Raw genomic sequence first — 128,004 nt, forward strand, 5'->3', positions numbered from 1 at the left:
CAGTGCGCTCCGCAGACCCTCTCCTTCCCCGTCTGAGGGTCTGCCCTCTTCAGTAGGTGCACCACTTCAGTGTAATTGGCTATGGCAGCCCCATACCTGGCAGCAGTGAGGGCGATGGCGAGGTTCATTCGAGCATCGTTGTGTTGTCCTGCAGCGGGGGGACAGGACCAGAGCAGGGGGATGTGAGTCACCCCGAGCCTGTGACTGGTGGTATGGAAGTGTGTCGGAACCGATATGTCACATCTGTCCCTGTCACTTTGCATCAGCGCGATGGCTGCTCTGGCCACACAAGGAGCACACTTAAAGCCACAGTGGCCCTTTGGCCTGAGTGTGGGCCCCCCGACCGCCCCTCCCCGCCCTTCTCCTGCGCTGGGAAGGGGAGCTGCTCCTCGGGAAAAAGGCAGGGAATGCGGGGATAAGGAGCAGACGCATCAAAGCTTTAAAATGTACCCAGAGTGCAGAGGTAGGAGCTGACGAACCGGTTTTTTGACAGTGTGTTTTTTTTTTTGTGTGTGTGTCTTCTGTGTAACACGTGATAGTGTGTTATTACAGCCTTTAGAGCATGCCCAGTTCTTATTATATTATTGTTTATTGCTTCCCCCTTAACACTCATTTTGTGTACCCAATTTTTTACTAAGTTAAAGCAAAATAAAAACTACACACACAACCTACATTTTAAACAGAAGGTTTTCTGTCAAAATTCATTGTATGATCACTGAAAACAATCACTATCCCTTCCTGATAATCACATTTCTCAACTTGTCAATATGACAGTAAACAGCTCTTGACAGCGGCTGATCTGCTTCTCTAGCCGAAGATCCTGTGGCAGAATCCTCTTAATGACGGGGAGGCCTAATATCAAGATTTATGGATTAATCCCTCTTCAGCTCTAAAATACCAGAGATCTATATTCAGAGTCACAAGGTCACAAGTTTTGTAATTTAAATGAAAGGGTGACTAAAAGGTGACAAATGAACAAAGCCCGGTTTCATTAGGAAGTGATTCTTATGTACATCTTTGAAGATTTATTGCCGGACAATCCTTTGGTTCAAAAGTAAAGAGAGAATAGAGATGATTAATCACTTTTAATGTTGGTGTCTCGGGTGACTTTCTTTCTATTTGTTATTGCCAAGGAAGTTCAAGTCCTCATTGTTGGCCGGGGAAAATGTTGCTACTTTGCAGGAATGAGTGGGGTCCTTTGTGCCCTGATTTATTTTACGTTTGAGCGACTTGAGGCTAGCTAGCTGGTGGGCTCGGCTTAATGCTACGGCATGCTGGAAGCCATTCCCCCCACTACAGGAAATAAATAAATAAATTGAAGCAAAAAGTAAAAAAACAAGAAAACAACAGATTTAAAGGCCACATTTTAGAATGAATTACATACAAGAGTATGCACCCTGCCATGATGTATTAGGAAGACCATGGAATCTACTTCTTCATCTCTGTAGGGTGAATGTGACCATTATAGTATGTGGTTAGCAAACTTATGCCACCGGTGGTGTGCGTGTGTGCACATGCATACACAAGCAGACACACACACACACACACACACACACACACACACACACACACACACACACACACACACACACACACGTGCAAGTAGCCCAGGCTCGTGAAGGGCTCAGCACCGGTAGGCAGTGTCTGATCCTTGGTGATTGCTGAGCCTCGTCATGACCTTTGACCCAGTGATTCACAGCTCTCTGTTGTAAGCCTGTCACCGATTGGCACCGGGCAAAGAACAGGAGCATTAATACTACATTAAATGTCAGGAATTCAAGGATTAGTCAGATCGCGGTAGCAGGATTTATGAATGAACGGCATAGCGTGGCTGTAACAGCCCTGACACGCTGATGAAGATAACAATAATGATGATGATAATTATCAGCAGCAATTAAAAGCCAAAATGGCCGAATGACAGAGGCAAAGCTAAATGAGCATCAAAGCTCCCTGGAGGAACACGAGCCCCCTCCTCCCTCCCGTCCCGCCCCTACCTCATTCTCCGCTCGGCTCGGCTCACACCGCCACCCGTTCCAGCCTCCTGGAGGTACAAAACTCAGTGGAGTGAGAGGAACTCTGCGGCTGGACAAAATGCAGCAAAATGACAGGGACAATAATGACAATGAATTTCATGTCTCCCAGTCATAGAGCCAGAGATGCTTGGCTGGGCTGACTTGTCCAATTAAATTGTTACAGGTACAGTGGGAGATTAACTTATTATCCCACTCCTCTACAGCACAAAGAAGAAGAGCAGAGTCTAATGCAATGCAAATCATAACAGGAGGCAATGTGTCCTTTAAAGAACAGAAGTTTAAATATGGTATTTTATAACACGTGTAATGCAGCTGTGAGTTTATCAGCTCCCTTCACGAGAACATTTGTGTTATTTGGAGGCGATCATGGTTGTCATTTCTTTCTGAATTTTATCTTTGCAAAGACTGCGTTTTCTAAGGCTAAAGCATGTCTACATGTTGAAACTATCTGACCATGATGGCTTGAAAAATCCTGAGGAGATGAACCCGAGCAGTCAAAGCCCGATCCCCAGTAAAGAAGGTCAGGACAGAAAATGTCACTGCCATAATGTACCCAGTTGCGTATGGGGAAAAAGGGTGGAAAAGACAGCTTGAGGAGGAATTAAATACATGTAAGTGTTCTTGTGTTTTTAATTTTTCTTATTGCTTTGTCTCCCTTCAGCTGTAATTGTAATATAATTCAACCTTGTATTCACAATATAAAACTCTGCAAATTGTGTTTTCAGATTTTGCTGCTCTCTAGAAGCACAAAAAGGAAAAAAAAACTGCTTTTATAAAACTGAGCAAATATAAATAGCCCATGTAAAATACCCCCCTCTCCTACTTACTTCTGCTAAATGAATAAGGTTGACAGATCACTGCTCAGATAGTGGCCGTATTCCCTCAGAAGTATGTTGCCTTTTTGCAGTACATGGGAATCCACGTATCCTCAAATGCTAAATGAAGTCTGACAGATAGCCTAGAGAAATAAAGTTGGGAGTTTGCAGCTACAAGGGAGACCTTGAGTAAACAGGACATGCTATGTACACCCTGGCTAACAATCAACATATGCTTTGTTTTTCTGATGCCAACACGAGGCACACATAGCCCCGAGAAAGATGGATCCTGGGACTGGTTGGAACGCGATGCCTACTGGCTATTTTCTGTTTTAAAAAATGCTCTTTCTAATTTGTTTACGCTCGCATGGACAGCAATTACACGGCTGTGTGAGACACAAGATATTTTACTAAGAAGGTATGATCTCATATTACTGACAAATAATAATTAAAACGCCTGATTTAATTGTGTTTTTGCTCTTCCTGGTGCCACACTCTGTGATGTAGACACCTTCTCTGGGCTGCTCTCATTTTAATTACACGTAATTTATCTAAAATTCACAAGGCTTTATGTTTATTTTTGGATCACAAACAGGACTTAAAATGTGGACACAGCTCCCAACGTGTTATATATTTGGTGAGACAATCTGAGAAATCCTTTATCACCATGAACCAAATATCTATTGCCAAATCATCAAAGGGCAATAATTCATTTTCACCATAATTAAGTAACCATGACAGAATGTACGACTGTTTTGGTTATGGATTTCACACACTTCTTGCAATAAAACATCTAAAAGAAAAAAATTCTGATCCGATCAGGCACCCTGAGACAAAAATCTTATAAAATAGGGATCTGTAATTTGTGTCAGTTTAGGGGTCCTTGACGTGAAAAAGTTATAAAAGTCGCATCACTTAAGATGTGTTCATCACACTCACACACAAGTTTTGCAATCACAGGAAATGCATAACAGGCCAAAACGAGATTTCTACAATTTGCAGTCAGATTGCTGCAACCAGCGTCTCCAGCTGTGATAAGTGCTATAATTTTTAACATTGCGCAAAGTGATTCATACACTTTCCTGGTGCATAGTAATGTGTACAGCACACTATACCACACATCACAATAAACAACGCCTTCATGAGCATGGAACACTGCGAGAATCACCATCAGGAGAAATACGATGTCTGCAGGGTTGGTCGTATGTGCCGTGGATCACACGTGATCACGGAGTCACCGTCTTTTATTCCCTCCCTGTGATCCTGTCTGCAGCTTCCTTCTCCATGACAGTGTTTGCAGCACTGAAATGGACTTTATTTTATGAAAGGCTTGAACTCTGGTTTGACTGATGATCGTTGGGTCAGATATGGCTTCCCGCGAGCAGGGGAGGGGGGTTCTGGGATGGTGACAGGCAGCGTGATGAGTTAAGACGCTGCCAGGGCCCGGCAATGAGAGAGAAATCAGAAAATCTCCTATCCCCCTCTCAGTAATGAGCCACACCTGTACACTGCTTTAAATACCAGAGAGAAGCTTTAAATGTCAGGTGCAATTAAAGCTTATGATTCAAGGCTGCACAAATCAAATCAAGGCCCCCGAGTTCACCCAAGTCTGAGAGAGCAAAGGCGAGATGGTGCTGAGATGCCGTGGACCACTCTTCCCTTCGCCTCACACTTCAACGGGCCTCTCAGCCCAAAGGTGACTGTAAAGTTTACTACCATCTCCTGAACTTCTCCATCTTCCCAACTCCATGCCTCTTACAAGGGAAAGGTTTACTGCTTTTTTTTCTGGTATATGAGGTGAAAAATGATCAGAGAACAGGTGAAATGAGGTTTTACTTGTACACCTGAGGTGTTATGGATGGGAGTGATAGTCAACCATCTGGACTAGGCTCATTTCACTATAGTGACTGGAGGAGGAGAGAGTCAAAACGGACCATTTGTGAGAGATAAATTATATTTTGATCAGGGCTGAACCTCTGATTTTCATCGCTGAATGATTGTGCCTTTAATCATTCACTTATTTGCATAATACTACAGGAAACTGTGAGTCCAAGGGGATGTCTACAAATGCTTTTATGGCCAATCAATAGCCTGAAAAATGCCAGATAATCAATTTACAATGGCAGATGACAAAGAGAAACACCAATCATTTCAGTCCAATCACCAATATAAATATTGTGTGTGTTTCTGTAAACTAAAGATATGTTGAAATTTTAGGTTGCACAATGCTGTTATGGTCTGGTCAGGTTGAGGCAAGAGAACTACTTGGTTCGGCTTAGAAACTAAAACTAATTGGTTTGTGTTAAAATCACTACTTTCTGTTACAAATGTATATTTGTACCTATGTAACCTATGTTATGTTATGTACATAATGTTAATTTATGTTTGTCAAAAACAATTACCGATGACTTCTGGTTTCATACTGGACACGAACAGTGGTCTCCTGATTAAAGGTCCAGTGCTTGTTCATCCTTGTCATCGTCCCTGCACACCTTTCACTGTTGAAACCAATTCTCCTGACTTCCTTCTTTGCAGCTGTAATAATTTCTACAGCAACTAGAGGTCGCCCCTTAGCAACAAACATACACATGCGTCTTATAATACATGACTTACAGTATATAATTGTTTTTCTGATGAGGATTTTCATTAAACAAACATAAAACATGTCTGGGAATCGTCTGGGAAATCTAATGAAAATTATCCAGTGATTATGTTGAAGCACCATCTCAAACACTGGTCTTTTGCTGGGCAGCCATTGCACATAGCTGTCACGTCACCACCATCCTCCTAGAATGAAATTCAGGTCATATACAAGTAATCTGAGCGTGATATGACATGTATTGTAGAAATGTTGACTTGGTAGGTATGGAACATACAGATTATTGTAAGCGTGGTTTGCAGAAACTCACATTGCCAACATTTCATTCTGCTGCCAGGTTAAATAAATCCCATTTGGGAGTGTGGTGCAGGTGATTTTTTCAAATGCTTTTTTAACAGGCAACTCAGTGTTTTTGCTGTAATTTCAAGTCAATACAATTTGAATTCAGCCTTTATTTAGGTTCTATAAGTAATACATTTAAAAAATCTATGTGCATATTTGAATATCAGTAGTGACCCCTTACAGTTGACCTTGTCCTGCTTGTATCAGAACATTTTATTTCTCTAATAAAGACCCAAAATCATGTTTCCTGCACCTTTATTTGACATTAGCTGATTTTGAGACCAGAATTAGGTTTCAGGTTTTGGGGTAAAAGTCTTCATAGGCCCATAAACTGCTGCTTTAATTTGCCCTCTGTTTCATCCAAGACATGTAGTTCAGTCTACATTTTACTGTTGAGCTGCTGACTAGGCAGTTGTGTTTCCTGCAATCACACTAATTGGCCTCTTCTGCTGCTCACCTCCAGGACCCTCGTATGTTCATACAGATAGAAAAATAAGGCACCTAAAGAAAACACAACCTGGGAATAATGAGATTTCTCATATACTGTGAAATGTAACAGAAAATGGTGACATTTCAGTTTGAACCCGGGTGACTCGTCTTATACAATTCAGAGACAAAAGGAGGACACATACGCTTCATTCTGCCTATTACTGAGAGATCATTTTATGAATTAATCCACAATGTGATAACAACAGAGGTCTGCCAAGTTGTAAGATTTCTTTAAAACAACTTCAGAAAATTCCAGGCAGGCAGTCGTTCAAGGCAAACATGTCACTGCTTCCCGTGAATGAAAAATGAACATGGGAGGGTAAATAAAGCAATATGACCAGAGGGACCAGGAATTCTGCGGATAAGTGTCAGCTGCGGAGAAAAAATGAAGCATTTACCTGTTTGTAATCCAATTTCATGATGGCTTTCTGTAGATATCGGACTCCTCCGTGAATGAGCTTGGTGCTCCGGCTGCTGGTGCCTGATGAGAAATCGTCTCCCTGCACAAGGGCAGTTTTGAGATCTGACAATAGAGGAGCCAAGGAAACACATCAACATTTGGATACTTATTGTCCCAAATCTTTAGAGTGGATCAAGATGCTACTCACATATGCACAACTTTCCACTGTAATATTCATGACGAGAACAATATTGTGAGGCCATACATATTCCATTGGTTAAAAACAACAATCATTTCCACCAGTGTGACAGCATGAATCTCAAAAAGGAACTGCAGGTTTTGAGCATACAGTTAAAAAAAACAAACATCACAAAAAAAAATCTAGGAAACAGCCAGTTTTCTTTTTAACATTTATGTTAACATATTTGCGGGAAATGATATGACTTTCACAACATTTTTAACACTGAAATCGCTCTTTACTTTGCCTATTAGAAGCTTCTTTGCTGTCCCAGATGGCCTGTAAATCCTAGTTTTGAAAAGAAGAAAGGAAGAATAACTGAGGATTAGCAGACAGGGTTTGAAGCCCCCTCCTACACAACCATAAGACAACCCGAGCAAATAAAGAGGCAAAACACATTTAAGAACCCTCCGACCAGCAGCATAGATAATTGATTTGGTATGTAATGGTAACCACAAGAGGATGCTCTCCCTCACTGGAAGAGAACAAAAGAGTTAGCGTTTATTTTTTTGATGATTGGACTAAATACTTGTTAAGGGGAGAAATCCTCACAGTTTGAACATGCTGCTGCTGCTCGAGACTTCACAGCAGAAGTGTGAAGCGCCTTACAGATGGAGCCCCAGAGAGACGGCTCGGAAGCAGCTCCATCACAATGGCAAGGAGGTTATGCAACATCAGGATGGAGAATGCCCATTTGTGGTAGCAAGCAGGGGCTGAACGAGAGTTTGTCATATAAAAAATCCTCTCAGAAAGCTGCTAACCGAAAACCACGGCACTGGTGCTTCAGAAAAAGAAAAAAAATCAGTTTGAAATCTGAATACATTCACAGTACAGGAGATGAGATTGTTTTCAGTCCTTGTGGGGTATAAAAACATGTGAAGCACATTGATATCATATCATTGGTAGTGGCTCAAGGTTAATGGTCCAGTGTGTAGGATTTAGGATGATCTGTTACCTGAAGGAATGTTACATTCATAACTATGTTTTCATGAGTGTATAATCACTAGAAACTAGGAACTGTCGTGTTTTTGCTACCTTAGAAGGAGTCTTTAATAATTACGGAGGGAGCAGGTCCTGCTTCACGGAGTCCGCCATGTTGCAGCACCATCTACAGTCATGCAGGATGGACAAACCAATCACATGCTTTAAAGAGGGCTTGTTAAGTTTGTTACGCGTTTAGTGGCCACTGTAAGGGAAGGGGGAGGCGAGGGGTATTCAGTTGGTTGCAATCTTCAACCACATTGCCAGATGCCACCAAATCCAAACCCAGCTGCCAGGATAAAATGTTGGCAGTCTGCAAACCACAGATACATTCACATTAGTACGTGTCATAGGCTACGTACTATATTGACATTTCTACAAAACGTGTCATACCACATTCACATCACATGTTTATGACCTGACTTTCATATTGGGAGGTCGAGGGGATGGAGGTGGAGCTACACGTGACAAGGCTGCCAAGCCAGTGGTTGCAGTTTGAGTGTTAAACTAGACGATATTGTTGGTCAAGGACCACAGCATTCTAACATTTGTAAGCCTGACACCACTGGATATTTTTGTTTTGTTGGATGTCTTCGTGGTAACAAGAAAAAAAAAACTGTTGTTTCTGACAATAAGTTGCCACATCTCCATCTTTGTTTGAGGAGACCAAAACAGGTTTGTAAAGTCAAAAAATGATCTTTTCCTAACCCTAACCAAGTGTTTTTTGTGCCTAAACCTAACCAGACTTTAAGCACAGCTTTTGCACGACATAAATTTGAATATAAACCAAAAGACAGATGTAAAAAGTACATAAAGACATACACAAAAGAAATGTATGTTGGGCGACTGGGTTGCTAAATCCTACGCACCAGACTTTTAATGGATAGCATTATTCTAAATAAAAGAGCAAAACCGACAAAGTGTTAGTTTGTGAATGTGTGTTGCTTCTCAGTTTTTTTCAGGTGTTTGGGACTCAGCCCAGTGAGCCAAAGATTGTTTCTAGATGTTCAATTTTAATTTTTCCTTCTCAGCTAAATGTGATGCTGATTATCTGTCAAATCATGGGATTTGCTGAGAATAAGAAAAATTAAGAATATCACTAGACTTATCCTTTAAGGGGTTGGAGAAACATGTTCACTTCTATATTCTATCAATCTCTATACTAGCTGGTAAAATGCACCATGTAAATCAAAATGAGCCTCTAGTTTTTTCTAGCTGTACAAGCAGTAGTGTTAGTAGTGCAGTGCCTCAATAGCTCAAACTAAACGGCCTGATGCTTGAATGAACTACATCGTCTTTTTTCTAAACTTTGGAGGACAGGAGCAACTCACTCCCAGTGAGTGCATCTGACCAGAGTCAGCGGTTCCTCCTCCAATGTGGAATTTATTAATCTCCTTGGAGACCTCCGTATGGCTAAAATCTGAGTTCCTCTGGGTGGGAACTCATCCGCGTACCTGTTCAACTGCCTCCACATGCTACACACAGGCCCACAGCATCCACGCCAAAGAAAAACCAGTCATCCATTTCATTGTCATGTGACTCCAGGGGACAGTACATATTAATAAATGTGTTTCATTATTATGCATATGTCTTTATATTCCTCATGATGGATTTAGGAAAAAAGACGCCATGCATTTTCTGTGACAGAGCTGTCAGACACCATCAAGCGATAAAAAACAATACATCACACGCTTATTTATATTCCACTCCCAATAACATTTCAAAATATTGTCTTTCGAGATTAATCACAAAATCTGCATGTGGCACACAGACGGGCCGCACCGAGACATGTTAACAAGCAAACTTGACTAATTGCGCGCTGTGTACTTAGTAAAGAAGATGATGGCGCAGGATTATCTAAAATAAGCAAAACACAAGAAGACAAATGACAGCCATTCTCAAGTTCACTGCAGTTGTTAGTCATGTGCACATTACAGAGGCACCATATGATCTACCATCTGTGAGACAGAGCAGACAGCAGAATACGAAGAAACTACAATTAGTAGCGGAGTGGCTTATTATCTATCCCATTCATGGTCTGTGACACATAGAAAAAAGAATCTTACAAGTACAATCTAGATCTAATGTACTTAAAAAACATAATCTGAAGCCTTCTCGTTATATTAATGAGACTCTGTTAACAACACAGCCCACCAAGTATCGCTCTGCAACACTTGATAGAATCTCACCTGTTTTTCTCTTGTACACTGCCGGCTGAGCGAGGCTATAAAATGCAAACAAGCCTCCTCTCCTAGTGACAGCGCTTCCCATTACCGCCTTGTGGAACGCTATGCCTCCTCCTGCAATGCACAGATACAGATGCAGCTCAGTTGGTGATCAGCAGAAAAAAAAGGGAAGAAAAGAACAGCAAAGATAGCAGTAGTAGCAGTAATCCATTTATGAAACAAGCTGCAGTGTGGCATTCTGGATTTATACATTTCATCTTCTCTTAGTCTTCCAAAGGTTTGCAGGCCTTTATCAAGGAAAAATGCAGTATCAAGTATTGTACTGTACACAAATTTAAGATACTTGCACTTTACTTGAGTATTTCCATTTCATGACTTTATACTTACTTATTATTTCTATGTAAAACAACATATGATAAGATCATAAAATATGTTCTGTTTGTTATCTCTGTGTTGGTGTCAGCTTTGTGACCACTGTTGATGTTTGTTCATGGAACACATTAATCTTGCTCAAGAACCATCATTTCTACTCAGTAGAAAGCAACAAAGTTAATATTTTAAGCATGCCGTTGTGGCTTAATAAGTTGTGTATAAGACTATCCTGATTGGACTATATTACTATACTATACACTTTTATTTATGTTTTACACTAAGTTTACTTATTATTTATGTTTTCTTTTCAGTTGTCTGTCACAGTTGGGTTATGTTTAGGCATTTTTTTTTCTTTAAATGTTCAGGTTTAGGAAAACATGATATTTGGTTAAAATTCACCCTTTCATGGCATAAACATGTGTTACAAAGAACAACTTCATCGATGTATGCATTTATCCAGTCTTTTTCCCAGTGATGATCCTGGAGCAACATAAATTCTAAAGAAAAACACCAACGTGGGGATATCAGATTGTGCTATAAAATAAAACACTCTGTAACCAGCGTTTTTTCAACTCTTTAAGCTTCACTTGTAATGGAATATTTATACACTGTTGTATCGGCCCTTTCACTTCAGTATCTGAACACTTCTTCCACCACTGGAAGCATGGGCAGTGCAGTGCCTAAATTCACTCTGTTGTTAAAAAACATTACCATCTCAATATGGCCTCTTCTCCTGGTCTAGAACCAGTCTGCCTCCTTCCACCACAGTTTGAATGGTGCACTGCACTAAACTGGAGCCACAAGGAGAAAAAAAAATCCTCCCATCCAGCTGCTTAGAGGAGAAAGCCTTGCAGCTTAGGCAAAGCTTTACCCCAATTCCCTCATCATCCATTCTAGGACACTTTAGTGGGGCCGAAAACAGAGCCGATGAAAATTCCTGCACAGAACGGAATGTGTGCCGACTATCAGAGTGCAACCTCGATGAGCAGGCCGCTAAATCTACTCACACCTCGAGACATAAGCCGTATGTAACATCATTCTTTGTGTCGCCAAAATAATTGAATAATTTGGTCTCTTGATTTTTAGGCAAATGTCTTCATTCAATACATAACCATAGATTTCTTTAAAAGCCTGATAGCTTGTGGCAACGACATGGTATATAGGAGTCCTTAAGGCCTGCATTCATAACTATTACAAAGAGATTCACTTTACACTATTTAGCGTCCCTCCAACCTTTTATAATTCAGATATATTATTATTAATCAAAGAGATTGACAAAGAAACTAGCGGTTTGTCTGATTTTCACCAGGGCACAATCCAGCCAGCAATTGATTGTGGCACCAGGGACACCTGCAGCTTCAGAATACATTTTCACTTTCAGGAGGAGAGAGAGAGAGAGAGAAAAAAAAAACAGCACCACGAGGAAATATTGCCCCACCACATGAATATGCAGGGACTTGATACCAGCAGTGTCATTACTAATGTTGCTGCCAATTACAGAGCATGTCATGACACTGTGATTCATGAATATTCATCGTTGACTGATATAGACAGCAGCAGTATGCAGAGGCCTCTATTCCCATTTTACTGTCTCATTGTGAATGGTGAACAGGTACCTCCATCATGCCATGGAGGCGCCTCCCAGCTGCAAGACAAGCTGTTCCATAAGGCATTGCTAGTTAACAGTGTGTTATATAAAGGTGTATAAAAGTGATGAAGTGCTCCCCGGCTCTAAAGAGCAGGCATTAAAGCATATTAAGTAGACATTTAAGCTTGTAAAGAGGGAATCTAGAAATGGAAAGAAGACACTGAGCAAAGGGATGCCTTCAGGGTCGGGCTGTTCAATTCTCAGAAAGTTTGATACCTGCTGGTGCTTGGAAAATGAGATGAGGTTTGTGTGAGGGACCAGCAAATTTTGCAAACTAGCCAGGCTTCGATTAAAGGAGAGTCTAACAACTTCTATCTAGTTTTTATTCATGGTTTAACTAATGTGAAGTATCAAGTGGATCAATCAACGATTAAGGAAATAAAACGAGTGGAAGTTTCTCAGTTTTCTCAAGTAATTTCACATTTTTGTAAAGTAATGTGCTTAAAGACGTTTTGTTAAAAGTGGTTCTTCCCAGAATATTTCCATTTTCAAACATGATTCATCCCCTCCTCCACACGTCACAGAGTATATCTGTTCGTCTTTCTCTAAACGTCACTTAACAAGTAAGATGCATGATGTGATGAGCTGAAGTATATGACGAAACACCTACAAGTTCAACTGACAGTATATAACCAGTCTGACTTATTGTACAATCAGGTCCAGCTGCAACATTAAAGGATACGTTCACCCAAAAATTAAATATGACAGTCAGGTGATGTTTCATAATCGACAAAACATTCCTGGAGTTTCACAGCAAAACGGCGTTGCAGCATTCTACAGAACAACTGAAGCAGATGGGGACTTTCTTTTAAAACGTAAGAAAAACAACTGACTTTTGAAGAAGGTGAAGAAAAAAGTCAGAGCATGTCTGGTGCAATCCAAGTCGCTGGAAGCCCTGAGATCCCAAACGGATTTGAAAATCCTATGCTATTACAACCTGAATCTTTATCTAAATGCCTACATGGTCTCTGTTTGATGAATGTGTTTGAACATCAGGACTATTAAATCACCTGCAAAGACATATGTGTACCTAAATAGTACTGTTAATTTATTTTTATACCTAGATTGAACTTGCATCTCAAAATCAGTCCCTGAGTAAGTATACTTTGTTACACTCCATCTTTTCACATACTGTTGTTCCATACTGGTACCTACCATACTGCTGCAGTGATCGTTTAAGATGGTGTCGTAAAACCTCAACAGTCATACTTAAGTAAAAGAAAAGATAATGTGTAAAAATATTACTTTGGCAAAAAGAAATTCAGAAGAAGTTGAGTAAGAGTCTTAAAGTAAAACATTAATTCTACATATATTTACGTGAACGTATATATTGTGTACTGGGTTGACTGAATATTTGATTATTTGGTCAGATATTTGGATCTTTTCTGATTATCTGAATCTGTGTTTATGTTTTGTCTTGATAAAATGAATCACTTTAAGTTTAAATGCACTACTTTGGTTTTGATGCAGCATGCAATCTAACTAGCAACTGGTGCAAAGTAACGAGTAACTAAACACTAAACGCACCTGAGTAAATGTACTTAGTTACATTCCATCACTGGTTTTAGAAAAATAATTTCCAATGTGGCATCACTTTGAGGTATCTGAACACTGACATCATAAGTACTGCTCCTCTGTTGAAGTACATTTCTGTCAAACTTTCATAAATTAGGTGAGCTCAATGCAGCTGTGCCACATCTGCATAAAAAAGCAAGAGCTCTGATGTAATCTTGGGATTGGCATCATCTATATCTATTTGTTTTGAGGTGAAACGTACAAATAAATGGTGCCCCAGTGCATGAGGGGCACAAACTGGACGCCTGTGACGTCAAGTTGAGCGACTAACCTGCAGCTGGGAGAGAAAGTAGTTCTCTTGTGACGTCTGTTCACTGTGTTGCTCTCTCGCCCTTCACGCAGCTGCTGGTCTGACTGTATCTGAGGATCCTATGAGCACCATGCAGCCTTAAGAGCAGGACAGTGTCTTACCCGCTATGAAAGGGCATTTCCTGCACATTTCCGGGTGGTACTTGCAGAAAAATGCATAACAAGAGAGCTGTGACGGTCTGTGCGTGCGTCTCTCTCTCTCTCTCTCTCTCTCTCTCTCACACACACACACACACACACACACACATGCGCGCGCTCAAACATGCCTGATCGCGCGCCCACACACTCAGAAGAAGACATTTCTTCAAACAAAGTCAAAAATATGATCCGGCGGAAATAACTTCTGTGTGATTAAAAACCCTAGCTCCTCACTTTAGAAAAAAAAAAAAAGACTGTCGATTAATTGGGCATATAAACGGGACGTTAATTATTCCTCGGTAAAATGGCCAATTAAACTGCTAATTGTGTTTTCATTCCAAATTTCTAAATGGTAACTGGATGACGGGAACACAGTGTGACCGTGCAGCGTCCTGTCACCCATGTTTACATACAGAAACAGTCTGAATCTGTGGCACACTGTGTGTAAAAAAAACCAAACTGTAATAATTCCAACTTATCAAAAATCTGAACTTTTACTACATTATTCAGGAGGTGGTGTGTGAGCAGTGTGTGAGCTACAAACCCTGCCTTACAACCCACCTGAAAAACGCCTGGGCGGGACCACACAGCCTTAATGGGGGTTAGGTTCATTAAGGAGGTTAATTGTAAGAAACAGGGGCTGCTTGATGTATGGCTGGTGAACAATAGTGTCCTCTAGAGGTGAGTGTAACCATGATATACAGTTCCTTTGCCCCCCACCACCCTCCACGCACTCTCTGTCCTTGTGTGCACTGAGACCGATGGCTGCTCCTCGGCTCCTATAATAAAGCATCAGTCCACTAGAAATAACGCGCACGCCGCGTGCATGTGGCGCTCCCTTCCTCACCTTGGCTCGCTTCCCAGGGCCCCGTGTGCGCGCTGGAGAAATCCAGGCCAACTTGATTGGCTACAAGGTGCCGCCGTAAGATTACGCTCAGATCAGTTATTCCATCGCTGCGGAACAATAAGGCCAGAAAAAGATTATTTTGGCGACTGCGTCAACTTGAGCGTTTTCTGCGTCACTCTCCATTCTGCCCGCTCCTATCACGTTTCCCTCTCTGGGGACTAAACTGGTCCCCGACCCAATGACAACTGGCTACAGGCCCACTAATTACCCTCCTCCTCCTCCTCCTCCTCCTCCTCCTCCTCCTCCCTCCTTCCTTCTCCACCACTATACCAGCTCTATGAATAGGCAGCCCCCCCCCCCCCACACACACCCCACACCCCATTTGAGGTCTAAATTTGGAACACAATTGAAATAGAGAAAATCCTGTCAGGAGATAACGAAGAATAATATTGACCCCCTTGCTTCATTAGGCCTGTTTCGTACGACTGGAGTGAGTCTGGCGTGTCAGCTTCATTGTGACATAACCGTGTGCTAGATGTGCCAATGTGCACTCATCTCAATTTTACACAAAAATAACAACTACAAGGCATGGATGCAGGAGCGGGGGGCCCAAAAACGAGGCTGTAACACATGCCGAATTTTCAAAGAGGCCCAAATATTTAAGGATTTGACAGAAATAGCGCCTCTTAAAGTTTATAAAGTTCTTCCAGAGTCAACAACTCACACAATGGAGAGGTTTTTATAAGGGAGTCTGGTGATTTTCTCCCCATTTTCATCTCCTTGGAGTGATTGTTTCCAACTTTTTTTTCCACCATATCAAATTAATTGTCAAAAACAGTCATGTGTGCTGATGTGGAGCAGGAAACGCAAAGGTGATGACCTAAAGAAAACTACACATCGGCATGAGCAAAAGCTCATTAAAAAAAAATTTTAAAAAATGCAGAAAATACCAGACAATTTCCTCAACACAAAGAAACCACAGCACAGGTCCCCGAAAACACGCGTGACTTTAAGTCCTCTGCAAACACAGAAGGTGTCTGAACCGAGCAACAGAAGGCTTTTCACCCTCCACTACATCCCTGCTAATGTCCATGTGGGAAGCAACATAGAACGCATACCACAAGACAAACATACTCGCCAGAAAAATTGGGGCTTGAGAAAGATCCCGAGCGGATTGGTCCGCGCCGGTGCCGACGCCGATGACGTCGCGCTGTGAAACACGTGGGCCACGGTATCCAGAGCTCACATAAACAAAGCCACATTGGCCAGACTGGGTAGTCGAAGCTCGTGTCGCTGTCAGTGCGCCGGAGGAGTCACACGGTTTGTCTTGCCAGCCTTGCCCCGCCGTCCCGCCTGCCTTCCTCTCTGGCATCGTTGAGGAGCGACGCTCATGATTTGGAGCTTTTACAGCAATTGATGAATACCCCCTGCGTGCTTATCGCATGGATTGAAAGCCACGATCCTGATGTGAAAGAGGTAAGAACCAGTCGGCTCTTTCTTTTTTCTTTTCTTTATTTTGCAGCATAATCTGTGTGTGCGCTTCACTCGCAGCCATTTAAATCAGATTCTTTTAGTTTTAGCTGTTTGTCCAGCTGATATTATACAAAACTGAGTCCAACTCAGACTGCTCGGCTCTGTGGCTGTGGTTACTTATTTACGAGGATTTTCTGCGTTTCTGCTTTCCTGCCAAGTTAATGTCAAGTGCGCGAAGTTGGTCTCTTCATCACCAACAACCCAACGGTTTATAATACAAATTAAAAGAAAGAAGAAGACAACAAGGCTGTATTTTGTCAGCATCCCTTCAATTTTTTTATGACATTTTTATTCCCATATTTCTGTGCACGGATCCAAATTTGGTTACAGTTTGCGCGTAATCGTCTGGGTCGAATCCGTCTTTTATGAGGGATCCCGCACTCATTTCTGGATATTGTTTTTATTTTGTTATATCTAGTAAATGTCAAAGTGTTTTTTTTTTTTTTTTATAGGGGAAGAACCGGAACAGAGCCGCCTTCTTGAATCCTGACAGCCAAACAACTCCTGACATTACCCATTTCAAGTGTCACCGAAACACTGTCAGAAGACTTGAGGTATGATGTGGAACATTATTTACACGTTTCAGAAATAACACAGGTGCATTCAGGTTGCATGTTATTTTATTTAGAAATTACTCTATAATGTAAAGCATCATTTTTTATATGGCTTGGAGTTAAATTTGTGTAAACTGTGCAACTTTTGCCTACAACATTTATGTGAGCGTCTCCGATGTGTCTCTCGGTTTTGCAGCCATGCCCTGCGTTCAGGCTCAGTATGGATCATCACCTCAAGGAGCTAGTCCTGCTTCCCAGAGCTACAGCTACCACACCGCAGGAGAGTACAGCTGCGACTTCTTAACACCCGAGTTTGTGAAGTTTAGCATGGACTTGACCAACACTGAGATCACAGCCACTACTTCTCTCCCGAGTTTCAGTACATTCATGGACAACTATAACACCAGTTACGACGTTAAACCGCCCTGTCTGTATCAGATGCCCCACTCTGGAGACCAGTCCTCTATCAAGGTGGAGGACGTCCAGATGCACAGCTACCATCAGCAGGGCCACCTGCCTCCCCAGTCGGAAGAGATGATGGCTCACTCTGGGCCTATGTACTTCAAACCCTCCTCTCCTCACGCCCCGAGCACGCCAAACTTCCAGGTTCAGCCTAATCACATGTGGGAGGACCCTGGCTCCCTCCACAGTTTCCACCAGAACTATGTCGCGGCCACGTCTCACATGATGGACCAGCGCAAGAATCCGGTGTCGAGGCTTTCGCTCTTCTCCTTCAAGCAGTCCCCGCCCGGCACCCCCGTCTCCAGCTGTCAGATGCGGTTCGACGGGCCGCTGCACGTCTCCATGAACCACGACAACCCGGGCGTGCACCGCGGCCTGGACGGCCAGAGCTTTGCGGTGCCCAGCGCCATACGGAAACAGGCTGGCCTGGCCTTCCCTCACTCCCTGCAGCTCGGCCACGGGCACCAGCTGGTGGACAGCCAAGTGCCATCGCCCCCGTCCCGAGGATCTCCGTCAAACGAGGGTCTGTGCGCGGTGTGTGGGGACAACGCAGCCTGCCAGCATTATGGAGTGAGGACCTGCGAGGGCTGCAAAGGATTTTTCAAGGTGGGCTGACACGACAGGAGCTATGAGTCAGTGAAACTGTTATTACATGAAAGATACGGTGTATGTTTCTGAGTTGTTGTTGTTTTTTCTCTCTCTCGGCGCAGGAGAGTTCAGATCTGCCTTATTTCTTGTTTTTTTATTAAATATATATATAAACAACACAGCCTGAACATTTAATGGAATCACATTTTTTATGATGATGATGATGAAGCCACACTTAAAAGTGCGCGCGTAATATAACTTTATGTCACGGCATCATCATATCTACCCACGACAGAGGAGCTAAAATGATGACAGTCTATTCCCTCTCCATGCAGCGCAGCGCCAGACACGATATGACAGATGTTATGTCGCTTTCATTTTTACATTCTTTTTATTTATTATTATTGTGGTGTCACTTCACGATCCACAGTCCGTGTTCTGTGTGTTGAGTTATAAACAGGCCTGCAGAGTGACAGTGTTGTTTTCTTTTCTTTGCAGCGCACCGTTCAGAAAAACGCAAAATACGTGTGTTTAGCAAATAAAAACTGTCCTGTTGACAAACGCCGAAGAAATCGTTGCCAGTTCTGCCGCTTCCAGAAGTGCCTTGTCGTCGGAATGGTGAGAGAAGGTATGTCCAGGCCGTGTTTTGTTTGTTTGTTTGTTTGTTTGTTTTTTTGCAGTTTTTTAAACAATTCTTTCAGACCAAAGGTTTGCATTTCCACACCTTGACACTGTGCGTAAAATGAGTATGCAGCCAGTATTTTACGCACAGCGGGCAGGAGCGCATATCGTGTGACTTATATCTCATGTTTTTCTTCCAATCGAGTTGTCCGGACGGATAATCTGAAAGGTCGGAGAGGACGGCTGCCATCCAAACCCAAAAGTCCCCAGGAGCCCTCCCCACCCTCGCCGCCGGTGAGCCTCATAAGCGCACTCGTTCGGGCCCATGTGGACTCCAACCCCTCCATGTCTGCTTTGGACTACTCCAGAGTAAGTAAGGTATCACGGAATTTAAAACGCACTCAACATATAGACAGGAGAAAAAAAAAAAAAAAAAAGAGTAAAAAGAGAAGGATGAAGATTGACGCCCCCCCCCCCCCTTTTTTTGTTTAATTCCCCTCCTGCTTTTAAGGAACAATTTACTGCCTTGAAACTTTTCTGTAACACATCTCTGGATTCTTAACTCTGTCAGGGCTTTTTTTTTCTTCTTAATGTGGCATATTTTCCCTCTAAGTAAATCGCGTTGAAATAGAGAAGTTAATAAAAAAGAAGACATGAATTTAATAGAAAGAAAGCACCTCTCTCCCTCTTGGAAATGGGCATTTGCAATTTCACGGATTATATATTTTAAAGGACCTCATTAAGGCGCTGTTTAAATTAAATTCCAGTTCCAGGCTAACCCTGACTACCAAATGGCTGGAGACAACACTCAGCACATCCAGCAGTTCTACGATCTCCTGACGGGCTCCATGGAGATCATCCGGGGCTGGGCGGAGAAGATCCCGGGCTTCTCTGATCTACCGAAGCAAGATCAAGATCTCCTCTTTGAATCCGCCTTCCTGGAGCTGTTCGTCCTGCGGCTGTCGTACAGGTAACGCCGCGCAATTATTAAACAAAACAATCTGGGGCTTTGGATAATTATCAGCTCCTCCTTCAAGCTTCATTGCCTTGAGTTTTATTAGCCGCCCAATAATAAGAAGCCTCTTAAATCCCCATTTACTGCCGAGCGTAATTAATGCCTTTTCTTCCCCCCCTCCCTTCTTATTAATTGCAGGTCCAACCCGGTGGAAGGCAAACTTATATTTTGTAATGGAGTGGTGTTACACAGGCTACAGTGCGTCCGTGGATTTGGCGAGTGGGTGGACGCGATCGTGGAGTTTTCTTCCAACTTGCAGAGCATGAACATAGACATCTCAGCTTTCTCCTGCATCGCAGCTCTGGCCATGGTGACAGGTGCGTAAAAGAGGCGGATGCGCCTTTTGGAAATGCATGCAAAGAAAAGGAAAAAAAGAAAAGGGAAAACAATGAAAGTGAAAGCATCGGAAGTAATTTATCTTTTCCTTCTACGTTTCAGAGCGACACGGGCTCAAGGAACCCAAGAGGGTCGAGGATCTCCAAAACAAGATCGTCAACTGCCTCAAAGATCAAGTGACATTCAATGGCGGTGGATTGAATCGTCCCAACTACTTGTCAAAACTCTTGGGAAAGCTCCCAGAACTGCGCACACTATGTACTCAAGGTCTGCAGCGTATCTTTTACCTAAAACTAGAAGATCTAGTCCCTCCGCCAGCAATAATTGACAAACTTTTCCTCGACACCCTACCTTTCTGAGTCGTGACTCCACGGGAGAGACCTCAAAGAACTTCCAAAAAGAAAAAAAAAAGGAAAAAAAAAGACAGAGAGAGAGGCAGAGAGAGGCAGAGAGACTGTTGTGAGTCAGACTTGACGAGATTTTTTTTTTTTATTATTATTATTTCTGAATATCTGCAAGCTCCGTAGGCGATAATAGAACAACAGTACCCTATTATGAGTCATGAGAAGAAAACAAAACAAAACAAACAAACAAACAAAAAAGAATAACAAGAGAAAGAGAGAGTTTGATGGTTGTGTAGGCCTTTTAATTCATTCAAGTTGGGTTATTATGATTGTTTTTCTTTTCTTTTCTTGAGTGCCAAATGAGTGAATCATCCTCTCCGAACTGTCAGCAGAGTTTAATCCGGTCTTTGCAATCACTTACTGTTTTATTTAACATCGGCTCTACTGATTCACTATACTCAGATGTAATATATTCCATTTATATATATGAACACACACACACACGCTCGCACGCACACACACATACACACACTCTGTATATTATGATAGATTATGTGATGCCACCAGTGCATCGGTTTATAACATGTGTACAAAGTTTGTTATAATGAAAAAAAAAAAAGATTTAATTTTTTTTCTTTCTTTTCTTTTTCTGACTCGTGCCTCTATGTGTTTCTGACAGGATCCCCAAAAAGTATCCAGAAAAGACAACGCATGTTCTAGGTTTTTCTTTTCTTCTTCTTCTTCTTCACTTTTCTCTTTATAGGCACTTGCTGAGGTGATGTCTATATATAATATATACCGGACACTATGTAGTCTGCTAGATTTGATACAGATTCGTAGTTATGGCACTCCTTTTATGTATGACGCATATGTGGCAAAAATATCTCATCTGTATAGAAAAATGAGGGACCCCATGGTGTTTGTAAAACTGTCAGACATTCCTTGTTTGTATGTGCTGTAAGTATTGTTGCTGTTGAATATAAACGTTTCTATATATTTATTATTTCTATTTGCCAAGAGCTACACTAAGCATGGTGCAATTTAAACGATTTCAAGAAAACCCATCCAAGTTCATGCTGAGCACGTTGTCTATGTTTTTATGTCTTATGAACGTCTAGGTAGTTTTGATTTAACAGGTTTTTTTGTTTTTTTTTCGGGGGGGAAAAAGTGGAGAAGCTCCATCTTATATCAGGAGGTTTTTCATGAGTGTGTGATGTAGGCCCCACTTCTTTGACATCATGATGTACTTACAAAAAAAAAAAAAAAAAATTCTGTAACGCATTTTGGTGCCGGATTCAAAAACTTTAGAGAGAAAGAAATATTTAATGTTTACAAATAAAACTTTTAAATCAAATGCCCCCACCGTCATCCCCCCCCCCTTTTTTTTGCTAAACAATTTCTCTGAAATTAATTTGATTCTTTAGATGCAGCTGATCGGACCGAGCTCCAAACTTCCAGGCCTGCTCTGCGCAAAATCAAACAAGTTAACTCTGTTTAATGCTTTTTCATTGAGCATCTTACTTTCACTAAATGTTGAAATTGTGTGGACGTATTTAATTCACCGAGGAGGACAGCCCATTGACTATGATTATATCGGAAATAACTGGCGGCCCTTTTGTTTTATTTTGAAATTTACACAACAGTACGTTTTTATTTTAACCATTGATTTATCGCACATTTCCGACTTCAAAATAACTTTTTAATACACCCCTAATATCGACAACGCCTTAAAAGTTCCCCCCTGCATGCGTGTCTATATTTCTAATATTCGAGCTGTTTAAAAAAAGACGCTTTTATTAACACACCGCAGCCTCCTCTCATCTTCTAATGTCTATTTGTATTTGACAAAGAAAAGGCAACAGCGGATTAAATATAGGAGGCTTCATTCTTTCGTTTGAATCCCGAATAAAGTAAAAAAAAAAAAAAAAGAAAAGAAAAGAAAAAAAATTGAGCGCACGTTAAAAAGAACAAAATCATCTTTTAACAATTCAGCCTGTGGATGTTCACTGACGCAAAGATCGTCTTTGTGGACAGACTCTCCTTGTTGCCTCACAGGCAGAGGATTAACTAAAGAAGACCTCCACCTTTAAGATTATTTCAGATTGTATATTTGTACATCCCCTTTTGCCTCACTTTAAAACCAGATCGTTTTACACCTGCCGACACGGACCAGAGCTTAAACTTAAATAAAAGGCTGCAACCTGCTGTTACAAATAAGAAGCGCGCGCACTTATTGTGAAATCCTCGTTGCGCACAGGTGCGCCAAAGCGCTGGCACGCATGTGAAAGATACGATGCACACAGGCACATGTTCTATTTTCTTTACTGTTACAGTTTTAAGGTTTTTCAACCGGAGGCGTCTGCTGATGTAAAGACAAAGTAACCTGGTTGTTTTATTGTTACTTTATTCACCCTCCCTCAAACCCCCGGAGAGTCCTCTTCTTTAAATCCACTGTATTGATTGCCTTCATGCAATTCGAGTCGCTTTGAGAAGTTCCCGCGCACCAAAATCTGCATATGGCAGAAATGAAAGCACGTTCAGAAAACGTTTATAAAGCGGCAGTGATCGGTCTGCGCGCAGTGCAGCAGCGCCGCTGTCACAAAGCCTTTCCTTCAGGTCTGTCAGAGCAGAGAAGTGACGCCAGGCTCTGAGGCATGTCTGGGACTTATCCTCAGCGATTCCACATTTATCACATGATCAAGATGAAGGGAACAGCTTATTTTGAGAGATATTAGCAGCAGGCAATAAATTGTCTAAATAATTAGATCGTCAGTGTGAAGTGCTAATTCCAAGGCAAATTGGGATTACACTCAGAACCAGTTTGCTGACATTTAGCAGATCTGTTGAAAGGCTGCATTACAATGTCACAAGTTCTCTCTATTGACTCAAAGTACAGTTGAGGCTCTCTTTTTTTTTTAACATGTCTATCTCCACACAATAAAACATGACACAAGTAGCTACTTGTGTCAGTGTTTGTGCATGATTATATATGCTGGAGGACTTTGAGTCGAAATTCATTAACAGCCTGCGTGTGTGTTCATTTCCTCGCCACACTTGACATCGGGGGGGGGAAGGTTCTAGAAAAGAAATCCTCCAGTCGCTCAGCCTCGCCCTCGGCTCCAGACCAAATCCAGGCAGGTGAAGGTGGCCGTCTTTTTCGAGGACGGAGCCAGTCCTCTGCTGTGTCCGCTCGTGCACACAGTATGGGGGGAAGGAGTCAGATTATGAAGAGAGCGAGAGGCTGCCTCACAATTCACACCATTAGACGCTACCACACACTGTGACGATCAGGGATTATGTTGCACGCACAGCTGCACATTGCCGCACCTTTGTCTCATTCTGTGATGCAATCTGACAGGTAGACATGCGTGTGGAGCTCGGTGGGTTTGAGGTGCTGTAGCCCTGCTATAGGTGTGTTTAGCCGGACGACCATTAACACGCCCCCCCCCCCAAAAAAAAACAAAAAACAAAAAAAAAACCCACACCCGGACAAGACCACACTTTGTTTTTGCTCTAATATGTAAATTTACTAAAGGGTCCGACTTTGATTCACTCTGAGAATGAGGCCAAGATAAGCCAGACCTTTTGCTTCATTTGATCCCAGTGGTGGGAGAGCACTTGACCTTTAACCTCTGCACTACATGAGAACTCGGTAGACAGACATACGGAGGAAAAATGCTCGAGCTGCTGCTGGAATTACATTTAGATTAAATTACATTTCCAATATGCACATGTAACGCTACAAACTTCGAGCCGATCCGTCTTCTCGCTATCCGGCATTTGAGTTTCAGACACAACCTGTAATTTTCTCTGACTTCAACAAAGCCAAGAGTAAATTACAGCTAAGTATCATCTTTCTTTACATTTTATGTGAGTGGCATTAAAAGTTATTTTGAGCCGCACAGTGAAAATCTTATTGGAAAGCGTGTGAGCAAGACCTGAAATAGATCAGCGCGGCGTTATGCCGAGTACAACACCATAACATGCTCTTTATTACTTGCCGTTTATTCTGAGTTTTTCGGTATGTCACTGCACTCTGATTTCCATGTTGCCGCTTCTCGAAGAGGTTCCCGAGTTTCACTGGAAAGTCCTTGGTTACCACTTTTCATTAATTCTGCTACTTTTCATTCATCCGGAGCGAGCAGTGTGCACACTCCTCGCTCTGGATCACTTCCTGTCATGTTACTTTTCCTTCTGTTCAGGCAGGCCCGGCCGTGCGAGCTCGCAGTAAAACATGTTGATTACACAAATTATGAATCTCACGAGTCCTGCCGACTCTAGCTCTAAACAAAATGAATGAATAATGAGCTGAATGATGGCCCTTTTGATGCCTATAGTTATATTACTGTGACTATTTGATTTACCATATTGAAATGCTGATGATTGTCCAATAAATAATGCAAAAAGCAGATTTCTGTGTGGCGAGGCAGCAGGAGAAATCCACCTTGCATATAGATGGAAGCGAACCGTGTCTGTCCCTCTCAGCCTGTGGCCCAGAGCGGCTTTATCATTCATAGGACTAAACAGACAATCAATTCAGCAGCCATGTATGAAGGATGAAGGGATGCGACAAGCTGTGAATGATGAGGAGCCAAAAATCAAAGGCCCCACTCCTTCTTAGCTCTAATGGCCATTACCAGCCCAGACAGCACCAGTAAAATGAGGTTAATCATTTGCACAGATCCTTTCAAAGAAGATTGACTGGACTTGATGCCTAGTCAGATCACTCATAAATATTTACTTGATATTAAACAGCTGTGTATGCTCTGTTATTGCGCATTGATTTCTGACGGACGCCATCAAATTATTGTTTCAAGTGTGGTCAGTGGAAACCATTAATGCAATGAATGTACCAAGACTCAATTATGCTAACCGCAAAGAAATTAATAATGCAATGAAACTGACAGGACATAATGTTAGGGAGGAGATTCTTCAGGTTTCGGCAGATTTGGAGGGAAAAAAAAAGGTGATGAGGTGATTTTAACAAATTGTTCTATGATCACCGGAAACCACAAGAGTTTTGATCCCCGTGTGGCTGCATTATACAGTTTAAGTTTATGGCCACAGAATGTATCAGTATTGAACACACGGCCTCAGTCCTTTGACCTTATTGACAGAATGAAATCGGAAATTTCCTTAATAGAAAGAGTTAATGTTTCCTCAGGCAGACATGTTTCCGATTCAATTAGTTTTAATGAAGCCGGTGCTCAGTGGTTACTGAAGGAGAAAAAACAGGCATAAATGCCTGATGGTAATAGAGGACATATTAAGGAGGAAGGGATCGGACACACCGTGCGTGTTTCTAAGTGGCGAAAAAATGCCTCTATCAGGCTGGTAGGAGCCGGTGGCTTGGGAAGCAGTGAATTGTATGAGCCTCAAATGATGCATTAGGTCTCTGGGGCGAGGCTGGAGGAGACTTGAGGAGCAAACTGTAAAAACACACAGGAGAAGAGCCTGGTTTTGATGACGCATGTGCGGTGTCACCGACTGGACAGTAACATCGTATCTCGCGCGAAAAACACACTCACATAATTTTATCAATTTACCATATTCTTAGATTGACACGATTCTGTAAAATTAGTACTTTGAGTTTTTAAAAATGCTGTCCCTTTCATTTACACCTTCCACTGTGGCGATGTGACCGAAAGCGGGGCTGCAAACTCTCCCCCTCCTCCCCTCATCTGATGTCAGTGTGTAAAATGTCAACATGGTCAGATGCACTGGCTCAGTTCCCGCCAGAATATGCCCTCATCCTGTGTTATGGTTTGTGCCGCTGCTCCATGTGAAGTGAAACATATTAAACACACCCATGCACATGTAATCTGTTCATGTCTTTGAGTCAAATTGTGTGTGTGTGTGTGTGCGTGCATGTGTGTGTGTGTGTCTCTTCTTCTGTCATCTGCAAAGTGTAACAATTTCTTTCAGTCCTTCGAAGCCTCCTTCATGTGTATTTGTGATATAACGTCTTCGATTTGTGGGTATGTGTGCATAAGTATTGTCTTCTGGTCTTAAAGGCTGCATTTACAGTAAAGTGATGTAATTTTCTGAACTTCCCTGCCTGTTCTACTTGTTCTAACACTTGCCTTGACTCACTGAGTCATTATATCCACATCATTGAGGCTTATAATCTCACTGTTTTAACATTTCTTAAAACCATCAGTAGTCATCCCTACAATATTGATATCGAGGTATTTGGTAAGAAGTATTGTGAAATTTAAGTTTCTTGTCCTCTTGAAGTAATTTCTTGACCCTGCATAATTGAGATATATAATCCTGTGTCACAATATTTTAAGGCCATATACCTGCAAGCATAGGGGCTTAAGGTGTTGATGGTAAAACTTCACTGGTTTGATTCTAGCAGAGCAACTGTGCAGCATGCCATTCACTCATGTCTCTCTGCCCTGATTTCACATTTGTATCAACTGTCTGTTCTCTATTTTTTTTTTTTTTTTTTTTTGAGGGAGACCTGGCCAAGATAGCACACCATTACAGAGTTACAGAAACTATGCAACAGACCGAGTGAAACAGGAGCATATTTGAATATTGAAATGGGACAACAGATACATAATACCAAATCCAGATTACGAACAGCAATTGCACTCTTTGGTAAAAGAGGTTTTTTATATCAAGGCTATGAACTATCTTAGGGAGACAAAATTATTTAGCTGTAGTGTGTTTGCTGATAAAACGCTTAAAATTGCCTCCCAAAATACCTCAAATAGCAGGTAAATATTCTCTTTTTTACTCTCCCCAAATAAGAGTTGTAGCTTTATTAATTTAAGACAAATGTAAATCTATATAAACATTGTTTTGTTGCCTATTCAAGGATTTTTAACAGCTCTACCAGAAAATTCCCTCTCATGACTACTGAGCTTAAGACCTGCAGTTGTGACGCTCCCTCAATTTAAGTTCCCCTCTGGTAAGAAAATGTGGCCAATAATGTACGCAGAATGCACATCTATTGATGAAAATCAGATTTTGGGGCATAAACAGTCTGAGACGCCAATCCTGGTCCAGTATTCAGCATACACAACATTTAAGTGGAAATCTGAAGCATCCTCTGCACAAATACTAAGAAGGGACTTCTCGATGAAGTGGGAGAAGTCTTGTGTCCAGCAGTGAAACTTGTGAAATGAAAAAATTATCATATTCTTGAAGAGTGGGTGGTATTTTAATGATCTAATCTTCTAATTATACCTTTCTTCCCCACAAAAAAACACATCAGACACTGATTTGTAAAATGTTTGCCTTAATACACATGTGGAGAGGATCTTTAAACACTTGGAAAAACGTTGCTAAGCTACAAATTAATTGCTTCGATGTATCTTTTGCTTCTAATTTGAAGCCCAATGGAGATCAAATCAAATTTCTTTAATGTTTATGCATTGTGTTGCAAAGACATTTAGCATGCTAACCAGCATAACCCGGCCTGTCTATGTCCAATGCTCCTGGGCTAGTGATGTAAACACCAACATTACCCATGCTCTCCAACTGTTAGCTGCATAGCTAACCACACTAACTAGCTAATGGCAGCTATTGTTAGCAGCGGTTACTCGAGTAATATACTATTTGTTTTGACTATAAATTAGACAGGTGGACAATTCTTACATTTAGCACCTTTAAGTATTCTTTACCTTTGTCTTTGGCTAAACATTTTCATTATCATAGCCACATATGGATCATATGCGATGGCTTTTATGCGTCAGCGGTACAATGACCAAGTTGCTCGGCAGTCTGTTCATTAATTCACAAACTGGGATCAACCGGATCACAAATATCCACGAATCAAAATATGCAGGAAATCACAACAATATTGTCTATATTTCTCAAAATTACAATAAAATACACTTTGCAGTGTAGAAAATCATATTATACAACTAAATAAATATATACTTGCCAGTTGTAAATGGCGCTTACAACACCTTATTTTTCCTTAATTTCCCCTGGTCTGACTAACATGAGGTAAACAAGCCAGAAATTCCCTCACACTTGTTTGCTGCTAGTGTATTCATTAATATCTGTGTGTACCCACAGAGTGACAAAGATGCTGACAAAAAGTGCCAATAGATAGTAGAGTGGCGGCTTCTTGAGGGGTCAAGAGGGGAGTATGGTGTGTGTGTGTGTGTGTGTGTGTGTGTGTGTGTGTGTGTGTGTGTTGGACAAAAGGAAAGAGGAGAGGGGGTTGTGGTGTGTGTGTGTGTGTGTGTGTGTGTGTGTGTGTGTGTGTGTGTGTGTGTGTGTGTGTGTGTGCGTGCGTGCGTGACAACAGTCAGAAGAAAACCAGCCCAGGCTCCCACACAGCTTTGTCATATCACTAGGAGATTAGGAACACACACATGTCAAGCTAGGCCGAGCCTGCTGCAATAATGCACCTGCCAGCTCTCAAGATCCACTCAACCCCTGTTCAACCCCTCGCCCCTACATGCGAACACAAAGGCACGCACACACACATAAATGTGCCAATTCTTTAAAATATTGATCCCCTTCCTTAATGCATGTGTAGAAACTGCAGGATATGATTTTAGATCAGTGGAAAACCTACTGAAAACAGAATTAGGCGTACCAACTTGACACTATAAAGAAGAATAAATCTAATGAAACGTGAGTATTTATTTGAGCCTGTTACAGGAAATTCTTACTCAACAGCGAACACCACAAAATATCAGGGACGTGAAAAGGTTGGGATGTGGGAAAAGTGGTTATTTTACATGAAAAGTCTTGAAGGGAGAAGGTCGTTGTCTTTCTTCATGACAGAATTCCCCAAGAAAAGAAGAGAGAGGGGCGGCTCAAAGAGATTCATCTCCACCAAGAGTCAAGGTCATCCAACCTAGTCATCTTAGAAGCACTTGAAAAATATGGAGTGAAGACTGGAGATATTCTTCCCCCCCAAAAAGCAGTGCTGAAGGAAGACTCTGACTGAAGAGAATCACTGACCTTCAAACAAGCTCTCTATCCATATAGAGTAGGGGAAGACATGCACAATCCATCAAAAATGCACATGAACTTTCCCTCTTCAAATAGTTCCCGCTTGAATAGCAGTCAATGGATCAACTATGAATATTGCATGCAGTGAATTGCGGGGGATCAGATTGAATTCACTGTGAAATAAAAAAAACAAAACAAAAACAAATGGGTGATATTAGAATATTGTATTTTGAGTTCAAGTCTCAAACAACGTGTTTTAAACCCTGTTTTTGTGTGTAAACATTAAAGACGCAAAGAAAAGATATCAGTACAAAGAATTCAGATTCTGCACTGTGGTCATGAAATTGCCTTTTGCCACAGTCCTTCCTCAGGAATGGAAAGATCAGTGTTAATTTTCAGCCACTCTTTGATTGGATGAACCTGCCTCCCTCTTGCACGACATGGCTACCACAGGTCAGTGGCTGGTGCAGTGTAGCATGAAACAAACAAATAGAAAAAGGCACCTTGTGGCACTTGACTCTCGCCAGAATGCAGCTGACGGCGAGCCTGCCAGCATCCTGCAATAACGACCGGTGACTCCTAACCAAAAAAATGGGAGCGGAAGAGAGAAGGGGGTGGAGAGGAGGGGCTGGATGGGGAGAGAGTGGAGAGAAAGAGAGCTGGTAAAAGGGGGAAATGATGGATTTAGAGCTGGAGATGTGGAGGGAATGGTTGGGAGAGAGGTGGTACAGGACCAGCTGCAGTGAAAAATACATTTGATATCAGAAAAGGTATGCAACAGTATGATGAGAGGAGAAATATAAATAAAAAATTGTTGAGCTCATGGTTAAATAAAATATAGTGATAGTTCAGCACAGTTGAAGGTTAAGAGTTTGATGACACACCGGATGCTTTAAAACACCAGGTGAAATACACTTGAAACAGGTACTTTAAAATTTTTTTTGTGTTTTCAGTGTGTTGTCTTTCCCTAAGGTGCAACTTTATTATGTTGGTTTGAACTGAACTGAAAATGGAAATCACTGAATCACAGACTACCAATTTCTGGTCAAATCCCACAACTCAACACACAGTGATTTATTTGATATTTGTACTTTTGACCGAAACAACAAACAAACATGTTGCCAACAATGTGTCTTCTTTGTTTCATAAAATACTAACTCTGTTGCCTGGAGTGATCTTTAAACAAGCATCTGTCCCGAGTTCTGTCATAACTGTCCCGAAAATTAGACTAAACCAGAGTGATGATTAGTTATAACCTAAGAAAACATTCAATTCAGATCATTTGGTGTCACAGAACAGCAGACTCTGAGTTGGCAACAGCAATTCATATTCTACATGAATTACGGCTGTTGTTTTTAATCCATAAACATAGTATATTCATGAATGAATATAATTTTAGGGCTGAGTTTTGACTCTTATGGGTGCGTTTTACCATTCATTGTCATTATGACCAGGTGACCACGCCCACCCCCAGCTCCTCTATGCTGAATGTCATCCATTCTCTCATCACCCTACTATTTTGTCCTAAATAAATAGGAAAAGAATGGAAAAAGCTATTGTTCGTATTTGGTAGAACTTAAATGCCAGTACAGCAAGTTGTAAAAATGCAAAGAATATTGTCGATTCATCAGTAACAAGGTCAAATAGAGACAAACATAATAGTGTCCATTCACTTGAAAGATGTGAAAGTAAAGACCAAGCAAAATCAAGGCGTGATGTAAGTGGTTTTCCTGCTGGTTATGTAGTGCTATTGCAGTTTGGGAGGCCTGGCCTCAATCGTCTCAACCATTGCTGTGACCTTACCTTCCAATAAGTCTGATTTTGTGTTTTGGTCCATGGATTTTCTTGACTAAACCCTTATTTGTGCTGGCATCATATCAGTGGAAATCACAAGGTAGGTTAGGTAACTTAAGTAGACATTATAGATCACAGGTCTGTAAGTTAGTAAGTAATGGGATTCTCAGAATCTGATCAAGCAGTTTTTTTATGCTCAGCAACTGTTATGCATCAAACATAAGCACATCACTGGAAATGATTACAAGACTTAACTTAAGTATAAACTGAATGATTTTTTTATAGGCCCCTGTATCCCCAACCAAATTGTCAGTGGTGGAGTTGCATTGTGGGTAGTGTCGTCGCCAGGTTTTTAACAAGGATTTCACAGGATGAAAAGGACGGTCCTACTGAATCGATTTTTATCCTTTCCTTAACTGTTCATTATGAGTCCGCCAATGCTCTAGAAGTGCAATAGACTTTCTTTAAAAGGACATGTTCTTTATGTAAATACAACATACATGCAGAATTGCACAGAAATAAGGACAAAGCACTGCTTTTTACTGTGCTCTTACACTAAATCCAATCACAACTGGGCTTCAAGACAGCCTTCTCTAACAGGCTATGTTATGAATTGATACAAATTAATATACACAAGCTGGATGGACAAGTCAAAGAGGATTGGAGGAGGGTAGGAGAAGACGGGACAAGACAAGGGAGAATGGAATGGAGAACAGGAAGGCCAGGCCGATCATCCTGTGATATACGGGGAAAATAAGTCTGATTATCACAGAAGCCGAGAGCATTAGACAGACAGTTGGGAGTCATCTCAAAACTCAGGAGGGAAGAGGCAAGACAAGAGGTCACAATTATGCCCCGCTCGCTGCACTCCCCTCCTCCTCATGAAGTCCTCTAATATATTCGGTTAGTTCCTGTATGGCGCGAAGGGGAAATTCTAATTAAAGGGTGGGGGGAATTTTGACACATGTGAGGCAGGGATCAATATTTAGCACCATAATCAGCCATTCCTGATGGCTTGACGGTGTCACTGCGAGCAGACTGCAGCTCTCCATTAGAGGGGCTCGGGAAGGAGCAGACGGGCAGGCGAGCAGGCAGTCGGCCAAGCAGGCAGGCTGCAGAGAAGCACCAAACTCCCAGCCATCATGAATCAAAGCAAGTGATGCCTCTCGTGCTCCATGTTGCTTTGCTTTTTATCTTCATTCATCCTCTTAAAGGAGAAAAGTGAACTCTGTCAGACTGGTGTGTGATGGGGTTCAGGGGAAGTGGAAAAGAAAGGAAGAGAAATGTCGTGGAGGGGACACAGTAGATCAGGAGGAAGTGCAGCTGTCAGGACTTTGGACTGGGAGATGATTGTGAGGTACACAGATGGTCCTGTCCATTGAGCGATTTCTCTTCTTGGTTTGACAAATATTTCACTTAAATTCAAATCGGTGTGTATTTTTGGGAAAATGTGCCGACATTATCTAAAGTTACAGTACTAATAAAGCAGGTACATGCCCCGTTAAGTGTTATATAATTTTTGTTTTACTGATGCATTTTCCTGTTGTAGAGGGTGGAGGTGGAACTTATCATTACCTCAGCCAGAGAGGTTATGTTTCTGGTTCGCTTAGTTTGTCTGTCTACAGGATTTAGGGAAAAAGGAATTGCCCGATTTTCTTGAAAAATGGTGGAAGAGTACAGCATGGACAGGGGAATAACCCATTCAATTTTGCATCTGATCCAGAGCAGATACACAAACACTGTGAGATAAGGTGTTAAGCGTTGGAATAACTGCCATACAAATTAAAATCCTGTAAATGCTTAACCCAGAATATGAATGCCAGAATATTTGATGGCAATTTACGTTTATCCCAACCTCAGTTATGTTGAAACTTGTATTTTCTTTACGTTGCAACTTTTCATATCTTTAGGTTTAATTATCAGTTTCATCTTGTTACAATATTGTACTGATGGTGTGTTTAGGTTTTGGCATAAAAAGCCCCCAGTAAGCACTAGGAAGACGTTGTGTTTTGGCTTGAAATAGCTGTTTCGGGGGTGCTGTTTAGCGTCCCATGTGCAGAGGCTTTGTCCTCACTGCAATGGCCCTGGTTTTGAGTCCCAGCCTGGGGCTCTTTGTTGTGTGTCACTCCCCCTCTCTGTTTCCTATCTATCTAGAGCTGTTCTATCAATAAAAGGCCAAAATTTTTTTTTTCAAAAATTAGCTGTTATGGTCGGCACAAACATGGCTGGAGATGCCCTGAGGTCTCCCAAGAAAAAAATAACCAGTGGAGTCACACTTACAAATGCTGAACACAGTCTTGAACTGTGGTCATTGGCTTGACAGCATTTGTGCCTATAACTCCATGACCGTCCCCTCCACCTCATGATATGAAAGTCAGGTCATAAACAAGTAGTGTGAATGTGATTTTTGTAGAAATGTTTGTAGCCCATGAAATGTACAAATGTCAACATGTCTGTGATTTGCAAAAATGTTGCCAACCGCTGACATATTATCCTGGCAACCGGGCTGAGATGGTAGGGAAGTGAAGGTACCATCCTCTAGTAACCATGGGAGAACGGGTACAACTGTAGCATCACCATCATTTTAACACTTTTTGCGTAAAATAAGATGTGGCTATGGAAACATGAATACACACATTTGATGCAACTAACTTTATTAATAAGTGTTTTCCTTCTATATACAAATTAAAATTTGAGCCAAGTAAAAACGCTTACCTTGTAAAAATTAATTTTTTTCTTGATGACTGTTTTTGACAATAAGCTGCCATGGTCACGATGTAATTTCAGTCTAAGTGTTTTCACAAATGTATGCAAAGTGTGTTGAATATTTCTATTTTAACATAATTCCAATAGTTTAGTAGTTAAGCTTGCAGATTTCATATTGTAGAACAGTGCACTACTGACCTTGGTGGAGGTCTGCGTCCTTCGTTAGTTTTCCACTATTTGAGACAGCTTTACGTACTTTAATTTAATAGATTGTATCATTTTTATAAGCTCATTGTCTTTTTTGTGTCAAAAATCTTCCCATACCTATTCATTGCTAACTAAACTATAGCATAGCACAAGTACCTCAAATTTGTGTTAAAGTGCAGAACTTGATTAAATGTACCAATTTCTTTAAAAAGTAAAAACAGCTGTATCAATTTTCTAAACAGATACACACACTCTCATTCACACAAGCACACACAACATCTGTGTGAACACGGCTGCTCAGCTGACATGGATAGTGATAGTGACCACTGACTCAGTATCAGGAACATGGTGTTGTTTCCAGAGGGCAAGAAGAGAGGGTGAGGGGCATGTGGAGGTGTGTGTGTGTGTGTGTGTATGCGTGTGTGTGTGTATGTGGGGGGGGGTTAGCCAAGCCCAGGGTGTCCCCTGTCTCCATGTGTCAGCCCATCTCCTTGTTCTTGCATGTCAGTGACACACACGTGGGTACTTACCAACCCAAGTTGCTCCAATTAACGGCTGTCCCACTGCGCTGTCCGTTGTGCGGTGTGCTAGCCTGGGTGACAAGATATGGTCTGGGATCTGTCTCTCCAGTGACATAAGGAAGGAATTTTAAGAGGGAAAAGTGATGCAAACACACACCGCCTCATGCTGCGCCCAGATAGGTAGATAACAAAGACTCTTGCAAATGAGTGGCAGCGAGGAAGGCATTGAGGATTCTCTAATTACTTGCTGCAATCTATCTAAGTCACTGGCTTTCTAATTTGATTTATCAGAATGCATGAAATCCCCTGGAATAATGCCCTTATTAGAAGGACAGAATTGACGGGGGGACAAGAGGTCTGCCGAGAGGAGGAGGAGAGCGCAGATTTAAGCATCAATTACAGTCAAAAGGAGAATTAATAGTTATTAATCCACAAACAGCCTCCGTTCTCACCGCTCCCTCTCTGCCACTTGGAGACAAACCTCTTCCTTCACACCGGTGCATGCACATGGTCACACACATGCAAGAATATATATACATACACACAGATATTTTTTTTTTCGCCACACATGCATGCCTAAATACCTACAGGTGCAAACAAACACACACCCACACACATATATTCATGAGTCCAAATAAGCAAATACAGGAACAGAAATGCATCCTGCAGAACTGAGAGAAAATGAGCATCTTTAAAAAAAAAAATGCATTTGTAAGAGCAAGACAACAGTAACAACGACAAGAGGCCATAAATATCTCTTACTCTGGAGGCTTCGTATCATTTTGCTCACCGGTGGATCAAAGGTCTTTAACTCTTTAACTAAATTCTTGACTGACAAATTCAATTGCTGTCAGTCTTCCAGGGCCCTCAATGTAATATGTGCATTTTGATTCAATTTGCCTCTGCAAATACATACATATACATATTGTTTATCTGGTTATGGGCACAAAAAAAATCAATACTTATATCTGTGCTTTGTCATTCCTAAGTGCATCATGAAATAGCAAGATATCCCTCTAATTGAATCCAACAAAACCACATAGATTGTTAATTTTGTGCTATTAAGCTTTTGCAACATTTACAATGTCTTCTCTTTAGCCTGTTGATGACTCTTGTTTGTCCCTTGTACGGCAAAAGAACATTTTTATATCTAAAAATTGAATTTAGAAAGGTCAATCTCTAAACAAATAACAATAAATCAAAGATGGAGCTAAACCACGGAGAGGAATTCAAAGTACACAGGAGCAGTTGTCATAAGCTCCTATCATTAGAGACAGAAAAATATTTTTATCTATTTTATTTTTTGTAATGCAAGGATAACTATTTTGTAAACTAAAATCAAATGTATAATTCAAATCATGCTAACTAATTCATATGTGACAACATTACGTTTTTGTAACCCCACGTGGTCATATCACCTGCACAAGTATAACAACAAAAGGACAGCTTGTCATGTTAAACACTTTAAAGAGCTTTGAAGGCAGCAATGCTGCATTAGGTGACACTCTGCTCTGAGTTTTATGTTAAATCCTGTGGTTTTTGTTAAAGGGTTGCTGAGTGGCTGAAAGGAGAATGCCAGTGTGCTGTTGCCTTGCTGTCACTCACGCAGAAGCAGTATTTAGACAGGGAGCTGAGAGGTCCGCTCTGCTGCCAGCTCCTGCCTTTTAAACAGCCCTTTCCTCAGAGAGACAGCTTAGCACTGAGTGCCAGTCAACCTCGCCTGCCCAGCCATGCACCCCCCTCAAACACACACACACACACCCCCACTTTGATAGCCTCTTTGCTAAAGAACAATTTGGCAGAAGGGGAGAAATGATCATGTATGGTCAGACCAAAAGGTACATTGTAATGGGTCTATCCCCCCGTTTCAACAAAGTGGAGCGAATGGCGTCTGGACAGCAGATTCATCAGCATTACTTGAATGGAGGAACAAGCTCATACAGCATTACATGGCTGACAGGAAAGATGAATCTAGGCAACTCGGCGGCGCATCGGGGATCCTCGCAGACCTTCAGTCATGGCCCGCGGTAAAGACTGAGGGATGGGAGAGAGGTTGTGGAGATAACACATCACGCCCTGTCTACGTCCCATATTATGATGCTGTCCTGTAGAGTGTCTGGGACAATACTGTGTTAGCTGCCAGAGTGCCGTTGACATCATTGACAAACCTCTATGGTGTCAGGCAGTCACTCACACTTCTACTGGGTGTCTGTCATCATGCTCAAACGGTCAGGAACTGACACCTTTTCACGTGAATGAAGATTCTCCAGTGACTGACAAAAAATAGTGGATGGCCTTTAAGGAGGGGAAAAAGACACAGCAAGAATAGCACCTCTCTGCAAAAGGAGAGACTTATAATTTGCAATAATGGCACACCAGTAGCTCTCAGAGAGAAAATTACAGGAAAAAAGCCGATCTGAAATATCCTTTTAACTGGCAGAAACACATCCATTGTAGACAGAAGTCTTGTTTACTTGGTAAAATGGCATCAATTAGGAGCGGATGGCAAAATTAGCATATTCTCTTAATGGACTGGCCTTTCTTGTGCAGCGCTCTCACACTGATTGTATGGAAGGGACATGTTAAGGGAGACTGAGAAAAGGTCAGGTGTCTGCACCGTTCAGGTGATCATATTTTTCACCAAACAGTTGTGCATTCTCCATGGCTATTGTCATGTTATCCTGCAGTTGAGAGCAACATTCCTGTATGCGGGGAAATTTTTATTTCAAACCGCTGCAGAAAACAAGTCACTCATTCTGACACTTCTAAGATACTGGACGCGTAGCCCTTGAAAATATCTGATGTGTTTAAAATATTCAATACGCCTGTGTTTTCTATAAGAAAAAAGATCACAGTGAGCATCTTATGCATACACACACACACACACACACACACTAATAAATGTAGCTACCAAATAAAAAAAAATCATTCTAGTGGAAATGCAATAAAATCAAACAAAAGAGAACAACATCTCAACAATACTAATCTGTGTTTTCTTTAGTAACTGATTTACATCAGCACACTGTTGGAAATTAATCAAACTCATAAAAAAAATAAAGCTTAAAATTAGAGAAATTAACAAACAATTCAAAGTAGTGGTCAATATCCTATCACTGAGCTAATCAGATTATCTATCATTACCAACAGCCCTCCGTCAATTTGTAAGCTAATTAATTCTTAAAATGATATTTCCTCATCAGTGCTGCAGTAGGTATCTCTGGAAAGGCTCAGCTCCTCCCAGCCAGACCAAAGCCGCAGACTGCAAATTCTCTTCCCCCCTCCTCCCCTCTTCCCTTGTGCCTCTGCTCCCACCACCCCAAATTGACTGGTCTTGCACAGTTGCAGCTGAGCAAGAAAGGAATTGCTAGTGTCAAGACACAGTTTACAAATATGACATCTCCTCTGCCATGGCTGGAAATATGAAATATTGATTTATGTGCAGTAAAAGGTCTTATAAAAATGATCACATACACATGAGGGATTAATGCGCAGAAGATCAATAGAAATTTCATTCTTGACACTGGACTGTCACCTATGGTGAAATGCTAAAATAAAGAAATCAATATTATCTATGAAATGTCAAATTTATTATAATTATGTGGATGAAAGCTGGCCAAGTGGCTCCCAGGGGGCTGAGAGGGATAGGGTACCGCTCTCAAGCATCCCTCATGGCCCTCCTTCTCAGGCTGCCAATTTTGAGAGCAATATTGGTGTAAAGGGTTTTCACCCGTTATGTATGGCCTTGTTGTAACAAATTCCTCATGGAATATTTAACTGTGGAGAGACTGACAATGGACAGAGCCGCAGTTCATAGCCTGCAGGTTGCGTAGTTAACAGCTGTTAGCTTTGGCACATATTCTATGACTCTGCCCTCTCGATTGAAACCTATTTGGCAGCTGCTGCTGACACCGACGAGTCACAGGCCACTAAAGTACGACATCTCAGCATGCATCCAGGTTCAAAGATGACACATTCAGTCAGGCTGGTTATTGATCTTGAATGTAGTCAGTAATCTTGCTGATATGCTTTATTGTGGACGACATGATACACAGCCATACAATAATTCCAATTAAGAAAAACAATGCAGTTTTAATACGAAATTATTTTATGGCAAGTCCGACTAGTTTGTCAAGTTTGTAAACGAGCATCTCCATATTCAAATGATAATAAGAGACTTCTGCTCTTTATTGGGCTTTCTCAAATCCCCCTCAATGTTTTATTTGCTATTGCATTTAAACTAAGAGCTATTTGTGTTCATTCACTTGTTTTCCATGTCTAATTAATATCCTTTGAATGTGTGGGGATCAATTTATTTAATCAATGTTGGGTAGTGCCTCTGGCCTTCTAAAGGTCACTTAGATATGGAATGGGAAATCATCAGCGTCAGATCACAAAGGGGCGAGCAGGTAATTTGAATGTGGCAGGCAAACTCTGCATGTATGATCACACATTTCTGAAAAACTACAGAAAATGATTTTTCCTTTCCGGCTTCTCATTTCAGGCAATAGCTTTTTTTTCCCCACCAGAGGCCCACTGTACACACTAGAGTGTGGCAGCTGTGTAATCCCTTTAACAACCGACGGGGCTATTAAATGAACCGGTGGTGCAGCTGCAAATAGCCAATAAAGCCAGCACAATATCATCCCTATTAAACAGTAATCTCGGCAGGCTTAAGAAGTTCTCTGAAAAATGGGAGGAAAACCATAACAAAATGTAATCAAGCACAACATTGGGATTTTCCTCAACAAAAAAAAAAAGAAAAGCCAAACAATTTTCACAGCAGCTTACATGAAAGGTGTTGAGCAACATCGCTCGAGCCTCAGAGAACTTCTCGGCCCCTTCAGGTGACCACGGTTCGCTGCCTTATCACAAATACAGACGCACACAACAAATAAAATGAGCCTGTCAATCGAAGCAATTTATCGCCACAGATATTAACAGAGAAAGGGAAACAGGGGAAAATAACAAATTGTGCAGTTACATTTTAAAAGTGGCCAAATCGAATTCATAAGATCACAATTTGAGAGATAGAACCCAGTTTATTTTTCCTCCCTTTCACCGGCTTATGTGCTCTGTCAGATGAAAGTCGAGCAGAGAGCCGCTGTTGATGGAGCCTTTGAGCCTGGGAGAGGAGGCAACGCAGCCTCTTGAAGGGGTGCCGGGGACAGCGATAACCAGGGAGGCCGCGGGAGCTCCCTCCGCTGCCGGGGGAAGGTGTTCCAACTTATCAGAGTCCGCACGCGGGGAATGATTACCCCTCTGCCGGACCGATTACTGCTGGCTCTCCGGGTCAAAAGCAGGCCAGGATGAAAGAGAGAACTGAAGCCTCCTATCCTGCCTCCAATCATCCATTAGCACTCAGAGCGAGGGGCTTGTCTTTGCCCCCCCTTCACACCCCCTCTCCGACACGGGCTTGTCAGTCTGGTGCATAAGAAGAAGAGGGACGTAATCATAGGCGGGACTCTCACTCGCACCAATGTCATGGGGGATAGCGTGGGGCCTTGCAGAGGTAATTTATGGATCTGAGTATAAGCAGCACTTCCTTGACATATTATTTATTCATTTGAGTTTGTTTAAGAACAATCCTCGTCATCTGCGGTGGTGAGGTAAAGTGTTGAGTGGTGTTTACACTATTGATGTATGGTATATATGCTGATCCACTCACATGAATAACAATGTGAAGCAGGGCAGGAAAGCACAAAACAACAGACACATCAAACAACAATAACTGACTGCAACACACACCACTCGAGATTTCCGTCCTTTTTGTTTGCAGTATTATAATAATGTAGGAAAAGGCATGAGAAATGTACACATGCTGGTCTTTCAGTACCCTGGCTGCCTGTGTAAGATCCTTTGTGTATATTTTTGCACCGATTCAATGCGTTTTCTGAAAGAACGTTTTCTTCTCTGTGAAATATCACAAAGTTCTTGAACAAACCACATCATCCTGAAACTGAAACATAAAAATAGGGGGCGCTACAACTCAAGAGAGTTACAACTAACTGCTGCTCACTATATACTTAGCTGTAGCTATCAATAGCATGGATCCAGTACAGGAATCTGGATACAGCATTGGAGGCGAAGCCCTGTTTATTCCTATTAGCTTTTGTATTGTGCGGCCCACAGAGTGTGCACAATGGAAACATCTGCCAGCTGAGGAGCCAACATCTGGTTTTGCCCTCTGCTAACTTGAATGTAAATAAAACAATTTATCAGTGTGGTTCTTCTAGAGTTTCCAAATGTTGTCAGACTGAATGGCTCACATTCTGATACTGAATTGCAAAAATGATCAAGCATTTTACTGCGGCTTCTTCTGAGTTCAAGGGGAAAAGTCTTTTAGGGCAAGAGTGCATTAACATGTGCATGTTGTAATGACATGGTGTGGCCACTATGTCAAAGTGGTTTCAAAGCCCGGCACTGTTCCTGGATGCTTGATTTATAGCAGTAGCTACTAGCTGCCATTGACGGGTTAGTTGAGTTGACCGTGTAGTTAGTGGCTTAAAGCTGACTCAAGTCTCTGGAGTGAGCTATGGGGGAGAACTGGTGTCGAAACGTGGACAGCGGTAGCCATGAAGAATAGTTCTGAGGTGATTAAAAGTGGCTCTGACTAGGACTCCAGGAACAACAAGAGAGAGCAGGTGTGTGGACAGGAGAGGCATGAAGTGAGAGATGAGTGGGAGAGAGATCGGTCATCGCCGGCGTGGAAAAGCAGCATTAAGAGCCTTGCATTAAGGATTTATCCTGACTAGACCAGAATTTTTGTTAATTTTTCAATTAGTCTGAATGTTTTATGATTGGTTAATTAAAGGACAATTAAAAATTCAGAATGTGTATGGTTTTATTGTCAGGTTAATATGGAAAATTGTTATCAGAATAACTCCATAATTGACATTTTGTGAGCTTATTTGTCATATTCATTAAGCTATAAATCAAGCATACAATCAGAGTATGGCTTGAGGAGCAAAGTGGTATTAGATGACAGGATGGGCTAGCTGGCCTAATTCTCACTTCAATAGATAACTAGTAGGTAAAAAGACAACACACAGACTTTGACATAGTGTCGAAACTCTTAATACTTAATCATTTGTTGATAATATTAGGTGTTTTTAATGTCTTAAACTAGAATTCTGACCGTATGTTACACATTGCACCTTTAAGAGTATCTACATTTAATGCGTCACTCTGTATGCATTCCCCAGCTGCCATCATGATATGGATGGACAATGGGGTGGTGTAGCACGGCTGACCAGACTCACCTCTGCCTATAACAGCACAACCCTTCAGATTAAGGTCAGTGCTTCAGTCAGCTACCTCTCACTCTGCTCTCTTTAATACCAGGAAAAACTCCAGCCAATTGCTCGTAGTATCTCTGATGAACACAGTGTAAAAATTTGTCTCCCTATGCTTCCATGCACAGGTCAGTGTAGGGGTCTGTACAATACAACAGAGTGATGCCTTGCTCAGAAACCTCAATCGTGTAATTCCAGTGACCCATCTATTTGGTGATATGGAGAGCTGGGTCTCAGGGGAGCAGAGCTGGCGGTGTGAATTTGGGACAGATGTGCATGAAAGCTGTGCTGTCTCTCCCACAGGTAAGCCAAAAGAAAGGCTGCAGGTCAGTCCTGAGCAAGGAAGAGTGAACGCTGCCATTTACAGGCTGCAGTCATATGAAGACGGCGCTGCCACACACAACATCTGGACTACTGCTCAATTTTAAGTTTAAGGAAAACAGAGGACTAAATGTGCAAAGAAAAATTTAAATGAGAATTTTTACATTTCCCTTGACAACTAGGCAAAGTTCACCTGTAGAGGAAGACAGTGTGGTGCAGCTCCAGAATGGCTGTATATTATAGTAAGACTGTTATCAGACATGCTAGTCGGTTTAACCACTTTGTTCAAGTCTCAACTATCACATTAACTATTTGATGGATTGACAAGAAATTTTGAGTACCCATGACATTCATATTCCTCAGATAATGAATCCCACTGACTTTAGGGGTCCCTTGACTTTTCCCTCTTGTGCCACCATGAGGTTGATATGTGTTTTAATTTTTTTTTTTTGTAAAATGATTTGAAAACTAATGGATAGACTGCTGAGATACTTAGGCTGTTCTATGACTTTTCATAGAGGCATCATCAGGTCTGATATATTCATGACTATATACCCTAAAAACATTCCCATTGGATTCACCTTTATCTCAGTGTTAATTAGCAAGTGTTAGCATGCTAACAAACTAGACTAAGATGGTGAACACAGTAACTGTTATACCTGCTGAACATCAGCAGTTTAGCATTGCCACTGCGAGCATATTGCCATGTTAATGTAAGCATTTAGCTCAAAGCCCCATAGTGCCTAATGTAACCCAACAAAGCCGCTAACAAGGCTGTAGACAGATGATCCCATTTCCTGAGTTGGAAAGTCATTCTCCAGAAGTAATGTAGAAACAGAGGGTGGGTACAAAGGAGATTTGTTGTATTTATCAAATGAATAACTTTTCTAACTAATCCCTGTCACTATACATGGACAACAACAACAACAACATTTCACATATTACATGGGAGCAAAATAAGTGAATTAATATTTTTTTTTTTTTACCAACAGTCAAACATTTACTTTTGTCCACCATATCTTTGCATATATGATTTAAAATTAAAAGTCCTGTAGCAAACTTTATACTGACGTTCCAATAAATCACTGCATGAGAAGAATTTGTCTTGTGCGGCTTTGGCTTTGGAAAAGTTAACCAATCTCTCACCGAAATGCACAAGCTGCTGAAGTGTTACTTGGCAAGAAAATCAATCCATATATCCATCCCAGATGCTTTTCTGTATCTTTCACAGTGAAAATAATTTTGTTCCAGGGGTTTTTTTAGGTATCAAAATTGCCCTGTAGATTTCCAATAATTACACTGCTTCTTTGAAGATAAAAATATAAAAGGAAACACGAGGCAGCAAACAACAAGAAGGCAATCCCATATCAATGTAAAGTCTCGGTGAAGGGCCGAGTGCTTTATGAACATTTCCTGACACGGAATCAATGAGATTAACCCTAATATGATTGATAACTTCCAATCATGACTTAAACAGCAATTCAGAGTGACCATCTTCATCCCATGATGCATATCTTTATTGAAAGGGATGATATCTTTCAGGCTGACACTGAATCTATTAGAGGCCATCTATTGAATAGTAGAGTAATAATGTTACCTCCATGTCAAGGGCTTCTGTGTAACAAGATGTGATCACTGATCTGCATTTAGGAAAAACTAAAGCAGTGTCAAAGTGAGTGCTTCTGGTATAATAGAAAGACTCAAAATCAGTCTTCACATTAGTAGAGATAAGAACTGACCTTGGCCATCTGAATCTGAGCTGACAGAGCATGTGGGAAACAGTGACCAGTAAGACTGCAGTCATATTATTCCTGAGTAAAATCTGTATGCTGTTGTTCTGTCTATTCTGAACATGCATAATAAGAGTATTCGATGAACATCTATTGAAATATCCTTTTAAATCGATCAAGTCTGAAAATAAAACGCACAAGAAATAAAACTTAAAGGAGGCACCTTCATCACTCGACATAATTCAGATGAAAGCGCAAGTCGAATGAGGTAACAAATTTAGGAAGCCTGCACAAGCAAAGAGGGAGATCTGACGACATGGAGAGACCTGTGGAAATGCTGTTTTCAATGATCCAAAGCATCTTGTCTTGTCCTTTTCACATGCTTCCAATGAATTATGTATCTGCAGTGATTTATGGTGCGCCATGCTCAACCGTCTTCCTCTCCCTCAACGTGGAACCCTACATGGATTTTTCACAGGGAGCCAACTGGGAAAACCAAAATTGCTCAATTTAAGGAAGTAATTAAAACTGTCCGCAATCAATATTTATCTTTAGACGGACCGTGGTGGGGGTTTAGTGTCTCACCATCCCCCCAACCTGCCCCATGTATAACCCTATGTCCCCCTGCTCCTCTCATTGACAGCTGTTCAGCTCCGTCAAATAAACCAGAGACAGGAGCAAGCTGCTCCCACTCAGGACTAAAATGACATGTGTCGTGAATAATCAAATTATCCTATGTGTGCTAGCACAAGTTTAGTTCACTAAGCCACAGATCAGTTTGTTAGAGAATCAATGAGGGATAACTTTCCTTTGATTGTGTTTTTAGTGCAATAATTAACCATAATTCTAAAACAGCCGATCCATCATTTCATCACAAACTAACATGTTAAGATATTATGAAACTTTTAAAACTCATGAATAATCAAAAGCTGAGCACTCGGATGCAGTCAGATAATTAGTTTGACATTATCCTCTCACCTGTGCACAAGTGGAAAAGTAGAGCAACACAGTGCTAGATTGACACAGAAAGAAGAAAACGGTTATTAATATGTATATTAATATGTAGATTTATCTTATTTTAAATAAACAGATGGAATACATTTCTTTATCTTAACAAACCTATTTGGTGTTTATAAGTAGAATATAAACAGCAGAATATACATGTTTCATTACACATTATAATGTGGTTGTAAGGAGATAAAAGAATGTATAAGATGTTTCTTTCAATCCCCATAATGATATAGCATTATAGCTTTCATAGTACATGAGTACACACGCCCAGATCATTACAGCGCGTTGGACAGCATCTTTTGACCGACAATTGTTTATGAATTAAAACTACTGACAGTTCATTCTTCACCATTTAAGCACAAGTTTCACAAAAATGTAGATCTAAGTATCTTAAGTAGTTCTCAGCTGCATCTTATCTTCTTCTCATAGAACCATTTTTGTGTTTATAATGCGCATGAATGCTAAACTGGGGGAGATAAAATAAAGAAATGTCTTAATCAGTTGACACAAGCTTGGTTCCGAATCCAAATGTAGCACAAAGTTGAACTGAATTTAGAAAATCTACAAAAAGAAAATCCATGAATGTGCATTGCTATCCGCTATTATTATGTGTTGTTTCGTGAAAATAGGCAGTAAATGGCAGTAATTAATCCACTGCAGAAGAACAAGCACAGTAAGACTACGTGATTAATTGAGTGCCCGTCAAACACTGAAGAAAACAACATTGTGTTTTCTGTTTTTTGCTGTTTGTGTGTCATGTTTTATTTCTGTATATTTCATTGTGCTTTGTGCAGTTAGCTTAAAGACATGCCAACTTTTTCTCCTCAGCCATGCTTACAAGCTTATCTTTTCTGTGTTCATGCTCAGGTATTTTGGGGCACACACACTGAAAATGTGAATAAGAACAGGTAGATGGAAACCCTCCACAGAGAGGACTAACCTCTACTATGATGAGCTCTGCAAAATAGAGGTCAAACTCCACAACAGTCCAATATATATCACTCGCATTAACCTAACTACGATATAGGGTCATAGGAGGAGAACTTCCATCAAAAGAAAGTAACCCGGAGTCCTCAGACTGATATATCACACTTTAATTCAACAGGGAGTATTTACTTGTGATCAATTGAGTGAGGTGAAACAGTCATGTAAAACAGAATAGTGGTGGCATGACAGTTTGGTTACACTGTCTTCAGAGACCTCTTGCTGCAGGCAGAAATCATGTCTCTGTCATTCTATATCATCAATTTTAATTATCCTCACAAGTGCTCATTCTGCTCCAGGCAGCAGTGGGAAAGGCAGAATCTGGGAAAAATTCCTTTAATCTATTTGGGACGTGAAGTGTGAGGTGAGACCTCTGTCTGTCACAACCCCCCACCCCCCCACACACACACGCTCCAACACCATCTCGCCCCAAAACCGCACATACACACGCACTTAATGGGCTTGTGCTTGGATGCACACATGTACAGTTAAAAGGATCAGATGCAAGCACACGCCCCACAGAAAGGCTTCTACCAAGTGTATAAATAAGTCTGTTTATCTGGTTTATCTTCTATTTTTTCCCTCTTGAATGCTGTTTCTTGTGTTGTTGTAGCACCCCACGAGGAGTCAACCAGTAGGTCAATATAGCAAAGGTCATGCACCTCCTTGCCAATCTCCTGCTGTAACTGAACACCACACACATTTAGTGATCATTATGACACCCCCAGTTCCTTCTGTCCTCAATAACTTGGCAGGGGTCTCACTGGCCACAGCCACCCCTGCTGAGTTAGACCACCTTCTATCCACCAACAGGTCATGCAGACTGCACAGTTACTGTTTGTTGGTTTTTCTAATTGGGCTGCACTGGGCTGGATTATTGGCTTGATGAGGATGCAGTGACACAGATTTCTGGTTGGGCAGGGAAGGACTGTTGAGATTGTTTGGGTTTAAGAATGTGTGACCTCAAGCACATTTACAACATAGCATCCATATAGGCTAAAAACATACATTTACTAAAGATAAACACAAATATGTATATAGTTTTTACACAATGGTATTGGATCAGAACTCTCATCAGTCTATACACAATTTTCAGGTATCATCTCTAAATATTAACGGTTGATGGTCTGTGGTGTCTATGGCCAAAACATAAATACAGAATCTTTACCTGTGTAGTGTGACACTGAGCAGAAGACGTTTGACTTTAGTTTAAGAGCCTGTGTGTTGCTTAAAGCTTCACTTTTATGACATAATATTCAACCATCATAGAACAGCGATGGCATTTCCATACATACTGCTGTTGATGCCATTATTTACCATACAGTGTCTGATGTTCAATCAGACCCTCAGTGATTGGAAATCTGTAGCAGATAAGTGTACAATATGGTTAAACCCAATTGGGGCAAATTGCATGCATTTTTAGGAATCATTAAGTTATTAGCATCACTAGAGGGGGCAGAAAAACACTTGAAAAAATCTCTCTGCTAATTGCAATCAATTTCTCCTTTCAGAGAAACTTCTGACGCCTTCCGGTATTCTGCTCTTCATGGATTTTCATCCTAACAACAACAGCAACAGCGTAGTTTGCTACTGAGGACAGATAAGTTGAAGCATATCTGAGGATATACAGATAAATATTACATCTTACTGCAAGAGCTATGCAGGTACAGCTCTGCATGTAGCCTCAGCCATAAAGTGCAGGCAGGAATGACCCATAAAAAGACATAATTAATAGAAAATGGCTAGTCCGTGATTGGCAACCGCTGAAAAGTGAAACAGACAGCACGAGGAGCTGATAATGAGTTCTGGCATCGGTGAAAAATTCCTCTTGCTCCAGGGTGAAAAAGAAAGGATACTCCCCCTCCATAAAAAGAGAGGATAAAAGAAATAAGTTAGAGAAAATCACTGGGCAGCTTTTATGTTTCACTCTGTCAGCTGAGTGTCAGGGATTTGCTGTCATAAAGATAGTGAAAGCTCAAGAGCTGGTGCTTACCAAGAATTAATCAGTTTAGGGTTTGGTCCTGAACATAAAATGTCAGACATTGCCTCTCAACTCTTGTAGGTGATTTCTTTGAGCTGAACAACACAATAATCCCACTCTCACTTCTATTGAAGGTCAAAGTTGGTCAGTGAGCCAAGAAATACCATATCAGAGCTTCCTTCCTCCTCAATTGCAGCGAGTATAAATTACAGAATTAGTGTATTGATTGCTGACTGTGGCTTCGAGCAATCACTTTTACAGCCATGACAAGATTATTTTATCCTACTTTTGCCGTATTATTATATGTTGTGTTTGAGTTATTCTACCAGCATGGGAAGTGACAGCTGGAATTTATTCAATAAAGCGGGGCAGTTAGGGAAGCCAGTGAGGCAAAAAACAGAAGACATGGCATGAAGGAGAGAGACGGCATTCCCGCCTGTGAGCCTGCCATCCGAAAATAAAGAAAGATATCTGCCCAAATAGAGCGCTGATCAATACGTTCATACAAACACAAGCACATCATTTGTTAAGTCTTGGCCGATAACTTCACAGTGATGCACATGGGAAACTGCAGGAGTGAGGAAAAGAAGACATCACAAAGTACAGATACTAGAGCTTATGATGATTTGTAATTCTATACATTAATGGGAAATGCACTGCCATGTTTGATTTTAAGAAAAAAAGCTGTGTAATATCACAAATGATGCAATTGTCATTACACTAGTAAAAGTATTTACAATTTTTTTGGAGAGAGTTTGGTGTTTTGTTGAATGGGTCTTCGTATTGGTTGCGTTTGTAATTTAACAGCAGGTATACAAGGACAAGTGTGCACAAACAAGGAAGAGAAGTGATGCACATTTATGATGCCTTACCAGTGACTGGAAATCAGCAGCTGTGGTGGTGATGGACAATAAAATCTGTTCTGGGAAGATGTCAACGTGTTTGTTAAGCCCTAATGATACACACAGATGCTTTTGGTAAGAAACAATTATTGTAAACAATTGTGTGTTTCATACAATGAGCTCCACAAGACCCTGTTAAAAAAGTATGTCTAGGAAAAAATCAGAAATTCTTTTAAAGGATGACTTTTGAGTATCAGAAATTATTTTCAGAGTAGATTAATTTCCATGGATACGGCAATAAACAAACAATCAAACACTGAAATCAGGTGCACCAAATTTGTCTAAAATAATTCCTTTTTTTGGGTGATGATTTATCATTCAGCTTTGTATCTTTTCCAAAGAAGGCTGAATAACTTGGGGATTTGTTTAAAACATGTGAGATCATCTGAATGAATCTCATGTTTTAAGCCCTGTCATAGCCCTTTCAGCGAAGATGCGTTTTCAGGAAACTTGGTGTATGAACTGTTACATACGGGTTTGATTAAAAAAGACAAAGTAGATGAGAATGAAACTGAAATTATTCTTAAGGGGAGCACAAGCAACTGACTATAAAATGAAAGCGTTGGCGGATGATGAATCGTGCTCGCTAGCACAAAGGCGAGCACGCGGACCACACACACTCACATACAGCATGCATCGAACTTGCTAAAAAATATGTGGCAGACATAGTTTACAACTGTAAACTGTTGCCTTCCATAAAAACAGTCACTTGACAAACTGAAGATTCATGCTCTTTTGTGCTGCAGCAGCTGGTCAGGTGAAAAAGTAATAATAAACGTGTGCTTTGATTGATGTACCTTCCCATTTATAACGTAATTTGTATTGGTTTTCACTTATTCCCAAAGAGCTTTAAAATTATAAAGAGGTAAAGTGAATAAATGCTCGAACAACAATGAGACAAACAACAGACAATTAAGAAAGGTATGTCATACCTACAATACACACTTATTTAGATATAAAATATAAAATACAACCTATACATCAGGGCCACAACTAACAATTATTTTGTTATTGATTAAACTGCACATCCATTTAACAATATATCAATCAACTGTTTAGCCTATAGAAAATAAAAAAAAATTGTGAATCAAACTCATCATAATTTCCCAGATCCTAAAGTGACTTCTTGCTTCTTTTGTCCAACCGACAGTCCAAAACCCAAACACATAAATGACAAAGAATAGCAGCAAATCCTCACATTTAAGAAGGTGAAACCAGCAAATACTAATTATCAAAATAGACAGCAATTAATCTTTTTTTGATCAACTAAATGATCAATTGACTAATTTCAGTTCGACTTTAAGTGATATCCTTCGGATTAAAAACAATCATTTTTAGAGTTGTAGTGATCAGAAAAGTGAGGAAATTCAGTTTCCTCAATGAGTCAGTGACCTTTGAGATAAAAGCATGACTCTTCATCAGTTGTTAATAACCTAAGATGAATATCCAGGGACCAATATGAAAACCAGCATTGAAAACCGAGACAATGCCTCAGTCTGCACATGACAGACAAGCATCTTCGGTCTGTATTGCATCAAAATGACAGGACCCAACATGAGTAATCTGACACATCTTGATCACAGCACAGTCCTGATCTTTCTGTCACACTGGGGATTAAAACAGAAACACTGGGCTAACAAGGGTCAGATATGAAATTTCAAGGAAGTGACACATGACAGGACAAACAATTAAGTGTCAGTATGCTGACCTTGGGGCAACACTTTTACACCATGACCCCTCTACGCATTAGTCATTCCACCAGCAGCATGAAGGCAGGAAAAGGGGGGAGCCTCTGTGCTCTTGTTCATCCAATGCCAGAAGCCCAGTGTTGTTCATTGTTTAGTCGTTATGATTAAAAGATGTACAGCGCTATGGAAATTGGCAAGCTTGTGATTTGTCTTTGTCCGATCAGCCTCCTACAGTATTCTGTACGAGTTGCAGAGGTGCGGCTGAAGGTAGCTGCAGTCTTAATAAAACACACGCAAGCAGGGATAACACAATGTACATATGAACCCATGCATCAGTACATTTCAGAATTAAAGACATAACAAAAATGAGTATCTGATTCCCTCCTCACTGGTTTTGGTGCTATGTTTCACCGTCCAAAGAGTAGTTTTGTTTTTTTTGGGGGGGGAGATCATTTGGACTTCTTAACAGGAGAAGACTCTATCAATCTTTGGATTTTTCCACTGTGGAAGCTACACAACCACACCTCAGAAATCAAGGATGTAATTATTCATACAGAGAGCACAACATGAAGGAGAAAAAGCCATGTTCTGCTGAGTATTGCTTTTAGAGGAGGCAACCAAACAAGCAATGGTGGCGCTGTAATCAGTCAAACCCGACTGCTAATTCTTCAGGTGGTGAAGAGCGCAGCACTTTTACCTCTGAAGTATCAGTGTCCCTTTTTACACCAACTACAGTGGTAGACCGCCTCTTTCTTCACTTTCAACACTCTCTATGACCCAGATCTTTTTATACATTTATATGGACTGAATGTTTCAGATAAAGCGTATATGTAGATGCCTGTTTATAAAAAAAAAAGAAAAGAAAGAAGGAAAAAACAAACAGCTACTGAGGAATTAGCTGTTGTGGTGGATGGCTCAATCTGTGCCTTGGTATAAATGTAAGGCTTATGCTTCTTTAGTTTTTACAGCTTTTTCTTCCACCTGTTGAACACTATTTGTTATTAAAATCTTGAAAAAGTCTCCTACTAATAATACAATCATAAATCCTCATTCGATGATAACTTTCTCAAATATCTGAAAAATGACCAGTACTGCAACTGCCTTGCACATAAACAACTATCAGCTAATTAATCATTAATTTCTAAAGGTGTTTTTTAATCATCGTAGACATTGGCCAGCATGGTCTCATTTCTCCGTGACAGCTGGTGATGCTTTCCTGTGATTCACGGTAATCCACTTTTTATTATGAAGAAAATACTGGTATTTTTTCATACAGCAGGGAATGAGTAAATATTGTACGTGGCAGGGACATATGGTCTAAACAGAACAGAAATGACAAGCCAAATGTGAGAGGAAAAAACAGCCCGTACTACTGACTTTCTGTACTTTCTGCAAACGATTAAACTGTTTTATTAACTTAAGAATGCAGAAGACAAATTAGAAATTGCTGGTATGTTTAATTAAAGCTCCTTTAATCTGTAATCAACCCAAAATCTTAAATTTTCTGTATCTTTCTTTAATTAAATATACAACGCAGAGCAGCCAGCAATATTTACTGGAAACGATACAAAAACCAAGACATGTATATTAACTTTTCATGTTATAAGGTAACAACATCAATGATTAAGTGTAAGCACTTTGCCTCATAGTGTAGTTTACCTGCTTTGATAATGCATACTATTATGTAAATGAACATGACATGACCCAAATCTGCTCCGTGTAAATTAATGTATTTTACCTTTAAGATAAGACGTTGAACCGTTTGTGTAATATGTTAATAAGAAGGCATAGCTGAGACTTAGTAGCTAAAAAGTGGCATGAATTACAATAAGATGAAGCTGCTGAGCAACTCTACAACTAAATGATTTCCATAAAAAGCATTTATTTTATTCTATTAGTAATAACAGTATTTTCAAGGTGCAAAACAAATGTCATTACTCATCTGTGGTGAAGCTGGCTACACCACTGCAGTGACTTGCTCAGTAATCATAGTTGTGGGTCCGTTACACCTCAGTAAAGTTGAAGATTCCTTAGTTTTCAAACTAACAATGAATCAGAGTTTAAAATTGTATTTTTCATTTCATATTTCCATATGCCATTCCATTTCCATTTACTCATCCATCATGAAAACAGTTATACTTCATGTTATTTGTCTGATTACAGCTGTGTGTGATAAAAAGAGGAGACTTAGGATCATAAGTGTAATTTTGACAGAATAACATAGCTTCATGTTGGACAGGCAGGATGTATTATGATAAACCAGCTGATTCCGGTAAAGAAACATCTAGTTCTTCAGCATAATCTGCAGGGCAAAACTTACTAAGAGCAAATAAAGAAAAGACAATACGGAGAAATCCTGACAAATGTAAACCTGAATCAAAACCATACAAGGAAAGAATACCAGGCTTTGCAAATGAAAACAAACAAAACAAACAAACAAACACAGACAAGTTTAAGAAGCAGATAAGTGGGGTTATGACCGTTACAATATAAAGCGGGGAGGTTGACTGGATGGAAACAGGGGGCTGGGGACACCTTTTTTAAACTACTTCTCCTGCAAACAGCATTATCTTGATTAAAGTTTAATTAAGGATCACATTTGGCTGTGCCTTTCATAGCGATCTACATGAGCAGATTTCCTGGGGCTTAACTCTATCGCTGGGAAAATCCTCCTTTATTACTTTCAACCTGTTGTAAAAGCTGTTGGCACGGAGGGACGGCTGCCTCATTCACTGGCCTTGTTTGCTGCTGGAAAAATCCCGAGTCTCAGGAGATCTCCCCACAGTGGTTCAATTTAATATCTGTCCTATCACTACAAGGCTCGGGCTCATTATTAATGATACTATTCATTAATTTCTTGTTGGGCTGATGTTATTTATTAAAATATTAAAGAAAGCTCCTGAGACACTCTCACGTAATGAGGGATGTGTCCTCCTTCCACAAACCCCCGCCTCCCTCCCCTCCAACCCCCCTCTGCTGGATGGATGGTGGGTGGAATTACCCCACTCGGACGCTGCTAGCCTGCGTACCCTCATTAGTCGTTCTCCAGGGCTGAGTGACACCATAAATCCATTCTACACATCCACCACCGGCAGCCATATACAAACGCACACCGCTTGCCTCGCCCCGTTAATGAGCCATTCCCATGCACAGGGAATTGACTAGTGTCCATCCTCCATAACTGGACAGTATTTTTTGGAAGAGCTAAATTGAAGCCTTGGTGTAGATTTAGGGCATCGGCATACAGTTTCACTTCTCATTAATAAACTATCATGTTATAAACTTGAAATTGAACTGATTGGCCATGTGGGCAGTAGTAAATGGAGGGGTGTTGACTGACGAGGCAGCTATAACTATATTACTAAAACGCTTGTAGACATGATAAGAAAACAAAGCAATTCTTAGTCCTTTTGATTAATACGTGGCAGGGAACTTAAATTACAGACTAAAGGGATTACATTATCTGTAAACACTCAGTGGCCACTTTATTAGGGCACATGTGCACACTCCATTGCAACTCAGTACAACAGCTGGGAGATTAATTCTAGTGTATAAGGTTCAGGTAATTTTTTGTCCTCCTAATTTACTTACATGAGGGAAACAGAACATTGCATTAAATAGATAAGCTAAAAAAGATACCTAACTTAAGTAATGAGTATAATTCTAATCATGTGATATTTAAGTAATTTTGTTTGCTTACCAAAGACTAAATTTACTAATAGGGAGTTCCCAAAAAGGGTCAACTAATAGTAATACTGTCCATTTAATCCGGTCCTGGATATATTGCAGTCCAACCTTGTGGCTCAGACCTATTTTCAATGGTAACACTTTTTAGTAATCATTGTAAATAAATGATACATTAATGCTTAATTAAATTGGAGTAATTTTTCATTTCAAAATACTGTGTGGTTTATCTATGAACCTTATTTGAACGGCCATTACAAAAGGTGCAGATGATGTTTAGAAACCTTTTCAGTAGTTTGATAAATGGTTCAAAGAGCATCTAATTGTTTGTTGACTGTGAAATAACTATTAATTGAGGCTCAATTCACTATGAATTTACCATTTATTAATTATGGTTAGTATAAAGTGTTGCCAATTCAATTAATACATCAAAAACAAACCCTGATCATTATAGGCATCATCCTCATAGTAGAGCTGTTGTATTGGATTGCATTAGCTTGTACAGGTACAGCTGTCCACCGAGTGTATAATATAGCCTAATGATCAAATATTTGGAGAAATAATAACTACTCTAAGTGATCATAAGTAATTAATTAGTATGTTATGAAACATATGATAAAAATTGTATATTATCTTTTCTTTATGATGCCAAACAGATAATAAAAACATACTTACATCTCAGTCACTACTTGAGAAAGTCTGAAGTGAATGTTAAACATAACATCATATGTTGCTCTGGCGTCTTAAATATGTGTATGTTGCCAGTTCCAAACCCCTAGTATTAATGGCTCCACGCAAAAACCCAGGAATCCATTAATCATAATAATTAATCTGATCCAATTATATTGCAAAGAATATAACAAATTGCGGGGAAAAATAATGATCTATCACTGCCATGTCACAGGGATATGGGACTAAAGCAGTAATTAGACAGAGGGATTTTAAATAGTACACACCGAGCCAGCAGCTGATGGCTCTACTGTTTGAATCTGATGATGTAATTAGAGACGAAGTTGAACACAGTGTTTTGGGGTTTTTCTGCTGGTTCAACTAATGAAGGTCTAGCTGGAGGTTTAACCAGCTTTTTAGACACAAGATGTACAAGTAATTATTTTTTTTGTGACTGTAAGTGCAAAAATGAAACTGTGTGGTTTGTGCAAGGAGTGTGGCTTTTACGTCATTATGTAGGATTCCTGCACAGTGAGGTGCAAGTGTTTTTTTTTGCGCTGAATGTTATGTTTATCTAAATTTAGCACGGGATCGCTGAAAATGGTGAAATGTATGGTGTCTGACAGGAATGCAAGAGGCTTCAGACTATGACGACTTTGATCTCAGCGTTGCCACGAGTACAAAGACATCCAGCGCTTATCACGGCTACACAACAAGACCTCAGTGGTGTTCTGAAACATGTGAAGATGCAACAATTTCCATAGAGCAGGTAAATCCTCATCCTACATGCAGCAAATCCCGTGTTAAAACATCATCTTAGCACATACAGTGATATACACGCAATAATGTAATTATCACTTAAGCACAAGTAAGCTATCCCTAATAGAGAACAATACAATTGGATATGGAAATAAATAGCCAAGAAAACCATAAAGTAAAGAGACTCTCTACAAAAAGCCCTATAGAAATCCTCCTCTGCTCGCTGTTATGGAGTCGTTGGCTTCTCGTGAGTACAGAATTAATCACCTGCCTGCCTTTCTGGTCTCAGTGCGAGGACCGGAGGACAGAGGTAATAAGACAAGCCCTTCAGGGACACACCGGCGAGTATAAATATCAGCTGCTGTGCATATGTAAATCACTCGCAGATTTATTTATTTTTTTAATTTCTTCTCAAAGGCTCAAGTGTGCTAATATCAAATAGCAAGCTTTTAGGGAGTGTTTAATGGCTGTTGGTGGGTGGTAGGGAGCGTCTGGAGCGTGCGCCCGTTCATGAGTAATTAAGGGGTGTTTTGCCGAGCATAAATAATGCTGTTTGTATTGGCCCTGTGCAGGAGTGGAGCGCGGAGAGAAAAGAGGAAGAGGCTTGAGTGGGGGTGGAGGTGAGGCGGGTGGTGGGGGTTGGTGTTGGACAGTCAGGAACAGCAGGGGTTAAACCCCCTCAACGCACACCTCTCCTCGCTGCTCGGCGCCTCTTAATGCAACACGCAGGCATGGAGGAGCTCATTTGTTAGTTCTATACCACTCAGCATTACTTAAAGAAAATTATTGTTCATGAGGATCGCTGTGACGTGGGGGGATTACAGTGTTTCTTTTCACTAACCTCCCTAATCGTTCTTTGATAAAATAAATGTCATAGCTGGTGTAACAACTCGATAAACACCAAAACACTGAAGGTGCACAGTTTGTGTGCTGATCTATGAATGTGGCTACATGAACAACAATACAGGATGAAAAAGGCACTCCGTGCATATTTTATCTACCTTATGGTCATTATTTTATTACTGCAACTCCCCCTCTGCCATCTTAACACTGAGTGACTGAGTGTGTATTTTAGATTTGATTTTTTAAGGGATTATCCTAAAACCTGTGTGTTATTCTGTTTTTGCCTTTAGGTCTCAAAGGCTTCAGAAAAGGCCTGAGGAGATCAAGTGAGGCAGATTTTCATCAACAAACAGTATATAATTTATCCCTTAATCTAAACAATGAAAATAAAAAGTTTTGATGATGTTGTGAGGTTGCATCGTCAAACAACCACCATTTCCAAAAAAACCTAAGTAACGGGACTCAATCAAAAGAATGTTAACTGCCTAATAGTATTTTGCTAATTTCAGTCATTTTTCAAGCAAACAATCGCTGGTTCCAACTTTTTAAATGTGAGCATTTGCATATTTTCTGTAACATTTCATGATAGTGGCTGAAGAGTGTTTGGGTTTTGCACTGTTGATTGGAAAAAAGAAGCAATCTGAAGGCATCACTTTGTGCTCCAAGAAATTGTGACGAGCAATTTTGACATTTTATACACTAAACCATTCACCGTGAAGATAATCTGCAGATTAATCGATAATGAAAATGATCATTAGTTGTCGGCCTAAATGTATCAAAGTTGTGTTTAGTCACATTAACCACCTTCCTTCCTCACTCTCTGACAATTATCTGATGTTTCCCCAGATGTTTTAGTGACAGATGACAGATGAAATGCTTCATTACCTTCTCTAGTTTAACATGGTCAGAAACATTTTGGATAATTTAATTGCACAATTCAACATACTTTGCTGAGTAAAGGTCTAGCTGTTTATAGTGATTCTAATGTGAAAGTTACATTGTGTATCTTTAAATTTCTGCTTGAAACTATCCTTTAGATCCAAAAGTTGCATCTCAACCTTTCATGTTTTTCTTTGTTTGTGTTGTAATGTAATATTTTCAAAAGGAATAATTATTTTTGTCAATATACCTTGGCAGACTATCCGTGCATGTTACTTTCTCTGTGGGTATTAGCTGCACACATATATTACACCATGTTAACCTAACAGTATTATCAAGAGGCTTTTGTAGCAAATCCACCATCCAAAAAATGTAATCTGAACAGTGTGTACTCTTTCACTGGGGTGGGAAATAGAGTTATTTCCTCACACATTAGTAGATGAGCTGACAGGCCATAGAATGTACTGCACTTGAGCACACTAATGGTCAGTGAGTAACCCCTCCTCCTCGACACCACCTCTGCAGACACTAAAGAAGTCGGAGCCATTTATAGATCCTTCCTTCCTGGCTCCTCTCACCTACATGTTCACCTGCACTTAAAAATGCCTGGGTATGTGATGCTCTACTTGCCAAAGATATCACTCCAGTTGGGGATATCTTCACACAGGAAGAACATAAAGCCTCAAGATTTATATTTAAGTTTTTTTTTAGTTTATTTTAACTTATAATTGGGCTGTATTTTTTTACAACATCTTGCACATGATATATGTTTCTTGTTAGCATTAACACAGTTAACTAAGCGAGTGCAGTATATTTACCATGAGAGGTATTGCAAAGCTCTAGAGGATACAAGTGATTCCAAATGGTGCTCTACTTTATGAAATCATGATCCAATATTGTCTCTAACAAAGAGGGAATACATATCCTGCTCTCCTCATCCTCCCCCTCCTCCGCCCAGTTTTAGGTGCCACAAAGGACAACGCTCTTGAAGAGAAACAGACTCACAATATAGGCTTACAAGTTCCTCTGGGTACAATTATATCATATCTCTGCAGTAACAAGTGGCTTAGGTAAAGGGGGACAAGAGGACAACCTCTTGAGTGAAACAATTTAGCTGTCATGAGTGTGTGGCAGGACCCAGTCCTGTTTGGGAGGCAGGCTGATCCCCAGAGTCGGAAGATAATCGTGTCCAGCCCGAAGAACCAATAAATCAATGTGGTTTAACAACCACGTTTCATAGACTGCTGTTTAGCTCTACCAACAAAAAAGAAACACGAGTATGTTCCTTTTGACACAAGCCAAGGTTATTTTTCACCATGTGACACTCAATAAACAAGAAGCAATTAATCTGATTATATCTCTGAACATCTCTCTATGTCGAGCTTTCAAGATTAGTTGATTGAGAGAAAATTGGTCGACAACTATTTGGATAAGTGATTAACTGTCTTTTTTTAAGCAAAAATGTCATTTGCTGGTTTCAGATTCTTAAATTTAAGGACTTGCTGCTTTTCTGTGACATATATGACAGTAAAAAAAAGAGTCTTTGAGTTCCCCCTATCACCTCCACGGTCACGCATACAAAGACTTGTTTATTCATTAGACTTTTAATAAGCGGAGGTATCAGAGCCGACGCATGCTGGGATTGTTTGTGACTCACCAGGAGGTACTGTAAAGCTAACAGGGCCTGGCAGCACCTGTGCCCCCACATTCCAGCTGCCAGCACTGTGCTGCGGGGCCCAGGAGAGGCACATTAGCCGGGGCTGCGGCTGGAACTCCGTTAGCCCGGTCATGCTGAGGAAATGTCAGCCGCGAAACCAGCCAGGCCCACTGAGCCCTGAGCCTGGCTCTGGCGCCCAGCATGAGTCTGACATGATCATGGACGGCGGTTGTGACACATGTAAGCAATGACTCCACACAGCTATCTGATCAGCATTACGCCACTGTCAGAAGGCTCTGACTACAGGAGCGTGATGAGAGCTGTGATAGGGCTTGCTCCCTCATATGGGTCAGAGATGGAGGTGGCGGTCCACCTCCCTGAAAATGCGACACACTACCTGTACAGTATCGACACCATTTGATGTGCATAAAAAACACTCCCAGACTCACAATTACATTCTTTCGTCTATTCCCATTAATCAATGTATTTATTTTCTCACTTGATGTATTTATTTTTAATGAACACACAAGTAGGATTTAAAACATACCCGGAGCAAAACAAGCATTATTTGTCATAAGCCTGTGTGTGCATCAACCATCAATCATTGCCATCACAATTGCCACAGTCTGCTGTCAGGGCCTATTACCGCTGAATTCATTTCCCTCAATTAATTCAAAATCTAACCCCTTGGCAGCCACCAATGTATGTTTTTTTATATCCATCCACCCACCTATTTGTCAAAATGGACTCAGTGACAGTACAGTAATGCATTCATTATAAAAATGAGAAACAATAGTGCACACATATCATTAATTAACTCAGCATTTAGAAAAAAAAACAAACAGCAACAGCATTTCTGCATATACTTTGGTCACAACAACAATTCAGAATAGACTCGACTTGGATTTAGCTAGAATCAACATATTGTTGAATTTTTCAGTCCCCTAAAACAGAATGAAGAGAAGAATGTCTGATAATAATGTTTTTGCCTTTGATTGAACTATTGTTCTATGAAGCTAAAGCCCTCACATGAGATCCCATCTGTAAGAGAAGACAAAGAAATGCCACCAGAGTCTCTTACCGTCTGATCATTTGTCTTATCTACATCATACATAAACACACCACACACAGACATGAACATAAACAGCGAAACAGAAATAGCACATAATTAATAAACATCACAAAGCACAACCATCCTTATCACTGAGGCTACTGTATCCTATTAAACAAGTGTTTTGTCTTGAGGAGGACAAGGAGACTTTCATGCCTAAAATGTAGTGTTTAAATTAATTAAGTGTGAACAAGATTTAACTTCAGGATATCATTTGAAAGTATAATTGCCCATAGGGATTAAAATGAACTCGGTGGGCTGTATTGTCACCCCACTGAGCTCCCCATGTTGGGAAATGTCCAGTTTTAAAGATTAATTTGCATCTTTGAGGAGAAAGTCTTAATCTTAAAGGACGTTAAAAGAAGAAAAGGGGAAAAAAAAGGGGGAACTTGCTCGCAATCAGATGCCACTTGACTAAAACGTTCACCATGCAGAATCCACGATTAAATTTCTTCCTGTGCAATGATTCCAGTCGTTTTAGTGGCTGTGCAGGGAGCATTTCAGCGTGCATATTAATTACACAGGGCGCTTTGTCATGTGAGGGTCACAGCAGCCATGCTAGCAAAGCTGGGTCATTTAAACTGAGAGTGCAGCTTTGCTGGCCTGCTGTGCACATCACGGCCTCAGTCAGAAGGCAAAGACCTGCAGATAGGTTGCTGGTGTGATTACCAGTTCAGTAATAAATACCAATTTCTCACCGGCACCTGCGGAACTCATGCGACTAAGCGGTTCACAATAGGATTAAAACATGCCTATTAGACTGCGTTTATTACAGATTAGAAAGTTAGGACAGCCAATTATTCTGACCACTCATAGTCCACCTATCTTTTTATTTTTCACAACATGAAAACTGTTGGAAAGTTACGCTCATAAACTCTCTCGACTGCATGCAGCACCACTTGTTGCCCTATTCACTTTTGCAACTGTGAAACCTGTTTTCTCAACAAACAGATGTGTGTTGTGTAAGCCAAACTGTTTAATTTGCTTCCCGTGCAGTGCCTTTGCCACAAGTGTTGGTTGACATGAGCTCATGTGACATTTGGGAGGAGGGATGGGCTTGAGTCGTGGCTGGTTAGGCATACAGCAATGACTCAGCTTGCTGATGTGTGGGACATTTCTCACATCTCTCTAGGCAAACCCCTTCACACCAAACAGCTCCAAATAGCTCTTAACAACTCCAAGACCAGAAGAAACGAGATTCTCTCTCCATTTACTTTAAGGAGCACACATTTTGAAAAATAAATGTAATGTGTTCTATACATTGTGGGGCTGCACCTAACGATTATTTTTTTTCGGTTAATCTATCTAATTTATATATTTTTTAATCCTAACCCTAAATCCTGTCATTTATTTTTCAATATTCTAGTTAATCATCTTCAGTCCAGTATGCTTAACCTACTGTGGCAGAGGCATGACTGGAGATTATAAACAGGGTAGAACTGGTCTGTAGCAGGACATGTTATTCAGTATTCATAAACACTACAGAGGAAATGCAACTGGCATCACTCTGTGTAGCTTTAAGTTTCACTTTCACTTCAGGTCAGTCTTGTCCCCAAGTTTAAAAGCAATGATCTGCCTCAACCTGATTTTTTACTGTTATTTCTAATCCATTATTGTGGACGAACAATCACTAGTAGGACCAGCATGCCAGTAACATAACATCATATTGTAGCAGCTCCGTCTTTCAGCAAACTGATCAGCAGGGGTTCCCAACACGTCACACACAGACCATGGAGTGACTCCCACATCACCACAGCACCAACCTGCGGCATTTCGCATTTCACACTGCAGGATCAAATGTGACTTGAGCAAGGCACTTGTTCAAAATTATTGTGATCTTGATTTTATCGGCCAGTCCTAGCATTTGTGATGTGCTTTTAAGGAGATTTCTAATCATCAAGATATGGAATGTGTCACGATATAGCCTAAAAAATTGCATTTCAAAAAAGAAAATTGCAAAAAATAGAACTTTAGGTCTTTATCACCCACTCCTTTTTTGTTTCACTGTTGTTATGATATTATTAGAGGATTAATCATCATAAGCAGTAGATGGCACCAATTTGCTTGCTGGAAAATGTTCTACCACTGCAGAAGAGCAAAGGAGGCTACAACAAAAAGATGTAATCAAAAGACCACAGGAGGAACCTCAAATGGTGAAAAACAACAAAACAATATGACGTTCCGTTTTGTTTCATGTGTTAATGTGTGGAAAGTTACATCTGATCTGTTGAGCAAGACTGTTTTAATCTCATGTTAAATTTTGTGTTCAACCTTTTGTAATGCAATATTTAAAATGCACATACAAAATAGCTGCAATACTGTGATTCATAGACAAAATAGTACAGTGATCCACACAGGTGTTGATTGAGATGATATATCACTGTATGAATAATAGCTAGGGGCTCAAAATATACAGCACAAATTATATTTTTTATATTTCTTATGTGATATTTGCATCAGAAAACCACACCTGCAGCAACTCTGTGTCCTTGAAATAATCACAGGTCATAATTCATCCACACTGTCCTGAACTTTCCTGTGTACTCTCATGCTAACGTCCATAAAGCATTTGTTGTTCAGTGGGAAACATGAATTACGCCCCATTCAGTATGTAGAACTGATATCCAAATCCTGTGATGTGTCCTTTTGAGGCACACCTAACAACTTTACTCATTTCTGATTAGCTCAGCAGAAATTGTGATAGTATGCCTTGATAAATTAGAGGAGGCAAGATTTAATGAACGGAACATGGGGGTCACCTTTGTTTCTTGGGGTGATACAATAAGAAAAAAACAAACAGATTTTTCTTACTGCCACATGCCTCTCCTTAATAATCAGATTTCTCATCCTCCTCGTAATAGAGGGTGCACAGAATCTCATTACCTTCTCTAGCTGAGGGGAGAGAGGCAACACTTCTTCTTTGACTTCCTCTGTAAACCGGGGAGGGGTGGCGGTAGGGAAAGCATGGGACACACAGAGTTCTGCTTATTTGCACATACATCGACATCCCCTTACAGATATGTAAATGACTCGGGCGAAACCCAAATGCTAAAGTCTACACCATTAGTTTTCCACTTCATAATCTCCACATGGGGCCGTTAGAGGGATAATGTACCATACAATACATGGTTTACTTTTAATTAATAGGGAAACCGTATTTTGAAATGAATATTAAATCTAGATTAATATGAAAAACCTCCCAGCTCTTTGTAAATGTAATATTCTGCTCCTTTCAAAGAAAGACAAGAAAACAGCCAAAGCAGTTCAACTGAGGGATAAAAAAATAAAAAAAATTCTAAATTCAAGAGGCATGAAATCGTTAAATGTAACAATGGCAGATGACAAGTTTTTTTGCCAAAATACGTAGCACATATGATCATATGGTCACCAGAGAAGAGATCAAGTCATGCATAGAGGAAACAAAAAAGGCAAAAATGTCAATGCTAGATGGTAACCATAGATTTGTGAAACTCTTGCAAGATTTTTGCATGTTATTTCTCTCCTTCTTTTGCAGGTTTTTTAAACTAATTATGTTTAATAATGTAGTTCAGGTCTGTTTAGGTTTAGGCACAAGAAGACTTGGTCAGGGTGCTGGAAAGATCGTGGATTCGGTTAAAATTATCATTCTTGCGAGATCTTTTGAGGGTCTGGATTTGCTATGTTTACACGACCAGGCTTCATCTTCTGGAGAAGATAAATGTCTGTGCCAAATTTTGTGGCAATCTTATAAAACAGTTGTTGATAATTCAGACAGAAGCAAAGTGGTGGATAGCCATAGCCATATTTTCAGCATGGCTAAAAATAACAAATACTGACTGGTTCCAGACTCTAAAAAGGTTTTAATTAATTCATAATGATAGTTTTATGTTTTGAGTCTTCATTGCAAAATTTGGCAATGCCACATTAAGCTCTTGCAACTTATGACAAGGGCTATACACTATTTTCCCCAGTTTTCACTATCACTTGTGGTAAATGATAAATAAATAATATAAATATAAAAAAATGATCAATCTTTTTTACAGACATTGGTTAATGTATAATAAAAATAATTATCAGTGACAGCCCTGGTTGGTTTAAAATCCTACTGTTTAAAAACAAATGAAAGGGACCAGAATCCTAATGTTTCCAACAGTGCATCTCTTTCAGAGGTGCTCAGAAATATACAGTATTTCATAATACAACACACAGCAATCATCATTGTCATTTTCCCCAGAACTCCAAACTTGAATGCCAAGATATTTAGGAACAGAAATGCTTATACAATTCCTCCATTCAAAAATGATACTGCCAGAGGCCCTGCAGTGATTGCAGAGGTTTGGTACGTCAGTCTTCTTCTGAGGTCTTAAAAACATCTTTTTGATCTCCTTTGATCATCCTTCCATCTGGCAGACCACAAAGAAAAAGCAAAAAGGACAGCTCCTCCACCACCCAAAGTGGCGTAGTACAGTATTACCCTCTGCATTGCTCTGCTCTCTCCAAATGCCAGACTTTATTGCCAGGTTGAGCCCTAGTTACACCAATCTGCACTTCATATATCCCCTGTTCCCATGTCCTTTGTCATAAATCCATCTTTCAAACATCACAAACTCCCTTGATCAATACACTGCTCCATTCCTCCTTGAACTCACAAGCATACATGTGGGCCAAGCCTTACAGCTGAAGGGGCGTTTGTTTATGTATTTGTCACTGATAGTGCTTCTTGTACACTGTACAAGTGGCTCTTCTTTTATGAGCACATGGAGTGTTCCCACTCCCCTAAGCATGAGGTGACAAAGCATTTAGCAGCTCCTCTCCAGTAAGTGACACATTTGGCTTCAGTTTGCATTAAGCACAACAATTAATGCACGTTAATTCTTAATTATGCTAATTTCATTTGAAACTGGCTGTGAGGTTCTAACAGGGTGGCTGGGTGAGAGAGGATACGTTGACAACATGGGGTTGTTGTTGTCTCTGGTAATGCTCCTAGCACATTCACATGTCCTCTGGTGTTAGGGACCCTTAATGAGGATGGAAGTTCAAACATGACATGCTCTCGCCTCATAAAAATAATTGGGCTGTTTTTTTAGCTGTCAAAAAAGATCGGAAAACAATGTAATTCATTTGCATGCATCCTTACCAAAATTTACACGAGCACTTTAAGGCATAATGACTGTGTTTTAAAACAAAGCAGTGCTGCAACCAGGACACTCTGAAGGTCTTTCAACACTCGTTTTTTTTTTTTTTCTTATACAAAATAAACTTTGCAGTCAAAAATGTAATTTTAAGAATGAAAAACAGCAATCACTTTAACCCAATAACTTAAAGACTGTTAGAAATATGATTAAATGATTCTAACTTGACATGTGCATTAAAGGTTATTTTACTGTTTTGATGGCTGAGGGTTTAAGTTGTTGTTGAAACTGTACTCTGCTTTTAGGAATTTATTTCCATCCATATAAAAACCTAAACAGGACACCGAAGTTTCAAGTAGTAAAAATTTTAACTTTAATCTCAGTGTCATATGTCTTAATTTTGTTCTGGAAATCTTTATTTTTGAAATTGAGCACTGTGTCCAGTCACAGCTCCACACTCAACATCATAATTCCCCTGAGGAACACAGCAAAGCGATCTGTCTGGTGGGTAATGTACTGTACACATGTGCTTTAATGAGATACAATTAAATCAAACCAAATTGTGTGGACAACTTAGTGTATCTGATTTTCCACGATTCTTGCTGGAAGCAATTCAAAGCAAATTTTAATAAAAGTTTGATGTTTGTGTCAGTAGAAATGTCCTGTTTCTTTAAAGTGTGCCATCCTATTAGTGTAATTCCCCAACTAGAAACCTGCAAAGTGTGCACTTTTGATTTTTACAGTTCCGTAAAATGTCTCTAATTCTCTTGTGCTTAGGGTATTCAAGGAAAATGAACAAGACATGCCTTGCAATGTTAAAGACTGTGGCAGTCGGAATATTTCACATGACATGAGCTGTGCAAGTCGCATGGCACAACCAACCACAACTGGGCCATTAAATATATGTAAATGAAGAGAAACACAAGAGAGCTGGGTATAATAGCACGCACAAGGGAGAGATGGATCCTGGGTAGTGATTAATTTATTTGATGATGCCTCTAGTGAGGAATTTTAGGTCACAAATGAAGTGACAGGATGACAAATTACCATTTTAAGGAATTTACTGGGAATCATTAATGAACAATTGTAAGGTAGTTTACAGCAGGCAGGGAAGATGGAATTAATGTAGATCTCTTTCCTTATCTGAGATACATTATTTTATTCTGTTTTTTAGCACACCCTTTCAGGAGTGTCTTATATGTATTAAGTGAGATGCATCAAGATTTTCTTACTGAATAGCACATTTATTTTGCAGAAAAGGAAAAAAAAGAGAAGGGCACGATTAAATAGCTGTTTTGTGGGGGGTGGGAAAAATTTAAGTAAATGAGGAGCTGTTACCGGCTTATTTGTCTGGATAAACCAAGCTATAGTTGCGCATTTAAGTTTCTTTACTAAAGTGGCACTCATATTCTCTACTGCTCCAGGAAGTGTAGCTATCAAGCCACACTGACTTAACAAAGTGATTAAGGATGCTCTGTGTATCATTCTGTGTCTAACTAGTTAAAAATAATTCTGATTCCACTGTAGATCAACACCTATAATGATGCTTAATAATTTCAAGCACATGTCTAATTAATCAAAGGATAATGCAGAGTGATGTAAAGCCTGGCAGTTTCCTTATAGGACAAAATTTACAGACTGCTTCTGGCATCTTTAAAACAATTTGGCTTCATCACTGACAAAATAAATCAATTCATTAATTAAAATTAAGTTCATGTGTATCATAGTTTATTTAAGTGTTAAAGGAGACAGATGCTCTTTCAAGAGTCGCTGTCAAGCTTGTCTGTCCTGTTCACTTTGCTGCCTTTAAATGGCTTTTAAAAGCCAGTGGTAAAAGAGAGCTGAGATGACAGGAGGAATCTTCACTGCGTGTATTAATTCGACAGATTCCTTGATTCCCCTCCTGGGCCCCTTTGGAGGACCCAGTGCTTCAGCGACTTGATGGTGCATTACAGTAGGTGTGACAAATATCTTTGGTTTAGAAGTGCAAGTGCTGTGTTGTTTCACAGATGACATGTCACTGGGATGTCTAAAAACACTCATAATTGCACTTTCCAAAAGGGAAGCAGTGTCCCCATTTGGTCAGTGTTGCAATGATATGTCCCTTAGAGGAAGCTACTCTTTGTCTCATACTGTTATTTGTTGTGGCATCATAATAGAGGAATACACTTCACTTTGATTTAAAAAAAATTCAAATTGAGTGTTGCTTCTGAAAACGCTGCTTTTTAGAGACAAAAAGCAGCTAAAAATGTGAAATGTTGCCTCTTAAAAGTATGACATGTCTACTTTACAACATCTAGAAATCAAAGTTTCCACAACATTGTGTGATGTTTAACAGCTCAAAAAAATAAATTAAAAATGTAATAAAAATTTAATTAATATTTATTTTTGTTAAGAAATCAGTATATCACTGGTGTTTTTTTTTTGACTTGTTAAAGTACTAAGACTAAACTGAAGTTGTGTTTATTTTTCATGCAGTCATAGAGACCTTTATGTATTCCAGGGTGATGTGAGTTGAGCGCATCCTACAACTCCATGACTTCATACGCTACTCTATAGCTACACTATAGCTACACTATACCGTACTACACTCTGCACTGCACTCTGTACTGTGCTCCGTACGCGACAACATACACTAGTCTGTATGGTACGTAACTCCATGTGCAACTTCATACAACACCATATGCTACACCATATAATCTACACCGTGCACTACTCTGTATTACATACTATACTGTACTCTACACCGTACATTACTCCATATGCTACACCATACATAACTTTGTGCATTATTCTGTTTTCTTCACGGTATACTACTCCATACTCTGCATGTTACTTTGTATCTTACGAATCTTACTACATATCTTACTCCGTATATTACCACAGTTTACTCCATATCTTACTATGTATCTTACTCCTTACAATTCTTTGTATTGTGTATTGTGGACCACTCATTACTGCGTTATTTGCCATCACCGTATCTGGACCCACAAAAGAGAGACAGTAAACACTATATAGGGCTATCTTCTTGCAAGGTTTATATCTCTATATGATATCAATATCAATAACAAATTGCCTGACAGCTCTGTTCTACATAACATCTCCTTGACACACTACTCTTTATTTATGCCACAGCACAAAGAAGTAGTGCACCAATATTCCTTTTCTCTGTCCCAGTTTGCATTAAATCAAATATCACAGAGGGGCGACTGGGTGTTTCTACGATAGATCGGGGTTACTTTGCTCACAAGTTTCCTCTAAATTAATTACATGAATGATTACTTTGCTCAGAAAAGCAACATAAGTCTGGCAGAAACACAACAGCCTATCACAACTCACTGGTGCAGACACAGCCTATTTTTGCTCACTACGCAAGTATTGCATTAGAGGGAAACGTGGAAATTGGATGCTGAAATTGAAAAGTCTTTGAAGAGCTAACCCTGCAGAAGAATGAGCCATTTCTCTTGTTCTCTTTTAACAGCTCAAAAATAAAAAGCTGATTTATTGATTATCTAATAGGGTGGTTTATCATTTGTCAAGAAGTTTGTTGTTTGTTATAGGAAACAACGTAGATTTCTCTTTAATGTTTAATTTGAATAATTCAATTTTGAGAGCAAGACTGCATGTTTTGAGCTGAGAGGTCATCAATTTACAGCTGTACTTGATTGTGGTTATTCAGCTGACAAAGGCTTTTAAAAAACAATCTGTTATAACTATGTTAACTTCAGACACAAGACAGTCTGTAGATACAGAAATATGACAAATAGACAGTTGGACAGAGAGACAGGAAGACATATACTGTAGATATGAAATCCATATCTCCAATGCAAATTCTTGCTTTTTATTTTTTAGTCAGACCAACATGGATAGTCTACCTCTGTATAACCTCTGACCAAACCTCTTTGGTGTCACAACTGAATGCATGAATGACCAGGGTAATGTTCACACTCTGCATTGGTTACACATTGCATGTACCATGAAAGTGACTATGAGCTTCTTTCCAGATTGTGCCCAATTTCATGGTGCAATACACACACAGCATCAGTTGATCACACTGATTTGCTGTATACAGAGTGTTTTCTATACTTACAAGGGACTGTCAATAGCATACCTTATCATGGATAGTAATACCAACATTAACAGAGCATCTGTATATTGATAGAGAGAGTTCTGTAAGTAGGACTTAAAACAATAATAAATTACGATAATAAAGCGTCATTCAACACATGTATCTTCTGTTTGTTTAAACAGACAGTATACAATTTCTGGCACTAGGGGTGCCTGAATCAAAACGATGATAACAAAAGGTGCAGATTGATAACCTGAAGAACAGTTTGGCAAAGAGCAACTTATTGTACTGAAGTTTAAACTTCCTCACATGCACCGCCAAGCCAAAAAGCAAAGTCACACAATCTAATATCTCACTGAACTGCCTTTAGTTTGATTACAGTTCGCATTCACCATGGCATCGTCACAACCTTTATATCCATCCAGAGTTGCATTAATTTTTTACCCAAATGTATTGATAATAGGAGAGTCAAGCTGCTGGGTAAAGTCTTCTCCAACACACCCAGCACAAGTTTCTCAATGGGGTAGAGGTCTGGACTCTGTGGTGGCCATTCATGTATGAAGATTATGTCTGATGCTCCCTGAACCACTTTTTCACAATTTGAGCCTGATGAATCATGGCATTATCATCTTGCAATATGCCCTCACCATCAGGAAAGAAAAAGTTAATTGATGGAAAAACCTTGTCATTCAGTATATTCAGGTAGGCAATCCTTTTTGGGGCACATAACGTTGCTGAAGTTCAACCTGACCAACTGAAGTAACCCCAGATATTAACACTGCTCTCACAGGCTTGTACAGTAAGCATTGGGTATGATGGTTGCATCAATTCAACTGCCTCTCTCCTTACCCTTCTTACCTCTGGAACAGGGTAAATCTCATCTCAACTCATCAGACCACATGACCTTGTCCCATTATTTCTGAGTCCAATCTTTATGCTCCCTAGGAAACTGAAGCCTTTTCTTTTCAATTACTCACATTGGGTCCCAATCCCTTGAGTTTTCCTCGCATTGTGCATGTGGAAATGCTCTTACTTTCACTATTAAACATAGCCTTGAGTTCTACTGTTGACTTTGTACCATTTGATCTCATCAAACACTTCAGAGATCTCCGATCATGATCATTCAAAAAAAAAAAGAAAAAAAAAAGACATGGTTGTCTGAGACATGAGGAGCTACTTGCTGCATCAGTGAGGGTTAAATAAGTTGTTGCCAGCTGAAGCTTATTAATCACTGCAGTATCCAATGGATAACTTTTGCCTTTTTGCTTAGTTAAATCCAGGTGGTGACTTTTTTTGGGCCAGCCCGTGTATATTGATATAAAATTATCATCATGATATGAGATTACATCGTCTTCGATTTTGGATTTTGTTACATCTTGACATGGTATAAGTGTTCAGTCTTTGTCTGGTTTTAAAGGCTCTATTGCAGTAAATTGATGTCATTTTCTGAACTTACCAGACTTTTATATTTGTTCTAAACTTGTCTTTACTCACTTAGTCATTATTGTCATGGTCCACATTCTACCTCTGTCTGTTTTCTGTGTCCACCTGTATCTCATTAGTTTATCACCCCGTGTGTCTAATACTATGTTTTCCCTTCACTTGTTGTTGGTTCATCTTGTAGCCCAGTCCTGTCTTTCCTTTGCACTTACTTTATTTACTTCCTGATTCCTCATGTTATTTTGGTTTGTACTTTTTAAATTGCTATTGGATTTCTCCTGTTTTGTTATCTGACATTTTTTCAGTTTTCAGTCTGCCTACTTCAAGTGTCTTCATTTCTTTGTATTAAACCTAATAAATGCATCCAGTACTGATCATAATAGATCAAAAATCTCACTGTGTTAATATTTAACCAATAGTAATCCCTACAATATAGTTGCAATAACGATATTGAGGTAACTGGTCAAAAATAATGTGATATCTGATTTTCTCACACTTCGGAATGGATTTCTAAATATTGAAAAACATATTGTGCATCAAATCAATCAATCAGTCAAATCAAATCAATCAGAGCTTCACTTTCATTTAGCTGTACCAACAAAAGCAGTGCAATAAAATGTGGTTACATTTCTCTGGGACCCGATAACACAAAAAAATAAACACACACAATATATGAATATAATAATTTAGAACAAAACTAAAACTATGATAAAAAATATTTATATATATATATATATATATATATATATATATATATATATATATATATATATATATATATATATATATATATATATATATATATATATATATATATATTTATATATATATATTGCAATATTATATTGAGGGCATATCACTCAGCCCTACTCATATGTATCATCTGATGTTTCCCTGTGGTTTTAACGACAGGCAAACAAATGAAATGCACTGTACACTGAATAAATAATTGATTTCTCTGGGTTAGAACATTGTTTCAGTTCAAAACTTAACAAAATGCATAATAAAATTCGAGTAATTTTTGACATTTTAATTGGCAAATGTTGCACATTATACCTTAAATACTGTGACCGCCTGTACATATTTAATGAGAACCTGAGAACCTACTGATATCACCTCTTCCACTGATATAAAAAAGTTGCTATTCCCTCTCTTCCCTCCTCTCCTGCTCCTGGCCTTTGTGGTGAGAATAATAAGCTGAGTGCAAGCGATGTGTGTGGTTGTGGTTTGATTAACCTCTGCTCCAAGCTGTTGCTCCACACAATATCATTGCCTATTGACCTGCAGGTGCTCGGAGGTAGGGCCGTTGCAAAGGTCTGGAGATGTGGGACTAGAAGTGGTAACAGGCCTCGGCCTAATTGTCTGTTCTTTGTAAGCTGAAGTTATTGGCAGCTGCCACTGTCTCAACCGTCCTAGCTCCGGCAAAACGAACCAGGGCCTGCTAATTGCAATGGCCTTTTCATCATCTCAAATCAAACACTTTCATACAAGCCAGCAGAGGCAGCATCCTCTCAGGCCATTAGCGGAGTACTGTAAGTATAGCCTGGAGTTTAGAGCTGGACAGGCGCATCACCACCAGCACTCCCAGGATGTTACACACTGTCCCTCACTAGTTATGGGAGTATTTAGCACACAGCCACACTGACCTCCTCTCTTTCCTTACCTGAATGCCATAACCCGATTTTACCAGTCATTTAAGAGGCTGGTTGGCAGGAGAGCGGATAGCTGCTCAGATGGCGGGGTGTAAGTGGGGGTGTGATGGTGATGTTCAACGGTGCTGGATTGTAAGGGAGGGCAACTGGTCCTCCTGACAAGAGATCAATACTGTCCTCAGAGTGGCTGGAGTCAAGCTGCTGGGTCTGACAGGGGGCCGTGTGGCGTAATTGGATCAGGGGGCGCAGCAAGTCGCCTGCCCACCCCCCTTCAGTACTGTCACAGCTGTCACATGTCATCCCCCTGCACTGCTGTCACCCCAGGAGGCTAGTGGTTCTCTCCCTCTCCCCTTCTCCTCGCACCCATGCAAATGTCCACTTAGCAGATGAATGCCGCCGATATTAGGCACATTCTTCATGCCTTTATGCAAAAGTAAAATCTATGTCATTTGAGAATTTCATGGAAATAAAGTCACCATTTACTCCGAGCCGAAAGAGTGAAACCGCCTGTAAAAAGCGAAAATGGTTTGGTTCAGCTTATTAAAAATGGAAAGAAAATAAGGCTTTGGAAAAACAAACAATGAGGGAGTTGAGGATTAGAGGAAATAAGAAGAAAAGCGCAAGAAAAAAAAACTTTATAGACATCATACAGTAATGAAAAATCTCTCACCTCTATATTACCTCATATAACTCACCGGCAACACTTAATCCAAAACTATTGATTGACTGATGTGTAAGCTTGCAGACTGTCTGTAAATTGACCCGTGCATTGTGAGGTGTCAGTTGTGTTCCAATAAATACTGTAGCACTGTTGTCAGATACAGCTTAAGTTTATAGAAATGGACAAAAAAAGATGTACAGCAACTTAATTATCTTAAAATGAACTGCATGATCACTTTAATCTGTCATTTTTCAGCACAGCACAAGGGAGATGATGATTGATTTCAATAGGGAAGACTGTGTGCTGTAAAAAGACAACAATGGACATAATGATTGTCTGCTGTTAATCCAGCCAGTGTGGATTTCCAACTGGAAGCACTCTTAAAGCAGGGCTCTATTAAATTCCTGGTGGAAACTAAGACTGTTTCGTCTAGCATGACTATAAAGCTTCCCAAATCTAACTATTTGAAAGCCTAAGTAATTGTTACCATTTTATCCAAAAACAGCCTGAGCGTATTTGGAATAATCACACATCATGTGACAGATGCGGATATTCTCCGACCGCAGACATCACAGAGCTGAGCGGATTAAAGACTGGTTAAACATTAAACAGGAGTCCATATGTAAATTTGCGGCGCTAATTAGGAGATGCTGTCTGTGATGTTATCCTCCAAGAGACTCTCTGCCCTCAATTTTCACACACTTAATCAAATTAAAAGCTTAGGAGCAGCATGATTACCGGATTATCACTGATACATGTACAATTCCTTTTAGTTTGGGCAAATAATGGGTAGATTCTGGTACAATCTAACTCACTGTTGTTTGTTTTAGATGTCTATGGTTTGGAGAGAAAAAAGAAAAATCACTTGTCTTGTGTCATACTGAATCTATCTTACTCTGTGTTTCATTTTCAGCAAATATTCTTACATTAGATATGGCTTGATGTATTAAATGTGTTCAAAAGACACCTTTATTTGATTTTTTGTAACATTTCTGTCTTGTCATGAGAGGGTTTGATGTTGACATCTGTTATGGCATAGTTCAGCTGGCCCCTCTTTGATCATGAGGCCTGAAGACTTGAGGACCTTGGGGCTGGCAGAGGCTTTTCACACAGGCAGAACCGATTTCACAAGTGTGCTCGCACACGCACGCACTGCAAGGGTTAATACACTAAAAGAACATGCCCAAGTGAACTCACATAAACACAGGGGGTGAAGCTGAATCACTGTTTCACTGATCTATGACAGCAAAGACTCCTTGTGGGACTGCACGTTCACCTTGGCAGTCTCAACGGTTCAGCAGCCCCAAGGATGTGGTTAACAAATCGGGAGAGCGCTCGCCAACTTCAGGGCGGTCGCAGGCTTGTGCTAAGTGATCTGTATTCCCTGTGAATCTGCTGTTCCTTAACCCTGTGAAATTAAGAACACTTCCTGAAACTCACCCCCCAGACCTCTAACATAATACAGAAATTCAAAAAGCACCATGCATCAGTGTCCTTGTGTAATGTAAGAGGAGAAAAAACAGCCACAGCAGAGCCAGGAATTTCCTTCCTTAGACATTATTGGAAAATTCTTATCGCTATCCACATAATAACTCCCTCATACTGTGCCACAATATGCGCAAAAGATGGGTTTTTAATTCATGTTTTTTTTTCCACCCTTCCGTCTCTCAATTTTTGCAAGCTTTTCTCCACAGTAGGAATTCCACGAGGCTATACCCAAGTTTTGTCAAAGTGTTTTGTAGACATAATTTACCAGATACCACCTGCTGTAAGACAGTTAACAGCAAAAAGAACAAGGCTCTCCGAGTATCGAGGAAAGTAAAGATTGGCAGGTGAAAGTGAGGCTTACAGGCTGACCTACACACAAGACCTCTTCATCCGTGACTCATAATCACTACTCTGGGGGAGTCACATGGTCTGCTAAAAGGCAGCCAAAGCCATTATGGGGGTGCTTAAAACTCCACTTAAAGATCACTTTATAGGCTATTACTTTAACTGTGGTTAGGTATTTACATGACACCTCCAGCAGCTTTTTGGTTTGGTAATACATTTGCTTGTGAGCAGAGCATCTTATGTGACTGTTACTGTGACAAAAGTGGTCAACATCCAGGCAAGTCCTATATAAAAGGTGCAGTGTATTTCTGCTCATCTGACGAAGATCACAATGTTGTACTAAAGGACAGCACAAGAAAAGGCCTCATATTCAACAAAGCACATTTATAATATCATCGTATGTATTGTAACAAAAACATCATTTACAGAAGCTAAAATGCTTCATATTTCTTAATTTCTTGGAGGACATTTGTATGATGGCACGAAATGCTGCTGCTGTAACATATTACATGACCAGGGCTTTGTCCCCCAGCAGAGTAAGCTTGGATCAGTGGAGACAGGCCCTACCCTGGGGTCAGCAGCGATCGCGCGACCACACCATTCTGACATGACGTGTAGCCAGGGCGATGGTGTGTAAATAAGGGGAGAGAATTGCAAATCTTGTCATGGCTGCAGCGAACAGAGCAGCTCAAGCAAAGATGGTTGCCCGCAAACCTGACTGGGAGCTGGTTCGTGGGCTCTGTGTGGAGGTGCCTGGCTGGCCGGCTGGGGAGGAGAATGACTACCATCACTATGTCCCCTCTCACAGACTCCCTCTGGCCTGACAGCTCAGGAGCAATTCACCCGGCTGCTCACTGCTGACATATGACTTAATCAACCATATGTGCACTAATGAATGGCCATATGAAAACAATTAAAGCTATCAGAGTGGCCGTGGCAGGTTTTCTGCTGTTAACAATTCAAGTTTTTTCTCAGCTGCTTAATCATATCTGGGAAAGTACGATTACATACACATGCAGTAGATGACTTCAATCGCTGACAACTTCCAATTACAACTTTCATTTTTCCCCTGCCACTTTGAATGTATGCGAGATAATCACGCTAAATAAAAGGCCATTATCAGCCATTTTCTGACAATTAAGCTACAGATGGATCAAGATTACCATTTTACTTCAATATTTCAATATCCTGCTCTGTGTGAACCCCATGCATTGCGCAAATGTCTCCTCAACAAAGGATTACAATCAATTAAACATTTATGGAAATGGCATTGCTTCCTGTAACGCCAGGCTATTTCCCCTGACATTTTGCACCTATTATATTTTCAGACATTTGATGATGTTCCTGACTCAGACTTGGACATTTTGATAAACACTGACATGGACATGATGGACAAGGTAACCTAAGCATGTCTTTATCAAAGACAACATCTTGTGTTTCCCCACAGGGGAATAATCACAGGTTGTTGAAAGAATAATTACAATCATTACCAATCTAATTTATAAAACTCTCTTTAGAAGGGTAAGCATTGTTTATGACTTTGGGCTGAGCATTTTATAGTCCAACTTATGGTGAGCCAAAAGGATTTTTCTTCTTTTCACGGACAAACAATCTGATTTTAATATCAGGTTTGCACCTTAAATAACATGAACTGAAGCAAAGAGAAGTTAAATGAATGTTATCTTTTGCTGTAAAATGCTTAAAATAGATGATTAGTTCTTATTTCACACATTTCCACTGAACTTTGTCAGCCATGCTTTCAACCTGTGCCTTGAAATATGCAAACCGAGTAAGCAAGAATTGTGAATTTGTGTAGGGAAAGTGCCCATAGGTTGAAATGAAGATTCATATCCTCTGCTTATCATTCATATCTGTGTTTATGCATAATGCCATCTCACATTATATGTCTCAGTTTAAATCAACAGGATTTACATGAACCTTTTCTGACAGAGTTTGTCTAATATGAGTGAGGCCATGCGGAGAGGCTGTCAATGTTTGCCTGTGGGTTTGCTCATGGATGAGACTGTGATGAACATCTCATCTCTTCGTAACTACCGGATTTTCATTCACAGCAAATAGCATCTCAAGTGCCTCTCAAAGCTTTAAAATTCTTGAATATTTCACCAAAAGTTGATGTTGACACATTTAACATACAGTGTTTGTAAAGCTTGCAAACTGTCCAACACAAAATTATGAACTGGTTCACACTTTCTATTAAGCCCATAATGCCATAAAATGCATTACGAATATACCTATAAGGTGTTATAATGCGCCTATTGCACTGTATAGTCATAGTTATACGAACAGATGAATATTCATAATATTATAATTCATAAATATATGTATAATTATCACACCGATGTCTATAATGTCTATAAAAGTTTCTAAACCGATCTAAACACATACTGTATTTTGCAATGATCCCTCAAATATGGTTATCAAATACTTTGTGACTATTTCTGATTACTTATAACTATAGGCACATTACAACACATTATATGCATGTTTTACATCATTATTGACAATGCCATCATAACAAGTTCAGATCATTGTTACCTGGCCCTATGCATATTCATAAGTGCATGTAACTATGATTATTCAGCACTAAAACTACATTATAAACACATTATAAGTACTCTCATGATACTTATTAATGCATAATAGAAATGGTCATCATAATGAATTATGATTTTTGTTTTAAAGCCTCAAAGTGAAACTCTCGCCAAAATACAACTTAGGCTTTTTTTGTGAATGTATATGAGTTGACGAAAGAGGCACTTTTAAAATTTACCATATTTTTGTTTTCAGGTCAAACTCATTTTCAATGTGAGTGCTACAGGCACTATATATACATATATGTATATATTTTTTTGTTTTAAATTGTATATATATTTTGCCTGTCATCTATAGTAGCAGCAGCAGCAGTCTTTTGGGGAGCACACTGATGTATTCATTCTGCTTCTCTGTTCAACAACACTTTTTTTAAAGAATAAACCTTGGAATGTTGCTTGCTTTTATGCATTTGTACATCAACAAAAGGGTCTGTAATTCATGTTGTTACTCAGAAAAGGAGGGTCAGAATAAACAGCATGGTTCATTCCATCATAATCCTTCATTCAACTGGCATATAATGGGAATTTCAACAGTCATAGCAGATTAACCTTGCATGTGCTTTCTATAGGCCCCTCTTTGATACATTTACATGCATCCTGACCAAAACTCTGCTGGTGAATTATATCATTTCCATTTTTTTCTCACCAGCTTGACCTTCCTCTTGCAAAACAATCACAACTGTTATGTTGGAATATTTAGTCATAGTGATTATATAAATAATAAATCCCTTGAGGTAGGAATATTCTCAGTGGACCTGTTTAGTAATACACTGCATAGTACAGGATTCAGATCCAGAGTGTTCACTACTGGAAGGTCATATTAAGTAACACAAAATAAGAGAAGTGGGTATTTCCATGGTAATGGAATGTGAAATCCCTGTTGCAGTGGCTTAGTGTGAAAATGTCACAACTTCAGTCCTGGTGAAGTCTACCTTAAAACAGAATTAATATACATTTTCTAGATTTCAGGGTTTCTAGCGATGTAGCAGTTCACATGGCTGATTTCAATGTCCTGGACAAATGTGAGGAATTCCAGTCAAATATTATTTGTTTATTGAAACAATTCACAGAGACAACATAAACTACCTTTTTTGACATTTTCAGGCTATTCCATGTGACTTAACATTACCTAATTATGGGAAAATTGGAAACTGTGAGTTGAATTTAATAGTTTGTGTCATTTATTCAATATTTCTTTTTTCAATTTAAAGTCAGTGAGTTATGATGCCATTATAATTAACATATCAACCATGCACAACAATGTAAGGAATTACTGGAACCATTTAAATAAAAATCACACCACCTGAGGTACTACTAAATCAGTCCCACACTTGGGTTGGGCTGTTTGAAAAAACAAACAAACAAACAAATAAACAAACAAAAAAAACGCAGTTTCATACTGTGTACCTTGATCAAGGAATAACTTGCAAGTGATCCAAAAAATAGACACATTTCTATCCATTTATTAATTTAAGGGCTTATGTAGGCATGTGGTAAAGGAGGCATGTGGTTGATTTTATTGAGCAAGACCACTAGCTCCAGTTCTTAATTGTGGATTTTTAATTGTCATGTTTTATATATTGCATTTAATTATGTTGTGACTTTGATGTGACTGCTACCTTGGCCAGTTTTCTCTTAAGTTGAAAATCACATTTCTTCATATTACAAAGTCAAGTTTTTCCAAATATCAGGCAGCCCTAATGGTCGTAATTGCTGTTTTTTACATTCTTTGATGAATGTGAAGTGCATCCGATGAATTCTGTACGACCACCTGGAACAGCAGTCAGCCTCCACAGTTAAGAGCACAATACTCACAAGCAATAAACAAAACACAGGTTTGAAACCTCCAACTTTGAAATCCTTATCTAACCTTTGATGATGCACCTTAAATTGATATATCAGTGAAGTCTCTCTTTTTTCAAAGGTTTACCTTGGAGTAACAGCTGAAGATGATGTATTGTTTTCCTGCAGCACATTTTAACAGGATACCATCAACCATCATTTTATTGCTCGTTATAAGGCTCATTTACACACTTTCATGAGAATCATCTGTTAAATTGACTCTATTTGGATAGTATAAAGGCAATACTATGATACCAAGGACTGTACCTGTCTGACTTCCATAATATACCTTATTAAAACAAAATATGATCTTAGATTCGTGTAATACAGATTAAACAAACAAGATATAATGTGTTGGTGACATTAGGAGGCGTTGGCAAGTAGTTTTCCTTTTGAGAGTGCCCAGTTTCCCCTCAGTTACAGTTTTCCACTTCAACGTTATTTGAATGATTAAATGTTCTCTACCACCATTGCTCCTAACATACAGGGCCATTTAATATGTTATTGGAACAAACTAAAATAAAAAGGCAAGGCTGTCAGCCTTAAAAGGTCCTGTGTGTAGGATTTGGTGCTGTCCAGCATTGAGCTTGCCATCCGAACACCCTTCACATCACCCTCAATATGGTGGCAGCTAAGAAGCAAAAAATGCAAAAGGCCCTCTCTAAGTCTCCAAGGGAGGAACTGCTTCTTTTGTGGATATAAAAGGCTCCTTCTAAGTTAACAAATTGGAGTTTCAGGTTAAACTTGAATGAAAACACAGCTATGAATATTATTTTCCATTTCTGCCCCTAAATTCTACAAATTGGACATCTCAAACAAAGGCTGTGCAAACTGCTTTTAACAGAACATACATTCATGACTGACTTTTTGAAAAACAATACAACAGTCTTTATTTTGTAACTGAGAAAACCTGAATCAAAACAATTTATGTATTTCCAAATTCAGATCTGAACCCTTTTAATGTCTTTTGATTAAGTGCCAATTTTTTCCTCCATGAAATCGGAGCTACACAGAGCAAACATGATCACGCAGTGAGTGGTTCTTCTATAAAAAGTTGCCACGGATACTTTTTTTTCATACACAGTTCTGCCATTTCTCTCTTGCTTAGCCTACAAAGAGCTATGATGTCCTCTCTCTTTATTCCTGACAGTAACAAGTAGTACCTCTTTCCAGGACATGGTTTGTCCTCTAAAGCAAAGTTGCTGACATTGTTGAGGGATGACTGAACACATAACAGAGCAGAGCTTGTGATACGCTTCACATTGGACTCTATTCACACCACTTAAAAAAAAATTAGTAATGGTATCCCCAGGTGTAGTGTACTATACGGCTGTGTGATTACAATATCCATATGCACTGTGGGACCCAAGGTATGTAGAGGAAGATAGGAATCCTCCATACAAATATGAAAATCAACAGTGTCTCCCTATTCCATATATAATCAGTCAGCCCACTGCAGGAAGAGATATCAGCCTAGCTTTCCATTTGCTGATAGTGGCATGCAGCGGCATTAAGAAATCACCCTGAATGTGCCGGAGTAGATAACTGAACATGTTGGGTGTCTACTGGAGATATATTTACACAAAACAGGCAGTAGACAGGGTAGATCTAATTGACTAGGTAGCAGTTTGCCAAGGTTGGTACGGCAGGTCTCGGAGTCGAGTGGATGAGGGGCTTACAGAGAGGCCGTCAGAGAGCAAAAGATTAGTGCTGACGTCTCTGCCACATCAATTACAACCCGCTGCTTGGCTGGGGAGAAATCCCCACCACTGTCTCTTCAAGGCCACCAAGCACAAACTGGGTGTGTCAGAGGTCATCCAGGGGAGGAAGCGCAAGGCCTCGGCCCTCCCTGTGGGAGTCGCTCCTGTGGACTGGTGGTTCGAAGTCCCCCGTGGAGGGAGGTGCCACAGAGAGTTTCACAGCAAACGCCAGACCTGTCACTCACCACAGCCGCATGGTCCGGCACAGTAGGAGGGGAGTGGCAGGGATGGAGAGTATAGCTTAGGCTATTTTGCACTCTCTGTATTCATATTGTTGCATAGATGTGTATCATTAGTCTCATATCATGGTGCTTTTGCATTCACGTCTGAATCACGAATCAGTTCAGACTGCAACAAACATTTATTTTCATTATTCACGGTTTTCACGATTAATTGATTGTTCAGCTTTTAAAACCTAAAGAAATTGAGAATTCACATCATAATTTGCCATTGTCCAAGTGACATCTTCAAATTGCTTCCTTTGTCCAATTAAATATCTTAAACTCGAGACTGTAGATCACAGAGATAGAGCAAACAATTACATTTAATAAGATGAAACCAGCAAAAATGTGACTTTTTGGGTGAAAGATAAAAATTATTAAAAGATTATCATAGATGACAATCAATTTTAATTGACTAAAATCATTAATAGCTAATGTAGTTTAGTAGCTCCACTAAAACAAATGCTGAACAAAATAATCACGTTAAATCTGTACACAGTATATGGTTGCTAAAAAAATACATGAGAGAAAGCAGGAAATTAAAATTAAAATATCAGAGTCTTCTGTCATTGAAAGGCCGCACAGTTGTGGTGATATGTTTAATCTCCTCTACTGTTAAACCAAAACAACCTCTAATTCCAAACACTGCTGACTCCAAAAGATATCCGAGTCTCAGCTAATATGAACATGAAGTCTTGGTGAGCTGGCCACCAGGCCAGAACGGCATGAGGCCATCACACAGAGTTAGCCTGCCTACACTGTCTGCCTGTTGTTGTTGGACCAGTCAGAACCCCCACCCCAATACATCCAGATCTGCATCCTTATCGGTGGGGGGCTGACACCAGGCATTAGCTGGCGGGGCATCTGATAGCCCCAACACCTTCACCTTAGGCCTGAACCCCTACCACGAAGCTCCACTACCAGGCAGAGAAGCACTACGAAAAAATCTTCACACACCACTAAACTCTGTTTCTTGATATCAGCGTTATATCAGCTGCAGTGTCGCGTTATTTCAACTATCATAACTCCTATCTCTTTAATCCAAATTGTACTTTTCCATGCTTTTTCAACAGATTTTTTTTTTTACCATTTTGCAGTTGTTCTGATATTGGTTTACTGGTATAGCATCTACTTTACTTTTTACTGTAATTGTTTCAGAGTCAAATGGATTTTCTTTTTCTATTATTTAGAAAAAAATAGTATAATTCAGTCAGACTTATACTTGAATAATCCAACAAAGATACAAATCATGGTGATGAGACACTAAGAAGAACAATCCTTCAGTTGCCAAAACAACTATAAAACAAGACTTCAGAGACTCAGAGAATGGGATCATAATCCCATTAACTTTAATTAGATTTATGTGATGCTCACCTTTCTTCTGTGACAACAAATTAATGATAAGCCAAAGAGAATTAAAACAGTGGTAAGTGAAACCCTTTCCTTCCCCCCAAGGCTCTCTACTGGGTCCCAGCCTCACCTAAAAGCTCATGAGAATTTAGATCAAACCCCTCCTGCGTAGAGCTGAGTGAGACCAGCCATAAATTGCTAATAGACTAAATGAAACGAGGTAGGAGGCTCCTGCTCTGCAGCAATTACCCCTTAGATGTAGTCATTCATATCCCTGCATGTCTCGTTCCATCAGGGCAGTACCAGCACTTTATCAGGCTGTCTTTGTTGCACGGCTCCGGGTTGGTAAGAGGACTGACCATGGTACCGATATGCAGGGGAGCATTTGAAACAACAAAGTGCCGTTTGACTGGCTGGCCGTTCACAAGAATGGCACCTCTTCCTGCCTTTCATGTAGCATGGGTTTATATAATCAATTATTAATCAAAGTGGCGTTTTGAAACTCAAACTCAAAGACATGTCTGCCACACTTAAGCATTTCCCTGTGTTTTTTATTTGCTTGGTTGCCTTTTCATGGCTTTATTTATGATGCTCTCATTTCTGATGAGTTGCTATTAAGGTACATCTTCATGCAGCAATGCCTTCATTTTTAGGAGGTTGATTTATGCCAGAGGAAGGACACATATCATGAATTACAACTTATTTTACTTATTGGACTTATTTAAAAGGGCAGTTCTGCTTATTAATACAGTCATATCATATTTGGTCAGAAATATTTATATGTACAAATTCAATTCAAACATACAGTCAGTTTAGTTTCCCATTTTAGTTCAATACTAACACACGAAATGTTACTTTCCACATGTAAAAATGTTCATTTCATCACAGTTTAGCTGCACTTTACAACAAATAAGAAGAAATAATATTTGGTATACTCTGCTGATAGAGATGCAGTTGAAGCCTCTATACAATGTTTTAATAAACATATCGAATCAGCTCACTTAAGTATCAAATGTATCGTTGTTACAACAACTTCACAGATATCAGTGACTGAGCATAGTTTAGAGAAAAATAGAACTAGACAAAAAAGCAGAGGATGGATTATGAGGCTAGACTATCTGCTATGTCAATAACATCATATTGATACAGAGCTGCTACCTTTGATTGTGCACTGTCCCTCATTGACCTAAACATCATGTCTTAGAAAGATTATGACAGGATCAACACCTATTTATATAATTTACGTCTAGTGCCCCAAGTGTAAAGATCCACACTAAGCAACTCTTCAACAAAGGAAGGAAAATAAAACGTGTAAATAATGATTCTTTGATCCTGTTTACCCTTAGCTAACACAGGAAAAGGGACATCTAGCTCACATAAACCTGTATACTTGTTGTATTGTTCACTTTCCGATAGAATATCTCTGAAAAAAGACCTATGAATAAATATTGTGCCACTTGCAACTCAAATCAACCATTTGATAAAAAATTCATCCATTGTTTGGGAAACTCCAACTCTTCTGTCCACCTTTTATTGTTAGACAAATTGAAGTGTGCACTGGGAGGGAGGCCAGCGGTAAACACAGAGAATCTATTTAGCCATCCCATTCCAGGGCTGAGAGGAGAGCTGGGCCCTTCAAAGGCAGAGGCAACAATGTGAGTGACATCAGGTCATCCTGCCTCCTCACAGTCACCTGGCTGATAGAATTGTTCTGGGGGGAGATAGGAGGGACCTGTGAAGCACAGCTTTTTTGTCATTGCCATATCTTATGATTGATGGCTCTATGGCCGCAGTGAATCTGCCCTTTTTAAATAATTTATGTTGCCCATCGCTATGGACAAGTAGCTTATAACTGGTTTGTTATTTTTCCATTGACTGGAGAGATCAATACTTTAAAGACATGACATAGCCACTAATGAACTACTTAAATGGCTCTCTGGAGTGCAAAACAATTGCAGTGTTTACTCAAAGCAAAGACTGAAAACTGTTTTATTACACTGCATCATAAAGGTCCGCCTGCAAACAAGAAGATGTAAAAGGTGCAGGACAGAGTAGGTCAGTTCCCCTTTAATTTAACATGTAGTAAATAATAGATAAAAGAAATCATCCCTCCATTGTCACAAACAGAATTTTATGCAAAAACATTACGATGTCTGGGAATAAAGCGTCACACAAATCCATATCCTGACAAGAGATCTGGAATGATTAGGCCCAAACCCTAATCGGTCAAAAAAGCCTGCATGAAACTGCATTTGCGAGTATCTTGTGTCTGTTAACATATCTCCAAGTGTTTGTCAGATAGGTAAATGGGACGTAACACAGGAAGGAAATTGATCTGAATGTTGAAAAATGTGCCTATCAAAGAAGGAGTTGCCCTGTCAGTGCAGGACTAGCAGTGCCTGTCAGGACGAGAAAAACTAAACCAATCATATGGGCCATAGTTAATGAAACAGTCTACTATAAAATGCCCTGTCCATAATCCTAGCTGTAGCCAGTACCAATGGTATTTTAGGGAAATGGACAATGCGAGAGGGGACAAACACACACGCATACAATACTGGTACTAGTTCACCAACTTGTGAATCTTGGCTCTGTGCCACCAGATGGAAAAAATGTACTGATGGGTGAATGTCTTGATATTATTTGTTAAAATTGGTTGGGTGGTTCAAGCCTATGTAAGCACATCATATTTTATTATAAACAGAAATATATTTTCAAATTCTCTGGCTGCCCCTATTAAGTGGATTACACTGTAAATGTGTTCCTAATAAGATGATAACTCAGTGGATAATCCAAAAAATAAGCAATGTAATTCCCTAAAAATAGTCCAGTAGAGTTATGTGTTGTAAATCATGAGGCCCTTGTTCATACTCCCTCTAACAAAGTGACAAATTAGCTGAACAATAGTGTTTGAATTCTTATTAAAGTTGATTAATTCATATCATTAGATGATCACACAACAGCTCATAAAATATACTAAATTAATTTCTTTACTGTGATTAATACATGAAACACTTGAATTAACATCAATAAATCAATTTGTGAATCAATTACATTATCATGTTTAAATACAGAGCTAATAGTGTACATTAACTAGCGGTGTAGAAGTGATCATATATCATTTGGCATTCCAAAGAGGAAGCGCAGAGGAGCATCCATATATGATCAACGATGAACAGGATCCAACTCTGACCTTAATAGGTCCCAATATATTTTGCATGGTGTTGTTACTGTGAAACGAGGCAAAGTTATCTACCCCAAGGATACAATGTAAGCCATGCTTCCTTTAATCTCAGATTTATTATACAGAACTGATTACACTGTTCCTATCTTATATGTTACAATTAGCTGCTGAAACATAGAAATGATGGGAACTATGACAGCTAAGCCTTTGTAAATGACCTACTGTATGTCAAATGCAAATCTTCCACGTATGGCAGGATTCACTTTGGATAATTATTCTATTTGAATTGTAAACATGGATCAAAGCCCATTTCATAGAAAACTGACACAGAACCTGCTTTCCAATATACTACATCACACTGTAAGTTTAACTTGTTTTTTTTGCTTCATATATGTTAAATGTACTGTATGTGAAGTGAAGACACTTCATCCAATTTAGCACTTGGAAACTGCCTTGTATAAGTGACAACCTGCTCCAGTATGAACAAGCCAGCAATGAAAAGCATGTCAAGGCTTCTTTCTGGTTGCACTGCAGAGTGCTACAGACATCGCTGCTCCCCTACAGGGCTGCTGCAGATGTGAGAGGTCCTCTCAACCAGCTGTTGTGTGGATCAGTCAACAGAGTTAACGTGACACACTCTGTAGAGAATTACACCTCCAGCACAGTGAAGTTTGCCTATATGGTCTCGCTAATAAACCTGGACCTTGTAATGGCTGTCTGATCACTCAAACGTAGGAGCAGCAGCAACGGGAGGACAAGGAAATGTCATCCAACATGGATAGAAAATGTACCTCCACCTTTGTTTAAGGTTCATGTGGGCTGAGTTTGATTGGTTTCTGTGTTTGTGCCAGGGATTGGCTTGTTACACCTTATATGGGCCCAAGACTTGACTGTTTTTTAAGCCACTCAGCCTGCTTAGAGAACTGGCTCTCCAACATAGATTAGGTTTATGAATGAAAGGTGTACTTAACCTTAAAAGGCAGCACTGCACCTGATCAGAGGAATAGTACACAGTTTCATAACTGATCAGAACAACTCAAAGGCCTGCAAGTAGTCCCCTGTGATTATGGAAAAAATACAGACAGATTGGATAGCTTATCTTATAAAGCTGGGAAAATTATACATTTTTGATACTGTAAACAATAAAAGACAAAAAACAATATCGCAGTAGTCCCTGTCTCAACATTTTCCAGCTTCTCTAGGCCATTTGTGACACGCTTGTGACCAAAGCCCATTCTTCCCTATAGAAGACGAGAAGTCTATAGTTAGGCAGATGAAAAATCTTGTAACCTGGATTGACATTATCAATCGCTTTTATTGGTTGTGCGAGTATTAATTCATAAAAAAATCATAATAGAAAGAGTCATAACCTTGTTTGCAGTTCAAGGTGTCCTGTCAACAGGATTACAGAAGTCTCTGTTATGATGGCAGTCAATAAGGAAAAAATGCTTTTTGGAAGAAGGGGAACTTTTTGTTACAATTCTGCAATGGCCACTTGCCAACACTGGAGGCAAAGCTGAGCGGCACCACTGTGTCCAGGTCTATGATACAGTAATATAGACTAAACCTTCAATTTGGATTTATTTTCACCCAGCATCAAACTAGCTTGGTTGTGTAGCTCATGATGTAACATCTATAGCAACCTAGCTGGTTAACTCATTGGCACTGTTATGTAAATAAGGTCAAAAACTTAAAAACTGTTAGTTAGCAGCAACAACCACTTTTTAACCTAGACTGGCAAAACCAAACACAAATTGACCACTTTGTACTTTAATGTTTGTTGTAGTGTGTGCTGTAATGTTTTCAGCAACTGTTAAACAGAAGGGAAATTTGTGTATTTTTCTGGGACTATTTTGATCACGGATTAGGTGCGCTAATGAGTATTTATAATACTAAGGAGGTATATGTAGGATCAAATCCAAATAGCAGCACCCAAGTTCATTGCAATGACGAAACATGTCATCCAATGCAAAGGTGTCACTCATTTGTGTGTTTTTAAGTGGACAACAACAGAGTCTAAGTGACATATGTATGGCACTACAGGCTACACAGTCAATACTTGTTGTCAGAATCAATACATTGTTGGTTTTGGTCTTTTCATAGGATTTGTTGACAATAAGAAAAATACTGGACATCTACACATTTATCCTTAAAACATCCTCATGGTTAATTTGTGGTTAGTACATGTGTTTTGTGGCATGAGAGCATGTACTTGTGACCTATATATGACACTGAGATGCACCATGATGACATAGTATCAATAATGTAACACTGCATTTGCATGTTACTAGAATCAGCTCAGTGTGTCAAGTTAATTTAATTTCAGGTATCGATGCGTCTAAATGTTTCTTTCTGCTATGGTGGACTACTAAGAGCATCTACAATAAGCATAATAAGCATCTTAAAATATCCTGGACCAATTCAAATGCCATTTAACAATAGGCGCATCTTTGCCACAGATGTAACAGCCAGCGGCATCGTCTATCTTCTTCTGTAGCTGTTCACATTGACTCAACTGATGTATCTTGTGATATTATAAAAGACATACTTAAAAATGCATAGCTGAATCAAAGTGCTTACCAACTTGAAACAATCCATTATTATAGAAGGGGCTGAATTAATTCCATCTCGTGCACCAACAATTGCTTGATGCCTCAGAAGATAATTTGCCATGTAATTCTTTTCACCTACACAGATGCACCGACGTATTGTACATGCCTTTTCTTCAACCCTGATAACGACCGTTAATTCATCAAGAGTAAATAAAATGTTTAGTTGGGAAGGGACATTAATTATCACATTCATCTGCTTGCTGTTTCCAAACTGGGCTATAATGAAATGTGCTGTAATAGAGATTGCTCTTGGGGAGGCAAGCCGTTTATGAATCGCTGGAGGTGCAGCAGCTGCCTTCCCCCTTGAGAGATAGAAATTTATGCCGTATACCCCGCTGATTGTTGAGAAGGTAAAGAACCAATAGCAGCATGTTCAGAGGTTTAATTTAAAGTGTGTTTCTCACTAGGCTGCTCACAACACTTAATTAAACTCTGCTGTTTTGGCAATGACAAATGCTGTGGTGCAGGAGGAAGCTGGGCTGCTGTGACTGAGAGGCTTTTGTAATTTCTTTCATGTGCAGCGATGGCCAGATCCAGGTCAGAAACTGTAGAATTAAAGAACTAAACAAGATTTAGACATGGGAAATGTAAGGGCAAGGGGGTGGGTGGTTAAAGTCATTTCTTTCTAAGGAATACATCTATTTTCTCTTTTTTTGCATGTCCTCTTTCTCATTTTTGGAAAGTTCTGTCATAGATTTATGAGGGTTTAGCTTCTGTGCCTGGTTTTCTGAGCTCATTGCCTTTCATACTCTTGTTTCCTTAGGCTTGTGTCTGCTTGATGGAGACTTCAACATTTTACTGAAAGGTATGATGACGAAAATGAATAGTATGTTCCTGCATAGTACACTGTTCCTATTATTTCAGTCTGATCTTTCTATTAAGTCTTTTAGCATGACTCTTGATTTGCCCAACCATATTTCCACCAAAGGAAGCATTAAGTTTAAAATATGCAACTTAGTGTGAAATTCAACTTCAGAGGTCTATAGCACACAAAAACGTCAAACTCGGAGCAGTCAACAAACTGACAGGGAGTGACTAATAGCTTTTTTTCTGGGTAGAAATCCAATTCATGCCAAACAGAAATCTTATTTTGTTTCTATAATGGTATGACTGTATTACTGTGCATTTCATGAGATCCATTTAAAAGGTGGAGCCAGTCTAGCACATAGCCACTGCACAGCCTAGCCTGCTGCTGTGTTATGAAGTAGCAGAAGTCTGGCTATACTACCAGGAAATAACCACAAAGATGCCTGCGAGGCACAAACAGGAGCTGGAGCATTCCATTCAATAATGTAATCCATACTTTTAAGTAAAAGACCTCAATTCTTATGTCCTTTTTATTACTTGAGTGAATGGTACAGCGCATTATTTTTCTGTCACACGCCAATCTTTTTGCAGGGAGCTTTATTGCAACTGTATAAAAATGAAGTGGTTTTACTGGCTGGTGTAGTCTATACACCTTTTTAATCCATATTCAGTTTGAAAAGGTGTTTCCCACCACACATTTTTAACAAAACACAATTTAAATCTTTAAGTCTATGATGTTGACAATTCCTCATGATGACCATATAAAAATACCTGCTACTGCACTTTCATCAGCTGCATATCAAAAAAATCTGTATCTTGCTTACAAGTCTATTTCCTATCATAGTATTGTGCAATTTATAGCTTAATTAAATCTGGCTTTTTTTGGCCATTTACAATGAACTAAACCAATCTGTCAAAACTGATGAGCGTGATATATTAATATACACAGAAAGAAATCATAATTGTATTCATTGTAATGCAAAAAGGATATTTGTCAGTTTATTTCTTAAATGTAATCATTCCAGTAGAGGTGAAAGATGTTTTTGCTAATCCAGAGCATTAAATAATAAAAACAGGAGCATATGCATATAGGAAAAAAACAACAACATAGTATTTATCCTGTTTTATATAGGGGATGCAAACAGCTCCATATGTATTTTCGTGTTCTGTAAATGCCAGGGAGACACAGCAGCATCCGTTGGAGTTAACGGTGCAGCACTTTTGTGTTCAGTAGCACAAATCATTAATCATGAGGCCGGCCATATTCTTGTAGTGCCTGTGCTTTCATTACTGGGCCTAATTAAACAGTTCTGTGAACTGGAATCTCAGATTCCTCTGTTACAGATTATCATTAATTATGGTGAAAGTGCTCAGAGATGTTGGACTCAATTATATTCTGCTCAACCCTGGCAGCGGGGTGATTCATTGTTCTGAGCACTCCACAGCCGTACTGTCTCTGCTTATCACCAACCTCCACTTTTGTAAATTGGGCTCTGCCAGCCAACAAACTAAGAATTATGTGCTGCTTTTTCATTACAAACATGTTGGAGGAGCACAGACCAATTAAGGGTGGGATATTTTGTGTGGAGTGATGAGGCAGGCATTGGTGCAGGGAGATGGGGGTTGGATGGGGGGTACTATGGGAATGAGCTCACCATGCTGAAGTTGTAGCTTTATTACCATGTGTGGTGCAGCCTTCCACCAGGTCTATTGACTGATTATGCTCTACATACCCACTCAATATCTCAAAGCCATCAGCAGTGTAAGAGTAAAATTAGAATTTGAGCTGAATATTATATTGATATTTCTGTGCAAGTATAAACAGATTTCAACAGTCCTGGGGGAAGCTTTAAATGGAGATTTCTATTGTACTGGCAGCTTTGAGTGCATATAGCCTGGAGGACAGCGTTAACTTTTCATAATATTTGTGTATGACATGCAACTTTTTATGCAGCTGAACAATGTCAATATTACTTCTATGGTCTTATGTAGGGTACGTGGGGGTCTATGATGGAAACAGTGTGTGAATGAGATTATTGGCCACCTTTTTTTAGGGTCAGAGAATCGAGAGGAAAATCTGAATCAAAGAGAAGCAGAAGTTCCAATGGTAAGCTTAGGCCTTAGTGGTTTGAACAATTTCATATGCCACAGTAGGTAGTGATTTTAATATATATGAAAATCAGCCAGAGCTGTGTGCATGTGTCTCTTATAATATCACCGGTGGGAGATTTTCACTGCCTTACAAAGCAGGAGTGTTTTCGTTTCCCCCTCACTACAGTGTTGTCTCAGTACGACTCACAATAAGATATCTGTCTCTCTACCATTGCTTTCAAGAATTAACACAGTGATGCAGCCTGCAGTAAAAGAGATGAACAAGAGAGAAAAACAAAGCAAAAGCTGATCTGGCAAAATTAAATTTTACAGTATCTTTGTTTCTCTCATAGTTCCTTAAACTGTGGTTGGTCTAATCCCATAATTCCCCTGGCAGAGGAGCAAGAAATGGGATTTTTCCTTCTGGTGACATAGCGGCAGCTCATTGAAAATGTAATACACTACTTCCAAGTCACAGGTCAGCTGGCAATCTGAATTTTAAAAGGACTGTGAATAATATTCTGTTTTATTTTGAAAAATGAACTTTGTGGCCTCCATCATGAATCCAATATATGTCTTAATCTTCTAGGCTCTTGAAACCCACAGCTCTGGAATAAGGCCTTTGACTCCTGAACCTAATAAGGAAATCACTTGTTTTCTCACCCATCTTTCCATTTTATAGGGGCTGACACAAAACAGTCCTTTATTTTAAAAGTAATTTATGAAGCATAAAATATATATGTATTTAATATTATTATTCACTTTTCTACATGCATTCAGTGAGTGCGTAATGCAAGTCACCTGAAGTACAAATACAACAGAAACATTATTATTATTATTATTATTATTATTATTATTATTATTATTATTATTATTATATTTCTTCAAGATTAGTGAATCTTAAAGACATAAAGATAACCATCTGAGCATCTATTGTTATTCTGAACTGAACATGGCTGACAGTGGCAGTGAATTTAAGCGTTAATTACGCACTAACCTTTTCAGAATGGATATTTAGACACGCTGTGCCCTGCGACTCTGAATGTTCAGGAAATGAAAACATCCAATGACCAATCAGTATCTACTCACATTAGCATAGTCTTTTAAAAGCCCAATGCCCCAAAACATGCCATGAAAATCCTCTCCTATTTATCTTAAAATAGCCACTTAACTTTGACTGACACTAATTCTTACTACATGACGCTGTAGAAACCCCTTCGTTTCCCCCTTCTGTCTCTGTCAGAAAATTACAAAAGACAGAGTTTGTGATGTCCCCAGTGCGCAAATCCCTTTATTCTGTCAGATTACAGCATTTGATATGACGTAGTGCGGCATTCTGGCCTCACATGCCTGCCAGAGAGAAGGGACCTGTCAGCAGCAGCAGAGGAGAGCAGTGCAGATCATCACTCTGACTGATCCACAGACCCAGAGACTGTCATCTCCTCCGACTGTACAAGTCAACACAAATAAAAGTGAGGAAGCAAAAGCCATAATGGCTGGGAGAGATCCAGGCTCATTGTGGCCATTACTTTTATTCAAACCTTACAGATGACATGATGTGAAAAATGAGCCTGTGTCTAGTCGGGTGCCCATTAGTGAGTGAGCACATTATCTCCCCTTTTTCACATTGAATCTCCTCCCTGCATGCAGTGGCAGATGCTCCCGAGGAGTCACTCACTTTTATGGGCTTTTGACTGCCGTACTCTTTTAAATACAGGGGCCTGCACCAGGCAGAGATGACGTATGGCTGTCAGCGCTCTTTACCTCACTGACAGATGCCTTCAGTGGATCCCTCCTTAAACCTTCTGTCTAAAACTAAGGGGGACAGCTAACCTCTTCCCTCACAGAGCAGACATGCATGCATCAAATTGATTATTACAGCAAAGGGGGTGATTTCTAAAAATCTCTATTACCCGACAATTACAGTGCCATTTACATAAGTACAGTCTGAAGGCAATCATGAAATACAATTCCCCAAAACCCTCAAGACTGACACCACCCAGGGAACTTAAAACTTTGTAAATTATGAATTTGTTTTGAGGATTTTTGGGAGGATAGATCTAAATTTGATTGTTGAAATGACACCCCAGGTCTTTAAAACAGTTTAATAAATGTTTAATATCAAATGTGTGATTAAAAAGAAACAGTACGGCAAGCTCCACCATGGTGGAGGTACTTCCAAAAAAATGGAGCAACTTCAGTGGTTTAGTCACAAAAGACTAGATGTACAAGAAACCATCAAGCAACAGAACCACAAACACAAGAAGACGTTAATGCCAAAAGGGAGCAAAACAGCAAACTTATATTGTCACATCAAGCAGAAGCACCTTGCTGAGTATAAGGAAAGCCAAAGATCCTGTGATGAGAGCTCAACAGCTTTTGTGAATTAAAAACCAGATTTTTGGTATCCTGTCAATAACATCATTATCATTGATTTTTTAGGTTCATACTGCCCAATAATAATGTATACTGTACATTTTAAAAAAAACATTTCAGGAAAGTTGCATCAAACAGAAATTTCAGGTCCCTTTTCCTCACACCTCTAATAATTTTTAAAACACTTTTCCCAGCTGATGAAAGAAAATCAATTACTTTGCCAAATCACTGTGTTCCTGTCACATTGTTGTGTGAATTGACATAAAGAACAAGTGCTTCCTAACAATCCAGACAGTAAGATGTTCACATCATAAAGAGACATGACATAACATTTTGACATGTTGACATAATCTCTAATAAATTAAGGAAAAAAATACCTCCAACTGTAAGTTTGGCATCACTTTCTCTTTTTCTAGTAAAGTTTGGTGAACAAATACAATAGGACGTCCATTTAGTCCCTTTCCAATGACTTCTGATTATTTTCAATGGTTTATAATCTCCAAGCAGACTTACTGGGAAATGGAAAAACTGAGAAACATGTAGCTTTGTCTTCATTCCCAATGGCCAGAAATGCACCAGTGTGCCACAGTTAACACATATTCAGCAGTATGGGAACCCCCCAAGGTGGGTTGAGCCTATTTGAAAATAACATATATTCTATTCTACGATAGGAAATAAATCTAGATGCAGTAATACAGAGCAAAGCTCAGAGGTTGTGGTCAGTGACAGGGAGTTCTTGCTTCTCTCAGGCATGAGTATGAACCAGAGCCGCTTGGTTCAATCTAATCTCTGACAAGAAACAACAAGCCTCTGGGACACCCCTGCGGTCCACCTCTACACCGCACAACATCATAAGCAGCTCAACTCAGGGGGTAAGATCTACTGTAGCTGTCAGGGGAGAAATATGTTTCCATTTTACAACTTCAGTGGCAGAGAAGACCATACAAATGCTTCTCCATTTCCCTCACTATTGCTCACTCGTTTGAATCTCTCTGCTCTCTCTTCTGCTCCTGTCAGTTTTCCCTCAGTGCACACACTCAAGGGGTTCCCTGGTGACTGCGTCCCATTACTATCCTGAGACCGCTGCACAACAGAGCTGCACCGCCAGTGTCCCAAATGATACAAATTCCCACATTGCGAAGACAAGCAGAGTGTAAGACACACAGGATTTGGTAGCCAGCATCAACACTCGGCCTCTTTACTTGTGCCTGTTAAAACTTCAACACATAAAGGACATCTTTGCACAGAAAGTGACTGACAACTGGAAGGTTTGGCTTTGTTATTTCAGTAGTCTGACATAAAGATACTGATTTAATTAGAAATCCATCTATCCTTTTTTTAATGATACATATTACAGGGTTCACCCTCACAGTTTGATTAAAAAGTCACCATATAAAGTAAACTTTCTTTTCAGCAGAAATTCCACAATGTTCATGTAGATCAAAGCCTACTTTAATGCCGAGTCTGTTTTTTTGTATCTAAATCAGAGTTTAAGTATATCAAGTTATCTAAATGTCATAATTTTATAATTGTCATTGTTTGACTTCTGTGGAACAAAAGCATTTTTTTTTTTTGTTTAAATCAGTTGATAACAATTGAAAATACAGGTCTGTTTATATTTGTAAAAGGATTATATGAGCTCATGAGCTTATCACAGACATGTCTTTGGCAGATAGCATGCCCACAGTGTATGTTGGCCAATAACTAATAACATACCGCAGTACAAAAATGCCAAGACATATTCAGTGTGTCTAATACATAGTCAGTCAAGTAGGGCGAAATTTAGTTTTCAACTGTAAAATAGTAAGTATGCAATTTATGCCACTAGCTGTAAATAGAGTGGGATCATGGGAGTTGTCTTCATTGTTAAGCAACCACCATTGCTGATGGAAATGTATCTGATAGTGACTCAGACAGACTAGGTAATGTTTTATTCACATTACATTTAGTCATGTCCGCACAACCTCCTTTCACTCTCTGATGTATCTCTGGATGTTACCCGAAAGTTATGATGACAGGCTTACAAAAGAAAAGCAGTGTTACCTTGTTGAAGAAATGTATTTATTTATTTTCCCATGCAAACAAAACAAAACGCATGAGGCAGTGAGATATACTGCTCTTTACGGAATCATTCTGGATAATGCTATTTCCATAAAGAAAATGTTTTGAGTAGTTTTAGTCTTTCTTGTCCATCACTGAATTTCAACATCCATTTGTGTCCAAGTACGAACTCAAATACCAAGGGGAATTATAACACATGATCTGAGATCACATTTGCAAATGACGCTTTCCAACAGGTCCATTTTCAGCAACCTAGAAAACAGTTTACCTGTGTAAAAAAGGCCAAAACACGTTTTAAAAAGCTATGTTTAAAAATAATGATATAAATAATAATAATTACGTGTTGGCAAATCCTTAAATATCAAAATCACAATTGTCAACAAGTCTATAGTCTATTCTACGCTAACAAATATAATGGAAGAAAATGAAGCTTTAACAGCAAATCAATTACATTATATGAACGATTCATCACTGTGTATCAATCACAATGTTGTAGTCCTCTGATTTTGGTGATGCGTCATACAAAAACCTTGATATCATAACGGCAGTCCTTGGCTATACACATTAGATTGCAATGTTATGTGGTTCCGATATCGTAGATTGTTCACATGATTCTGTCTGCACTGACAGTGTTGATCCAAATACACCAAGTTACTCCAAGATTCCACAAGGATCTCAGGCATGATTGTGCTAATCACCTGACACACCTGATTTCCCAATTCATTTTCTCCATTCATCTTGAGCAAATGTAGCGACAGCTTGCAATCTGTTTGTTTTGAGTTGTCAAAAAGGAACCAAAGGCATGTATCAACATGGAATAAATGCTACTGCGAGATGTCACCAGCTGCACATGATATGATGAATTACAATCATATGTTAATCAGCCGGAGTTGCAGTAATGGGATGTTTACATGGCGCTCCACCGCAAACCTTCTTGGACTGTTTTCTCATATACAGATACGGATTCTTGAACAGAAAGGAGTACAGTATCGTTTGCAATACTAATGAACATATTTCAGTTTTTTTGTTCTTATCATTTTTATTTTGTTTCCCAGCAGTAAAGCATGAACTAAAACACATCTATGAAAAAAAGTTTACTTTGAGTTTCTCCATGCGTTTATAATTACTTTGTTTTAATCAGCCTGCTTGTTTTTGTTGTTGTTATGCATCTTATGGAAGACGAGACTGCCTGACAGTACTGGAAAACAAATACTGTTTTCATCCCTCATCACTCACTGTTTTTCTCTCTGACATGCATGCAAAATAATAATATAATGTATGTGTGGGTGTGTGCGCATGTCTGTTGTGAAGGCCTGGCCACAGAGCAAACAGCAGTAGGTCCAGCAACAAGGTCAATACTAGCGTAAGTACCTTTTTATTTCCCCAGCCACCCACAGTGTTAGATCCTGCAGTTTGTCCAGCAAACTTACTAATGACTGGAAAAGCCTCGCTGCTTCACCATTGTTTTCCTTATCCATAGGTGGGTGAATGAGGAGGATCAGGCAAGTATTTGCGGTAATTAATTCACACTGATATCAGAAAGTACATAAAAGATATGTAGCTCATTATCCAGATTAACAGGATTAAAAAGGATAAAAAAAAGAGTCAGTTTTTAGGTTTACAGATTACTAAAAACCGTAACATTTTCCTAATCCAGGGCAGATTATATTCCCCCCAAAAGATGAATATCTATTTTAGAGAAGTGTTGATATCTTACAGTACATTTATTGGACAATGATTATTAACTTGCAGCAAGTGCTTTTTACTTTTGATGTAACCTTTATGTAAGCCGGTTTGTCACAGTGAGGTCAAGAATGTCTTTTACAACCTGGTTGACGAAAGCAGCAACACAGAGTTACAACAGTAAATTAACTGGCAACACATTCATTGGAGTGAATACAATAAGCATTTGGAGAAAATCTCGACTTGATGAATTTCAACATAGCTTTAAAATTGTTCAGGGCAGAGTGTTGTGAGACAGTTTCACAATATTCATGATAAAAGTGATATTGAAACATGGATTAAGGATATTGTGTAAATAATTGTCAATCTGTTTGGCCACGATAATCATATAGTGAAAATCTGATCATAACAGCCCAGGATCAGTGATACAACGTTTTGAACTTCAATGTTTTGAAGTCCAGATTACTGTAGTCATGCAGTAGGTGCAGAAAGCCAAAGTCTTTCTTTCCCAGTTCAGTTCAGACTTTGCGATCAACTAACAACAAAATGTCCAGAGAATGATTATTGTGATTTCAAAAGCTCAAGTTTAAAAGATAAGTAAGGCTGCACAAATATAACGGACAGATTCTCTGATCTAAATCCACAAATTCAAATCAGACTAATTATGAATCAATCAAGTTAATGTAAAAGAGTCAAACTGGTGTTCTATACGTGTGAATGAATGAACATATCACACTGTTGATGTGCTGATCTCGTCTTACCAGTAAAACACGACCTTCCTCAGTCATCTCAAACGTACAGTGTACTGAGCATAATGAGAGTAATAGTAACAAATTCTAAGTTTTAAATTCTTAGCTGACTAAATGACTTGGACTTGAGCAATGCTACTCAATGAAAAATAGCTACATTCTCTTAGGGTTTTGATAAATAATTGAAAGTGCAAACAAGGTATTTTTGGGGGGGAATCAGAAACGAGAATAAAACTTAAGAAATTATTACAGTATATGAAATATGTAGGAGGAGGCTACTGTGTGTAAATAAATTAGAATCAAGAGTAAATATAAACATCACAAGCATAAGACTTATAAACTATGCTACAACTAAATTGCTTCCACACTCCATGGACTCAATATGCGCTTTAGAAGAGCCTGGCGGTGGCAATATTCCTCTGATATGGTGTTTAGTTTTAATAGGAACCCTCAGCTCAAATATGAGCTGACAAACACAGCAAGACAAACACAGTCTCTCTCCGGCAATGAAATATACACTATCAAATAGACCTGTACCTTTTCTGAATCCACTGTGTGGGTGAAACTAAAGCGCAGAACAAACAGCATTCTGATATGGCTTTGAGGGTGATAACAGCGTCTGACAGGGTGGAGAGAGCAGGCTTTGGGCTCAGTGCGAAAACACAACCTGTGATTGACATGATTCCCTGGCCTTAGAGAAGTTTACCTTTTAATAAGAGCTCAGAGAGGCCCTCTCAACAACCTGGTCCAGGCTCTCGCCGACAGCAGGCGACGGCTGGGGAGGTGCATGTGCATGTATTTATGTGCGCGCGGGGGTTGTTTGTGTGGTTGTGCGTGCACATGTGTGTGTATTGCACATGTACAGGTGTGCACGTGTGTCTGTGCCCACTTGTAGCAGATTTCAATCAAGGATTTCAGCCATGCCCAAATATCTCTTCTCTTTTGGGCCTGGTTGTTTGAAGAAAATGAGTGGATTCAGGATCAAGAGCCTTTCTGGAGGAATTTAAGTCTGTTTGAGGATTATGACTTCTTCATCCTGTACAAAGCCAGCAGAGAGAGCTATATGCTAGCCCTTGGAGGCCCGGCTTACCAACGCATTCCAGACGGTGATATAGACATGATAAAACCCAGGAAAGACATCATAGTTGTGAGCACAGATCTTCAAAATAAATAGGGGAGTTTAAAACTTTCCACGTTTACTCCAGAAGAGCAATTCATTTATGGTGCAGGAATATGCATGAGCTTAAAACTATTACAGATATTAAATACAACAGATTTGCACTAATAATACAATACATAAGAGGCTGGCAAATTAACAGAGACTTTCCTCTGACTCGAGCTGGGTTATATGGCCTTTGCAGTCACACATTGGACCAGAATATCTTCAAAAATCTCTTCAAAACCCCTTAAGAAATGCTTGGACAAAATGAAATATCAAGGTATGACAAACAAACCTCAATACTGACATTCTAGCAATATTGTAGGAATGTTTGTTGTTACTTTCACAACACAATGAGATTTTTAATATATTATCATCAGTGATGTAAATGGGTAAGGGCCACTATTAGAACAAGTAGAGCAGTCTGGTAAATTCAGAAAATCATATGAATTTAGAGTAATGCAGCCTTTAAAACCAGGAAACAACACTTATGCCATATCATGTTGTGTCTATATCAAAATTTTAGACTATGTAATAGTGACTTTGGTCTCATAAATGTAAGATAAAATGGTTACTGGTTTCACAATAAACCACAGTAAAATTCTGGTATGGTTTTCAGTTTCAAATTTTAAATCATCATCAAATGCATGTAGGCTTTAAAAAGACTCACAATAAATACTGTCCAGCCTTAACTAGACTTAAAGGTCTACAGCAGTTCTAAAGTGTAGCATGGAACTTGCATTTGTTTTGAAATGCACATTGATAAACTGTGGAAAAGGCAGTCACATCGATCTGGAGTTTTTTCAGCCATCTAGGAGACCTACATCTGACGTGTGTGATCATAATTTGGGTATTCTGGTTTTTATAAGAGTATAATTCTGATCGTGATCACCCTCTCTGCAGAACATGCAGGAAAAAAAAACTTATTGCAAAAGGAGGCAACAACATTTTCTAATGTTCATTTTGAACATTTTCAGCACCTTCTTAAACACCACAATAACATTCATCATTCATATCATGATGATATAGGTCACTATAATCATGATATGAAGTTTTCACGCGGTTTCATAAACACATGTTGCTCTTGAATATTGTAAACTGTACTTCTAACTGAAGTTTTTTTTCCAAGACTTGTTTCTCTGATTTCAACACACTGCTCCAAAAAAGCCACGCCTCCTTTCATCTGACTTATGAATTACAATTATCAAACTAACACATCCCTTGCCAGCTCTGATCAACATCTTCAGGGGTCAACGAGACTTCCTTTAGCATCTACAACGCGCCCGCTCCGTTTCTGAGAGATGTCACCACTGACCGCGCCTCCATTGACAAGCCCAAATGACAGTGATTGCCATTCAGCAGAGTCTTCATTAGTTATGCAGCTGATGAGTGAACTTTGTCAGCATCCCAGCCAGCTAAGTGTAGATGAAGGGAGCTATGATCAAATCTGTCATTATTTACCCTGTTTACAGCATAACCTGGTAGCCAAACAAGAAATCAATAGAAAATGGGGACAAATTACTGTAAGTGTCAATATTTCAGACAGCTGAGATAAAGGGCTCTCAGCCTGTAATAGATTCTTTCCATTTACCTTAAGCTTATCGAGCAGAGAGTTTGTCAATTGCTGATAAGACCATTAGCTAGTTGTTGATAAAACAATTTAGTATCATTATAACCTTAAATATAACAAATGAAGCTCGTTCAATGGATAAGATCAACATCCAGCAATTACACCTCTCACGACTTCACAGTAAATTCTTTTTTGCCCTTCCCTTTGAAATACACTTTTGTGAAAAAAGATTTAAGCACCCAGTGTGTCTGATATACAACCACATTAATAATGTAAGCACATAAACAAGCATTTAAGCTTTTCTTAAATGTCCAGTCTGATATCATCAACAACTTTATTAAACTGTAAGGACCATGTAAGTGTTATCTAAATGCATAATGCCTATTCTGGGCTAAAGGGTTGTTATGCAACATGCTACAGTACACGACAATTATTTGATTTAACACTTTTAAAAAGAAGCAGACACACTGATCTCAGCTATCTCCCAACAGCACAAGTCTCAAGAGTGTCTGCTTTGTTGAGAAGGTTACGGGACTTTGTTTGACCCCAGAGCAGTGTGACTCTTGGAACTGCGACTCGGCTGTACTTCACACTTATATCTTTTGTTCTTGATCAAGTGCACTTACCCCCCATACAAAATGAAGCCAAACAGAGGGAGCGAGGCGATGGTCCCGGGCAAAGGAAGCCATGAACGAGCCAGAGGGAGGAAGTAGCATCTCCAACAGTCAGTCTCAGCAGGGGATGGACTAACTATAGCCACATCAATGACTAACTCTCACAGCAAGGACACCTCCCTTCACTTTGAAAAGAAAATAAATTAAACAACAAAGGGGGACACTGACATTCACTGCCTCTCAGTTTATTGCACCAAATAACTGCTCATCATATGTCCAGTGCAGGATCACTGTTGAGTGCAGCGGCCGGTGAGACAACAGTGAAATGGGAAAAAAAAACAAACAATCATTTTAAGAACAAAGTTTCCTTCCCAGCAGGAATGATGATTGCTATATGGATTCGTAGATGAAGCAGAAAAAGTTCCCTCATCTATTGGCCTAATATGGTCATTCCAACACAGGAGGGGACCCATCTTTGTACTTCTTCAAGCATTACGTACACAATCAATAATGGAAAAACATACACTGCGAAAGGCCTTAGTTGCACTGCCTGCAAGCGGCATTGATAAATGATTTTGTGCCAGTTATGACAGCAAGGTGCATGCAGTGAAGAGAGTAGAAGGCCTTTTTAATAGTGCAAGGAGAGAATTAAATCAAACCCAGGAGGGCCTCCACTGGAAAGGAGAGATGCTGCATCTCTCTGCTCTAAATCACAGCTCTACTTAAGCCCGGCCCTCTCTTTCCCCATTTTTCTACATTATCAGAGGAAACCTGTCACCGCTGTCTATGGGTAAGTTTACAAATCATGATTTATCAGAGAGAGGATTTCTAAACACCTGTGTGAGAAAATAAGCATCCCCTGCATTATTATTTGTAGGCCAAAAAGTTTTTTAGTCATCCTTTAAGTTATAAAAGTATCTAAAACATAAATACTAACATGCACCTAGATTTCTATAAACTACATAAATGTTTGATGAATGCATTCAAATCTAAAATTACTGTATATGAACAAATTTTGATGATAATCAATATAATTGCCATTTCCACTTTGGCCACTACAGACCTATGTAATTCATGTGCAAACAATGTGCTCCTTTTAAGTCCTCAGTGAAAAAAGCCCTGTAGAACACAGCTCCTTATTATCCCAGGGTGGGAAAATATAAAAGGGGGCTTAAAAAGGAGTGAAAAGTTTCCAAAGGTCAAAAATTAATCAAACTCATTACCTGTGGAGGAGAAGGATCCTGCTTGCTGCTAACTCGTTTAGCAGATTTTTAACCTCTATTCTCTTTTCAAAGGGGTGAAGATTCCCAAAGGAGGAAATGTCCGTGACTTCTCATTTACAACCAGATAAGGGAATCTTAATGATCGTCTTCAACCTGTTTCTGGAGACACAAACATACACAGTATTTAAAAACAGAAACTGTTTAAAGCTACCTCATATATATATATATATATATATATATATATATATATATATATATATATATATATATATATATATATATATATATATATATATATATATATATATATATATATATATATATATATATATATATATATATATATATATATCTCTCTCTCTCTCTCTCTCTCCAAACATCTTTAGGGTATATCATACAGCACAGTTATATAGTTTGTCACTTAAAACCTGACACATTATGTCTCGAGAACCCTAAACCACAACCCAGTTTTCGAGCCACTTTCTGCAGCCCAAATAGGCAAAGCCACATCAGCTGGGGAGAGAAAATCCTTCTTACTGGCCACCAAGGCCAGTTGCTCCCACTTTATCCAGTAAATACTGAAGAAGAAAGCGACAGAGCAAAAGCCGTATGAGGGGAAGGAGTGAACCCAGGGTGATGGGCACTGTCCAATGTCTGGTCTCTTTTCTAAATGCAGAACTTTCTCCAAGCAGGAGCTTCTTATCGAGGAAACACACGACAGAAAGACAGAGGCAGATGGCTGGATGCATAAGCTTCAATAAGCACAGATCCTTTTAGGAAATCATAACTGCAAATACCTTAAAAATACTTAGCTGTCAATGGAAAGCAGTGTTTAAATACACGTTACTGAGTGACAAATAATAAAATCAAGTCCATATTTAATCTAAAGTGTTCAACAAAAGGAGGAAATACACAGATAAGTGTTCTGTAAATGGATATTAAACATTAACAAGATTTAACATGTTAACATAATTTGCAAGGGAAAAGATCAATATTTATGTATTTCAATTATTAATTTGGTTCACTTTCTTTATTCACATTTCTACCCAGCACTAATCTGAAAGAGGAAATTAATTTATTCTAAAATCAGGATCAGTGTAAATTGTTTCCTCACAGGGAAAGATATGCGAGACAGCATTTAGGGTAATTCCTCATGCCTAAATAGCTATGAGCCTAATTTGAGCTGATTTGGGTTGTTAGGTTTATGGCCTAAACGTGCTGAACGTTTGACGGTAAAATTTGGACTGGCCACAGAAATGTAAAGACACCACTCTGTTTGTAAAACTCCCCATATGGTAACACGGTAAACTGCTCTTTGGATATGATGAAACAATTTACCTCTCACTCCACCCCCCTCCTCAATAAAATGATTTATTTTAATGATTTTATTGTTTTGTGTTTTATTTAACAATTAAAATTCATCTCTGATGCAAAAAAATAATTACACCAGAAATCCTAATATTAACATTTTGGGCTTGGACATAAAAACAATTTGTATTTAGTGTTAAAACATTTGTTTAACTTGAGTCTTATTTTCCTAACAAGAAAAAAAAAAATAACATCATGAAAAAATAAGAAAACCGTTAATGCTCTAAGGGAAATCCAGGCTGTAAATGTGCACAATATTCCACATTATATATATGTCATTTCAGAGTGCACTCCAAGTGACGCAGTGTCAAATCTGTGTGACAGATTTAGGTGAACGATGGTGAAGGGAGCCCTGCGTGGGGAGAGCGGCTTAGGGCTGACTCAAGCAGCCAGTACAAGATCTCCAGCAGGCAGAAAGGAGCCCTGCTCACTGCGGAGCCGCCGCCTGTCCGGCCCACCAACACTGACAGCCAAGCAATAACCTGACACCATTGCCATCTTCTGACTACAGTCACACATGACTCCTTGGGTCAGCTTCACACACAAATGAACTCCAGACTAACTTATGAGGCATTTTCTAAGATACAAGAACACAAAAATGTTTATAATTTTACAAGGGCAGGGTTGGGCATAGTCAGGGAATTTAAAAGAAGCATACAAACACATGTACACATGCAATAATCCACAGACTGATTTGGTTTATAAACTTAATGATCTTTGGAGCTTAAGGTAATGAGAACCAAGACACTGCATGAGACAGGAGTATTTGGAGGTTTTAGATATGGAGCTTGTGTTTTTCTTTATTTCTAATGGAATGTCTCCCTCTTTTGGTGGCTGCTGTAGAAAGAAAGAAGGACAAGAAGTAACAAACTCCTTCACCTATAACAGAACTTGAAAATAATAAGACTTAGATAATAGCAGCCCCTTAACAACATTCTGACTTGAAATTATCAGAATAATCAGCGTTTTTATGTAAAATCTAATGTGTGTGTGGTGAACTTTGTACTTAAATGTTCGTCTTCTTCTTCTTTTTTTTTTTTTAAATCACTTTAACATGGGGGAATTTTAATTTAACACATGATGAGATGTCATACTTTTCTTTAGTTCTTTGATGAAACTAAAGGTAAGAGTACAGATCAAATGAGACTCTGATGCTGGTAAATTCGTTTTCAAAACTGGGAGCTCCCTGACATCTAGTGGACAGAATCTAGACTGCCTCCAGAGTAGTACAGGCCAGCACGTGATTCAATAGGCATACAAAATGTTATTTACAGTACATGTATAGCTCAAACATTCATACGGACTACCAGGACAGCCATATATCACTTATGGTTAGTGATTCAATTTATTCTTTTTAATAAACTTGCACTTACATAGGATTCAAATATACAGTCAATGGCACAACATACCCACAATTCATAATTATTTTAGATTATGGATTCATGAATCAGTTTCTGCATTAGCAGTATTTGAAGACAGACAGCTGTGCTCAGCTTTAAATATCCAAGTGAGCCTTAAAGCAGGCACATTACATTACATTACATTGTCATATTTTTATAGTATATCATTTGGAGAAAATATTAAAAAAATAACATTACAGTTCTTTTGGTGTTTGGGGGAAATTGGCTTACTACTAGACTAAGGCTGGTGTTGTTAATTTGTGATTGCATACATTCAGTACCAATATGGGTATTGGAGGATATTTTCACCTGTGTCCATTTGTTTCTTGGTTGTTAGCAGGGTTACACAAAAACTACATGGCAGACTTCCATGAAACTTGTGAAGGAAGAAGGAAGGGTAAAACAGGCAGATTCAGGATTTTTTTTTTTCTCCCTTTCTTCAAACTGAGATATGGCATTTTTAAACATTTTTGTTAATTTGTCAATTTGATGAAAAAAACATTAGGCATATTTAGGTAGCTAAGAAACTACCACCAGCATGCAGCTGAGATAATGGGGAGTTAGAACAATAATTAGGCTTGAGTCAGTTGTTTCAAAGGGGACTGTTGGGTCTTGGAGGTCTATGGTCTACTGACTTTTATTCTAGTTTGTTCTGCGGTGCCATGATTTGCTTAAGTTACAATCTGAAGATAATAATTATGTTGGTGTTATGGTGTGGCCCCATCACCCACACTTCTGCATCTTTGCTATGTATATTAAAAAAACATAGAAAATACATGTTGATTGTATTATTCCCTTCTTCCCATCATTCCCAGTAGAGTAGACCAACCTAAACCAAACTACATCAAGTTAGACCACACAACGACAAACTATTCCCAGAAATATTACCACCAAGTTGAACGAATCTCGGACAGACTCAACAATTACACCACAGGCTTCCCATTTAGTGTTTACAGCAGAGATTTTTTGTCTGAATTGGAATTTCATATTACACCGATATTGCTATTATTCTGTTCACATTTTGAACCAAAGACCTTAAACAGTCAACAATATTAAACACTAATGCCAGGTCCAGTACATTTAGAACTGAACCTTTGCCAGAATCAATACAGGAGGGTTTTTGTGCAGCCAATTTCAAGACTGGAAATTCTGGAGTAATTCAGGCCAAGAGGTTGCCTAATAGAGGTAGGTTTGTATGGGCCAATAACTGCTATTTACTGAGACATCTATGTTATAGGCTTAAAGAGTATACTTTTCACAGCCTTTGGAAAATTACCTCAGAAAATGGAACAGAGCTGTTGGTTGCCAAGCAATTAAAAACCTATTTTGAAGCTCAAAGGTACATTATCAAGGGGGCAAGCTGAAGGTCTCTTGAGAGTGTAAGGAATTTAGGTGTAATGCTGACCTAAAATTTCAAAATTGATATTTACATGTTTTAAGAACCCCCCCCCCCCCGGATTCTGACTGCCATACAACTGTCGAACAATACAAATCCCAGGTGTCTATAACAATTTGTAAAACGTAACGTAGTATTGTGGTAATTACAAACAAAACTCAGCACCATCACAACAATGTTATGCCTCATAAATGTCTCGAGGTAAACACGCATGCTCAGCCATTTTTGCCGGCCGTGGCTGTCAAAGTTCGCACAAGTGTTGCATCCAACTACGAATCCTGTTCAGAAACTAGCAAGTCAACAACTTTGCTAACACATCCAAACACAACACTTATAACTTAGCAAGCCTGCCATTATTAACTACTTTTCAACAGCACAAGTCAAGCCTCTGGTGTCTTTAATTTAGTGAAGCTGTCGTCAAACAACTGAAGTCTGAGATAAACTTCTTTCTTTTTCAATCACTGCCTCTTTTCCTCTCTTTTGCCATCTTTGGCAATGTTCTCTACTGTCTCTTCCCCTGAGTCACAATGTCCATAGAGGTTGTTGAGTCCACCTCTGTTGCCTGTCCGCCCAGCTCTGGTTCTCGAGTGTATTCTGTCCCCAGACCTGAAAAGCTCCACCTCCTAGTGGTCAGAGGCAGCTGTAATAGTGGTGTAAACACCAGCATAGAAGCTGTTATTTTAAGGTAAAATAGTTGGAAAATGTTGCTTAACTACAACACTGACATGCCAATATGTACATTAAACATGTATGGATCATCAATCCTTCTGTTTGTACTGCCTGTAACCTCACCTCATGTACAAAGAGTTCCCTTGCGTGGCCGTGTAGGAAGGAGGACTGATTACAGAGTGGCCAATAACTCCTTATAGTGTGCATGTGAGCACTGTATTAAGACTGACTTGAAATCTAAATCTATCCTTTACTAACACGAGAGGAAAAATATTCTTCTAAGCACATCTTACCATAGGCCCACAGCTGCCTATGGCCAACTATTGATTAATGTGCGCACATTAACCTTATGAATGATGATTATTGATCTGCTGTGGAAGATCATGTGATGAATTGATTAGCCACAGAACGCCTACATGGAATGGTGACTGCCTGTTTTGTAAATTGTTACCAAAGTCATGAATGATCTCTAAGCTTTTTAATCAACATGACTGAAAAGTCCTTTAAATGGGAATGGTTTCCAATGCGCCAACTGAACAAACTCCATCTGTTAAGTTTGACTGTGTGATCATGCACAACATCTACATGGATGTTGTGGTGAAATTGTTGAAATTTTAACCCCATCATTAGTGAAAGGTGTCCAGGGTAATAGTGTTCTCACTTATATTACTTTTTTTCAATAATATCTGATTAGATGAAGGAAATCTGCAGAGCTAATCCAAAAAGAACATACAAAGGGATGATATATCTAAGTATTAGCCACCACAGCCAGAGATCTAACACCCTTACTAGAAGCTAATCCAATTCCAGGTTTTCCTTTGCTGTTGATAGGATGAGTTAACTTTATTAATCCCAGAGGGGAAATAGTTTGGTGGCCTAACCATGAAGACAAATAACAAAACAGGCAAAAGTCAGACAGGTCACAGCAGACATAAGAGGAAAGACAAACTAACAGAAATTCAGAGGACGCTGGTGAAGGCCAGGAGCATGACTAAAAAAGAATAAAAAAAACATATTTCATACAATTAATTAATTAATCTTTTAAAAATTTACAATAAAAAATACAAAACCTTTGAGATGCTCATATTTGGAGTATCTTTTCATTCTTAACAGGACACTCAATTAGGACGGCAATGATTAGTCGATTTGTCGACTGACAGAAAATTGGTTGATTCAAATTGGTTGATTCGTCTGTTCCTCTAGTATCGCTAAGATATGCACTGTTAGCATAACTTAAAAGACATACTTGTAAAAAAGTAAAGATATCATTATAAATTATTACTTTAATCAAAGTGAAAGGCCCCCATACATAAGGAAAACTCTTTAAGTACCAAAAGTAATTTTCTGTCATTAAACATGTACAGGTAAAAACAGTAAAAGTAAAAGTAAATGAATCAGTAAATCTATATGCATATAATACACTATGGTAAGGTCAACCAATTATTGGCCTGCTAATAAACAAATCCAATATTAAGCATTTTCTGATAGTGTTTGTTTTTGTTCTTTGTTGGTTTTTGTTATCTAAAATGTGTTTATTGTAAAATGAGCACGTTTGTAGTAGAGTAATAGTACAAAACTTGCCTCTGAAATGAAGTTATAAAAATACTCGAGTAAAGTACAAGTAACTCAAATAGATACATGTTACTTTCATCACTAGCCTTCTATAAAAACCTTACATTTTTCAAGCATCAAACCTTTTACAGAACCAACCATTAATATCCACTACACAAAACTAGTTACGGATATTGGAATATTTTAGAGCTTCAACTGTTTATTTTGAAATTTTATGTAGTGTTTTATGAATATTCTTTACTATTATTGCATATCCATGCACAATCATATATGTACCCATAACCCGATATTCCAAACTAATTTTGAGTAGTGTATATGTTTCTGTAAGCTACTGCATCAACATTACTACCAACATACATCAACCTACAAGCGTCCTGTTCACCACACACAGGACTTTAGTTTCAAGTGGAAAACAGCACCACAGCATTAACATTTTGAAGATGGCTTAATCTCATACACATCCTCAGTAAAGTTTTTAATTAACTTAAGTGGAATTAATTCATAAAACTACCGTTATACACCTCCCCTTCACTACCTTACCAGGCTAACATGCAATCAAACATTTAAGCTAACTTTACGCTACGTGATTTTCGTCCCTCTTGATTCTTTTGTGTTTGGTCTTCAAAAACCTCACATAATTTACATAAGCTAACTAGGTTGTTTAAAGTACTTACCGCCGTTTTTTAAACACATTTCCAGCCTCCTCCGGAACTCTTCAGTGAGTCCACATCGTAAAAATTATCATGGAAGTTGATTTTGAGCTAGTTGATAACCGGAAGTGACACACATCCTTGCTCACCTTGCAAGATGTGTCATCAAAACTGACATTTACTGGTCAGGTTAATTTACGTATTCAAATTGTGATATCATTATTTTATATATACATTTAACATTTGGTCTTAGTGTTAAGAAAAAAAACTGACAAATTACACCAACATACATTTAAACATACAGTTTGCAAAGTTGAGCCTGTTGGTGGTACTGGAGGTGGTACTGTGACAAGCAGAGCTGTCACCTTAATCAAAATGGTTCATCCGTCTAGAGCACATTTTTATTTCAAAAAATTAATGGCATCCATTTTATTGTTTTAGCCCCTCAAAAAGCACCGGGATCCGTCCCATAAGGACCGTGATTGTCGACAGCACTTTGATGTAGATACATTTCAGATCATTTTAACAAACCATCATGATAAAAAAAAAAAAACAGAAATTGTCATTGAGGTATTTGAATTCATCCTCTGGAAATAATGTATATCAAATGTCAATGTGCAGGTTTGCATGATCTCTTAATCCTCACCACTTGTGAAGTACGTGTTTTCCTCTATTGCAGATACCATAATACTGAGCGATGGCCAAGTGATAAACTACCTCCCCTCTGGAGTCTCCTGCTCCCCACAGCCTGAGGTCTGAGTCACACAAGAACTTCTCTCGCCTGTCTCTCTCTTGCAGTAATTGCTAGGCTCAATTTGTCCTACAGAAATCACACAGTTATATATATAAAAAAAGAAAAACTGTAGGCACAGCACAGTGCTAGCACACCAACTCCCATGATAATACACAGGTTTCTGTGGTGCCAAACGCGTGTCTATAAGGAATGGTATGAGACACTATAAGGATGTTGCTACAGCATGGTGGGGGGGCGGTGGGACATAAGGGAACAAATGGACCATTTATAAATGACCAAAATGCATCACCCTTGGTAACCTGTTCTCCTTCCTCTCAATCCCCCAGTCGCAGACACACTGCAGAGGAGTTTTTTGGTTGAATACATTAGTCTGCCTGACTCACTGATCCTTTATCAGACTGAGGTTTGTCAAAGTTATATGGCCAGGGCTCTGAAATAGCTCAGTAGCCTAACTGTGCTGTGTATTGATAAATCCATGGCTTTGTCCATGGTGCTAAAGTAGCAGACAGATTTGTAATTGGCCATTTTCTTTCAGTCCAGCCCTTCTGTCGGTTTTCCTTCAGATCTATGACATTCCCTAAACTATAAACGATAAATACCCATTTCCACACTACATTGTAACCTGTACTCTCTAGATTAGTGTCAATTTCACTTGGGAAGAAGCTCCATGTAATGCATGTGATGTCACTCAGTGGCTAAGTTGCATTGTGGGTAATGTAGACACCAGGTTGTCAGAGATGATTTGATTAATTGCTTTTAAACTGTCCATAATGACTACAACAGGGTTTTGGGAGTGCAGTGCTTGCCCAGTGAACTGCTTTTCTAATGTGGCTCCTACATTACCCACAATGCAACTTGAACACTAAGCATCATGACTGGAGACAACTTATCACATTACACGCAGCTTCCTCTGGGGACACAAAAGGCTTTGCACTACTTTTTTTTCCACATTTGCAGTAGTGCTCCCTCGCGACCTGTATACACACTTTATTGTGCAATCATGGAAGCGTTACTCTTCAGTTTCCACACACACACACACACACACACACACACACACACACACACACACACACACACACACACACACACACACACACACAACTGATAAACTGCAAACAAAATTGGCATCTCTAAATCATATCATTCACATTGTCTGTCTATTTTGTCATATTAAAATTTTCGTACTTACAGAAGAAGATCTGCTCTTGCTTGGTATCACATTTGATTAATTCTACTGATGTTTCTCTCCCTCTGGATCTTCCTTGAGAGTGTTAAACTATTTCATACAACACATGTGTGGGTAAGTTTCTCAGTCTCAATCCCTCAGTAATCATCTCTGACAGGTGTGTTCAATCTCCTCATGTTACACTACCCATTAAAGAAAGGTACACATGAAGTAAGATACCCCAGTACATGATCTACAGGATTTAAAAAATATTTCAATGATACTTAACTTATGAATTAAAACAACAGCTCTAAAGCTTTCATTAATCATTCAAAGTTATTTATGTAATTATATGAACTGCTTATATCTAGAGTGTGTTTATACAGAACATGGCCATGGCCATGTTCTGAGGTTCTGTATTGCTATATTTAGAGAACCTGACAACCTTTATATGGACAGGAGAGTGCTGTCAGTCACAGTGCTGTCTGCATTCAGCAGACTTGGCCAGCCACCACCTCCGTCTTTGACATAAAAGTGGCTGGGAAGAGTAAGACTGACGGAGAGACTCTGGGGGACTGCAGGTAACATCAAGCTGAGGTCACCTGCAAAGCATCTACATTTGATATACCTCAAGCCCGGAGGGAGATGAAAAAAGGAAGACAGAGGCAAGAACAAGACTGGCCTTTGCTGATATTAAATTATATTTTTTTTATTTTTAAGTGACAATTCAGGGAGCAGGGATAGATATCACTGATTCATTTCTCCATCGAATGCAACACAATTTTCCTTGATAGAGAAATATAAAGTGCTACTGACAGTAATGTTTGCATTATCAGTTCTTACAAGAGGAAACTGAAAAAAGAATAAAACTTCAACACTGCAGAGATGTCCTCCAATCCTCCTTCTGTGCATTAGATGGCAGTATTGTCCTTATAATGTGGAGGACAATCCCACCATCACATCAGAATGTTCTTAAGTCAGCATTACTGAGAGGAGCGGCAAGCGTAACTGATATCAACAAGTTGAAGATGGTTTTCTATTTTTTAAAGGAGCTGCATGCTGTGGATGTTATTGTGATATGGTGACAGTTTTGGTGTCATTAATGCAAGTTTCAATAGCGACGGCTGACGTGTTCCCATAAAGACTGCAGAGTGAGAGAGAAGCCCTGTCAACACCAGAAGGAAGCCATGAATACAAATGGTTTGGAACATGGTTGTCACAGATTGCTGCAGGAAATTAGCATATTATTATTGCAATAATTAAAACAGTAAAACCTCCTGTGAACATTATGACACCAGTATGAATAGATGATGTTGCTCGTGTTCATCATTTACTCAGAGGCATCTAGGATGCATCTGAATAATGTTTGATGATGATGTGTCTTGAATAGCCTCTTTTCTTGTGGTGCCTCCTGCCTCTGAAAAAGGCTGCCGGGTTTGCCTCGTGTACCTGGACTTAATATTGCCCAAGCCCCGGTGTTGTCATTTTAAATGAAGATGCATGATGCTAACAGGCTTACATCCTGCAGCCACTTTGCCTCCTTGGTGTACTGAAGGATTATCTTGCATTCCCTGTCTTATTATACATGCTATAGGCGCCCAGTCCTCTGAGGAGCTGCAATCGTAAACACGCCGAATGTCCTGATTGTGCTCATGTATTATCTGTTCTTATTTGATCACAGAGGAGTGGGCTTTAAAAAAGACAGATTGTGGTAATCCCATTTGCTTGGGAATATCGGTGAAGGTAAATGAAAGTGTCAAGACTGTCTCAGTATAAATGATTCAGAAAGCAGGAGAAGAATTAGGGAGCCACAGGAATATGGTGTGCAGAACGTAGAAGCACGGGAACATATACACATCTCTGTTATGTGCCTAAAGATTGCAACAAATCTTTTCTAAAATTTCATTCAATATTGTACGTGAGGACAGCTGTTTAGATGGATAATAAAAGTGTACAGAGAATTTAATCAGGTTGCAATAATATAGTGTATTATATTATCATAAACAGAATAAAGTTAGCAGTACACAGCTGCTCTGGTCATAAGGTGAGCCTATTTGAGTTCGACAAGTGGCCAACAATTACATATTAAACCTTTAATGTGTAAAATTGGTGGAGATAGCCTTTCAGAGAATGTGCCCCTCAGTTCAATCGAAATTTTGCTTTATTGGTTTGAATGTCACAGTAATAATATTGGCAAGGCTTCAAGATCCATTGATACAACATATATACATTTTATAAATTCTCGCATAAAATGGGTAGCACGGTATTTAGACTTGGAAAATGGATGTTTTTCTTTTTCACTTGCATTGAAAAAAGTGATTTTGTTTTTTATGTAAGATGTAAGGTTTTTGACCCAAGACCCTGTTGAATCCGTGCCCAAAACGACACAAACAAATGTTGTCCGCACACGCTGCGTGACTGAAATGCCTGCTGCCGTATGAAGGAAGGTTCTGACAATTCAAGAATCTTTCTTCCACACTGATGTCCTCCTGGGGCAATATATTCTGACTTATTCCACCACAAATTTGGGGATCAGCTCCAGGTGTACAGTATGAATATCAGAGAAACGCTCCCTCACAGCCCCTACAGAGCAGGGTGGCCTGCGCGCCACGTCAAAATGGAAAGTCTCCTGCACCTGACAGGGCTCGTCTGACAGGAGAGCTGCGTCTCATTAAAGGTGACTCATTATCTGATCTCCTAGGTGTGTGTGTGTGTGTGTGTGAGTGCGCGTGTTTACCTGCCTCAGCACGTGTGTGCACATCCGTGTGATATGACATTTTCCCTTCGAGCGTACATGACAATTACGGCGGCATTATGCTTTCTCCAAACACGCTGTAAGCATCAAAGGGGAAGCCAGTTTCATAAACTGCCCATAAAGAAGCAATCCCCTGACCTTTACTGCGTGTCTATTGTTGAAACTCACACACATCTAAAAATGAGACTACCTCTCTCTCTCTCCCTCTTGCTATGAACTTTCCCCCGCTATATGTATGACTCTATCAGTTTAAAAAACCTGTCTTCCACCCCCCAACAGTTTTCTGAAAGGGTGGCTTGGGTATGTGAGCAAAATGCCACGTTTCTCATTGGAGTGGCTGTAAGGATGATATTAATTAGCATAATTGCAATGACCATGTGGACTGAGATTATTGTGTGGCTGCTAGGCTGTCTGTTCTATTGTAGCTCCTCTTAGAGCCTGTGGATTGCTCATTGACTCACCCAGCAGTAGCGTTTCCTAGCAACGCCTCTTGAATGTACTGTACAGTACTTCCCCATCTCATGGGCGCCTTTAATAATCTGCTTTGCTATTTCCATGTAAGCTTTGTCAAAAAGATTTATGCTGCATTCGAAAACCAGGAATGTTTCGCCGCTGTTCTCTCAGTGCATGGCGGTGAAATAAACAAAGGACGTGCGCATCCACGGGATAACATGCAGTTTACAGCAAGGGCTTTTTTTCACGCATGACAAGAGAACGACACGCATGCTAAGACGTAAGAGTTTTACACAATGAGAGGGGGAAAATGCTGACTAGCTCCCCCAGCTTTGACTGAAATCACCCCAGAATGATAGCAGTGTTCTGCTGAAGAATGGCTTTGACCCGGGCAATTTCATTAGCTGTGGTGGCGCACTCCTGATAGACAGTTTTAATAAGTGAAGACAATTTCGCTGAGGGTCCTCGTTGTCATGACGAAGCCGGCTGAATGCATACATCATGGTGTTACACAATGAGGCTCAATTTGGCCTCAATTGGGTATATTCTGCAGCACATCTCTACTAATATCTAAATGTAATAGCGCAGGTTCACAGGTTCACAACTGCAGGCAGGCGTGCAGTGGAAGCGCTGCGAGCCGAGGGCAGCCGGAATTGTGAAAGGTTATCTGCTTGCAGGTGATGAATCCTGGCGTTATATGTATTGTTGTTGCCTGAGTCCGGCTGTGAAATTTATGGCCCATATAAAGGCTCCTCGTCACGTGGCTGACAGACAGTATATATTCTCCAGGACAGGAGATCATGACTCCTGATGCCTCGTGAAATTGCGACTGAGATCCCTATGAATCACCGAGCGGGGAATCTGTCTGCATGTGGGCCGTAGCCCTCAAAGCTTCGGTCCTGGTGTGGAATTTCAATCCCCTTGTGTTTTTGTTTTCTTACTGAACGACCCCTCACCTTTACAACCCTCCCTTTAAGCTGGGTGATAAATCTGAAATCCCTTATTCATATACCCCGAACAGCCCCTCAGTGTACAAGCGTATCAGCTGCCACAGTCTCAAACTAACCCGACAAGTATAAATATTAGGGCGCACAGCTCCTCAGCATGCAGCAGGAAGCCTCTCACCAGAGCAACATGTTTACCCGCCTCATGTTCACCTCTTCACATTGTTTTGTTTTATTCATGCCTCATATTGAAGTTCCTCTCCCGTCACCCATAGCTAACCTCGACCCGTGATTCCCGCTTGACTGCAGCATCCAGCATCCCCGTGTCAGACCCGGAGTTAGCCGCTCTAATTCTGTTTCAGTTCTCCTTCTCATCCTCCCTCTTCCTCTCTTTCCCTTCACCTGTTTCTGTCCAGTGCTTTTCCCTGAGGTGAAGAAGATGTTGTCTCCCATCTGGCTGACTTCACAGCAGACTGACAGTCTGTTGCAGTCCTCTTGTGACTCCCTGCTGCATATAGTGTTCAGCCCACTGCCAGGAGCCCCGACTGAACTAATCCAGGCGTATTTCTTTTAAACGCAAACACAGACAGACACCTGATACAATAATACTTTGTCGTATTAAAGTGGCACAATGTAGTTTAATAAGCTTAATATTTACGATAGTAATAAGGTAATGATACAAAGCACTAGCTAGCTTTGGACCAGGACAAGCCGAGGCTAGCAGGTTAGTATAATAAGATTAGTGGATATCTTTACAACACACGTCAAAATTACTTTTTATTTTTTTATATTTTCAGCAAAAATGTTACACTTTGCACCTTTTTGATGAGTTTGTTTATTCAGAAATTAACACAAAGCATTTGTTAAGGCCTAAGAAGATCTTTCTCTTCTCTCATAGTACACCATTAAGGAAAGAAAAGTCTACATTTTGTGCTAAAAAAAAAAAAAAAAAATAAAAAATAAAAAAAGCACATTACTCGCTGTCTCTATCTGAATGGCGGATTTTATTAAGTGTCTGGGATAATAAAGGATGTTAACTGAGTGTGCAGTGCAGTTTTTTTTTTCTCTTTCCTTTGAATCGACAGTCATCTCGCAAGCTTAATCGCTCTTTAGCGTCAGTGACTGCGGGGAAGAAATGTGACACTGATATTACCCCACTGAGATAAGATTCTCTTCAAATCTGTGCCTATATTTAATTTGTTTAGCCCCCCTCGACTTCACATTTGGAGCCGGAGAGTTTTACAAGGGCTTCTGAAATCCTGTGACTAATGGCTGAGCATATGGCTCCCAGCATTAGTAAATGATTCCCCTCAAATATTCTCAAAACACATTTTCTTTTCATTCACGTTCATAAAGCAACAACTGGATGTTGTGGTGCTGCCATGAACCAAAGAAGAAAATTGTGATGCAAGATGCCTTTTCCTTGAGGGTACATTCTTAGGTGTAAATAATCCGAGATCAAACTGTTATAGTAAGACGTGCAGCATAACACCTTGCAATGCAAACCGAGCAGTGTGTCTTGTTTAAGCCATTAAGAGGCACATTTCCCAGACCTTGACATGTCTGGTGTTAATGAGCCACCTCAGCTGTCCACTGTGGTTACTTTCAAGGCCGTGTGGCTCTCTTTGGGCGAGGATAAAATGAAATGAGGAAGCGTGAGTCAGCAGTGAGACTTCGCAGCGAGGTGATTAAAGGTAGTAGTGAAGGCCCTTCCTGGGAGCAGAAGATTAAGACGATGCCACTCTCTCATCTCCCTCAAAGCCCGAGCCATTTGATGTGGCCCCTACAGTCCGCACGTCCAGAGCCAGCATTTCTCGGCAGCAGATCACAAATGAAAATACACATATTCAAATATGTTTTGATGAGAGTGGCTATCATTAGACGATAAATTGAAAGATTGGCTTGGCACATCACAGAGTGCATTTGAAATTCCTCCTGCTGAGAATCTGGCGAGAGAGAAGATTTTATGTCCAGTGCCAAACGCTTGCAAATATATAAAGTAGCGTAGCTCCTCTGACACTGGTGTATCAGCTATTTATACAATCTGTGCATGTATTACTCCAATGGCAGGGGAAGCAGGAAATACATAATTAGAGCTGAAGTGTTTAGACAATAAATCATTTAGATGATAGACTGAAAATTAATTAGCAACAATTTTGATGATCAATCATTTTTGTCATTTAGTCATTAAGCAACACCCCAAAATGACAGATGTTCTTTGGTTTCAGCCTTTTTTAAATGATAATATGAGAGGACTAGCAACAATCTGATCTTTTTTTTCATTTTGTCTTCACTTCATTTTAGCTTTAATATTAGTTTTGTTGTTTAATACTTTTAATACGTTAAAAAAGGCTCCGAATGTCATGCCAACATGAGCCCTGTACCCCTGGAGCTCGTCTACCCATTCATATCCACATATTTGACCCTTGTTAGAAACCTGTGGATGCACATGCCAATACATTTCCTTAAAGCTCTACTATAAGTACACTTAAAGTAGAGCTAAAATACATACAAGGTGATGACTTGCATAGGGGACAGCATATCACCAAAGCAACCGACAACTCCTGCTCTTTGCTAGCCATCCTTGGCTGTAGCTAGCCACCGTTAGCTATTTAACTTTTGGCTCGGTTAGGATCAGCTGGCAGTGCTCACCTCAACCGGATCTGGCAGTTTAAGAGTGAACAAGGCTGGACACCAAACTGGGAGTGGACGCAGAGGTCAGTGTAAAGAAAGGGGATTCAGTACAAAAGTGATTTACCGTGGTTTGACCAGGATAAACTTGTGAAAAAACATCCTATGAAACAGTACTTAGAATTAACATGGCCTTGATGACTGAACACCTTCAGCAACATGACCAGGACTATGACTTCAGAGATGATAAGACACAGCAGGTGGGGATAGGAGAGGGGTAGAGAGTTGGACATCAGCAGCAGGTAAAAACATCATGTAGAGCTGGAACATTTTCACATCTTGCACAGTGAATTAAGGATTTATTTTGACCACCGTAAAGGTGATTCGTGGAAGGCTTTATTTAGTTTATGTGGAGGTTGAATCAAGTGTGTTTGATGATGACTTAGTGAGGCAATTAAGCTCGTCTTAGTTCAGTAAAGTTCAGGGTTTTTTTTGACATAGTGTGGATTTATTCTGTTCATTTATTATGCCTTCAGCTGGCATATAGGACTGTCTGCAACTGAAACTAAGGGGGCTATTAGATCATTGCCTCTTTATGTACAAAGTGGCATTATGAGACAGTACGAACCAGGGCTTGCTGGTTAGCATGCTAACTTCAATACTTGTTTCTACGCACTCTGTTTATAATGTTTGTTTATTTTTTGAATGTTTTTAACAAAAATTGTGACCACATCTTACAAATTGCTTATTTTAAGCAATGAATGAATTAAGTGGAACAATTAAATTGATCATTAGAGGTATCCCTATGTGTCATCCAGACCTTACATACAGTCTGTAAACCTCCACCGTTTTGACTTTGCCTGGTTTATCTTTAATAGGCACAGTTCCTGAGGTGACAGGCCTTAAGGACTTAAAATTCATAATCCCTCTGTTGAGAGCCTTTTCCCTATTTGGCGATAATTTCCCCCTTTATCAGAGGGAGGTCAGAGCCTGTTCAAAAACCTCCACAAATAGCTTCATGAAACAGCTTGTTTGTAAAAATTTTGCTCACGTGTTTGATTTGCGGTCATAAAATGTGTATGTGAACATGCACTCTGTGTGCACGGCGCAGTATGTGTGTGGGCGTATGTGTTGATGTGCATGTCTTATGTTGTATGAGTGAATGTATGAGCAAATGTGCCTGAAAGGCCTTTATACATATTCCAGTTCCATATGTCCCTCATATATTTCTCAGGGGGTTAATCACATTAGAGTGAGTCACACTTGACCTCCCTTGCAGAGGATTTAAATAGATCATAAATATTGCTGCAGTGAGATCACATTACTGATATGCGGTGAACATGTATGTTTGGTAATGTGGCATTTGGATGGCAAAGTGGTGAAATTGTAATGGCCTTTAATCATGTGATATATTTCAGAAGGACGATTATTCCTGGTCATTGTCGTGATGGAGCAGATGATTGAGATAAAAGCTTGTTTTGAAGGCTTTCATACAGCCAAGGTCTCCCTCCTTCATTGCTTTCGCTGATTTCCTGATGCAGAGATGGCCATTGTACTGTACGTAGATGATGCCATTAGCACAGATACATTAAACATGAGCCATGAGCCCGGCGCTGGAATAAAATGGAACAGATGGTAAGCATATTTTGAGCTGAGCCAGAATGAATAATTCCCCCAACTGATGACACAGCAACGCCAGCAACAGCTTTGAAAACTCCCAACTTGTTTTGAGCAAAGTTTGTATAATCAAGTTCATCGCGTTTGTCTCCGTGCCACGAACCATGGAGAACACATTTTTAATAGATGTTTTTTTGACAGATCTAAAAATGCAAAAACATGTCAAAGTGTGAAAAAAAAGGAAAAAAAAAAAAAAAAGAAATGTACAAAATCACAACACCCACAAGCTCATCCTGAAATCTAATCCCTTTAGTTTGCGCTCCCCTCGCTGTGATGATCTTTGGTTTACCTTTGTAAACACGCTGCTGCTGTGTGTGACATTCTGCTTTTACAGCAGCTTAGCTTTCCCAGGTTCAGACGCTGGATGTTTGTCCTTGAGGGGACAGTTGCCCTCAGACCTACCTGTCAGTTTGAATAAGAGGTGGCAGAGCATTTTTGCGGTAGATTTCCTCGAAGTACTCAGGGTATAATCCATTTCCAAAAAAAGGCACTGTGCCTTAATAGAATTTTTTCTTTTCCGCTGCAAAGTGAGGATAATGCTTTTGTACAATTTTGTGTAAAGAAACCCTCATGTATTTTCGCTTTGACGGATCACTTCCTCATGCAGTCAGTGATGTGGTCAAGCGCATAATGGGTCCTGGCTTTTGTCACTCCACTGGTCACTAACAAATCAGGATGTGACCTTGCGCTGGCAACCATTTGCTTTCAAAAGCTCACCACTGTCCATAAATTAGCGCTCAGTTCATTGCACTCACGAGCATCAGCATCAGCTCCCATCTCATTGTTGAAGTCGTATTTTGTTTGCTGTTTACTCATTTCCCTCCTTCTCAGTGATGATGGGCTTTGACATTTGATGAAAAGGCAACCCCACCAAACCACCACGGTCATTAGATACCCCCGCGTGGGAATATTTTTCTCGGTAAAGTTTTGTTTGACTGCATTATGCATTACAGTTGCTGAATGATTTATCCCGTCTGACAAGTAGCCCATAATTGAATGTGGCCTTCAAACGCAATGCTGTGAAAGCTCACACTCAGCCACGTTAGACTTCATCGCCTCCAGGAAGCCTATACTCCCTTTTCTACCCCAATTAAGATCGGTTCACTGTGTTATCACTTTCACTCTCTAATAATGAAATGGGGAGGATGGGAAACAAAAATAAGGGTCAAATGTAAGTTTGAGCAAACCAATTAAGTGGTGTTTTTATGCTTCTGGTAAGAGTTTTTGTTTTTATTAGATGGGGACGGTCAGTCATTCAATTGTCTGGACTTACAGAAGTGTTTGCTCTACTTCTGGATGTGTGTTCCTGGCCAATTAAATCAGGAGGCTATTGGTGTGTAGATTGAATTAGAATACTTTGGTGAGTTATCGGAGGTAAGGCGCCTCTTGACATACTTCACACGTACAGGGACCTCGTGTCAAAAGTGACCTTACCTTCCTCAGCTTATCTTTATCTTGATTGTCCTGGCGCCTGTCACCTATTGATCTCCTTTGAAAAAATAACAGCAGGAGGAGGAACATTAAGCTCTTTTGTGCTTACATGACCCCGACAAGAAAGTAAGACAGAGCGGGAAAGAAAGCAGTGCTTCATTCTGCAACATTTAGTCCAATCAGCTCCCTGAGGCTGAACGCCATTGGGAAGCTCGGCTCCTGTGGTGAGGGAAAGTGGAGGCTGTAAGCGTGCTCTATTTTTCTATAGCATCAAAAATGCATGTGGGTGAAGTGCATTATGAATTGCATGCAGGGCTACCTCGAACATATCTGTATAGCCTATAAGCATTGCAGTTTACTGACAGACTGGAGTCTTCATCATGAAGCATCCAGCGTGGATAATAATGGAGGTTTTTATCATGAAAAATTCAACTGAAGAGACACAAAGATCAGACTCTGTTATACACTTGTCTGGTCTGATGATGATTTCCACCCAGTTTCTTCAAATTCAATCAGCACAATACATTTTGGCAGTGTATATACTGTACAGTGAGTTTGAAACTTAACATTTCTTTAGATTAGATTTTCAATTTTATGTTTTGACAAGGTGATGCTCACGTTCCGGTGTGGTTTAGGAACAAAAACCACTTGATCATGGCTGGGAAAATATCATGATTTGGCTTATCTGCCACAAACCAGCTGAAAAATGGGCCTGACATCTCATCAAAAATATCTCGTTATGTTACTGCGAACTTGGCTAAAAAATGTCCTGCCATCTTAACACAAATACAGGTTTGTGTTGCCGCTAAGGTGGCTGTAAAATGTCCATCATTTCAACTATTAGGGTTTGTTTCCGCTTATATGGCTGGACATTATCTCAGTGTCTCATTAAATATATCCAGTTATGTTGGCACTTAAATGGCTAGAAAATGTCGACATCCTGACATGTTGTCAAAAATATCTTGTTTGTTGCCACTGAATGTTTGGACGTCTCATTAATAATATCCACTGGTTTCACGCTTACAAACTCCATCTACTGACATGAATGTCAGCTCATATGTATGTCATGTGAATGTGATGTGACATTGTTGAAGAAATTTTGCTACGTATAATATACACACTTTAGTTAATGTATCAGTGGTTTGTGGAAATGAACCGCGCTGATTATTCAGTAGTGATTTTACCTTGCTGTTGTCCATACAATCTTGTGATAACTGCAGAGTAGGTGAAAGAAATGGGTAGAGATGGCAAAAATTCAGTTGTAATAATAGGCATCAGCGAAGTGTTAGTCTGCGGAGAGTTTTTTTGGCAGGGTGTAAACACCTAACTATCTGGGGAGGAGTCCAACACTGTACACTTACAAATGGAACACAGTGTTGACTTCTGAAATATTCATCCCACTGCCGCAGCAGACACTGAAACGGCGGCGGCAGAGACAATGATGAAGTGAACGACCAACAGCAGGACAGAGACTTTGCCCAGCCAAGCGAAGCCACCCTTGAATCCACCGCTGGTCTCACTCCTGCTGCTCAAAAATACAGACAGGAGCCGTGAATCAAAGCCCCCCCTGTATAGAAAACATGCAGTACGCCAAATAAATATACACTTAAATTAAAACACGGCAACATGCGGACAAATGTATTCTGGTTGCAGTTGCTAGGTAACAAGTGCTTCAGGGGGAAACCCTCATTATGAAGTATTTTGTATGCGTCATTAATTGCTAATTTGCAGATAGAAGTATTTGAATACTCATCTTAAATACTATTACCCACATTGGTAAGAGCTGGTGAGCGTTTAACTTTATGGGGGGTTTTTTCTTCATAGGTTGGATCTTTATTAAGACTCGGATGTTTTTTTTGTTTTTTTTTTTCATGTGGGATGCGTTGTACGGCTGGATATTGTACTCCAGCTAGATCAAAAACCAACATGCATTGTATGTCACGCTCGCAGAGGAACAGAGGCACGCGGTTACGTACAGTCTCTTTCTCATAGCTCCACACTTATCAAACAGTTGCCTCCACAGCCAGAGCTGAGGATGCAACTGCCGAGAATCCACCACCCTCGTCTGAACAGGCTTATTTTTAGCAGGCAGGGATTGTGAGAGAGCACTTGTTTTATTTCAGTCCTACTGGCTCTGCCTGAAGCACCACAATTATTTGGTGCCCTTCGAGTATGCAGAGTCATTTTCCTCAAGCGTACATCCAACACATGGATGAACAGAAAGGTGGTAGGATTTATGAAGGTTCGCCGCGGCTCACAGACACATTCCTCGCGGCCGTGGACCAGCCTGGTTTTACTGCTCATTCTGTAATATCACTCCAGCGAGTTAATGATGCGGTCATTTGTCACAACTAGTATTCCACCAATATGGATTCATCAAAATCTTTTTTTAATCCCCCCTTTTTCTCAAAGTCTTTACACGAAAATCAAAGAAAGGCATAAATAATCCTTCAGTGCCAAATTGCTTTTACTAATGAGAGCCAAATCATCACCACTGGATGACATGCAGCGGCTTCCCGTGGCTATATCGAGAAAAAAACAGATCCTCCACACTACCCGCGCTCTCAAAGCAATATTTTTGGCAGGGGAGGGCGACAGTTGCTCACTGATCTTAAAGCAAACACGAAATGGAAGGGAGCAGATAAAGCGAGCATCAGGCAAACAGGCTCAGCTCTCTACAGAGAGAGTGGGCTCGGTGTGATGTGTCCTCCTCAGCTCCTTTTTCCCTGCGCTGTTGGCGACTAAAGCAGAGATAGATTTTGACTCAGGTGCAAACTGAGCTGTTTTGCAGACGCCCACACCAGCCCGTTATCTTACAAATACAATACACCAGAGACCAGGCATCTGTTGTGGCTGTGCGAGTGTGTGTGTGTGTGTGTGTGTGTGTGTGTGTGTGTGTGTGTGTGTGTGTCTATCTTTGTGTGGGTGTGGGTGTGAGGATGTAAAAAGTGTTTGTGTGGCTGTCAGTGTGTGGATTTTTTTAAAACAGTGGAAGACAAACAGATGATCGACCGTGTTCTGTTGCCATATATAATCCAAACTTCTGATGATACACTGTGGCAACAGACACATATAGACAGCGGGGATTGATCAGCGTGTAAACGTCAGAGTGTGGCTGTCTTGATAGTGGCCGCATTACGCCGTGGCAGCTGTTTCCACACTGAATTATCAAACCTATTTGTATTGCCAGGATAGGAGCTGAGGGATAAAGAGGGAAAGTGTAAATGTAAAACAAGTCATGACAGAATCTGACAAGAGACAGAAATATCCTCTCTCCCCCTCTGGTGTTCTCTTTTACACTCTCTCAGCCATTTTAATCTCCCCCTTAATACCATCCCTTCCAGACTCAACTTTGATCACTGTCATTTTGCAAACTTACAGGATTCGAAGGATTGAGACAAATGCATTATTCATCCCACACACCAATTTGGGTCTCCTCTGCTGCCTGTAATGCACTTCTCTCATCTCGCTGTCAGTTTTGTCTTTTGTTCCGTTTGCTCAGTCATAGGACGGCACTGATCTTCGGGGATCTGTAATGGACTGCAAAGTTTAAAGGCAAATATCACGGAATCACATCATTTAATATTTAAGATAGAATATGAATAAATAACACAATCATGATTTGGAAAATTATACTGAAACGTGTTGATTTGATCAATTTCCATGGAGCTTATTGCACCTTTTAGTTTTTTTTCCTTTACCTCAGTGTTTTACATAGGTTCTTATGCATGCAAATGGTCTTAAGTTAAGAAGGTCTTCACCAACAGAAGCTCCTCTCTCCCACAGAAAACACTGCTCCTGAAATGCCTCACCAGTAGCCCCGCCTTTAATTTTGTGACTTTGTGATATGGCGCTTTATGACTGTGTCACAAATTTGCATAATTTGATGTCTTGCATTTACTTTGGCATGCAAGAATTAACTCAGCACAGCTGTTCTGTTGTTGTAAGCGATGATGGCTCAGGCGTGTTTGAGCTGACCAATAAGAGCAGACTGGGTATTCAGAAGGGGGGCCTTAAATATACAGGAGCTAAGACAGAGCATTTCGTATTGAGGGGGGGAATACAGTGCTGCAGCACTGAGAACTGATTTCTTTTTTTTTTTTGCATCAAATGTGCAATATGTAAGAATTTTATATATATATATATATATATATATATATATATATATATATATATATATATATATATACATATATATATATATATATATACATATATATATATATATATATATATATATATATATATATATATATATATATATATATATTTTTTTTTTTTTTAAATAACAGTTCTGACATTACGTCGAGGAAATGCATATATTCTGTTGCAGATATATCCATCAAGTTAGCATGCTAACCAGCTAGCCTATAGCAAGTTTGTGCCCTGTGAGGTCGTAGTCTGACTTCAGTAAACAACACCAGCACTGCCCTGGTGCTACGTGCTCCTAGTACTGGCAGAGTCAGCTGCTAACTGAGCTGTTAACTGCAAGTAAAGTTAACAGCAGTTAGCACTTACTATGGCGACATGTTTGTTTTGAGTATGAGTTTGACAGGTGAACAATTCTTACATATTCCACCATTAAATATTTAAAGCTGAACCTGAAAATGGGTGTAATGTGTCTCTGTTAAAGATCACAGCAGCATATTACTGGTAAATACTTAATTTAGCAAATACATCCGCATACACGTTTGGGAATTTTGTCATTTTACTTCCGCGAGTATGGCCCCTCTCCAGTAATGTAGCTTCAGTTCAGTTCAGTTCTGTTCAGTGTTAAAAAGCATGTTGAGCAACAAGACATTATTCCACCGTCAGATTTGTTTCACGGCGCAGATATTGTCCAACCACCGTCACGATCGCCTTGAGCCGCAATGAGCACTAAGCTTCCCAGCCCGACCTGCACCTCAGTAAATCACACCCAGCGCTCGTAAGTCAGGAGCCGCTGCAATAAAATCGAATTGGAAATCACTACAGAGGCCTTGGAATGTTGATGTGCTCTCTCGTCAGACGGACTAATCTGACGCCATGTAGAAGTGCTCGCCACAAGTGTGTGGCAGTGACAAAATCTGACTGTCAGTCCTACAAGGTTACATTTATTTACAGGAGCCGGGCTCATACTGACAGATATTATAGATCTACTTCAATATGTGATAAAAGGATAAAAAAAATTGTGCGGGGTGCACAATGTATGTGCAAACATTTCTATTCATCATTAAGGTCTCATGGCCTTAGTTACTGTTGCTACTCTTGTTAGGCTTTCAGTTGTCAGCTGCACACACGACAATGGGCCAGATTTGCTCCTAAAATATTCAGCAGGCTATATTTTTGAAACAGAGGGTCCTAGTATCACCTGTAGTCACAGTTACAGTAACTAATAAAGCTAGCATTAGCTTTGTGGGCTGTTCCCAGCTTTCTTTTCAATGCTGTCAGCTGATTCATTTTAAAGGTGCACAAATTTTGATCAGATTCAAGTGACTGATTTCTTTTTAATACTTAAACAAACTGAAAACATAAAACTCTCTTCATTTTCATGACTGAACAAACTGAACAAACAAACTGACCTTAAAGGACAACACAATTTCATACTGTTTTACTTAGTTTATATAGATATTTTTTTTTATATTTATCATATCTTTTAGCTTTCAACATTGTTCTTGGACCTTATTTTCCTCTGAGAACAGCTTGTTTACTCAGTTATGGAAAATATCAATATTTCTGAGTGTGTATTATGACCTCATTGACATTGTAAATATAAGAATTCTGACTTTGAAGTTCCTCTCAAAAACTACATAGTGCTTCTGTAAAACAAGAGCAATGTAACAAGGTTTTAAATTAGCTCTTGACAATAACTTAGAAAGTGAGCAGGGTTTTAATTTTTTCACACTCAAGCTTTTTTCAATCTTTGCACAACTATTTCTGTCTCTTTTTTTCTGTGTAAAACAAAGTGCAACACTATGAATCCTCATATTTGAATGTTGTGTGCTGCCCCTCTCTACAATGGCAGGCTTTTTTAATCCTTTCTTCTAGCGAGGCAGTTCAGAAAACACCTATAAACACTTTGGCTTTCAAATACAGTTGGCAGACACATGAACAAACTTACTTTTTGTTTTTTTGTTAGCCAACCATGAAGCTGCATGTTGAAGAAGGAGAATAGTATCTTTACACCTCGATAGTCCATGTAGAAGACATGGAAACAAATAGACTGCTGTGTAGAGCTAGTTAGCCCCACAGTATTGATTAGCTGATTAGGAAAAGCTTAAGTTTGGACAGACACATTATAGTTGGTTACTGTTACATAATGACTCGACGGACAAATTCCCCAAATCCAGTAGAGAAGAAAGGAACTGCTAACATATTTTTCAAGGGGGGT

General features: G+C 39.6%; 2 protein-coding genes across 4 annotated transcripts; one reads left to right on the top strand and one right to left on the bottom strand.

Moving 5' to 3' along the window:
- Nucleotides 1-2,889: 2,889 nt before the first annotated feature.
- LOC119025497 (glycerol-3-phosphate dehydrogenase SDP6, mitochondrial-like) lies at nt 2,890-101,705 on the bottom strand. The gene is made up of 6 exons (XM_037109100.1): nt 101,559-101,705; nt 14,973-15,079; nt 10,087-10,197; nt 6,677-6,801; nt 6,247-6,306; nt 2,890-5,635 (listed from the first exon to the last, which is right to left on the bottom strand). Exons 3-6 carry the CDS (start codon nt 10,166-10,168, stop codon nt 5,546-5,548), a joined length of 357 nt encoding a protein of 118 aa, XP_036964995.1. The 5' UTR covers nt 10,169-10,197; nt 14,973-15,079; nt 101,559-101,705; the 3' UTR covers nt 2,890-5,545.
- Nucleotides 15,428-21,505, top strand: nr4a2a (nuclear receptor subfamily 4, group A, member 2a). Of its 3 annotated transcripts, XM_037109096.1 has the most exons (9): nt 15,428-16,448; nt 16,958-17,059; nt 17,256-18,127; nt 18,608-18,737; nt 18,936-19,108; nt 19,498-19,700; nt 19,884-20,062; nt 20,184-20,348; nt 21,105-21,505. In XM_037109096.1, exons 3-9 carry the CDS (start codon nt 17,258-17,260, stop codon nt 21,143-21,145), a joined length of 1,761 nt encoding a protein of 586 aa, XP_036964991.1. In that variant the 5' UTR covers nt 15,428-16,448; nt 16,958-17,059; nt 17,256-17,257; the 3' UTR covers nt 21,146-21,505. The 3 variants fall into 3 exon arrangements, with proteins under 3 accessions (XP_036964991.1, XP_036964989.1, XP_036964990.1); XM_037109094.1 differs by having other exon boundaries at nt 20,184-21,505; XM_037109095.1 differs by having other exon boundaries at nt 18,936-19,099; nt 20,184-21,505.
- Nucleotides 101,706-128,004: the final 26,299 nt, after the last annotated feature.

Source organism: Acanthopagrus latus, chromosome 9, assembly GCF_904848185.1.
Source record: "Acanthopagrus latus isolate v.2019 chromosome 9, fAcaLat1.1, whole genome shotgun sequence".
Lineage (NCBI taxonomy): Eukaryota > Metazoa > Chordata > Actinopteri > Spariformes > Sparidae > Acanthopagrus > Acanthopagrus latus.

Bases quoted from the DNA above. Each gene is read 5' to 3' on its own strand.
- LOC119025497 (XM_037109100.1), bottom strand. From the start codon at position 10,168: ATGGGAAGCGCTGTCACTAGGAGAGGAGGCTTGTTTGCATTTTATAGC. The intron at 6,307-6,676 runs GTAAATGCTTCA...CATTATTCCCAG, and splicing joins TGAAATTGGATTACAAACAG to GTTGTGTTTTCTTTAGGTGC. The intron at 5,636-6,246 runs GTGAGCAGCAGA...ATTTCATTCTAG, and splicing joins AACATACGAGGGTCCTGGAG to GAGGATGGTGGTGACGTGAC.
- nr4a2a (XM_037109094.1), top strand. From the start codon at position 17,258: ATGCCCTGCGTTCAGGCTCAGTATGGATCATCACCTCAAGGAGCTAGT. The intron at 18,128-18,607 runs GTGGGCTGACAC...TTTTCTTTGCAG, and splicing joins GCTGCAAAGGATTTTTCAAG to CGCACCGTTCAGAAAAACGC. The intron at 19,701-19,883 runs GTAACGCCGCGC...TATTAATTGCAG, and splicing joins GTCCTGCGGCTGTCGTACAG to GTCCAACCCGGTGGAAGGCA.